The sequence below is a fragment of the Oenanthe melanoleuca genome, chromosome 1A, assembly GCF_029582105.1.
Source record: "Oenanthe melanoleuca isolate GR-GAL-2019-014 chromosome 1A, OMel1.0, whole genome shotgun sequence".
Taxonomy (NCBI): Eukaryota; Metazoa; Chordata; class Aves; order Passeriformes; family Muscicapidae; genus Oenanthe; species Oenanthe melanoleuca.
In genome coordinates this window covers 65,921,995-66,066,173 of record NC_079334.1, presented here as the reverse complement: position 1 = coordinate 66,066,173, position 144,179 = coordinate 65,921,995, and the positions used below count along the sequence as shown (strand labels likewise).

At 43.6% G+C, this 144,179-nt stretch overlaps 1 protein-coding gene across 2 annotated transcripts; it reads right to left on the bottom strand.

Moving 5' to 3' along the window:
- Positions 1–34,552: 34,552 nt before the first annotated feature.
- SFMBT2 (Scm like with four mbt domains 2) lies at positions 34,553–138,908 on the bottom strand. Of its 2 annotated transcripts, XM_056481948.1 has the most exons (21): positions 138,546–138,908; positions 125,768–125,928; positions 120,978–121,072; positions 118,681–118,921; positions 94,340–94,428; positions 91,067–91,313; positions 86,137–86,234; positions 74,359–74,460; positions 73,609–73,756; positions 68,742–68,824; positions 65,902–66,028; positions 61,605–61,718; positions 60,245–60,287; positions 59,595–59,665; positions 58,324–58,463; positions 55,179–55,288; positions 48,241–48,416; positions 46,623–46,795; positions 44,108–44,344; positions 42,656–42,784; positions 34,553–40,740 (listed from the first exon to the last, which is right to left on the bottom strand). In XM_056481948.1, exons 2-21 carry the CDS (start codon positions 125,871–125,873, stop codon positions 40,600–40,602), a joined length of 2,670 nt encoding a protein of 889 aa, XP_056337923.1. In that variant the 5' UTR covers positions 125,874–125,928; positions 138,546–138,908; the 3' UTR covers positions 34,553–40,599. The 2 variants fall into 2 exon arrangements, with proteins under 2 accessions (XP_056337923.1, XP_056337924.1); XM_056481949.1 differs by lacking the exons at positions 118,681–118,921; positions 120,978–121,072; positions 125,768–125,928; positions 138,546–138,908 and having other exon boundaries at positions 91,067–91,122; positions 94,340–94,424.
- Between the last annotated feature and the right edge of the window lie 5,271 nt (positions 138,909–144,179).

Genomic DNA, 144,179 nt, shown 5'->3' with positions numbered 1-144,179 from the left:
ATTTGGGATAGATATATTAAAGCCACTTTTTTCTCACCATGCTGCCTGTGGGCTGGAGCAGCTGAGTGATATATTTTCTTTTTAGGTTTTTGTAAGAGGTGATTATAGTGTGGCCTCAAATTCCCATATTCACTCAACACATTATTATGATGTTGCTAACATTAACTTTGCTTTCAGATAGACCAAATACACAAATCCCCCAGTATTTAATGCTGGTAAACACAACCTTTCCTCCTGTTCTTTCATTCTGTGGAGTTTTCCATGCCTTCAAGTACACTTGGATTTATTTACAAGAATAATATTGCCATTCAAGCAGGAATTTCCTGGTTCTAATTTGTCAGCCAGGTCTTTCCAGGCTGGCCATGATTTTCTAGAATCATAGATTAGTTTGGGTTGGCAGGGGACTTAAAAATCATCTAATTCCAACCTCTTTCCATGGACAGGGACACCTTCCACTGCCCCAGGTTGCTCCAAGCCCCATCCAACCTGGCCTTGGACATCTCCAGGGATCTCCAGCCACAACCCCTTCCAGGGCCTCACCACCCTCAGAGTCAAGAATTTCTTTTGAATATCCAATATAAATCTATTCCCATGTCTCCATTTTGATACTCAGACAACCATTAATTATTGATTTGGGGTGCCTTGTCTTTCAGACAGCTTGGATTGTCCATGTGCACTGAAAAACTCATTAGAGCATAAGGGGCTTGAAAATCTATATCTGAGAGCTAGAAACACCAAGGCTGGTGTAGGATAGAGGGAAGGAAAGGGAAATTATCTTATCTATCACAGAAGCCTTTCTACCAGCTACATATCTCTAATACAGTTATTACTTTATAATGGATAAAATCTAAGCCAAAACTCATGTGTCCCCAAACTGTCATCCCCTCAGGATTTCCAGCACTGGTACTTCTTCCCAAACATGGAGATCCATGAAAAAATCATACCAATTTTTGTTGGAATCAGCTGGCCTTCTTGAATATTGAACAAAATCAAGGTGTTGCTGAAGCCAGGAGAAGATTTTTTTCAAGGAGTTTGGGAAAGGCTTCTAAATGTGACAACTTTTTCCAAGCAGTTTTGTGCAGCAGCTGCAGCTGTCACCTTGTTGTGCTGAAGGGTTGCAAGGACAAACCTGTTCAGAACAGCACAAGCATCTGCTGGAATGGTTTGTGATTGTGCAGCCTTGAGCAGAGGTGAGGAAAAGTGATTTTATCCTTTCAGAGCTTTGCCTGTAACAATTTCAAGTGGACTGTTGCTTTTCTGAAACAAAAAAAAAAAAAAAAAAAAAAAAAAAAAAAAAAAAAAAAAAAAAAAAGACAAAAAAACCACAAAAATACCCCAAAATAAAAAAACCCAAACAAACAAAAAAAAAACAAACAAAACAATTCCCTTCCACTTCTTTTTAAGATGATTCAGTCTTTCTTCATTCTATTTATTCTGTTAGCTATGAAAAGATGTAAACTTTCAGCTCTTGTGCTTGGAGTTCTGTTATGTTTTCTTCTTATACAGAAATTAATCTCCCCTTGATGTTTTTGCTTGCTTTCAAAAGCTTATTAAAAATAACAAGGAACAAATCTGGTGGAAAAATGAACAGCTGATGAATCATCCTTTTCTTTGTCAATCTGAGAAGACTGAACCAAACTAATGTTTTTAATTGAACTATTTCAGGCTTTTGGACAGGATGGACAGAGAACTTTGTCTTGACTGCAGCTTGCAAGATTTACACTTTAAACATCTTAAGAGACTGGTCCTCTGGAAGGAAATCACAATGAGTGTTTGGAAAGTTTGTGGACCTCCTAAAGAGAATGCAACTGCAGCTAAATGCAGCTGTACTGAAACCAGAGACACAACATCAAATGGAAAATAATTCTACATGTTTTGCACACATGTTGATAATGCCTTGAGCTAAATATGAAAATAATGGGGTTCATCAAACCCTAGGCAAGATTATGTGACCAAGTTATCACCATGCCAGAACACAACATATCTCCAAAGACAAAATTAGGCTGTTCACAGATTTGGCCAACAAATGACAAAAAGCAGAGTGAGTAAAAAATTCTTAGAAGGGATTATATCTTGAAAGAGATAATATGCCAGGAAGAGCAGTCACATCTTCCCTTTGCCTCCAGGAAGTTCTTTCTTCTTTCTAGAAAATTCTATAGTAGATTTCCAACACACAGTATTTTTTCCTGGATATTTTAAGCAGTTGCCTTCAGAATTTTTATCATGTTTTTGTGAATACTCTTCAGGATAATTTCCCAGACTCTCTGCATCCTTGTGCAGCTGAGGTCCAGCATTTTCCATGTGGATCATGTTATGTGGTCACTATCAGAGCAATGCAATGGGCTGAATAGTTTCAAAACTGTGGAAGGAAACCTCTGCACATGTTCTGTAATGAGCTAGAAGTTACTTAACTTCTGAAAGTTAAATAGTAATTTAAATAATTTTAAATAATAATTAACTAATTATGCCCCAAAGCTGTGAGGAGTGCTTGACTTGGATTGCAGGGAAAGGCATAATTTGCCCTACAGTCAATTGGCTGTTCCATTATGTTCCTAATTCCAGCTATTTCCTCTCTTTACATAACTTGGCTTTGTGATTATAGATTGAATTACTGAGATGTTTGTATAACTTAGGACTCCTCTCAAAATCTGATGTATATAAACATACCTTTAGGGGGAGGCAATAAAACAATTGAACAAACATCAGTCACACCATCATAGGCTGCAGTACCTCTTCTTGCAGAGCTCATTTGTAGTAAGGAGGTAAAATCATGTAACAAAAACAAGAAAATCCCAGTCCAAAGTCATTGTAATGGACTTCAAATGAGATTCACAGGCTTTTTGTGGGACTTAATTCTTACATTCCTAGGAAAAGTTCAAGCCTGAAGTAATGCAAAACTCCAAAGAAAATATATAGAAAATTTTTGTGTTTTCATTTGGTTTGTAAGAAGATTACTTCATATCCCTATCTGACACTCTAGCCACCAGCTTCATCCAACCCCCACATCAATGAAGAATTTCTTCCTAATATCTGATCTAAATCTGCCTTCCTTCACCTAAAAGCCTTTAATCAGTGATCTCAGGCTCTCCTCATTAAAGTCACCAGCCATATTTGGGTCCTCTTCCCCTCAGTATCTACCTGAGTAGGAGTAAGCTGAAGTTAACCCCTGGTTCTCCAGGAACCAAGGCAGCTCATCAGTGGAAGATCCATCTCAGGAAAGTATCATCACAACCCAGCCCTGCCCTCCTCTGAGCTGTCCATGTCATATCAAAGCACTACAGCACTGCTCATCACAGACCCTGTGTGTTTCTCTCTGCTTCTTTTCCTCAGAAGAAGGCTGCTCATGGCAAGTGCCACGACATGAGAGCACACACGAGCAGAGTAATTTGGGAAGCGTTTGGTTTTTGGGGGTTTTACGAGAACATTTGCGAATCCGCTTCTGCCAGCTCCTGCTCTGCAAGCCTTGTACCTGCTCCATGAGCTGGCAGCGTGATGGAGAGCTCCCATTATCAGCTCCAGCATGGGGAATGGATTTCTTTTCTCCATCCAGGCCCAGGAGCAGCTATTCCTCCTGATTTAGTGGTGGGAATGCCAACAAATGCTGCGGTGTCGTCCTCCGGCGGGGAGCACTGCCACGCACGGGGGCAAACGAGAACAAATGGGGGAGTGAGAGTGTTCAAACAATAAAATCTGTGCCAGTAAATCATCTCTTATTGCTCCATGCATCTTATCCAGAGCTGCTTCCTGTTTCTTAACCAGCAAAACCTCCCCAGAAATGCTGATTTTCTCTCTGCTGTCCCAGATGTGTTAATGTCGTTTGTGCAGTTGAGGCTCAGACAAAAAAACACTGAATGTTCCCCCTCCCCATGAAATACCTCCATCCACTCCCCCTGTTTATTTCTTGAGGTACTCTTTCAAAGAATGGGGCTGTGGGAAGGAGAGAAATGGACACTCTCCATGAAATGGGAACTGGACAAAGCCACATCTCAGCTGTTCCCAGCCAAAGGAATTTTTCATCAGTTATCATTATTTTTGTTCTGGTGTGATGCTTCACAGGGGTGGAAGAAGTTGCTCTTCATCCATTTGGTCCATGTTGTCATCCACCATGGAGGAAGTTGCTAGGTTTGCTGTCACATTTTGTGTTTTATAGGACTGGGAATATCAAGAAAATATTCTTCCCCACCATCCACAGTTCGTGGTTTTATGCTCTGCATGGTTACTGCATTATTCATAACAATAATAATAACAATAATAATAATAATAAAAGTAACAATAATAATAATAATAATACCTTCTATAGTTCTCCTAGTATCATTCAAAGAGGTTTTGTGATCCTAATTTAATATATGAGGAGCCTGAGGTGGTAAACCACAATTTCTTGGTTGTACCATGGAAAAGCTGAATTCCAGACCTTTGCAGACTGGTCCAATTTATAATCCACCAATTTCTATTGTGTCTTCTGGAGAAACAGCTGTAACTGGATGGTTTTGGTAATGTCTTTCTGATATAAACATCCATTCTTTAGGAAAGCTGGTAAAGTTTAGGCCAAGGTGTTGACCTATACTGGCTTAGGATATAAAGGATAAGTAAAAAGGACTAAAAATGCATCTATGCATTGCCCTTCATACTGACTGATCCTGTTCTAATCCATTCATTTGATCATTAAACTGGCAAAGTGGGTTGCTTGGAAAATTTCCCATTTGAAATTGTCTCCTTTCAGGTTTTTCAGATTGATTAAGTCTTGCTTGTTGTCAGTTACTCTATCTCACACTCTCCTGACAGCGTGAAACAGGATAATCATGTCCTGACATGCCTTATAGCCATAATAAGTCTTCTTCTACTTCCAATTTTTTTCATATTATTTACCTGAATATTAAGGATCTTTGCCTGGGAGCTGACAGATGAAGAGCCTTAGCAAATGGGACACAGATAAGATGCTTACATTTGCTGCTTCAAGTATTTAAAGCTATTTTACAGCTTGTGGTGAATGCAATGTAATCTGCAGAAGCAAACAGGAAACTTGAATTTAGTGTCCCACTTTGTAGCAGGGTATGACTGAATGATGCCCAGAAACTCCTTTACTTGGAGTGCAGGGTGTAGCCAGAGGATGCTTCAGGATTCACTAAGATTTGGGCAGGTAAAGCCACAGTATCTCAGCTGTGGTTTGGGGAATTTTGCAGGTTACAACTCAGCACAAGCTACAGGCTCTGGAGGTGCCCTTATTAATCTGGAAAGGTGTTTTTGAAGCTTTGGCCAACCTCTGTGTTTACACTTTGGGAGGGCTGGCAAGAGGGGCTGTGGGCTCCAGGGACTTCTTAGGGAAGAGCTCCCTGTGAGTTTGTTCCCACCCTAACACAGATCCCACTTTGCCCCCAGCTGCAGAACTATTCTGACAGTTCAGCCATGCCAAAGTGGGATGTTGGTGGGGACAAAGGGATGTGTTTTATTGGGGGATGGACTGGGAGGAGGACACTGAGGCAGGTGGGGATGAAGCAAGGAGCAGGGCTGGACCCCACACATGTAATGATTAACAAAGGATTTAGGATATAAATTGATTACAGTGGTGAGACATAAATGCTTTTTCCCAGTCTCAAACAGGAAGGAGCCAAGTGTAAAGATGTACATTTAGGTCTTGTCTGCCATTTTCTGTGTCAACAAGTGATCCAGAGCTGTCCCTTCTCCAGTTCCCCATCCCTTTCTTCTCTTTGGACTGGTGACCTTGTTTCCAGTCCTGTAAAAGCCACTAGTGCCTAAATTTCTTACCTTAGGGCAACAAACACCCAAGTTGTGCCTCACAGCTGCTGTGGTATCTCACTGCAAAGCTGGAATGAACTCCTGAGGTTTTTCCTCCAGGGATCTGCCAGAGCTGAGGCCCCTGGGGAGGAAGACACAAAACTTGAGAGTTTATTCCTTATGTTCTGCAGGTAGAATGGATACAGCCCAGTGGATTTCACAGATTTCAGGAATTGCAGGAGCATTGAAGATTGCAGGGCCAGAGAGATCTCTCTGGGATTCCCCTGAAAGTGCACTTGCCTGAAGACAAATTCTTTTGTCTTTTTCACCCACTGAGATCAGACAGGTGCTTTTCTGCCTCTTTATCATTCCAGCCTGGCTTTACACCTTTCTATATTCTTAATTAAAATATGGTCCTGTTCCTATTAAAGGCCTTGCAGACCCTGGATTTATTCTATCACAATGCTCAGCAATAGCAACCAGGTTTGGAAAAAATATTCAGAAAGGATATTTAGAGTTGGTTGAGATCTATCATCCAGGACCACCAACACACCTGCACATCATATTGAAAGTGAAAAAGCTGCAAACTATTTTCTTTTCAACTACCTGCACATAATCTAGGGGTATTTCTAGGCACAGATTCACCTGAAAGTCATGGAGATCACAGGTGCCTGAGGCTCCTGGGGCTGGTTTTGACACCAAAGGTATTGTCATTGCTTAAACAAGTTTGTTACTGCTCTTATTCACAATTTCTTTATAATTTTTATTACTATATTGTCATTTTTGCTGCTTCACTGGGATTTTCCAGCTCTCTGGAGACAGACCTTGGTTAAATATGTACCTTCAGCTTAGAAGCATCAATTGCTCAATCAGGCTGCAAACATTAATTGTTTCAGTTCTTTACCTCCTTTCAGACCACAAGGGCCAGGAGTCTCATCTGCCCAAGTGACTCTGTACAGGGAAATACTTGATAGGCAATAATTTCACAGTTACTCAGAATTCATACTGCCACTGTGCAAAGACAAATTTCTCCCATCTCATCATAAAAACAATTCAGTTTAAATCTGACTGGATGGGTTTAGAGTAGATGGATTAGGTCCTGCAGTGAGACTGGACAGGAAGACAGCCCAGTTACCAGATTAACTGCCTTTGTCTTCTAAATAGAACCAAATACACCCATACAAAGTAGGAGAGGCATTATTAGAAATCTTCTATTTTTATGGGTAGGAATAAATTTTTATGGAGCTGATAATGCAGATAGAACACACAATTGGTCTAGTCAAAATGAAAGATGAATACAAATTGCAAATCAGCTCCTGAGCTATAAAAATTGGTGTAACCTTCTCAGCAATAACTGATTGTTTAGGAGGCTCAAATAGAGTCACAGTGATGTTTCTTCCAGGCTTATTAAGCATCACAGTTGTCATATTAAACCAATGATGTATGAGTATTTGCTTATTGTAATGAGTTCTGGAGACAGTAGCTGGAGCAGGGATACAAAAAACCTCAGGCTGAAGATTTTGGATATCTTTTTCCCACTCCTGAGGGAAATATTTCTCTCTTTTATTTCACTAACATCAAAGACTGCCTCAAACCCTGATACAGGCAGAACTCCTCCTGAAGCTAAATCTCTGGGATCTAATGCCCCTTCCCCCTCAATGGACTGTAAATATAACTCCAGATGTATCTGATGTTCTTCTGTATTTTTGCTTCCCTGGGAGCAATGGGAAATTAATATTCCTTTGTATATGGTAGGCTAGAGGATCCCAGATTGCTATGCAAGCCTTAGCAAAACTCTCCTGGGAAATAAATGTGGAGGCATTAGCAGCCATGCTGTTTGGAGGTCAGATTCTTCCAGCAGGAATTTAGGGCAGAGTGAAATGGGGCACTCCAGACTCAACTAAGGGAGGTTCAAAGGGAGAAAAAAAATACATGTGCTGTTGAAGAAAGATTGGAGAAGCCTTTGGGGAGGAGAAGCAGGCAGGTGATGTTGATTATCTGATATTCATGTGTTTTGTCAGCTCTGGAGCAAGTCCACTTGCAGGGTAGCAGCTCAATAAGGAAATGCTTGATGTCCTCATGGGCAGATTTGTGCCTGTGGCAGGAGGTGTTGCAATGACATCTCTGGTGACCATCAATTTCTGCATTCCAGCAGCTCTGTTAAAAGGTATTCTAAAAGGAATCAGGATGGGAGGCACACTGAGCATCCTCCTGCCTGGTGCTTGAACTAATGGTGGGAGAATCAAGAAGACTTAATTTCTTTATGAAAATTTCTTTATGAAAATTTCTTTATGAAAATTTCTTTATGAAATTTCGATCCATCATTTCTTGTTCTGCCACCCACAGGCACATGTAAAAGTTTATTTTCTCCTTTGTAAGAGCCTTGCTAAATCTTCCTCTTTAGCCTTTCTCCTCTGGCTAAACATCTCCAGCTCCTTCTCCTTGTTCTTGCAGACCATGCACATCACACTGATGTTCATGATCTCCACTGCCCCTGGGAACACTCCCAACTATTTTCCTTGAAAACCAGACATGGGCTGTCACTGGGACAGAAGCAGAATGACTTCCATTGTCCTGCAGGCTATTGCCCAGCTGATACAGCCACACTGCTGGGAGCAGCAGGAGCACATGCACCCAGACTTGTTCACTCTATATTGTGTAAATATTGGCTTGCTCTGCTCTGGAAAGGAAGTTGAAGTCAAATTGAATTATCAGCGTTTCCTTGTTTCTCCCTTTTTTTCTTTTTAGCAGCCAGGCACCTTTTGTGCTTCCCTGATCTTCTGGATTCACATCATTGCAGGAGATATTTAAGTCCTATCTTGTGCTCAAGACAAATCCCCTTTGCCTCAGAATGCAATCCACCTGCACAGGCAAAGACAAGGGGAGCTAATTCAAGTTGTAGACTCAAACATAATCTGGCCTTCCTTTCCCAGTGCTTGTCTTGGCAGCTAAAACCACTTTTAGAGAGCTGTCATGTGTCATTATTAGTAAGAGTTGCAGCCATGAGCTGAATTAAAGCTTTCAAAGCTGGTACATTTATTCCATATATTTTGCAGATGGGGTCTTTGTCCTCAGGGAGATTAGTGATTGCCAGGATTATATAAGCTCCATCTATACAGTGTTTGGGATTTGTCCAAAGAACAGACCAAGGTCCCCAGGCCATGTGGTGGAAGCTGCTTTATGTCTGCACTGTTCAAGTATCAGCAGTCCTTGGAGCTCAAGGTGTGTCATTGCAGGAGAGTTTCAGAGCTCTTCCTGCTGTTTTTCATGCCTAGAGAACATGCAGCTGCTCCCAGCCCACTGGGGAAAGCTTGAGGATTGCTGGAACAGTCTCAGAAGACAAAAATGGCCCGAGGAAGCAACATCTTGTGCAACTTGAGTGCACACTGCATGTAAAATATGGATTTCAGCATGAGATGTTTTCTAGTCTGTGTCATTCATTTCCAACCAGGAAAGGAATAATTTCACACTGGAGTCAAAACTGGGTTGAGCTAACACACACACAGTTATAGTTGTCATGCTAAATGAGGCAGTGTTCATGCTGCATTAAATAGGATAACAAACTTCCTTTGAGTGGAGGAGGGAGAGGAGGACACTCTTCCCTTCTCAAATGCTTCCAGGTCCAACAGGCATTTCAGAGATACCTGGAGTAGTGAAACTTGCCATGGTGTAAGTGTCCTGCTGTCCCATAAACACCAACACAGCCCTGCCAGCATGTCAGGGGGCTGCTAATGGACATCAGGAGCTGCTCTCTGAAATCACTCCCAGTTAAGTACTAAAGGGGAGTCCTGAGCAAAGCCAGGAGCTGGACTCTGATCCTTGTGGGTCCCTTCTGTGACTTTGTGACCTGCAGGTTGAGGGGGGGGATTCTCCCTCTGCCCCACTCAGGTGAGACCCCACCTGCAGAGCTGCCTCCAGCCCTGGGCCCCAACAGCAGAGGGACCTGGAGCTGCTGGAGATAATCCAGAGGAATCCATGGGGATGCTCCAGGAGCTGGAGCCCCCCTGCTCTGGAGCCAGGCTGGGAGAGCTGGGGGTGATCACCTGGAGAAGAGAAGGCTCCAGGGAGAACTTCAAGCAGTTTCCAGTAGCTAAAGGGGCTCCAAGAGAGCTGGAGAGGGACTTGGGAAAAAGGAATGGCTTTAAACTGACAGAGGGAAGGGTTAGACCAGATAATAGGAAGAAATTCTTTGTTGTGAGGGTGGGCAGGCCCTGGATCCCTGGAAATGCCCAAGGCCAGGCTGGATGGGGCTGGGAGCACCTGGGACAGTGGAGGGTGTCCATGGCAGGGGGTTGGAACAAGATGATCCTTAAGATCCCTTCCAACCCAAACCATTCTGGATTCTGTGATTCTGTAAATGTACATCTTGCCCTGACAGCCCCCATACATTTAAACACACCTGGAGAAAAAAGGGATTTGTTTTGTTTATGATCCATTTCAGCTTTGCTCAATGAAAGCTTTTCAGGTGTCATTCCAGATTTCATAAGCAGCCACTGTGTATTCCTGGGTGAAAATGGGCAGAACTCTCCATCATGTGTTTTACAAGGTTGGTTTTGAGGTGTTTTACTGCTGCAGTGCTGCTCACAGAATAAGAAAGATATGACCCTATTTGCCTACTTCTTGACCACCTCACAGTATATTTTCCATGCAACAGGCCATAAACCAGGTTAAAGATAACATGAATTTGCATTTGAATTTCAGACCCAGGCCTGAGATTATCTCAGAGGGAATTTCCATGACTCACAGCACCAACAAGACTCAAAACATAAAAACCTCAGTCAGCTTCCTGAAATAAAATTTGGGCTTAAGAAATTACATGATTTAAAAATAATGAAACACAAGGTTTTATTTCTGTATATTTGCAGTCAGGTGCTTTAGGTTCCCACTTTTCAGCTTTTTGTAATGAGAAGGAACACATGGAAGATAGAAAGAAGCAACTCTCTTATCATTTCAACACTTGGAGATTTACCAAAAAAAAAAGGCCCTATAGTATTCTATAGTGATGCAATATACCCCAGGGAATTGCCAAGATCATGTCAGACAGACATAGAGCTTTTACTGTCACCCTCCCTGGCAAATATTGATTTAAGAAGTGAGCTGAACTTTTGTGATACAGATACAGGCAAGTTGGATTATTTGGACAATTAACAGAGTTGCTATATTAAAAATGAGCCACCACCTGCTCCCCTAGAGCCACCAGAGTCAGGGGAACCTCTGAAGAGCAGAGTGGAATTCCCTGAAATCCCAATCAAGCCACATGGGCTGTGTTTCTCTCTGGTGATTTCACAGGAGGGGTTTCACACCCTTCTTCAGTGCCAGACCCTGTAGATATTCTACACTGGAGATGAAGACCCTGAGGAGCAAACTCCCAGCTATTGACTGCAGGCTGCCTTTCCCTGGTTGTGTTTTTGGGTTCCCTGGAATGGTTTGGAGGGGGCCAGCTCCTCCCTGCCAGGGTGCCCAGGATAATTAGCAATGCAGCTTCATTGCAGGGCTGTCTGGGATGGATCCTGAGCTGACTGCTCCCAAAAGGAGCATATGGGAAAATTCACTCATTTTTGGATGCTCTTCAGTGACAATGCTTCTGTCCAGACTCTACAGAGCCAGGAAGCCTGGAGCCAAGGAGATGGTTCCAGGCTGGGTTGTGAATGTTCAAAATGATTTTGACTTTGACTGAGAGGAACATTTGAATTGTGACAAAGGGATGCTCATGTATCAGTGGTGAGAGGAGAGGTCCATCAGCAGTATCTGTCTTGGAAGTCACCTAGGAGACAAAGTGAGGGTGCATAAGGTCAGGAGAATTTTCTTGGTTGGGTGAAATAGCCAGATTATAGCTAAAATGGTGACAATAACTTTTCCTAGTTGTGTCTGGATGAAATAAACCAGCAGGGCTTTCCTTTTTTGTATGATGACAGAAAACAAAAGGAGAAATGAGGAGGAGAGGAGAGGAGAGGAGAGGAGAGGAGAGGAGAGGAGAGGAGAGGAGAGGAGAGGAGAGGAGAGGAGAGGAGAGGAGAGGAGAGGAGAGGAGAGGAGAGGAGAGGAGAGGAGAGGAGAGGAGAGGAGAGGAGAGGAGAGGAGAGGAGAGGAGAGGAGAGGAGAGGAGAGGAGAGGAGAGGAGAGGAGAGGAGAGGAGAGGAGAGGAGAGGAGAGGAGAGGAGAGGAGAGGAGAGGAGAGGAGAGGAGAGGAGAGGAGAGGAGAGGAGAGGAGAGGAGAGGAGAGGAGAGGAGGAGTTCTATTGATAAACATGGTAAAAATCTTGATACCATTGACCCCTTAGAGTCTGGCCTTGAAAGAGATGGAATCTCTTCAGGGAGATGTTTCCCTGTTCAATGCCTGGGAACTCTCACTTCAGTGACAGCTGAAGTGCTCCTGCAACAATGGACTGGAGACCAAGAGACAGCATTTCCACCTCAAAGCTTGCTGAGTTTATCTCCTCTAAATACAGCAGGTTTCTGAAATGAAAAAAGGTCAGGATTTCAGTCATGTGCTTGTTTTTTTTGATAAGGCTAAAAAGGTAGAAAACCTGGTAAGAAAAGAAGTTGTGAGACCTGACAGCTTAATTCTTGCCATAGCTAGAACCCAGAAAAAATTCTTAAATCCTCTGCTTTTGTTAATTAAATGCAAATTTTTCTTAGGCAATCAGTATAAAAATGCTTACAGAGGCTAACAAGACTTACTCTTGTTTTACTACCTCAGCAGAAAGATAGAAGAGCATTCCAAAATTCTCCAGAATTACTGAAAATCTTACTTTTTCACTCAAAAGGTCACCAACAACCTTTCAGTTCCTCTTGAGGAGGGTCTGATCTGCCTGAAATAAAATGGAATAATGAAATTTCACCTAAGAAATGCTATTAGCTCTTCTCTGACCTGCCAATAATCCCATTCTAAAGTGATTTAAATAAAAAATAATTTTTAAAAAATCAAAGGAGTAAAAAAGCCATAAGGAGATATAGAGAATAATTTATTTTTCAGATTGTACCTGCAAACCTTTTGTTGTTGTGTAAGCCCTAGGGTAAGAGTCAGATTTCTCTATTGACTTTGATTCTGGCTATTGGGTTGATATTTATATATTGGCTTGGGTGTGTGAGATCAGGTTTATCTTCAGCAGTGCCATTTATTTTGTTTTTTTAGTAGAAGATGCTCTTTGTCAAGATCAAAAAAAATTAGGTGGACATGAGAAATTTTCTAGAATGGAAAAGTAAATATTTTGACATGCATTCACAATTTTGAGAAATACACATCTCCAGCTGTGGCAGCAGTGGCAGCACCACCTCCCAGTTTTCAGCCTGCTCAATTATGAATTATTTTGTAGTGTAGAGATTAAAACAGGAGTTTGGGAGAAGTGGCTCTCTAGAGCAAAACAACTGGAAAACCAATTGACTTTGCAGCCCTGGCACAGGGGTGAGTGAATCTGTTTGACTTTTAGACAGCCAAAGGATTCATTTTATCCCATCTAATTCCCAGAAGCACAAAGCAGGGTAGATGAGAGAAAAGCACTTTTTTAGCTAGTTTAATCCAAGCAGGACACCTGAAAAATTCTCTGAACAGCTCGTGTTGCACCACGATTCCTACTGAAGGTTGATTTTGAAATCCTTTGCTTTCCATTTTTGTGTGCCATCAACATCCACAAAATTTGCTTTTTTATCACCTCCAAGGCTCTGCAGTGTGAGGGAACATTCATCCATGAGATCAGCACAGCCCAGCAGGATTATAAACTCTGTCCAAACCCTTTTGCTACTCCCTGCATTTGAGGAGAGGCAGGTGGAGGTTGTGTTTTGATTTGCAAACTCTTGGATGCAGCAATTGATTTAATAGTTTAATAATTAATCAGGGAGTGAAGACTGAAGGCATTTGCAAAGGGCTGATGGGAGATCAGTGGCAAGGAGAGCACATTGCTGCTCAGAAATAAGGGGTGCATCAGACTGGGCTGGGAAAAATAATCCTGTGAAGGCTTAGAGAGGCTGGAAATATTCAGTCTCACTTAGAGAAGGGCTTTGGCTTTTTAGCTTTGCAAGCAGAAGTGGCTGAAAACACCTCTGGCTCTGTGAGGTGAAAAGAGGAGGAGATTTGGCTCCCCAGTGCCCTGCTGCTGGTCAGGGAGGGGAGGCATGGCAAGGCTGAAACTCTCCTCTTATTTTCTCTCCCTCCTTTCTGTGCTTGGTACCCTGAGAGACTGTTCTTTCCCAGGGACCCCATAAAGCAAGTTTTGTTAGAAGAGAAAGAAAACATCCTGTAACTCCAGGGAAAGGATTCTGCATGGCCTTTTTGGATAGAACTCACAATAAAATAGCTCTAAACTAAACTTCTGCTGTCTAATCCATTGTGATTTGGGGAAGAGATTATTAATGAATTTAATTTAAAAAACCCCAATACCAAATAAGAAACACAAAGGAAATGGTTTTATAATGTGCTCTGATTTCTCTTTTGCCCAGAGAAAATGAGTTTATCTGACTCATCTGAGCATCTTCAGCTGCCTCGTGGCAACTGAACTTTACTACAGTTAAATAATTTTAGTTCTTTATTTTGCAGGTTTGCTTCCATTTGCACTTTTTGGGGTTAAACACCAGCCAATGAATAGAACATGAGAAGCAGTTCCCTGGATTCATTGTCATTTGAATAAGACACCCAGCAGTCCTTACACTAAAAAAAATGCACCAAACTGTTAATTGATTTTTAAAGGAGAATTATGATGCTTTTAACAAGCCACTTATCTTGCTAAGCATTGCTGGGGTAGTGTATCTTCCCCTGAAATGGCTGTTCCACAATGTGAGTCCCTAATTGCTTATAAAGCACACTGTTTATTGAGTATTAGCTCTGGCATAGTTGTTTATTACAGGAGTGCATTGCTTAATGCTTGTAAAAAGCCGTCCAACTTAAATATGGCCTGCCTTGTCTCTTACCCTCCAATGAACATGCTTTCCATCCCTAAGTTTGCAGCGGGAAGGGAGGGAAAAGTATTAGCAGAGCTGGAGGAGGTTGCCTGGTAACTGTGAGGAAAGGATCTGGCTCGGGAGCGCATCGACTATTTATTATCTGCCTGCAATTAACAGGTCAGTGACCCGGGGAAACATCTCAGATGGAGTCAAACCATCAGCTGGACAAATGTGCCTCGAGTACTGCTGTGTGCAGGAGGGATGGATCAGTGGCACGCTGGTCCTGCAGCTCCTGGTGCTGTTCCATGTGCTGTGTTATCATCCTGAGACATGAAACCTTCAGCTCGTGTGATCTGCAGGCAGCAGGGGTGCACTTCCCTTCCCATTTGTCCTGGTTTGAAGGACAGGTGTCTGCCAATAAAGACAGAAGCTTCTCTTTGAAATGGAGAATTAAACCCCCTCCCTCCAAATCATTATAATTTTGAAATTAAGGAACTCTCAGGCAAATATATGGGAATTAGAAATATTTGTTATTTACTAGGAAAATTAAAATAGAAATATTACTAATTACTAATTACTAATATTATTACAAAGAACAATCCCAAACCCTGCCAGAGTCAGAATCCAAGCTGACACCCGTCAGTCAGTCAGGGTGTTGGCACAGTCCCATTCAATGGTGGCTGCATCCTCCTGCAGGGGCAGATGTGGTTCAGCTGGAGCAGTGCTCCTGGAGAAGGTGCAGTTTCCTCTGAAGGTGCAGGGATGATGTGCAAAGGTCTGGTTTTCCTCTGGAATGCAGTGGAAAGAAGGTCCCTTGGTGTCCAAAATGTCAGTTTTGATCTGGGTAGGAAAGGCTTGGCTCCTCCCCTGGCTGGAGCATCTCCCAGTGGGATGATGGAATTTTATCAGTCATGCCCTGGGACTCACTGGCCATGAACAGGAGATACCTCCTGGAGGGAGGATGGGCTGTGGGAAAGATAAAGATGATTGCCCAGCTGGTTTAAAGATGGCCCATGAGCAGATAATGTGTGCCAGGAGATCAGGGTCACTGCCCCAGCTGGGTTAACAGATGGGGACAGAACCCACATTTCTGGTCACATCCTGTATTGCAGCCCAAGACACCATTCCAAGGAGATTTGTCCCTCCTTTTCCTGGGATGGGTGGTATTTTCAGCTATAGGGAGGAAAATGCCAGCAGAGAGAGAAGGCAAGGGCATCGATATTCTGACATCATTTAGTTGTAGCTCATTTTTCAGACCTGGAATGACTTCTCTGATTTGCTGCTCCTGTGAGTATGAGGTGGATTCATCATCCCCTAGTTTCCCCTGTAAAACTGAAGCAGGCAGATAGGAGAATGGCCAAATTTGACACTCAGCTTCTGATTTCTTCTTCCCCATAAAGTTACAAAACCTCTTTTCCTGTCAACAGAACTGCCTGGGCTGTAGGAGCAGCTGAAGAAATGTTTTCTGGGTTTGACTGAGATTGATGAGCAGTGGGGTGGGATTTGCTGAGTGAACAACTCTTGTAGTCATGTTTTATTGCACTCTTCAGTTGGTTTTCTTGATCTCAGGATCCAACTTGTACTGTTTTTGTGGTGATTTTATCAGGGGCCACGTCCCAAGCCTCTTCACAAAGGGATGTAACAAGATGGGGTTGGCCTCTTCTCACTGGCAGCTAGAGACAGAACAAGAGGAAATGGCCTCAAGTTGTGCCAGGGGAAGTTCAAGTTGGATATTAGACAAAATTTCCTCACTGGAAGAATGGTTAAGCATTGGAACAGGCTCCATAGGAAAGTAGTGGAATTACCATCCATGGAAGTGTTCAAAAAACAAATGTGGCACTTTGTGATATGGTTTAATGGGCCTGGTGGTGTTTGGTCAAAAGCTGGACTTGATCTTGGAGGACTTTTCAAGGACTTTAATGGTTTGTGATTCCAAGAGATCAATCCCTACTTGTATCCCCAGACAAAGAGAGTCTTGGAGGACTCAACACTGGAGTGTAATTTTGCATCTTACCATCATGCAAATACAATTTCTCCATTCTTCTGTGCAGCTGCTACACCATTTTGTTGGGAAAAGGAGAATTACATGAGACTGGCATGTCAGACTCAGGTTTAAAGGCATCCAAGTGAGGTTTGCATAGAAATTTCTGCTGTTTGAGATCTAGTCAGATGTTTGTTGACAAGCTAGATGTTAATGTTTCATCTGTCTTGTCAACCTATTCTAATACAAGATTTCCCTCTGCTTAATCCCTCACACACTTTGTTTCTTTAGTAGCAGAACACAGTATTGTGCTCCTTTGCAGTGTTCTCAAGGGCTTTATGAATCCTCCAAAAGACCTTTAAAATTAGAAATTACCAGCCATCTTTGTATCACCAAAGCTGTATAGCAGTCAATTTCCTGACTGTTTGAAATCAAATACTGTTGCCCCACTTAATGCCATGATTTGGATAAGCTGATTTCTAAGGGAGCTCAGGAAGCTGCAGCAACTTTCTTTTAAGTGAAAGTGGCTTTGAAGGAGACCATTTGGGATTTCAAATGGCCTTGAATGGAAAAATCCAAATCCACAGTAAAACTAAACGAGAAGGTCTCTGGAGATGGTGTGCTTCAGTGAGCTTCACTCACTAAGCTTATTAAGAAAAATGTCAGCAAATACGACACTGAAAAATCCACAGTGTATTTCTGCTACCATCAGAAATGTTACAGTCCGAGACTACACTGCTCTATTTGTATCAACTGGTTAATTAAATTACACAATGTTAGTTTAACTCACTGGGAAAAGATTTTCCTTTGGTACCAATATCTGAGTTAAATGCTGTGACTGCACCACAGAAAAGGCAAGGTGACACAATTTATAAATATAGATAGATAAACAGATATTTAATTTCAGGTATATATAAATTTTACAGCTATCACTGTTCCAGATCAACAAGCTGTGCTAAACCACATCTCATCTTGCAGACAGATACCAATTCTTGATGTTGAAATATTGTCAGCATAAGTTTTAGCATCTTATTAACGTGAAAAAATCAAGTATGTGACTGTGTACTCTCAAGACCCCATATTGCTAAACATTCTGTATTTATTCACACCTTTGTAACATTTTAAAGATTAATAAAATACCTATTTGTTGGTCTGGAAAGGATTGCAGGTTAGGTTGAGTATGAAATCAGCCTGGAGTGGTCACACCTGTCTTGATCAAGATGCTTCCAGTACCTACAACCAAACTTCTTGTCTAGACTAGTTTACAGCCAGTGGGGCACTGCACTTTTAGGAAGATCATTTATGTGGCTGCAAAATAATTGTCTACAATCAGTCACATGGATTCTGAAAAGGAATATTTGTGTCCATTGCCCCTACAGGGAGCTGGGTGTTATCAGCTCAAATGCTGCACCCTGTATAGGTGGAATTAATCTAACATGTCTGATCAGCTGCATTCTAACTTGTGCCATCTGCAGCCACTGAAAAGCAAAGGGCTCTTCACAGATAATCAAGTCACAGGTTTTTGCCTGGGTTGTTGACCTGGGTGAAGAAAAATACCAGAAGGAAATGGTGAGTTATCTTTGTGCTTGTCTCCTTTGCACACTCTGGCCTTATGCAACTGATTCCTCCACCTGTTCTGACAGAATCACCAAAGGCTTTTGAAGCAGAACTCAGAAAATTTTAAGAATCTGGGTGGTTGAAAAGATCCAGAACAATTTATTCTCATTGCTCCTTCCATCCACACCTCTTGTCTCCAGCTCTTCTCTCTTGATTCTGTGTTGCTCAGGCCCTGCTGCTGTGTTTCCTTTTGAAGACATGAATTGTTCCTGACTAAAATCTTCAACAAGATCATGAGACAGGTAGGGAAGGACCTTTTAGATCAGTTTGGCTGCATTGAACCCAGCAGAATTGATTTATCACCTCCACTTGTGTAAGGGTGAAGTGAGCAAGAGGGGTCAAGGAATACATCCTGTGGGTTATCTTAGATCACAAAACATCTGATTAGGCTTGTAGAATTTGGATAACATTAGTGCAATTACCCTGATCTGCACAATCACAGTTGGATGAGCAGATAATTACCAGCAAAAAAAATTAATTACATGGATTTATTTGAGCTGTGGTCATAATAAACATTACCCTGTGATAAGATGCTAAAAAAACCCAAAACCATAGCCTCAACAAGATGAGTTGGGATGGGCTACAGGTGCCTAGAGATAAAATGGGTTGGAATTATCTTCTTCCTAGATGTCACTTGGCAGAGAACCTGTGGCTTTACTGAGGAACTCTTAAAGCCATTCCAAATATCATGAAGGTTTTTGATAAGCAAAGGAACCTCTTTGAGTGCTGTGGCAGTACAAGGTTGGGTTCTCCTGTATTTGCCTACATCCTACCTTGGGTGATCTTTAAGGTCCCTTCCAGCCCAAACCATCCTATGAAATCTGTGATTCTACTTTTGCCAGAAGAGCATGGGAGTTAAACCAGAGATACTGGGGTTTGTCTTACCATTTTTCCTAAAAAATGGCCAGTTCCAGCCATTCCTGAAATCCTGTCTGGATTAATTTCCCCTGAGAGATCAACAGTGGAGGTTTCTTCATCTGGACTGGTCACCTATCCTCTTTTCTGAGTGGGAGCAAAGAGATTTTGTGCACACCTCATTTCCTCCTAAACTGACCATCCAAACCAGTTCATGCTGAGGAGTGTTTGATTCCTTCCATGATCTGTGAGAGCAGGTGCCATCTCATCTCTACATCCATCTTCTATTTCAGTGCATGGCAGCGCTGCACTACAATCCTTTCAGTAAAATCCTTTTAGTACAATCCTTTTCCAGCACAATCAGGTGAAGAGAGCAGAGTTACCAGCTCCAAACAACCTTTTCTCAAACCAATCCCTCCCTTCTGCCAAGCCTTGCTCATGCAATGGGGCCTCCAGCCAAGACTCCCCTTCTCTTGCCTCCTAAGGAGTTGCTAAAATAACTTGTTCAGCAAGTCTGCTGTCAAAATTGTGCTTTGATCTGCCTGAGTTTTCCTCTGCAGTGTTTGCATGGATGCAATCAATTTGTAAGAAGGTAATCATGCTGCTTTGCTTCTTTTCCTAAGCCTGCAGTAGATAAATGTATTAATGCTGTGATAACAATCTTGGAGTTGTTTCTAATCCAGTATTAACTCTCCCATTGACCTGTTAGCTGTATTATTCATTGTTTTCAAAGCCCAAATTACCATTACTTTGCTTAAATCTGGACACACATCACTGAGAAAACCATGGAGGAGTTGGTCACAGGATGAGAAGGATGGTGGGATGGACACAAAAGAAGACAATCCTCACACACAGGGACAGAAAACAACCACCCAAAAACCCCAACCCCAAACTCACCCAACAGAGATCCATTTTAAATGACCTCAGAAGTGGTAGAAAGGAAAAATTGGTAGAGCCATCCTGAACCCAGCTTGCCCCACCTGAAATGTTGTCCCTATGCATTCATTCAGATGTAAAGCCAGGAAAAAAACCTCTCTATTTACAAAGAGTAGATTTTGTAAACACACTTTTCTACTGATGGCTATTTTATTGTCTGACTGATGCACTGTGGGGAGCACAATTCTAAGTTTTCCTGTAGGCTACATTTTTTATTTTACAGCCAGATGTCACAATAAAGTTGTATAAGAAGAAACGATACAAATAAGATGCCAAATTGAGAAAAAATAATCAGCTCAGGGAGGAGGAAAACACATTTCAGTCTTCAAAACATCAACAAAAACTCTTATAGTTCCATTATAAAAATAGATTACATTCTTAATGTAAAGGTCTGATATGCTCTGTAATATTATATTGTCCTGCATAGAGTTATTTTGTGGGAAAAGCTCTATTATAAATATTCTCTTGCTAAATCTTTTCCACTGTACCTTATAAATACATAAAATCTATTTGCAACTCAGTTTTGGTTACCACTGATGCATTTTGAGGAAAAGCACCATAAGGGTTGGTCATTCTCCATCATATTTGAGGGGTGACTTCTATGTGTTTACAGCGTATTTTAATAAAATGGGCCCCAGAGGCAGCTGAATTACTGAAATTCTGCTGAAGTCAGAGCATTAAGAAGGTGCAGTGTTTTTGGCTTAGTATGTGATATTTATATCACTTAAGATATTTAAATCACTTAAGGTCATTTTTTTTGTAATCCAGCTGTGAGCTGGAAGACCAGGATTCAATTTCCTTGACCTGCAGGAATTTGTAACCACATTCATGTTTTTTAATGGAAAGATTGAGGTGTAGCACAGGGAAGAGTGTTGCTCTCTCTTCTTGGAGCCATACAATGCATCTTGAAATTTGTTCAGGGAAGCAAATATAAAAATTACATTGGTTGCTAACCTGGGAATTTTTTTCTGGAGCCCTGGTCCACCACGAAAAATAAGTGTGATGCTTTTTTTGTGCAATATTTTTATGCCCCTGCCTGGCTGTAGGAAAACTTGTGAGAGGGAACTACTGGAGAAGGGAGTGTCCCTTGTGCCCAGGAGTCCCTGCCCTCTAGGTCACATCTCCAGCCCCTCTCCAGTGCATGTTTGAACATATTGTGGAAAGCAGAGAGAATCAGACCATAGGATTATAGAATTGTGCGGGTTGGAAGGAACCTTTAAAGGCCAGCTTGTCCAAACCCACAGTGCAGAGGCAGAACATCCCCATGCATCATTTATGGTGCTGGGTTAATGGCTGGACTCAATGTCCTTAGAGGTCTTTTCCAAACCTAATGATTCTATGATTTACCTCCTCCCAGGCAGAGAGAAGAAATGAACAACACCTGAGACTCTGGAGTCTCAAAAACCTGAACTGTTCCATTTCCCAGTGGATAAAAATCACCTTAGTCTACTCTCCAATTGTCACAAATTATCAAAATATCAATTAAACACTTTGAATGAAACTCTTGTGCTAATTCATAGGAATATTGTGTTAGGTGCCCCCCAAACCTTTTTTAAATTAATATGAAAAAAAAAAAGGTTTATTATTTCCATCTTGAGTCAAGATGAACTGGATGTTTGCATTATTTTTAATTGTGAGGGTGGACAAGGGGTCAGCCCCCGGACAGTTTTTCATTTTGTACTCCAACAGGATCAGGCACATGGTGTGAGTTTATAAACCAAAGCACTGTCATAGCAAAGTCTGCTTGGAAACCTGTTCTGAGAGAGCAAGAACACATTCCACTCAATAAAAGAATAATAAAGTGTCAGGTAGGAAATAAATATTGAAACTCATTTCCCACCAGGGAAATCTCTTTGCAGTAACTAATTTAGATGGAGAATAAAACAAAAAGGGCCCATATCTCAACCTTGGCAATAACCTGTCACCAAGCACCACTCACCTCTTGTCTCTGCTCAGACCTGACGCCTGCATGGGAAGAAGGGGTGACAACTGCTTTGCTGCCTCCCTTTATAAATCAAATCAAATCATATAAATCATGAATGAAAGGAGATCTTGCAAAATAATAACAGTGCATTAGGGTCCCATGGACATTCTTGAGCAGCAAGGACAAGGTTTTTCCTCTCAGTGCTGTCAATAACTATGTGAGATATCTCAGGTGAAGGGATTGCTTTGGAATTCCAACAAGAAAGGAAACTGCTTCCATGGTGAAGGCAAAGCCTTCCAGTTGCTGGTGATGGTTTTCTTGTTTAAACTTCTCTGGAGTTTAAAACTGAGGCTGGGTGAGCAATGCAGCAGAGATGGGAAGGTGTTGACACATTGGGTCCCTGTGGTGGTGTGGGCTGCAGACCATGACAGGAAGAGTGATATTTGACTTCTCTGGAAGTAGAAGCAACAAAGTGATGGCCAGGACCTACACAGAGTGTCCCTGCTGTCCCCTGTGTCCTTGCTCATCTCATGCTCCCTCTCAGGGACAAACTCCCCACCGTGTCCCTGCTCTTCCCTGCATCTCCTCTCGTGGTGACTTTGTGGTTCTGGCTGGCACAGGTGCATCTGCAGGGTCACACATATCCTGGGGGTGCACTCCCTCCTGGGATGGGCTGGTACTGCACTTCCCCTGGAAAACTCTGTGCCTGTGATCACAGGGAAAGCCACAACTCTCTTTGTATTCTCCATTCCACTGGAAGCTGAAATGGGGAGAGCAGAGCAGTGCCTTCACAGAAAATGAAGGAAAGCACTAACAGAAAAAAGTACAAGGAAGGAAAAGCCACCAAGGATCACTGTTCCTGCCTGCAAAATCCAGGTCTGAGTTGTCCCCAATCTGGAACATATTTCTTTCATCCCTGACTACCTGGAGTAGAGACTCAAGACCTTGTCACAGTCCTTCCCTGATGTCACCAGGATCCAGAAGATTTGAGTGACTCTTTCCTGAAGGCTTGAAGGGGAATTTCCCCTTAAACACCAATACCTTCCCTCCCAGATGCTTTGTAACCTCTGGGCAGGCTCTTCCTCCCTCAGTCCTCTTGAATAACCTCTCCCAACCCCTTCAGTGCCTGTTTATCTTTGCTGTGCTCCACAGCTCAGTCCAGGCACAAGGCTGCTGCTCTCACAGAGACCTTTAGGACTGGCTGTGCCCCCCTGGGATGCCTGAGATGACCCCCCTGGGGGCTGGTGTGACACAGGACACAGAGAAGTTAATTTTTGGGGCAGCACTGATAGTGATTGGCACATGCTTGCACATTTGAATATTCTGTTTTCTGTATTTTCCTTAAAATATTAATAGAGATGTTCATATATCCATAAATATTAATATATTCATACCTTAATAAAAATATTAATATGCTTATAAAATAGCTTCTTGCTAATGATGCATGCCTGAGTTTCCACAGAAAAAGAGCAAAGCTCATCCATCCAGTATGAGAAAACATATATTTCTACAGCCTGAAAAACAACCTCAGAAACTTAGTGTCCTCTGGAAAGGGTGGAGAATATGAAGAAGAGCAATTTTCTTGCACAGGCAACACCAGTCCAGAAATATCTGTGACTGTAGGTGGAAACACCTACACTGGAAGTTGTTACAGATTTGCTGTTGGCTACCAAGGGAAATGGAGAATTTGAAATGGAGAATTATTGATCTCACTGGTTTTAAACATCTGAACTAGTGCAGGAGAAATCATTCTATTGGAAATGTTGCACCTCTCCAGTGATTTTTAAAAGAAGTCCAAGTATTCCTATCAAGAAAGAAATGTCCTGTCCATTCCCAAATTCCCAAAGTGATAATGCATAGCAAGAACTGCTCTCACCACCCTCACCCACCCCTGGAGTGAGAGATTTCTTCATCTCATGTTCATTTTGTTCTGGCATCTCATCAATATCTCCTTATAAGTCCCAGGGATAAGGAAACTTGTCTTCCTGCTGCACCTGTAAAGCATGATGTAATTTTATGTGAATAATGCATTAAAATAAATAACTGTATGTTCCTGTGTCCAAGGGTCTCAAGCCCAGAAAATAAATTGCCCATCTCACTTTTCAGCTTTGCCATTGGCACCTTGAAGAAGTAGCTCATTAACGAGTGAAGGAGGATGCAGAAAGGGGGGAAATCCAATTTCTAGCTTGCAGTATTTTGCTAAAAACGTTGATAACAATTTCTACTATTAGTCTCTGTCAGAAATGCCAGAGTCATTACTGAGCTGGTGTGGCCAGAGGGCACCCTGCATCACAGCTCCCTGTGCAGTCTGAATAAACATTACAAAGCACTGAAAAACTCTCTGTGCTTCAAAGTTTTCAAGTCATTAGAGAAGTACTCCACTCTGTTGGTAGCAGGCAGAGGAGCTGAAAGGAAATTTCACCTTCTGCTTTCCATTTCTGAGCTAAATCAGTGTGTTTTAGTTGTTGTCCCAGCCTGCCTTTGTGCAGGTGGGGCTGTCTGAGACACACCTGAGTGTCAGATCCAGGCAGCAAATTCCATCCACACAGGGTCCCCTCTGAGCACATCCCCTTTGGGAGGGGAATTCAACAAGCTTCCTCCATCAGGAGGGTGTGAAGACAGAATGGTGCTTGGCTGGCATCCACTGAGCTGTCAATCCAGATCAAAAAGAGAAACAGGATAACATCTTCTAAGTGTCCCCAGAATTTCAGAGAGATCACAGAATATCCTGAGTTGGAAGGGACCCACAGGGATCAAGTTCAGCTCCTGGCCCTGCACAGACACCCCAACAATCCCACCATGTGCTTTTTCCTGCCTTTTGTGTGGTTTAAAATCCTAGAGCTCACATTCCCCAGGGATTTCCATAGGAGAAGGGATCTGTGAATCTGGGTTTACATGTTCCTGAGCACAAAAGTACCCATCAGCTGTGAGATCTACTGCCTTTGCTGCTGACTCCCCTCTGTGCAAGTGAAGCAATGATTCACCTTTTGGGCATACTGCAAGGATTAGTTAATGTTTGGGGAAGCATTTTAATGATATGAAGTGTGGTAAAAATGCTAAGTATTATTATTGTTCCACTTTGTCTTCCACTTAAATATAAAGAGGGATTGTACAGCTACTTCCCAAGTGTCTCCCAAGGGTGTTTCTAAAGCAATTATGTTGGCTGACACTTTCAAGCCTCAGAAAATGGAAACTATTCAGAGGCTGACCAATCAGCCCCTTCACCAGCAGATGAATCTAACGACTTCAAAGCTATTCATTAAGCAGTACTATGAATTGATTACATAAATTAGCATGCTGCTGACAAGGCAGGGAAGGGAGGAGAGGATGGCAGAGGAGGCTGACATAACACATCACTCAATTGGCAAAGACAGTGGTTATTAGGAGCCCAGAGCTAATGAAAGAGACAGATCCATTAGGCACGTGCTGCTGGAGGGGATTGATTGCTCCCCCTGAAAAAGGGCTGCTCCTCTTGCTACTGGAGGATTATATTTATTCTGGCTTGTTGGTCCAGGGACAACCATCACATTTAACAAAAAAAACCCTGTAGTTTGTAAAGAGAGGGAAGGGAGATGATAAACTTGCATCAAAACCATTATTGAAATCTTCCAAGCCTGAGCACTGCAAGGCAGGTTGGTTTAGTTGTTAAAAGAGAAGGTGTGTGAGGAGGATTTCCTGTGTCAAGCACCTGTATTTGGGAGAATTGCAGCCAGACTACTGGAAACAGGAAATTTTTCAGTGGAAATTTTGAATGACAAAATCTGACTGGTGCAGAACTCTGTCTTCAATGGAAACTACTTGTCCAGGTCTGGCACAATGCAAAGTTTATTGCATGGTGCCCTAAGTTCAGTGAGTCTGGATCTAAGGTGAGTCAACCATGAACTGTCAACATCATCTCTCCAGGCAAAGCAAGCATCACTTCACAGACAGACTGCCTCCCACGTGAAAGCCAGAGGGGATTGAAGAAATCAGTTTGATCTCAATGTTTTATACAAATTTTACATTCAGGACTCTCTGGACAGTCCTGCCAGTATCTCCCTGTTTAGTTTAGCCCAGAACATGCCTGTGCAACTCTAACTATAGGCATTTCCTTGTATTTTTTGTCAGAAGTAGATTTTTCATCCATTGGAGTTGCTTCTGGCTCTGCTTTAGTGGAAGATGAGTTGAGCCATGATTTGAGTAATTAGAAGGGCACAAGTGTGTTGTTCAGCCCTTCAAACCCTCAAGCATATGCTCAAATTAAGCACATGTTGAAGAGCTCTTCTGCATCAGGAGCCTGAGCCAGCTCAGGCTGAATTTTCTGCTGGATGTTAAAATTGCTGCAATCCATTATTCCAAATGCAGCTCAGGCAATGAAACCAAACAAAAGCTCCTGGAAAAAGAAACTCTGAAGCAGAACTCACGTTCTGCAGACTCTGCTTGGTGAGTTTGATGCTGCTGTTTGTCTGCAGGAATGAACACCTTGTCATTTGGTGACTGATGTTCGTTAAAATATTTTGTTCTCTTTAAAGAAGGGATTGTTCTTTAAAGAAGGAATTACTCAGCAGTTTCATTACCAAACAGGCAGGAATCCTGGATGTGACATCCGTTCAGATTTCTTCCAAATTTGCAGGGAAATGTTGTGATTTAAACAGGAAAGCAGGTACAAGCTGGAGAGCAGAGCTCCCCACAGTTCTGGATGGCTTGCTGGTTTCTGCTGCAGGAAAACCTGGGTTTGATGGATCACCAGGAAAATCCATTGTGGCAACTGAATGCTGATGGCAGCTGCACCAATTTAGAACAACTGACTTCTCGTGCTGCAGTAAAGAATTCAGCAAGATCAGGAACTACCAGAGCATCATTAAATCTGGGTATTTAATGGAGCAGCTTTGTGCAACAGTTGAACTTCAGAGAGGATTTTCTCTGTCCTTCACCATTGAAGTAATCTGGAGGATTTGTTATTAACCAAGAATAAAAAACCAGCTGGGATAGAGTATCTAGCTAACTCAAGCTGCCTTGGGGTTACACAGAGCCTGCTGCATTATGCAGTTGTTCCTTTGCATATTTCATTGGCTCTGGGGAAATATTAAAATTTGTAATTTCCATATTGCCAGATTATCGTACACTCTCCTGTGATTGTTCTCTCTATTTTTTATAATCTGTCAATTTTCACACTATTTAAAAAGACAATTTGACTACCTTAATGCCAGAAAAAAATCTCACAGGGTATTTTCATTCTTTTTCTTTCCTCAGCCTAGGAAAGGCTATTTTTAGGACTAGAAAACTTTCATTACCATTCATTAAGCACCTTGCCTTGCCATTGCAGATAAACACTGAGCTTAACAGTTTTTTAGCCCTGAAAAAAAAAAAAATAAAATTTTGAATCTGCTTCCAGGAAGTTTTTGGTAAATATCATGTCACTGTGGAGTGCCACATTAATAGAGAGTGTGAAATACAAGTGTGAAGTCTACGATATATCTATACCCTCTGCTTTTATATGTCATAATATTTAGTTATCCACAGCTAAGGAACTCACAAGATTCTTGAAGTGCAGTAAGCAACACTTTGCACATTTTACAGACAAGGAGATGGAAAAAATACATGAAATAGATGCAGTGGCTGGCAGGAGGTGAGGCAGCTCCTCAAGTGCAGCTCCTGGTATTGATTTGCCATCTTCCTGTCCCAGGAACAGCCCAGTGCCTCCAGATCTGACTAAAATATGAATTAAATAATAAGGCTGGATGAGGTAAAAGGCTTGATAAGTGGAGATGCAAAGCTTGCCAACAGACAGACACTTCTTGCACAATAATTAATTGTAGGAATGAAAAGTGGATTTTTCAGTTCCTTTTTGAGTCTCAGTGTCTATATTTGCTCCAGATGAATTTATTTGCACAAGAACCTGCTGTGGGGAGGCAGAACAGCAGAAGTGGGTGTCCTGAAGACCTGTTTTGTGGGTTCTGCCCCATCCCTGGCAGTGCCCAGCCAGGCTGGATGGGCTTTGGAGCAACCTGGATAGTGGAAGTTGTCCCTGCCCATGGCAGGGGGATGGAATGAGGAAATCTTTAAGGTCTCTTCCAACACAAACCATCCTGCGATTCTATAAAAATAATAGCAAAATCCTCATGATACTGTGGAAGAAATTGAACTCTTCCCAGTGATGTGCCCCTCTGGCATGGCTGGAAACACATGGCAGGTCAGAAGCTCTGAGAATCCCTGCAAACAAAGCTCAGTGGAAAACTCACCCTGCTCCTGCTATGGAGGAAAAAGTTGTAGAGCCAGAGAACAATACACCCATCCAAGCTCTTTCAGGGTTTCATTAATTCCTAATGGAAACTTTGCAGATGGAGCAGGCAGCAATTAACAATTAACAGCAATTAACAATTATTCCTTCAACTTGCTTCCTGCTGGAAAAAGGAGACAATTAAAGTCTCTTATGCTGTCCTTGGTCTTGTCCCTCTCTACCTTGGGAACTGCATTATCAAGGAATCATTTTATTTAGCAAAGTACCTGTTTTGGCTTGTGGTAAAGAGTTGCTGCCTTAGGGAGAGTTTTTTAGAAGTGTCTGAAGATACAGCTGAGTATTCCCTTTTCAGGTCTTTGGGAGAAGAAGAGGGAAATCTCATTCCAAAATCATAAAGTTTTGTTTTTGTTTTTAATGAAGCAAAAATACAAGTTTCTATCTAACTGAAAAGTGTGGATAACTGAGCTGTGTAAGACACAACTCTGGTGCTCTGCTTGTGGTGTGAAGAAGTGTTTGCCCTTGTCCTCAGGACTATGGCAACTCCTGTTCCTGATTCCAGTGTAAATCCACAAGATGATGCTTTCCTTCTTTCCCTCCCAAGTGCTTCTTCCTCCCCACACCAAACACTGTTTGAAAAGCTTGCACATCCAGGTTGGGGAAAATGAGCTTTTCAATGGGAGTTAATCTTTAACCAGATGAATTTCCCTGCTGCCAAAATATTGATGTGAGCATGAGGGAGAAAGGAGGGGATGGGACCACTCAGTGAAGCAGGAATTACTCCCTCTAGAACCGCAGAGTCACCTTGGCTTGTAGGTTGAGAGCATTAAATTCCTCCTTGTTTACTTTGAGCCACAAACCCATATTTAGGTAGTTTTGACAAGCAGAAAAAGCACAGGAGTCTCTACTAACTCCTTCTCCTCCTGTAACTTCTTCACACCTCTCTGCTCAGAAACTGCCAACCTGTTTCCATCCAGGACAGGCTGACTGAGGAAGGGATATTGTGGAATAATACTGTGTGACTCACTAATACTGATCTGTGAATGCAAGAGATCCCCTGTAATTAATCACTTAGAAACAGCCCATTAATACTCCAAAGACTCTAATTCATACAGCTTCTGTCAGATTTGTTATCCAGATCAGAGGATAAAAGATAGGGGTTGCAAGGATCTGAGGAGGAAGCAGCCCACAAATCTTCAGTGCAAGCCCAGCAGTGAGAAAAGCAGCATTAAACTGCTCATCCATCTTGGGGGACCAGGGTGGCTGTCACCCCATGCATCCCTTCAGAGACAGAAACAACAAAGGGAGTGTGGATCTTGGTTCTCCCAGGAAGGATAATGGAAATCTCCATGGCTGGAATTATGTCTGTGTCTGTGAATGCACCTGGCACAGCCAGGGAAGCTGCAGAGGCAGAAATCCAGGTGGGATGTGAATGAGTTGACACAAAATAGGTGTTTACCACTACCTGAGAGAGCTCAAATTGCCACTACTGCTGCTCTAGGAGGGTGTGGCTTCTCCTTGGCTTTGCCATCCCATTCATGTCTGGATGCCCTGGGGTATCACAGTCTCCAGCCTTGGCTGGAGTCAGGAGAGAAACTCTCTGCCCAGGCACCTGAAAATTAAATAACACTTCAAATATTGCTGCCCTGCTCTGCATTAGTGGCTGCAACCCTCAGGTGCCCTGATCAGCCCAGAATTCCCTGTTCTCAGCTCACATAAGACAAACCTGTTTGACCCCTCTCTGGGGACAGAAGGGGTGAGATTTCTCCAGAAAATGCATTATGCTGGATTCAAACCTTTTCCTCTACAGCCCCATCAGCCAGGCTTGCCAGCCACATCTTAAAACCAGGGTGGTCACAGAGCCACAGGATAGTTTGGGTCCTTAAAAATCATCCTGTTCCAACCCCCTGCCCAGGGCAGGGACACCTTCCACAGGAGTCATCCCTTGGTGAAATATCTGAACTGCAGGCTGAGATGTTCACTCTCTAAATTAAGATTTCCACCAGTATTTAATCTGCATGGTAAGGTGATGTCTAGGAAATATCTTATGACCATTTCTTTCCAGCTTTGTAGTTTGTTTTTTTTAAATGTCACCAAATTATATAATTATTCCAAAATTTAAAGCATCTTTCTGTCCACATCTAAAAATTACCCAAATATCCACTCAATTATCTGAACCAAACCTGTCCTCACATGCCTGTCAATAATACTAATAAAAAATTCATCTAATGCTTTTTTGCTTCACATCTCTAATCCCCTATCAGTAAAAAATTAAAGATAGATTTGTCTGAAATAAGTTATAATCGAGAATGTCTTTTCCTATTCTACACGAAGGAGCTCATCTTCAAAGCAATCTGCACAAATCCCATTAACAGCAATAACAGAATTTGTGCAAGTAACTCCCCAAACACCACTTTGAACATTAAGCCCTTTACTTAATCCAATATCAGATAAAAAGCACCATCTAAGGCAATGCAAAGACTTGATATTCTGGTTTGTGTTTCACAATGGACTGGGGACTCACACACAGAGACACATCCAGGCACATTGATGCCACAGCTTAACAACTTTAAATGAAAACAGAAAAGCTGCTTCTTAGACAAGGAATTAAATTGGGGAAGAAAAAAAAATAATAAAGAAAAAGGCCCCCAGCATCAACCTCAAATATCAACTTCATTCCCAGAAGAGAAATAAGAGAGAAACCTTCTTTGAGAACTGTAGCACAGCCTTTTCCTCCACCACCTCATTCTTAACAAATATTTGGGTTCTTTTCTACCCTCCCCTCCCACACACAAGAACAGTATACTCCCATAAAAATTCAGATTTCACCCAGAAATGCCATGGACCAAGGTACCACTCAGCCACCCTTTTAGGGACACTGTTCTCAAGCACTTGAAGGAGAGGGAAGGTTATACATTGACTTTTTACTTGTGCTAGAGACCCTGGAGCAGGGAGCAGGAGGAAACATTCCAAATTTTTCACTGCAAGGATCTTCCTGGCCTGCCTCAGTGGTTCATGTGACAAGAGAAGGCAGCAGGACTTCCCCACTGAACAAGGATGTGTGAATTCATTCCAAGCTCTTGGTTGAAGATATTCTCATTAATGTATTTATCACTTGTAATCACAGAGGTTAAAGTGAAGTCAAGTTCCAAGGCACCTGCAGCTTTAGATACTGAGCAAGCACAGAACAAAATGAGGGTTTTTCCCTCAATGAGATGATATTTCATCTTTAATCCAGGCTTGAGGAGATCCTTGAAGGCAGAGAAGGTCTTAGATGATCTAGTTCCTGTTCTTCTCTCCTTTGTGCTTCTCTCTCTTGCCTTTATGACAGAGCAGAAGAACAAGGTGTCAAACACAGCCTGGCAGGAGCAGGCACTGAGTGGTTGTGGCTGGGGACCCACTGTGCCAAATCCCTCCTTGGCCAGGGACAGTCCTGCTCTGGAGGCTCTGAACAGAAAACTGCACTGGTAAAATGCAGTTCAGGTCAATCATAGTGCAGGGGCTCAGCAGGGCTTGCAGCTTTCCTGTGCAAACCTGAAGTTTCACAGTCTGGATGTTCGAGGTCCTTCCAGCTGCAAACAGTGAATTTCAGAGGAATGTTTGCATTTTGGTGTGGTGACCTCCCCCAGCACTCTTCCCTAGACACAAGTGTGATCTCACCTCAAACCATGGCAGCACTGTTCCTGATTCCTGCAAGGTCCCCAGGACTCAGTGACATGTCCATGAAACTGATAATAACACTTTCTATCCCTAAACAGGTCCCTTCCTTCCTTCCTTCCTTCCTTCCTTCCTTCCTTCCTTCCTTCCTTCCTTCCTTCCTTCCTTCCTTCCTTCCTTCCTTCCTTCCTTCCTTCCTTCCTTCCTTCCTTCCTTCCTTCCTTCCTTCCTTCCTTCCTTCCTTCCTTCCCTTTCCTCCCTCCCTTCCTCCCTCCCTTCCTCCCTCCCAACAGAAATGATAACCACAGTTGCTTCCTTGAAATCTAATCCATCTTAACCTTGACTCTTCTGCTTTTACTTTTATTAATTGCTACATTAATCACCAGTCAGACCGAGCTTTTCAAAACGAAATGACCATTCCATGGCAACACCAGCTCTGTGGTTTTTCTGGGAATATCACTCTTCATCATCCAAATGCCATCACTTTTTTTGTTTTACATGCTGTGGAAAGGCTTGTTGCTGGAGGTGTTATTTTGACACCCATCTGAAGGTCAGGTTAAACAAATGCCAAATAGGAACAAGATCTGTCTAATTGCTCTTGCCTTGCAGAGGGGAGGCAGTCAGCCTGACACCTCAAGGTGTCCTGCAGCACTGTTTTTTCTCTGGTTTTAAGATTTTTATGACATATTAGAGAAGACAGCATAATTACAACTTCAGCTGAGATGTAGTTATAAAATCAACTTACAGTAATTGAGTACAGACACTACAGCAAGAGGTGTATCAGTCTTAAGTAAATATTGTAGCAGTAGAGGGACTTAGAGAATCATTAAATCTCACAGAAAGGCATGAATCTTGAAATTAAAAAAGCAATAAAACTGCTATTAACAGCAGCAGTAGCAGCAACAACATGGTTATTAAAAACAATAATTATTTGCCTTGAAAAGTCTGTCTAGAAACCTTGGGAGTGAAATTTAACTACCTGCTTGTTTTGTTCATTCTTGTATGCAGGAAAGAAGGATGATGTTCCCTCAGAGACCTGAAAATACAACTTTTGTTTTGTAGGTGTTTTTTTACAGGATGGTTGACTGAATGTTGGTGTTCATATTTCCACTTACATGAGTGCTTGAATATGTCAGCTAATCAGACCAAATATCCAGAAATCTTTCACAAATTTATTGCACATGAAAAACACTAAGAATAGATGTTTTTCAAAATCTTGGCCTGTGATACCAGAAGCAAGACTGGCTGGTAGGTGGTTCCCCCTGAGGAAATGATACATGGCAACCATATTTCATGTGTTGGTCATTAATTTTGAAGAACTCGGAGTATCTTGCCAGGGTTTTACTAAAATCACTTCATATTCTCCCAAAATCAGCTCTTTGCAGATTTCTGTCTTGTTTAAGCTGGGGCAGAAATTTAAAAAACAGTATCTGACCTTTGCATTACTTTTAAATGTCTATGCAATGAGCTATGGGGAGATACATGGATTTATTTTCACCTCTGGATCCTGAAGAATATAATAAACCACTCAAGTTTTTGCTCTTTTGGCTTTATGTTGCCATCAGATTCACCTCAGAATTACTTCCTTTGATAAATCCTTCAGTGATTTCCTTTGATAAATCACCTTTCAGAGAGCTCTTCTGTGGCCCAGCTGGCCATCTGTCAACACCCAGCAGTACCCACAGGTCTGATGCTTTATTCCCTGTAACGAATGTCTGGACAGGTCACTTCACTCTTGCCCATCCCAAAGCCTGAGCTTTAGTGCAGTGTCAGTCACACCACAGGATTATCATCACAAGACTGGTTGACACTGTAAAATAATAATTTTTTAATGGCTTGATTATTTTTTTAGTCACTCTACCCCCATTTGTTTGCCCATTATTGTGTTTTTGCCTGATGGAAAATAGCCAATCTTGATAAAATGGGAGAAACAGTGGAACACAGAGGGAGAAAATTTGTTTCTCCCCTTTTGCCATATCCACAAGAGACATCTAAATAGAACTGATAGATCAAAACCAAAAAAAGTCATCCAAACACTTGTCAGCCAATTCTGCTGGCTGTGCTCACCTTCTCCATGCACACAGCAGTGGATGCTGTGGGGTGTGCCCCACCCTGCTCTCACTGAGGCAGAGGATGGGCTGAGACCAGTGGCAAATGCTTGGTAGCCAAGCCAGCCCAACAGACAGAGACCTCTGGAGCAGGACTCAGGATGCCATCAAGAGCTCTGAATGGTGTCAGGACGTGCAAAGCTGGAATTTAAGCCCAGCACAGCCTCTAAGTGCAGGGAAAAGTCAGAGAGACACGTAATGCACACAAGGTTTTGGCAAAGCAGCTGTGTCTGAAGCCCACCCTTTGAATCCACAGCTATTTTTCCCCACAGCAGAATGGCTCCCCCCACCTTCAGTGGCTGCTGTGCACCTGGGGGAGTTTTATTTTCTGTCTCCCTGCCCATCCTGCCACCATCAGCTCCTGTCACTGCCCCCTCCTTTGCCTGTTGCTCACTGAATTATTTTCATTCCTGTCTTTCACTCTGCTCCCATCACTTCCTTACAATGTCCCTGGATGCTGCTGTGTCTCCTCACCACCCACCTTTCTTGTGTCATGTCCTGCTTCTGGGAAGAACTCAAGATGGATAAACCCAAACTATTCAGTGTTGTACCTCTGGAAGTTTGGGGGCTCAGTGAAGGCAAATACACATACATCAAAACACAGCCCTGTCAAACAAAAAAAAACTACCCTGGAGAGATATATGACTTATTGTTACTTTATTAACAACGTGGCTTACAACTGTTTCAAGTAAAAAGGGATTTCATTCTGAATAAAAATTAAAATATAACTCTGAATATAGATTTTCACTTATTTACATGGAAACATATATACAGAATAGAATCTTACAGCAAACTGACAACATGCCCTTGGCCCTGGGAACTTTAAAAAGTAAAAACACCAGCATTGATTGATTTATATGTATATATATATACACATACATATACACACACATATATATACATATATATATACACACATAGGTATCAACACACCAAAGGGATTATGTACACAAACTTGGAGTCAAAACCTTCAGTACAAACTGGAATGCAAAACAATTCAAAGTTTTCCAACATGCACCACCACGAATGGAGTGTAAGTGCTGGTTGTGGAGCCAATTCCTGCTGCTCCAGGAGAGACAGGAGGGTTTAAGGGCTTGCCTTGTTAAACACAAGGCACATGAAAAAACTCAACTCCCCTCCAAGGCTGCATTTGAGACTTTCACCTCCTTTGGGACACACAGGACACCCCTGCCTGAGCATGTGAGAGTTTCATGGAACCATTCCCCAGGTTTTCCAGGTCCCTGGAACAACCTGGCACATCCTGGCCAGGTGTGGCAGAACAGGGATTGGGAAATGGAATGCACACATTTACAATGTACAAACTACAGACATCTACATGTCCATAATCTCCAGTGAGGCTGGAGCAGTAAGAAGCAGGTGGGGTGCCCTGGGAATGAGAATTTTCATCCTGTCACATCACAACACAGAGCAGAGTGTTTTGTAAATCCACAACCTGAACTCAGGGCAGTGTCACCTTTTCCTGTGGGAGAGAGTTCAAGTTTTAGCCTGGTATTTCCCATGGAGGTCTGGAAGGTGCAAGAAGAGAGTCTTCAGCCCCCAAAAGACACACAGGAGTTGGGTACAATGAAGAAAGACTAATTTCCCCTCCTATCCAGCCAAGGAGCCTGGAGACATCTGAGCCAGATTTCTCCATCTCCACTGGGAAAACAAAATTAGAACCTTTCAGCATTGTAGTTCTGAGTCTACTGCCAGCTCCTTTCCCTCCTCTCACCTGGCCCCTGCTGGGACTCAGAAACCATCTCTGCTGTGGAAAAGAAAAGCCTTCAGGAGTGATGCTCACAGACCCCAGCTGTGCTTCTGTTCTGAGAAGTCCCTCTCCACAAAGACAACTCAAGTGTTGTATTTTACTCATGCCCACAACTCCAGGCTCTCTCCTCTTGAAGCCCTCTCTCCCCTCTCCCACATCCTTGGCAGTGACCAAGACTTACCTTTTTCACTGCAAAAATTAACACCAGAGACTAAAAAAAGAGAAAGGCCACGAGTATCTGTAACTATGACCCAGGTATGTGCAGTTCAGGTGTCTTCTGCAAGAGAATTCCTGTGCATGGCACCAAATCACTGCAAAACCACTCTTATTCTGCAGGACAGCTGACATTTAAAGCACTGCTGGGCTATAAAATTCTCATCTTTGATGACTGGCTCATATTCTATATGCAGCCATTAACACCATTTACACTTCTTGCTGGAGTATTGTACCAAAGAATAAATGAGACCATTAAAGGCTTCTGCTCCTTTATTGGGAGTTCATGAGCACCTAAGGACACAAGCCCTCTCTTGTGAAGTCTGGCAGGCTGCAGCTGCATTTCTGCCTGCTAGGAGAAAAAGGCATTTAAATTTTCTGTTAATTAAGTGCAGACTTTTTGACTTCTATGTGAGAGAAACTGGTGAAGAACTGGTCCCACAGCCCACACATCTATGAGGGCCCTAACACCAACCTCAGTTTTTTATGGATCAAATCCTGAGTAACAGATTCCTTTAGTTCTGGGTCAGCTGATGTAATGAAGAGTATTACTGAGGGGAAAATATACATGCATCCACATTTTGAAAGAATTTTTACATAAATGTACTGTATAAAACATCTCCAAAACTCCCAGGACTGTGGGTGAAGGAATATTTGTTGAGTGTATCCAAGTTAAAAAGTAAACAGTCACAAGGAAAAAAAAAAAATCCTAATGTTCAAGATGTTGCAGATTACAGAAAATATTTCCTGGAATAAGGAATCAGCTTTGCAATCCCAAGCAATGGAAACTACAGCATGATATATCTTAGCACCAAAATGGAGCCCTTGGGACTGTATTTATCCACATGTAATAAAGCTGGTTTTAATGATGTTCACTTGCAGCATGTTGTTCTCTTTTGGCACTTGAACTTGGAAACAAGAGGAACACTCTGAGTTCACTGTGCTCCAGATGCACTGCACCAGAAAAACACAAAGTTTTTGAAGTGCCCTGATTGTACAGAGCTTCTGGAACACTGAGATGGCACAGCAGCTCTGCCAAATTCGATTTTGTGCCCTGAAAAAGAGCAAGGCAGGCTCTAAGGAGACTAAATGTTGATTCTGGCAGCCCAACATTGCCTGGTTTGCCTTCAAAAGGCTGAGATGGGGATATCACACAGCTGGGACTGCAACAGGCTGAAAGGTAAAGCCAAGGAATGGTGACTTCCCAGTTTAAGGCAAATTAGCTGTTTGCCCACAGTAAAATAGAGAAGTGGATGTGTCCCACTGAGAAACCTTTAAAATCCCAGCAGAAAACCAAATAGCCCTGTCAGGGTGGGTCAGGCCATCTCAGCTAGGACATGCACCCACTGGATCCTTCCCTAAGGACAGGCTGTGGCTGGACTTTGGTGTTTTCTGAGGGCACACAGCATTTTTAGGAGGTTTCTGCACCCTGCAGGACCAAACTATCAGGGGTTATGGAAAATGGGTAACACAAAAGAGCTGGAAACCCTGAAATCCTCCTCAGAGCTGAGAAGCCTTTGTGCCTCTGAGGGGCAGGAAAAGCCAGGGTTTGGTCAGCCTAAAAGCTGTATTTATGTGCTGAAAAGGGAAGAAAAGCCCTGAAACCAAAGATCACTTCTCCTGAAGGGCATCCAAGACAGGAGGAGGAAGGCAGGACAACCAACAAGGCAATCATGGACAAATGAATGATTTCATCCAAATTCAGAGATGGACACTTTGGGCCTGAAAAGTGGGAACTGGCTGATTCTGTCAAGGTGAAGGGAGCAGAGACCTGCCCATGGATCTGCTCAGCCTGAGAGCAAGCTCCAAAGAAGCCAGTGCAGATAAAGATGAGCAGGCACCATACACTCTTCAGCCCCCTAATTTTGTTCCAAAAATGCCCACCTTTGGTCCAATGCCTGAAGGCAGTCCTGTAACACCTGCACAGCCTTCCTGTGGGAGCAAAGTGTCAGTGTGCTGAAGGTCAGCATCCCACAGCCCAGAAATAACAGCAGAGCTGCTCCCCAGCCCTTGAAAACAGCCTTGGATAACCAAGCTCAGCACTTCACTCACTGCCTTTTGCAGCTGATATCAAAATAAACTTCAGCCTGGATGCCAAATTCACAACAGGGAGGGGAGATGTGGTTTCACCACTGTCATTAGTGGAGTTCTGAAAATGCAGCAGTTCTGAATTTAACTTAGAATCAATCAGACCTGTAACAGAAACCCCCACAAACTTACAGCAGTTTACACTTCTACATTGCAAAGTAAAGTGGTATTTTACTCTAGCAAGATTGGATTTCCATCATTTCCTTTGAAGTTCATTACTCCAAAGCTTTGCTGATGTTCCAGAATTGAAAGGAAATCCAGGCAAGAGTAATTAGTTCCTTCTGATCTCTGCTCCATCTGAGCATACTGCCCAGTTAAACTCCACACCAGCCATTCTCCACTTGTATAAAAGATGGCCCAAGTTCAGCTCCAGCTTTTCTGGAAAGCAATCAATGCAACAGACAATCCCAATCCTGTATCTCTTCCCAACCTGCAGACTCAAAGGAAATAATAAAGTATTTAACACCCAAGGTGATTTTAGCATAATTTCTGGTTATCAATTTCTCTGAGAGGACAGAAAGAGATAAATGAGGCAACACTGAAGAAAAGTAAAGTGAAAGACAAGTAGTGAAAGGAGAGAAACCTGTGGAAATAAAAGAGCCGGTGCAAGATAAAATTAAAACTTTTTTTCTGTTGTTTAATAGTTTGAGTTTTGAATATGATTTAACTTCCCTGAACAACCAGTAAAGATTCCCATGTTCTTGGCTCAATGCTTCACCCATTCCCTGGCTGGCCAGCACTAGAGCTGGCTGCTGTCAGTCTGTGTGTGTCTGCTCCCCAGTCATGCCTCCACGAGGAATTAGCTGCCATAGGAATATCTACAGTTACAAGGCTGATGGAGACAAATAATGACATTTTTGCAGTGTGTCCCAGAAGGCATTAAATGTCTCTGACAAATCCCAGAGGCCAGGAACTCCAAGAACATCAGAGCAGCAGCAGAAGCTGGATTTGAGGAGTAAAGGATCAGTGCTGGGATGCTGTTTAGCAAACAGCCTTTCTGCTTCCCTTCCTTGGAATGTCCTCATGCTCCAGCTCTCCTGACAGAATCCTCCCAGGAGCTGTCTCCTGCTGACAGATGAAACACCAGGACTGGGCTGAAGTGAGGAGGAGCTGGGAGCAGCAGCCTCTCTGGTTTTCTCAGCTGTTCTCTCACTTTCCTTCTGTCTTCAGAGGCGAAACACTGAGCAACACTTTTAGGGAACCCGAGAGGAATCCAAATTAATTCTCAAATCAGTTGCACTGACACATTTCACTACTACTGTCAGTAGGAAATCCAGTCCAAACCCCATTTTTTTAACATCTGCCCCACTACAGAACCCTGTCCCTGGGTTTCTGAAGAACAAAACCCCATCATTTGATGCACAGGCAACTAATACTGCCTTGAACTGATTAAAACTTGAACAAGATCTTCAGAACAAAGCAACAGCTGAGAACAGATCCAGTCCTGCTCATCTCCCATGTATGCACATTTCTGATGAATTCTCAGCATCTGGTTCAGCCTGCAGCAGTTGCACCCATCCCATTCCTCAGAGACAAATCAGGAAACTTGCTGAAAGACAAGCTGGAAATTCCCAAGTGATACATGGCAGAGTCAATGCTTCTTGCCTAAAACACTTTCTGGGCAAGAACTGGATGTATTCCAGAGTATTTATATCTGAAGGTCTCCCTCTTCTCCAAAGAATTTAAGAAGGAAACCAATGGAAATGGAGATGTAGCAGCTGCACCCTGGTGTTGGTCAGTAGGTTCTTCTGAGCACAGGGAGTCCCTGATCCCAGTCTGCTGTCACCATATGGCTCAAAGACAGGTCTTTAAATTGACTTGGATTTAAGAGTTAAGATTTTGACTATGAAAGTCTTCATGTTCCTGTACTAGGAGCATTGTACAGATCCTATCACAGAGATGTTCAGCTGATTGTGCAGAGCCAGCATGGCTCAGGATGTGCTGCTGTCCCCACCAGGTCTTGTGTCACTCCTGTCAGTCCACTGCAATTTTGTCAGATATCACAGAGACCATGGCTTGAGTCCCCTCTCAAAATTCAGCAAGGAATAACCATTATATGCCTGATATAACTCTTTTTCCTTTTGTAAAACCAGAGAGGTGGGAGGAAAAAAAGAAAAAGTCCATTGATCACCAAGGTCAAACCTGCAGTTAAACCCCAGGTAATGCTACAAATGATGACTTACATTTCAATATGAAAGAAGAGTGTCAGAGTTGTCTAAAAGAAATGTTCATGTCCAGAAATTGTCCAAGACAAACCATGGCCACCTGGAAATGTCTGACCCTTCTCCCTGGGAATGTGTCTGCCACTGGTAGGTTTGGTTTGGTGACAAACCACCTGTTTCATGCTGGCTTTGCACCACTGGGCAATGGGTTGGAGAGGCTCATGAGGAGAGATGCCAGCAGTCTTTCCATGTGCTTTACAAGTACAGAAAACTTAGTTCCATTTGTAGCTCATTTTCTTTTTGTGTTTGTTTTTCTTCCCCCTATGGATTTAATTCCCAGTGCTTCCAATTCCACTTGTTCATGGAAAAGAAAAAGGATATGGGGGAAAAAACCCCTTGAACAAGCTGAAATGGTAAAAAAGACAGGGAGCAAGGAGGGGACAGAAGGGATGGAGAAGTGCAGTCAGTTGGCATACTGTGCATAGAAAGCAACTTTCACTCGCTCGATCTGGTGGCACAGTTTGATGGCTGGTCCCAGCTTCAGCTCCATGCACTCCTGCACTGTGGGCAGTGTCAGCAACAGGAGGGCCTGCCCATCGATGTCCTGGGGACAGAAACACAGGGAAATGGTTTTCTTTGTGGACTCTGGAGGGCAGAATGCATAAGCAAGTTTGGAGGAACAAGAAGGGCAGTTTACCCTAAAAATTAAGTTCTTTTATCCTCTGTTTTTTTCTCCCACTTTGACACTGCCCATCTCCGTTCCCTGAGATACAACATGGCTTTTCAGAAGTTGTCCAGTGTCTACTCATAGGTTCTCCTTAACCCCCAGCTTAGGAAAAGCCTCCCAGCTGCTGAAATAGGGATCACCTGCAGAGTCCAGAGAAATCAGTCCCATTTCATGCCTAAGGAACTTAAAAAAGAGGCAGGCTGCACACAGACACAGGAGACACAGGAGGCAGCTGAATGGATAAACTGATGTTGATCTCATTGCCAAGTCAAACCCTTTCCCCACCTCCTCTGGCCCACAATTTGTTCAGCACAGGTTTATGTCTGCCTTGCTCCATGCTCTGCACCCAGGTCCAACCAGGACCTGCCTTGTTCCACTGCTGAATGACCAAGAGAATGGCCTGGACTACCCAAAGCCCTTGCAATCTCTGATGTCACACAATCCCAGAATTAGGCTGGAAAGGATCTGCAGGTCATGCCTTTCCTTCAAGCATAACTATGCACCCAACTCCATGAACCAGTACACTGGGAACTTCTGTTGGCTTTATGATCCTCCTCTTAATAAAGAGCTCAAGTTCTCTTTATTCTTTAATGGACTGAGATGATCAGGCCACAGAACTGCTTTTTATCCTTTAGGGAAGATCAGAGTCTATGCACAGCAACTCACAACCAACATAGACTCCCCACGACAGCCCTGATTAGGCAGCACTGAACACAAGGAGGATTTACTTAAGTGCTGCTTTGATCAGGACTGTCCACAGCTCAGGTCCATCCACCACTGAAGGTTGATGGTACAGACCACTGCACCAGGGCTTCACTAGGAAAAGCTCCAGTCATCTGTGTTTGATTCAACCCCTGTAAAACTCTCAGGCAAAGGAGAGCTTCCAAGCCTGGCACTGTTCCAGGCTGCTAACAAATGGCTGGAGCTCACTGTGACACAGCATCCTGCTCTGGGGAGTTTCACTCACTCCAGATTCACCCTCTACCTTCTCCCAGTCCCAGCAGCTGGAGGCATCCATGGTGAAGAATCAGAGACAGTTCAAGGAGCAGCAGGCCACACCACTGACTAATTAACCACACTTGCTTCCTCCTAACTACGGCTCGTTAGTGCTGCCCTTCACCCTCTGCAGTGGCTGCTGCTCATTAGCCAAGGAAGGACTCTTCCCACATGAATTTTACATGCTCACACTGGCTTCAGTTGAAGAACACTGGCTTCTGCTCCTGCTTAATGGGGAGAAAACTGGCATCTCCTAAATTCAGGTCACCCAAGCTCTACCTGGCAGATCTTCAGAGGAACGTAGCTAGGAATTAGGTGTCTACACATTTGGAACATTGAGGTGTTAATGGCAAAATTCAGACAGTTTGGGCTTCAAGCAGCACTTTTCTGCTTCCCAGGCCAGTGTTTTAGAACAGGATGGAACCCATGTGGCCTGGAGAAAGCCTGGTATGAACCAGGTAACCATTACCTGTTTTTACCTTGAGGTTCCTGCCTATGGGACATCAGTATGGTGCCACAGACCTTGGCATGAAAAGACTAAACCTCCTGCCTTCCACAAAGGTTTTTCACAAGGCTATTGAGTTTCTGGACTCTCTGAGGATCTGGCAAGGCTCTGACTCAAGGATTTTCTAGGGGTTTTCATGCCTTGCCAAAACTGGTATTATAACTTGGCCTGATGGATCTGAAGTCTGGTCACAGTCTCTGTACCAAAGCCCCAGGCCCATCAAGGTGGGATGTGCTGTAACATGAACAGGCACCACAGACACAAAGGGACAAGTGACAAAATGACTTTTACCTGCTCCTGAAATATTTTGGCAAGGGGTGCACAGTCAGTGAGTTTAATAAACCTCACAACATCAGTGACAGTCCATTCCAGTGGGTTACTGTCCAGAATGAGTTTCTCTTCCTCTTCTTGCTTAATTTCCTGCAAGGAAAAAAACCAACAAAGGAAGACTTTCATAAAGCAAACTACCCCCTGTAGATAACCAGGGCAGGCATGCCCTCCTCAGATCAGCAAGGTTTGACACTGAAGGTTAATTTAGGAGGAATTCTGCTATGAAATGGTGTCTTGGCTTGCAAAGCAGGATGCAACCAAAAGTATGTGTTCTATCTCCATCTGTTAAAACCAGGGGCAGTGCTCTTCATCTTTTCCACAATCCATCCTTCCTCCAGGGAGGTATCTTCTGTTAACGGGCCATTAAGTCCCAGCACATGACTGATAAAATTACATCATCCCATTGGGAGATGTTCCACCCAGGAGGAGGAGCCAAGCCTTTCCTGCCTAGATAAAAACTGAGATTTGGAACACCAGAACAGCCCTTACCCACTGGATTCCAGAGCAAAATCAGACCCTTCTACATCATCACTGAACCTTTGGAGAAAACTGTACCTTCTACAGGAGCACTGCTTCAACTGAACCACATCTGTCACTGCAGGAGGATGCAGCCACCATTGAATGGGACTGCTACCTAGGAGTCAATGGCAAAATTCAGACAGCCAGTGTGGGCTTCAAGCAGGCTTGAAGCAGACTTCTGCTTCCCAGGCAGTATTTTAGAACAGGATGGAACCCACGGGGCATGAAGAAAGCCTGCTATTGCCATTACCTGTTTTACACTGAGGTTCCTGCCTATGGGACATCAGTATGGCACCAAGGATTTGGCAAGAAAGGACTAAACCTCCTGCCTTCCACAAGGGCTTTTCACAAGGCTGCCCTGACCAACAGGGTGTCAAGCTGTATTCTGACTCTGTCAGTGTTTTTTTTGTAATACTGTATTTCTACTTTAACTTTTCCTAGTAAAAATCAGTTATTCCTATTCGCATATCTGTGCCTGAGTGTGGACACTGCTAAAGGCCTAGGCCCATTTCAGCCAGGCTTTTTTCTCAGGTTCTGAGTCTTTTTCTCAGGCCGTGAAACCTTCTCAGCTCCAGCCAGGATTTCTCCCAGGCTAGAGACTTTTCTTTACTATAAACACAAGAGAAAGAGTCATAACAAGAAATAAACACCTGCTGGATCCATGGGAAGGCCAGGGACAGAAGGTGTTTTTTTTCTCTGACCAATGAACTGTATTTTGATTTTCACAAACTGTCTTATTTAAGCCACGGCCTTGCTGCTGTGCTCTCCCACCACTCTTGGCACAGCAACACCCGAGAGCTCCTTAACTTCCAAACTACAACAACACAGAGGGAGGGGTTTACACTGCCCATTTCAGGAAAGGATTCTGCCTCTCTTAAGGCAGGCCGAGCTCACCTCCCTGGCGGGCGCGGCGCTCTCGGCCTGGCCGCGCGGCTGGGCCCTGCGGCTGCGCCGGGCCCGCTCGCTGCCCGGGGCCCGCTCGGGCTCGGCGCTGCCCCGCAGGGTGACCGCTCGCCGCGGCCGGGCCGGGGGCAGCTCGGCCGAGGACGTGTCCGTCTGGTCATCGCGCAGCTCCGAGCTCGTCTCCTCGCTGCCCGTCTCGTCCTCCGGCGCCTCCTCGTCCTCGCTCTCCTGCGCACAAACAGCATCCAGGAGATGGACACGGCGAATCCCCGAATCGGCCACGCTGCGTTCCCGCCGTGCATTCCACCCACCTGGGGCCAGCAGGACACCTGGTGGTTTAGAGTCCCTGTTCTTCCCAGGCAGAGGCTGTTTTTCAGGGGTTTCCAAGGTTGTTTATTGTTTCTTATCTAAGGAGTTCTTTCTCTGAGGGACAGAGATCTGTCTAACACACTGGTCAAGGCACACACTGACTGCCAGAGGGCAGGTCTTATCTTTTGTACTATAAATTACTTTCCAATACACGACCTTTACATTGCCCTGTCCAGTTTTCCCTCACACCAATCCAAAAGTGCCATCCTGGCTCAGAAAATGGATGACAAGAAGAAGAAGAAGAAAAGACATAGTACACCCAAAATCCTCCATCTTAGCTTTAAACCCTCTAACATAAACATTTCTAAAAATTCACTTTTCTATCTTCTAACAATCTCATTTATACTCTACTTATTATTTATGACTTGTTATTCTTCCTGCAATGATGGTAATTTTTCCCAGGGGCTTAAATCCAGTCCTGGGTACTGTGCCAAGGCCTTTGAGACCCCTGCCAGGGGGTCTAGAGGCATCCAGGGAAGCCAGGGGAACACCCTGGACTCCCACACACCCATGCTGGTCCAGGGTGATTTTATTTTAACCTCACTTTCATTACAGCACTAAGCTCGATTTTGCTTTGTTACAAAACGCAGAAGAAAAAAAAAAGCACGTGGCAGGAAATTTTTTTTTTCCTCCCATCTAAAGGTCAACAGCAATAACTCATTTGGCATGAAATGTTCCTCTCTTTGGGGTATCTCAAAACTTGTGATGCACAGGAGGAGAAATGGAAAATACTGAGAGGGTAAAATGAAATTCAGGTTGGCTGAGATGAAATAAAATCAGAAACAGGCTTGACTTTAAACTTTCACACTGCTTCAAGTTGATTTGGGTGGTATTGGTCCTGAAAAAAGGGAAATTTTAGTGACTTTTGAAAATGTCTAGATGCTCAAGATAACACTCTTTTAGTGACATTTCTGCAAAACTCAGGACAGAGGATTCCACCCACATTTCCCTGCTTTCAGCCCAACACTGAACTGCTGCAGGTGAAGCCCAAAGTTCCATTTAAAGTATTATACCAGATTGTTATTTCTGTCACACAGGGCTTACAATCACTCAACAACTGATGGAAATTGTGCATTTTGAACTTTATATACATGCAACTTGCCGAAATGGCTTTGACAGCTTATCCCTGATCCAAGTGTGAGCAGGCACCTAAAGCCATATGCTCAGGTCTTGACTGAAAGAGCAATTTAGACAAAGATAGTTGTATTGGCTGAAAGGTTGAAAAGCTTGGCTAATGGTTGATTTAGGCTTAACATAAGTTTAAGTTCCTTTGAAGCAGGTATAATCTAAGGAAATGAAGCAGAACTACACCTAGATGAGGACCAAGCCATGAAGATTCAGGCAATCAACTGAAAGCTGAATAAAATAACCTACTGTAGCTGAAGTAGAGGGAATTTAAGTAAACCAATTTTATTTCACATTGCACAAAGCAGCAATCACTGGCACTCAGCTGAGGAACTGAAACCACACATGAGCTCTGCTATTGCCACCATGGGAAAAGCCCTCAAAAAACAACCCACACAGAACTAAGTCTATTCCAGGTTTAATTTGGACATGAATCTTTGCTGAGGCTCAGATTCTGTTGTATCACACAGCAGACTGGCAAGACTGAGCCCTCTAATTCCATGTAGCTGGGACACAAACCATTTGCTTGTATGCTAAGGCTTGATTTTGTGAGCCAAAAATATTAGGAACAGTTAATGAAAAAAATAAAAATTCCTTGAAACCACAATGGCTATGAGTTATTATTTATTGCAATACTTGGAGATCTTAGACCTGGATCACAGAGCTCCTTCACTCTGCTAAATGCTGTGAAAGCATCCAACAGGTTCGTGTGCCTGCTTTAAAGGAAGGAAATAAAATAAAGAGGTATTAGGCAGCATGTCAGCCAGTGAGCATTAGGAAGGTGGGAGCAAAAAATCTGTTTGCTACCCCTGAAATGGCGAAAGTAAAAATCCCCAAAGTGCCCCAATAAAACCAGTCTGATCTTAGAAGAACAGAGTAGCAAGGAAGGATCCAAACTAGAAACTGGAAGTATTCAGGTGTGCTGAGAAGCCTCCAAAAAGCAAAATGCAGAATGGGGGACAGGAAGGCAGCACCCAGGATTTTTGCTGATGTACCCCAGTGCAACACAAACCTCTGCAGAGCCTGCAGCATTGGAATCCACAGCTGATGATCTCCTTTTCTTCTGCACAAAGATGGATTTCCGCCTCTTTCTGCGTCTGGCTGGTTTGACATGGCCACTTTTCATGTTGTTATTTTCCCCAATCGGTGGCTTAATTATTTTTTTCCTCTTGCCATAATAATAAGCTGGAGAAATGAAGCACAATGCCCATTAAAAACTTTAACTACCCAAAGAAGGGAACCTTGGCTTGCTCCTTGCTACAGGTTCAGGACTGTACTCTAAGTGCAATTTAAACTTTAAACTAAATTGATTTGGAAAAAATTGTGCAGGATAAATAGGTCATGCTGGACTAGCACAGTGTTACAGCTCTTATGTATCCAGATTTATTGATGATGAATGAAGACTTCAGAATTTAACAATGTGTTTAGGCAGAGCTGAGCAGTGATTTGGAGGAAAGAGGCCAACAAGTTCCAGATTTGATCAATGCAGTTCTGTGTGAGGTAACAGTCTCAGAGACCCTGCCACTTGCTAAAGTTTTCAGCAGAGAGGGGAGAGGGCCAGCTATCCTCAATCATGTACAAAGGAATGGGGTTTTATTACTTTTAACTATTTTGTGGTCCATATTGAAATTAAGGATGTGAGAGTCCTCTGACCTTACATTAAATGTTTGTACTAAATGCCTTTTGACACACTCAATGATGTGGGGATGAAAGACACTCTGTCCTTGACCAGCAAGGGTATCCCAGGACAACTACAATGGCCCTTGGCACCCATTGCCAAGTTCTTAACTGAACTGAGCCTTTCAGCAAATCAATGGAGTTTTGAGGAAAAATTCATCCAGTCACATAAACCATCAATTTTGAGATGGGACAACCTCAGCTAGAACACCTCCAGCTGCTCATCTGCTACCAGTGGGAGCCAAGACTCCAGCTCAGGTAGAAACTTCTAAAGAAACCCGTCCTCAGTGATCTCAGCAGCTCCCTGAGCCCATTCCTCTTTCTATCCCAGCACCAAACTCAAGAGAATTGCTTTAAATCAATTATCCTGCTTTCTGCAACCTTTGTGGAAGCAGGACAACACTCTCTTCCATTTTCCTGAACTGTTTAAGAGCCAATAATCCCAGTAATACTGACAACAAAAAGCACTGAACACTAACAGCAGCCTTCCTGAACAGGCAGGATCATGTTTAAATATTAAACACCTGAGTAGAGAGTCAGTGCTACCAAACCTTCCAGCATCTCAGCACTGTGGTTCTGGTTTGTGCTGGTGTGTATTCCATAAACCCTTTACCAAGAGGATTCATCTCACCTAATGAAGCTGTCTCAGATGTAGCAAGTTAAAAACTCAGCTTCCCACTGCAGGCTCCCTTTATGTGCTCCTTGTGTTTATTTTAGATATGAAGAGAAGTCAAGATTTCCAAAAAGTGATGATGCTCAGAAAGATGGAGTGAGAGGGAAAGTTTTCTGGTACAGGATTCTAAGGGAACCTGAGGTGGCCTCATGATTAAATAACTGCTCCTAGATGAGATGAATCCTCATCAGTATTTACATATGACACAACTCCTGCTCTTCACCATCTCCCACTTCTCTGGCTCCCAGCCAGCACCAAGAGGCATTTTTCCAATACTCACTGTACTTGGTTTTGGTGTGGATGGAGCAGTTCTCGGGGCAGACTTCAGCCACCAACACAGGGCTGAAGAGGTTGGGGCAGCACTCCAGCTTGGCACAGACCCTCCTGCAGAAATCTGCCACCTGGTCCGACGTCCGCACGATCTTCACCGTCGCCCTGTACGTCTTCCCTCTGTACCTAGGGAGAGAACAGCGCCCCACATCACACATCCAGCAAAATCCTGGGGTGCTGCACACCAGACTCTCCCCTGCCAGGGAGTGATCCTCCCCAGGGACTTTTAGGAGGGTGTCTCTCTTGAGAATGCAGGCAGAACAGCTCTACTTTTTTTAGTGGCTCCATTTCAGATGGAGTGAAGAAGGAAAGGGTGAAATAAATTGAAGGTGTGGACATGATTTGGGAAGGAATCCTTGTGCACACTGGATGTATCTGTAGATAGGGCAAGAGAAGGAAAAACATCTCAGAAGGCTTGGTGAGGATACTGCACAGGACAACAAGCTCTTTTGTGAACTGATACAAAATTTTGGGAGAGGGATCCAGTCTCTCTTCATATACTGACCCACAATCAGATGCTTATACACAATGCAGAGCTTTCTGGTCACCACCCTGCTTGGACTGAATTCTCTAAGTCCCCAGTGCACTTTTGGTTTTCTCCACTGCCATCTTTCCTTCTCCCATATCATGTTCCAGCTCCCAGCAATCCCCAAGACTCATGGTGCCAGCTGTGGCTGTCAGGACACACTCATTGTGAAGAAGTATCTGGGTGAAACAACAATCTCTGCCACCCTGGGACCAGATCACTTCACCATGCTGAGATGTGGGCACTACAAAACCTGAGGAACTCATCAGTAATTTAACAGGGCTGCAGCAACAGGCCCTAAAAACTGATTCCTACCAGGAATGCCTGGAGCAGAAACCTGCAATGAAAGGTTTGTCTTAAGTCTGTTATGCCAGTAAAACATTTATTTCGTGTTTCATAGGAAGCGTTGGTGAGCGATAAATGGCTGAGAAAGACACAGTTACATCCCTGCTGTACTACATTGTAGATGTGAACCCTGGCAAACCAATTATCCCTGTAATTTATTAAACAGCAGCAGCAAGCTGTTGTAAACAGTGAGATAAGGTTTTAAAACATCTCTTACACATCCTGAGGAATGCAACACGAGAGACAACCACACCAGAGCCAGTGCTGGCATTACAAATGTGCTCAGAGGAGGGAAAAGTAACACATAATGAAAGAAAAAGAGGGAAGGAAGAAAGATTACTGGATGGGAGGCAAGGAAAGGCAAAGATAGAGTCACCAGGAAAAATGAAACAAAGCATTTTTTGGTTTATTAAGATCTGCAGTTTCCTAGCAGCTGCTGATAGATATGGCAGAGGAGGTGGTGAAATAAAGATGTGACCAGAGAGTTAAAAACATTCAGACAGCTCTTACTGAAACAAAGGGCTGTGGAAAAAGGGTTTGAAGCTGTGGCACATGAAGTGTTATAATGGGGAAACCCAGATGAAACCTGGGTCTGAGAACAGCCCAGTCCAATCATCCTCAGGTCGCAATCCAAATTATCAACTCAGCATAAAACCTGCATGAACATTTCTGCAAGGTGCCAGGCTCTGATACCTCATTTGGTGCCAAGACAATCCTGGACTCATTCACCTGAATGCATGAATGATTTAATGAGCCAACTTTTCACAAACCCTGAAAGACCTGGACAGATGATGTAAAAGGGAAAAGTGCTCCTTTCAGGTACAGAGCACTGTTATGGTCCCAGCTTCCCTATGAAACAGCTGTAGAACCAAAACCACCAAATGCCACAGGCATTTAAATGCATCTACTTATAAAAGTTTAATATTTCTTTTCAATGTGTTTGAAAAGACTCCTGCACTTATTACCTCTCCAGGAGCCATTAAGTTTAATGACAGCCTGGACTGTTGGGTCAGTGAGCCTGAGACAGGCTGCAGGATTTCACTGTGCTGCTTTCACCTGGACCCAAATAACTCTGCCTGGACTCAACCAGCAATTCCAGCCTCGAGGGTCTCCACACTGGAAGAATCATGGCACAGGGAGCACTTGTATCTACACCTCATTTTATGTCTGGATGCATCTGAATTTAACTCACATTTATTTGTCCTTGTTCTGACTTTCACCACTAGGATGAAAAGACTGCATCTGGTTTTGTTTCCCTGCAAAAGCACTCTAATCAAATTGCTTCTTGATCTTCTTTCTTATAAGCTAAGAAAGCTGCCTGATGGGTATTATTCAAGGATGGCTGACTTTTTCTAACTGTGTGCTTCCCATTGTGTTTGGCTGCCCAGGAAGGACCCATTGTACTACAGTGCCTGCTGAAAGCAAAAGATGAAACTAGGAAAATGAACAAATGACTGATTTCATAGTCTGCTTTGAATGAAACACACATTTTAATTAAAAGAGAGGATGGCAAAATGGAGATCTCCATGACTGCAGCAATCAGTCTCAATAACCCAAGGTGTTAGTACTGGCCACAGCAATATTTTTTACATCATTTTGGTCTTGGCAGCACCTCTTTCAACTATAAACCAGGTTCTGCTAATATTTTCCATATTCCTCACACACTAAAGACTTTTAACACAGGCACCACCAAATGTAATCTGAGCTGTTTCTAGGACAGCAATGTGGAAGGAGCTTCTTTGTCAGAAAATCTTTTCCATTAGCATCTCTCAAAAAGTTACCAACTACTGATACTTCTATTTATTTTTTATACCAGGGCTCCTGTCTTCTCAATCACTTGCAAGCAGCAAGTATCTGCATGCACAGCATGGCAGCACTGGAGACTTGGAAAATTGCTGTGGCAAGGATAATATTTTTGGCTTTCTTAGAAATCACTGTTCTTTTATTTTTCAGCTAAAACTAAAATAATCTTTCTTTCTTCTTCTCCCTTCTCTGCCTTCAGATCCCAAACTCAGAGAAAACCTTAAGGCTGGCACTATTTCCATGAAAAATACACTTGCTGATACATGCATTAAATGAACAGTGCTTTGTAAAAGAATTCTGTTGAAGCTCCCTAAAATAGATTAGAGGGTCATGAGAACATAGTGCCTTCTAGAAGCTCCAGTCAGGGACTGCTGTGTGATGACACAGAAAGTCTTGTGCTGAAAAACTTCAAGAACAAGCAAGAACAACTGAGAACCTCATTTTCAGAAGTCCCATTCTAAGGAGTTCTGACAATTCTTGAGACTAATTTGAACAATTCAGTAGATAAAAGTCTCAATTTCCTTTTGGGGGACTGAAAACTCCTTTCTATACTTTGCAAGAAATTTCTACTTTGTTTGTCTACCTTAAAACATAAATTCCTTCAAAGGTATTTAATCACCCAGGGGCATTTTGTACTCTTGAACACAGGATTCAGAAAGGGCACTGGAATGCTCTGGTTGTAAGGCCTTGTCTCATTAAGTCTCCTTCTGATTACAGAAATAAAAGGTTTAAATCATTCCACTGATCCTGGTTTGGAAAGCCTTGTTCAAAATAAACACAAATTAATTTCCACTGTTTCTTCCTCAAACCCAAACCAGTTACCTCATCACAACTTGCCCTTTGCTTCTGCCAGTCCCCTACTGGCCCTGCATCTTCCCAGAAATGGCTTCCAAGGGGATTGGGCTAAAAACCTTTCCAGGAAAGCTAAGCTGTAGATACTTGAACCCTCCTTCTTGTCCTTCCTAAGGAGGGCTGTGATAATTGCCTTTTCCCAAAAATTAGGATTCTCCCCTCACGCTCATCAATTTCCAAACACACCAGCCAGTGGCCTTGCAATGACACTGCCAGTCCTGCCAGGCAGAGCTGCCTGCAGCCCAACTACCTGTGCACATCCAGTTTGTTTCCAGTGTCTTTAGATTCTTTTCCATCCACTGTGGGTAACACTTGGCTCCCTCAAACAGGATGAGGGCCCTGGGAAGCTGAGAGCCAACCCTCACCAGCAAAGGCTGAGGCAAAGAACACTTCAAACACCTCAGCCTCACCTCTCACAAGGTAAAGGCAGTCTTCTAAAGCAACTGCAGTGGAAAGGCTTTCTCTGAAATGCAGCCTCATAAATAAGCAATGATGTCTGGCATAGGGGTAAATATTCCTAGAGTTCAGCTACAGGGTTTGAGCAGGTCTCACCATTTCATTTAATGAAGGAGTCCAGGAACACTCATCTTTGTTATTTTGATCAACCAGGTTTCATGAAAGACCCAGCAGATAACTTTCTGCACATGCTGCTTTTGTTTATGTCCAAAGTCCTGCAAAAATGGGTAAATCCAAACAGCCCCTTGTCAGCCCTTAGAAATGAAAACCCTTGAAAAGTATAAAGTCCCTTAAGCATTTTATGTAAAATGGGGAAGGCAAATCAAGATGTAGGCACTGAACTTAAGAGCATCAAAACTGTAAGGGTTGAATGCTGACAGTTCAACTGCCCCTCATGGGAACTCAGAGGATCAAGCCTGACATTTCTAACTCATCATCACCAATAAATCAGGTTTGACTCTTCTCACACAGAGCCAGCAGCACTGATGGGAAATGGCTGCCATCACACACTGCAAACACATCTCTCTGGACAATCTAAATTGTTTTATCTTCTTTGCAAGGTGAGAGTAATTGATTCCACAGTGGTCACTCATGCCAGCAGAGTGAACTAAATGCAGGCTGCCCCAGGATGAGATAATGCATTCCTGGCAGTGCAAAACCTTGCATTTGGGACAGTGGGAAAAGCAGACTTCTCTTCACTAATCCCTTTGCTCTACTCTACTGCAGGCACTGCAAACAAACAGCACTGCCAAGAGCCAAGCAGGTGCCAGTCCACATCAGAAAGGTGGTGACACAGTGTGTCCCATCACAGCTGGCTCTGGAGCTGTCAGCCTCAACAACAGGCACCATCCAGAGCCCAAGCAGCTGGAGGCTGTCCATTATTGCAGGTCTCTGTTGCCCATTTCAGGTCTCTGTTCCAGATTCTGGAGCACTGTCAGACCTGGTGGAAGGTGCCATGTGCTGTCTGTATGTCCCACAGTATCTGGTTTCATGACTGTGGGTTTTTTTCTGGATGGAGTAACTCAAGCAAACCAAAGGAGGAAAAAGAAGAAGGAAGTTCTAGGGTAGCCAGACAGTCTTGGGGCATGTCAACCCTCTGCCATCCACTTTTAGAAGGCAAGCTGGCATGGCCACCAAGCCCTGCTCAGTAAGAGATCAGCTGCAGAAGCCAGAGAGCTGCAGGAACACGGTGCTGTGCAGCCCCATGAGCTCTGTCCCCTCAGGAGCCAGAGGGCAGTGCCACACTGGAGGAGAACCCCCTGCTCTTCTCAGAAGGCACTTCAAAACCTGCTGTCCTCACCCTGAGCCTGTGATGATCCACTGTGTGGATTGATAAATTTGAAAGATGCTGCCTGACTCTCTGCAGAGCTGAGGTTGGTGCCTGCTGGGGCAGCCAGCACAGAGTACATGGACTGTGAATGGGGGGCCAGCATAAAGTACTATCATGGATGGTCAGTTTAACATTTTCCAGCTGTCTCTCACTAGAAATATGGATTGCAGCTTAGGAAATAGGCATTCCTGCTTTTGCACAAGGCAGATCCCCACACTCAAATGGGAAACTCAAAAAAATCCTACTCAGGATACTGCTGATAGGGAAACTGCCTTCAAGCTCAGTTCTCTGCAGGATGTAAAGAAATACAGGGCATTACAAGTTGATTTCACAACTGCTAAGTACCTGTAGGAGTGAATTATCTGATGTTGCTAGCACAGTATGTGGGATCCTGGAATCAATGAAAACCAGGTCATGGACAAAGACCTGTTTAAATGAAAATCTGCATGAGTGAGGTTGACTTTTACATTTCCATCCACAGCATCATCACTGACAAACACAAAAGCCTGACAATCCACATGGGTCAAAGAAGCAAATTAGAAACAGGATGTTTCTAGTAGATTTTTACTTCAGTTTGCAATCCTCCTTCAGGAAAGCAGTTTAAGTGTACACAGAGCAAAAGTTTCTCAACTCCCTCCCTCAACCTCTGCAATATCTGCATGGGCAAAGATCAAATACAGCAGCCATCAATAGTGCTGTGTTTGGAAGCTATTCATATCAAATAACCAAGAGAAAATTGCTTTTCTTTGAAAAGGAGTTACAGAGTTCAGTACAAAGGGTGAGATTCACTGCATTTAACTACAGTACTTAAAAAGTCAAGGTGACCATTAGCCAACAAAGAGAGCTTTCTTCAAAGAATATTTGTTGACATCCATCTTCAAGTGGGAAGAATTATTCTTCAGAGGGACTCTGGAGAGAGCTTAGGTGAGATTCTCCTCTTTCAGAGAGACAATGGTTGTTGAAATACATCCTAAGTGTAGTGTCCATTACATAAAGAAGACATAAATAGGTAGATTTTAATGCTGGAAAAAGGAATTCAGTATTCATTGGTGCTGTTTAGAAGAGAATTGAAGAATATATTCTAGAAAGGCATCCAATCTTGACCTGAATCTCTGATCTCTTACTACTTTACCCTAATCACACTCCTGCTAAAAAATCTGTCCCTGCTAATTCACTGAACTTTTCTTGGTGCCATTCATTCTCACCAGTTATTTTTGCATTAGCCTGACAGGCTCTAATTTAAAAGCAGCAATACTCCTGCTTTTAGAAAGCCAGGAATTGAGTTCATTCAGTAATAGCCAAGCTTATAAGAACAGCTTATCATAAAACTCAGGACCTGACTTCATCAAAAACTGGATGGCTGCTTGGAGAAAGACAATAGAAATGAACCATTCAGGTGAATATTTCATTTCTGAAGTTGCTATGGAAGGAATCAAATAATTCAATGAAGTAAAACGATAATTAGAAAAGTAAAGCTCTCACAATAGAGAAAAAACCTTCCCTTGTTTTTTTTTTTTCCCTAGTCAGTTCCCTTTCTGAAACCTCCCAAATAAAAGAACACACATTGAAGACTTACTTTGCTTTAAGTGTTTCCTCCTGGAAATTCCACTGAGGGTCTTCCACAAGCTGCAGTTCTCGTAAAACACTCCCTGGCTTGTAAGCTGCATTGATCACCATGCTGAGAACCTATGGGGAGATAAAACCAACAACAATGATGGGTTTAAAAGAAGTCCTTGACCACACTGAATACAGTCCCAGGTGCTGCACAGGCAGCAGCAGCTTGCAGCTGTTTGTTTCTGTCCTGGTTTCACAGGTTAAGTGCTGGATGCAGGGAGGAGGGGTCCCAGAATGGATCATTGTTGCTGTATTATAGATTTATTATAGATATATTATAGGTAACACCTGATTCTGATAAGGTAAAGGCATTAAATGCTGCTGTTTAACCCCAAAAATCTGCTAACCAGTGATTCTGTCTTTGTGACCCTCTCACCCCAAGCAGATTCCATAGACTGCATCCATCATGGACCAGTTTAACAAAAATGTAAAGACAGAAATAGTTCTGAAGGCACAAGCAGGGTCATGTGCACCAGCACACAGTGAACACTGAAGGGGAAATTCTCACATTTGAGGTCAGCAATGTGCTTAAGAGCCTGAGAGTTGTGTGCCTTGACTGTATCACCAGAATAGTAATGAAGTCTCACAAAAAGAGTTTGCAGGAGGTGTGCCTGGAGCCCAGTGTGTGTCCACTCTGTACAAGAGAACACATGTGCCAACCCTTTTAATCCAAAGTCACTGAGAATAAAAACCATTCCTGCCATTGGCTCAGGCAATGCAAGCTCTAATAGCCTACACTTGGCATAGGGAGATAAACACAAGGAAAACAAATCTCTTAACAGCACCAGACTGTGTGTTTGAACACTCTGCATTGTATGCACATGAATGATCCCACAGTGAGTCTGGATTGGTTTTCATCTAATTTTGCTCTTCACCTAACGCCTGTTCTTAATTCCTTGGGGGCCTGCAAATGATTTCAGTGTGATGAATATTAAGTTTATCCAGCACCCATGAATGCAGTTCATCAGAAATGAAAAAATAACTAGGTCATACTGCAGTGACCAATGTGTTTATGTTTGTTTGGCTGGTTTTCTCTGAGTTGTTTTTTTTTTTCCCCTCTAAATCCAGCAACCTGAGGATTTGCTAGCATTTTGAAAACCCTACAGGATTAATTATTTTCAGGCAAGGGCTTCACTTAATGCTGCAGAGTGCTCTGTAAAGTGGCACTGGCTGGAGTTGCTTGGATAGGTTATTTACTAGAAGCAAAATTTAATTTATCATTGGGCTCTTGGAATCATTACTCAAACCACTCTTCAAAAAAGTCCATTTAGAGACACCAAACACTGACAGAGGGTAGATTTAGATTGGATATGAAGAAGAAATTCTTCTCTGTGAGGGTGGGGAGGCCCTGTCAGAGGGTGCCCAGAGAAGCTGTGGCTGCCCCTGGATCTCTGGAAGTGTCCAAGGCCAGGCTGGATGGGGCTTGGAGCAATTTGGGACAGTGGAAGGTGTCCCTGCACGTCAGGGGGTGGCACTGGATGATCTTTATGGTCCCACCCAACCCAAACCATTTTAAAATGCCATGAAAAGACAATTTCTGAGTGAGCCCTTCCAGCTGCCCACCCACATCATCTTTGCCAGTCCCTCCCCACACAGACTGAGGGGCACTGGAAGCCACAAGTGAGTTTTCAAAAGCATCAAGTGCCTGGGGAGCTGCCACACTCATTCACAGCTCATCAGGTGCCTTGATCAGCAAATCCAGGGAGTTATTTAACCCCTGTGCAGGAGTTTGTTGGCTGCTGGGACATCTGGGGGGGGCACAAAGCATCTTGCAGAGCAATTTCCACCAACAGTGCTGTCCTGCCCCCTCACCAGTGTACTGCTGCCTGTAGTTGTCAGAATAGCTGGGAAATGAGCAAGAGAAGAGAACTCAACCCTGCAATACCAGTGTGGCCCTGTCTGGGCATTCTCCCAGACACCTAATCAGCTCCAGCCCTGCACAGGCACCCACAGTGCCAGGACTTTTCTCAAAGCTGGCTTGTCACCAGCAGAACTCTGTAAACTTCTAAACTCAGTTAAAAAAAAAAAAAAGAAAAAATTTAAAAAAAAAAATTTAAAAAAAGAGTGTTTTGTAAGAAAAAGGGAAGGAAAAATAATTAAAATCTCTGGCTTGTACTCTTCTTGTATCTCAAATGAGTCACTGGGTTTGGCATTTTACCCTACAGCAAAGGTCCATCATCACAATAATAATGGTACTTCTAGCAACACTATCACTTCATACTCTATTAAATGCAAACAAACAGATTTTTGGAAAAAAAATTAACTGTGATTTAAACAAAACCAGTGAAGAAACCTAGACCAGTTTCCAACTTTCTCTGGAGATGGAAAATTACATCAACCATCTCAGCCTGGTCCAACTTCCTTTGGCTGGAGTGCGACCAGTCTGAGATTTTGGTGGTTTAACTTCAGCCCTCTGCATCAGTAATGGTTTGGGTGCAGCCACCTGTGCCTTGCAGCATAGAGGGGATTAGACAAGCCCAGCCTTTGCTCTAACCCATCACTGAGGTTTTATTTTGATGCTGCTGATTTGGATTTTCAGACCTGAGTGAGTCACACCAGTGAACCCCATCACAAGCCTCTGCCCAACCTCACAAGCACCTGATACTCATAAAGTTCTCCATGTCATGTATTTTCATGTGCACAGGGGCTCTTTTCTGAGTGTATCTGGTGTGCCTGATACCACTGGCAAGTTCAGGACTTCTCTTCCCATCACAGCTCTTTGGTGTTCACACATTTCCCATATGGCCATAATAAGCTTGAATTTTTTCTGCAAAGTAACACAGACTGGGCCACTGCCACTGTCCTGCTCCTTGGGAAGTTGTTTATGTCTCCAAAACGAGATGCCCACCTCTTCATGACACTGCTATGTGGTCCTGTATTGATGGCAAACCAAACTAAAGCTGCTCCCAACCAAGAGAACCCCCCATGTTTCAAAAACATCACCTCTCCCATCAAAACCCACACTGCAAAACCTGCCCCCTCTTCCTGGCTTTCTCATGGAAACCACTCCAGGACAATTTTAGGTGCATTGTTCACCAATACTGGGTCTGGCAAGCCATGACTCACACTTTCCTCTGAAATGCCCCCAAAAGAGAGCTGGGCCATACCTCCTTGAGGACCAGCACACACTTGCCAGGCCCCACAGACTGAGGTAGCTCTGCAATCCTGCCTTTGTTCAAATATGGACCTGAGAAGCAGCGGTGGTTGATGTAGAGCTGGGGGCAGCAGTACCTCCCATTGATGGTGCCTGCAAGGAGAAAGCAGCAGTGAGGTGCCTGTAGCATCTTTACACCATAAATCAAGGGCATTTCTTCCTCCTAGATGTGGGAGGAAGGGGAGGAGAATAAAGAAAGCACAAAATTCTACCCTGGGATAGAAGGCAGGTATTCTGCTATTCAAGTCCATCCAGCATGGGAAAAAAGTGCTTTTAATAGTGACTGATTTGGCTGCACATCCTGCTGAAAGGAGGACTGGAGAAGGATTTAATCCATGACTGGAGCCAGGGCTCTTCCAGAACTCACACTGCAGGGGGACATGAGCAACCCACTGCAACCTGCCAGGAGGGGATGTATGAGCTGAGCCCCAAAGGCTCTCAGGAATCTCAAAGGAATCAGCTCAGGGAGAACATTCTCTCAGTGAAGAGCCTCAGAAACCCCTCCTCAGCTCCTGTCCAACCCCACAAGCCCTGCAGTGCCATTCCCTGACCCAGCAGGGGTCTACAGAGCATTTTTCCTTGTCTGGGCTAATTACTCTGGGCTCCTTTATAGCCCATGGAGAGAAATGGCAACTTCTAGATGTGGTTCAGGTGCCTTCCAAGTGGTTATCCACATTTTTTGGTTTTCATACCCAAAAAGGCCCTGATCCTCCCCATGGCTGTAATGAGATGTTGGCTGCAATGCAAACTTGTGTCCCACAGCCTGCTGTAGTAAAGTGAGTTAAATCCTGTCCCTGCTGCTGGGTTTACACCATTAATTGGATGAATACTGCACTCAGAGCCTGCTGCCACTGCTGAAGGGGAGAGGAATCTGCCTTTAGCAGAAGCAGCAGCCACACCACACTGATGCAACCCAGGGGACCATCAGGTCCTGCTGTACCCAACTTCATCAGTGTCAATTAACAACCTGCACCCATCTCCTCCAGAGAGATTCATTAGTCTTAATACCATCATCTGAAATGGGCAAGCTCCAGGGGAACTCTGACAGCCCCAGCAAGACATGTGGAGAACCAGACCCTCACCTGCTGCACATCAGGTGGGTTCAGTCCACCTGATACCCCCTGAGGATGTGGCTCCATCTCCCCACCCCTGTGACAACTCACTGCCCTTCTGGGGTCATCCCCTGGCATACAGCACATGGGGCTTTGAAATAAGGATCCTTACCTGTTGTGTCTAGCTGAGGAACTGGGCAGAGGTCATGAGGTATTTTCTCAACAGGCACTGTGGATGGTAACCTGTTAAAAGAGAAACTGGGTGTATTTAATAGAATACTTGGTGCATTTAATAGGGTCAGACAGGACAAGGGGCCAGAACCAGTCCTTAGGCTGGACCAAAAGATTCACCAGCAACAGCCTGGGATGAGGAACCTCCAACACAATTCCCTTTCCACATGGTTGATCACAGAAGATGAAGGAGCCAGACCCACCCCTTCTCTAAAAATACACTCTGATGTGTCAGCTTTAGACCTCCAGGCTTCAAATACCCTCCCTTAAATCCCTTAAATTCAAGTTTCTACAAACTGCAGGAGCTAGAGAGGGAAATGCCCTCCTGGTACATGTCCATCTTCCCTAAGCATCCCTTGCTGGCCATCAGACAGAGGGTGTACAGCCCCAGCCAGTAAAAAATTGCTGTTACTGAGACTTTCTAGTATGCTAACAAATATTTCAGACTTAAAAGAATCCTCTTGCTGGCTGTGCTGCAGTATCTGGGCAGTAGTTACCAAGCCACACAGCTGCTGTGTATTATTCCCCCTGGAAGACCTGATGCATTCCTGTGAAAACACCACCTTAAATAACAAAACCAAAACAACTTACTGTTTTTCTGGTTGCACAACTGCAATTCTCCTCTTCCTTCGCACTGCAAAAATGAAGCATGGAAGAAAAAAAAAAAAAAAACCAGTTTTTTACCCTTCTGTCCTATTAAGTACACCCAGAATGCATAAAAAGCTGTGTAAATGCTCTGACTATAAAACAGCTTCGAACACAATGAAATGGTACTTAATTACTATCACCATCTCTTCTTGGTATTTTTTAAGTAAGTCACTACATCATTAAAACCTACTTTAAGGATGTAATAATACATTTAATCTTTCCTCTGGAATGCTAATATCGTGTTTTATGAGATCAGCATAAAAGAAAAAAAAATTAAAATAAAAACACAAATATTTTTCCATACAGAAACACATATGGATAAGATTACATTTTACAAGCATGATTACCTCCAGCATAATTTATCCCCAGCTATAAATTGTGATAAGGCTGCATAATGTTGCCATAGCAGTATTCTCCTAAATTAGGCTCTGGCTGTCTGATTTTTAACTTAAGCATATTTAACTCTTCGAAAGGGCTGATAAATTTTAAAATTTGCCTTTTGGATGTTAATTAATATAAACAGTGAGGCCAATTTTTCACCTGGTGGCTTGAGATTGGGTATGTTGGAACAAGAGAATAACACCAAGCCACTGAGCTCTATGAACTGCCTTCAAATGCAAATAAAAAGGAAAGAAATTTGTCTTAATATGCACTGATGGCAGGACAAAACACTGTGGGCTTAATTGTGCTGTGGGGGGATTTAAACTGAACACTAGGAAAATCCCTGAGCTGGCAAGGGCAGATAAATAAGGGACAGATACCCTGGGAAAGGGCAGGAACCCCATCACAGAATGGCAGCAATTATTTCTCCATTTAGATGGAGCAGATCCTCTCTTGGAAAGGGGCACCTGGATGGCCTCTGGATGTCCATTCCACCTGATATTTTATGGTTTGGGTTTTGTTTTTTTTTTCAGTTTGAGGTCTTTGTCCCTAATCCACTCAGCTGCCTGAGTGAACCTAGCTCAGCACAACAAAACCTGGTTTCCCTCTGACAACCCCACTGACCAACAACCCCTCTGCAAACCCACAACCCACTGTGCAACCCCAAAGCATGGAACAGCCTTCTCTAGCACAGACAACCCCAATTCTGGAGGGGCTGATCACAGAGATAAATGCAAACTGCATAATTCCAGTCTGGTCACTAATTAAGATTTATTACCATTTACTGCAGTACACTTCTAGCCTGGTTATTGTTCTGCTGGGTAGGTTGATAGTGTCAAAAATGGGATTGTAGACATTAGGAAAAAACCCTGATATATCCACTGGTGTACCATCTGCACTGCTCAGGTCTCCATGTACTTACAGACAGCTTTGTGTGGTGGGGTGAGGTTATAAGCATTTGCTTCACACCAGCCAACAGGGAAAATGTCCATTGACTCCACATCAACAATGTACTCTGGAGAGGGCATCTGTGAACCTATGAGCACAAATTTGTAATGGGGTTTAGGCATGGGAACACCAAGCTGAGCCATCCAAGCATCCATCACGAGCCCAGGGAAGGGAATGACAGAACATGTGAATATAAATCTACTTCTCTTCACCAAAATCAGGCACCATTTCATCTACAGCTTTGCACAGACAGAGGGATGGGGCTGCTGCATTTACAGTGCAATGAGGTTCAAGGAAAAGCCCATTAAGAGCACTTTGAGGGTGTGCAGTGAAGCAGCCAAAAGCCAGGGAGGTTAAACATACATAACTGCCCTCAACAAGATGCCTGGCTGACCCCTGGGTATTTTGTAAAGTTGCATAAGTGAGTTAGAAGGACTTGTTGAATGCTTGCTCTTAGTGGTGAGAGAGTGTGTCTAGGCTTTCCCAGCATGGTAGCTAATGTGAGAGAGGCTTCTATGTATCAGTGCTTCCCTGCAGCTTTTTTGTTCAGCTCTGCCCTTGAGTCCCATTTTTTCAGGGTGAGAGGTGGCCACTCTTCTGCCAAGAAGTGCCATGAATTCTCCCATGGTTCCTCACATGAAACAAGAGCTGATCAGCCAACAGGAGAGAAGCAGTATAAAAATCCAAGTGGGATACATGCACCAAGGTCTCTGGCATGATGCTGACTCCAAAACTTCACCTGAAGCTTCTATTTAAAGCAATTATCTTCCAGCTTGGTTACTACACCTCCTTTAGAAGAAAATCTCCTGTCATCATTTATGTGGGTCCCCACTTACAAAACCCAAGAATTATTTAGGTTGGAAAAGACCTCCAGGATCATCAAGCCCAACCATTAACCCATCACTGCCAGTCCCACCACTGGCCCATGTCTCTCAGCACCACATCCACAAGACTTTTGAGCACTTCCAGGGACAATTATCCCACCACTACCCTGGGAAGTCCATTCCAGTGCTTGACCACTCCTTCAGTGAAGGAAATTTTTTCCTACTTTTTTTTTTTTTTCCTAATTTACCTGATTTCCACTCAAAATCCAATTAAGGTATTACTGGCTTTGAGCTCTTCCATAAACTACACTGTGTCCTGAGTCAAGGCACTATTTAACTACTCCAATTCAAGTTCAACTGCACTGGCACAGCTGGGCCAGCAACTTCAGCTCCTCCCTCTGCCAATTCCACCCCAGGACAGACATGGGGTGATCTCCCAACAAAAGGGACCAAAGGATCAGCAGCTTCCTCTGCATCACCGTTGCCTTGGCATCTGTTAAAACATCTTTGCCTCCTGCTTAAGGCAGCAAGTGTTTGTGCACAGCCAGATGACTACAGGGAGCTCCCACTAATGTCTGTTCATCAAGGGCTTGTGGTGTAATTGAAACAGTAATTGAACTTTGTGATGGGAACAGCACTGAGGGTGAGGTGCAGCATTTGGGTCATTAATAAACCTGCTGCTCTGAGAGTGTGTGGCTGCATGAAAAACCCAAAGGAGGCAGGGAAATAGGTGCTGGTGATCACACTGCTGGAGGAAATAATGAAAAAAATGCACTTATGATGTCTGTAGATTCATGGATTTCTTTGTGGTGTTTCTCTGAGACCTGCATTGTGTTCATGCACTATCCACTGAAAATACAGTGCCTCTTTCACTGGGGTATGGGGGAGAAAATGGGATGAAGGCATAGGGGAAGGACACAATTTGCTGAATACAAGATTTCAGCAGCTGAAATTCCCTGAAAAATCATATCCCTTCACAAGATAATACCCCATGGTCACTGCTCAGTTTGAACCTGATGGAAGCTCCAGTGGGGAGCTCCATTTCCACCTGACACCACAAATCCAGGCAAGCAGCCCATGTGACAACAGTGAGTCAGTGGCAAGACACACAAACACAGTGAGAGCAAGCCATGGATCAAGTTCTGAACAGAGCAAGAAATCAACACAGACCCCACTGAAATGTCATCAGGTCAGGGAAAACCAATTACTTCATTATTGTAATGATGTTATTCTGACAAAACAGACTCAATTATCTTAGAGGTTATTTCCAATCTTAATTGCTCTACATTGCTAAATTATTATAAAGTAACCAGATCAAATGTACTTTGCTGCTTACAAGCAACAATAAATGCGACATGAAGGGTGTTTTCCAAGCAAAATGGTTCCATGAACATTCTGGTTCTGAAGTTTACAGCTGCAGCCACCCTGAGGAGCAAGAAAGCAGCATTCTCCTGCAACACCTTGTTCATCTTGTAGGACACATTCACAGCTGCTCTGTCCTCCCTGGCACTGCTTCTGCCCTCTGGCAATTGATAGCCCAGCTTTCCACTTCCAGCATCTTACTGCTTCCTTTGGCCACACTCACAGGAGTGGAAAACAGCTTTTCTGAGACTCATTAGTTTCATCTGTTGTGTTTTATTGCTGCTCTCTTCTCAGAGCAAGAAATGTCCATGAGAACTGGGAGGTTAAAGGGAAAAAGACTGGAAACAGGTGGGGAAAACGTCTGTGTCCTGCTATGAATCTTACAGGATGGGTAGAACAGAGCAGCAACTCTAGAAAACTGTAAAACAGGAAATTACAGGAAAGCTCCCTGGAGAAGTGATTAACCAAAGGGTTTTCCTCAAATTCCTGGGCTGTGCAGGCAGCGTGCATTATTACTTGTATAAATTCACACCAGAAAGCTTCAAGCTCTAAAATCTAAAATGAACCAGTAAAAATTAACAATGCAGATGATGAGTAATAAAGTAGCAGAGAGTGCAGAGCATCCCATCAGTCCTGAGCTTCTCCTCCAGCATGGGGGATCCACTCTGCTGCTCATTAAACTCGCCCTCGAGTTTAGGGTTCTGCTACTGTACAAAGTGTGATTTATCACACAATGTTCCCCCATGTCTAACTTGGCTCTGCTTAACTCCTGTGCTCCTGGTTTATGGCTGCAGCCTGGGCTGTCAAACTGGGAAACTGGGAGGGCAACAGTGAAAGCTTCAGAGGTGTCTGTGATAGACCTGAGGTCTTCAGAGAGGGACTCCTGGGGTAGCTGGGGAGCCTTGCTGCTTCCAGAATGTAAATAATCCATTAGAAACAACACTGTATTAATGGAGTAAAAAAAAACCCATGCCACATTTCAAGCCACATTTATTTTACAACTCTGCAAGCACGGACTTTTTGGTTGTGGTTTTTTTTTTTTTTTTTTTTAATGCCTGCTTTTAGCATAACACTGTGCATACTGTAGTGATGTACTCCTACAGCAGCAAAGATTTCTTTCTATTTCTGCAGTCTTTTGCATCTTCTCTGTTTATTACAGATCATTCAGCTCCTGGGATAGGGATATAAACCAAGCTTAAAGCATCTATATATCAGAACTCAAAAGAAAGGAGATGTACACAGGGGTTTTTTTATGGTAAATTGTAAAAAAAAAATACTGTAAGAAATTAAAATAGTAACAGGCAGGGAGAAAAAGGTAAGAAAGCAAGATGGGAGTGTGTTGCCCTCTTCCTGCATCTATCCACATCTTTGGTATATACAAGTGAAGGCACCTGGTCATTTAAGAAGAGAAGTTGCCAAAACGGGTCAGATTCCTTGATCAGATGGGTGCAAACTCAACAACAGCCTTAGTGAGAATTTCAAACAACTGCTGATTTCAGCAATTCAAAACAAATATGTATTTGTCCTGTGTCTGGAGCAGGGTGCAGATGAGCTGCTGCTACTTCAGCTAGAAGGCAAAGAATTAGCTTAGAGAAAAAAACCAAAACCTGCCATTGCACACATGGCAGCTCTACTAAAGCAAACGCTTGGGAGGTTTAGGTTACCTGGCAATGTTTTTGCCAACTTTAAGGGCTGTGATTAGAGATCTCTCCTCCTGTACAAACTATCAGGTTGGGAATTGCTGTAGAAGTCTCAGCTGCACAAGTGAGGCAAAATTCTATTCCTAGGATGAAGGTGCATGATGATGGCAGGGAGGAGTTTGTTATCAAGGTGATAAAGACCACATGGATGGGAGGCTGGAGGAGCTTGCAGCTCCACCAGAGAAAGAGCAGGTGAATGTAATTCCTCATGACACATAAAACTGCTCAATGTGTATAAAACTGAAAAGCTGGAGAGAGAAATTTTGTGCAGAGGATGAAGGGCAAAATTATGAGTGAGTGAGTGAGTGAGTGAGTGAGTGAGTGAGTGAGTGAGTGAGTGAGTGAGTGAGTGAAGCAGACACACAAGCAGCCTCAGAGCAGGTACCTTCCAGGTGCAGCCACATCAACCGTCCTTTCACCGAGGTGATGGAGGCAACACAAATCTCTGCAGGGTTCCTGGGGTTCACTGCCTCCAGCTTCATGTTCTTGGTGAAGCCACGGCTGAAGGATGTCTGAAACAGCCAAGAGACAGTGCTGAAACATGGCACATGCACAACTTCAACCAGACTGACTGCTGGGAAGCTCAAATTCAGCAGGGCTTGCTTTCCTCTGGAAGGGCAGGATACCCTGAAGAATGCAGAGACATCCAGAGTCAAATCAGAGCTGCTGGTGCAGCCCATGGTGAGGCACATGGGGGTCTGCTGCCCCTGGAGGACCCCATCAGAGGAGAGGGAGACCCAAAGGAGGCTGTGACCCTGGAGAGAGGAGCCCATGCTGCAGCAGGTTTGCACCAGCACCCATATGAAAAATCAGTGATGAAATGCATGTCATCTTCTACCCCGACTCCTGGGAGACTGGGAGGAGGTTGGTCCACATCAGCTCCAAGTATGTTTGAATATTTGCCAATGATGCATTTTCTGCTCATGTGATGCTACCCAGAGGGCTCCCAGAACTTCTGTGCTTAAGCAGCTCTCACCTTAAGGCTCCTAGGAGGAACCTTAAAAGCAAAAAACCATCTTGCCTGAGACCACAGAAACCTCTTCACATATTCAGTCACCCAAGCTGACTGAAACTGAAGACATTTGAATATTCTTCTCAAGTATGTTTTTCTTCATGGAGTTTTCATGGATGAGTACCCTGAACAACCCAATCTAGCGGGTGGCAGCAGTGCCTATGGGATGGGGGGATGGAACTAGACAGTCTGTAATGTCCCTTCCAACCCAAACCATGCTGTGATTCTATTGTAAGCTCCATGAACAAAGCTTTCAGGCACATTGGCTGGAGTGCAGATGGATCCAGCTGGATGCCACTGCTCCCTTCTGTCACCTACTTTTAGTCCTTTCCCAGTATCTCTCCCACCTGAAATCTCTCTCCCTGAAAACACACTAATGTAACACCTGTGTCCACACCAGGGCTTCCCTTCCTTGGATTTCCCTCCCCTCTGTTCCACCTGCTCTGCATCTCTCTGCACACAGTAGCACAGAAATGGTTTCCTCTCTGAGATTTTTTGCTAATAATAATTGGGATGGGTAATAATTGCCACTGACTCAAAATGACACCAGACCCTCATCTTATGTGAGAAACTGGAAGTCAGGCTCAAATTGAACCCTTTTCCTCTTGGTACAACACCAAGGACCACGGACACTTCCCCTTGAACCACTGAGAGCTCTTTGAGAGACTAAAAACTCATGGCTTTGGTCTCTTTTCCATCTAAGAACATGCTGCTACTCCCAAACAGAGCCTGGACTGCCTCAAGCCTTGCTCAGCACACAGATCAGCTTCACCCTGCAAAAGCTGCTAATGGCCAGGGCTGCAGGAATGCAGGCTGAGTTTGTTTAAATGCCTTTTATGTTGCCTAACAAGAGAACACCATTTATCATCACCCCAGCTCCTTTCATTGCACTTCAGTGCTGGAGGCTCATTTATACAAAATCAATGGCAAAACAGTTAGGTGGAGTTTATTTCACTAAGCATTTGGGCATGTCAATCCATTTCATAACTGCCTCTCCTTGTTAAAAATCCCTCCTGGGGAAACAGCTACAGCACCTCCACTGCCAGCACCAGGTCTGGCTGCAGGAGGTGGGAGATGCAAAAAGCTTCCATCAAAGAGCCCCTCACAGCCACACAGCAAGGGGACAGCAGCCAGGAGGCTGCACAAGTGACAACAGGGCTCTGAAAAGAACTGTGTTATTAAAAGTGAAAGAATAAGAGACACATGTTCATCCTTAAAAAAAACAGGACCAAAAGATGCTCAGACCAGACTCAATCTTAGAGGATATTATGCAAGACTTTTCTCAATGCTGCCAGTGATAAGAGATTCACTACGTGGCAAAATGAAAAGAGAGATAAAGAAAAGCAGGGGATGCTTGGAGAAATGCAAAAATCCCCATCCCTCAGTCCTGTGACTTGAGGCTGTGAAAACTGTACAATTCCTACAGAAACCTGTCTGCCCATCATTCACACCACCACTTTATCCTGCAAAGCCTTCTGTGCTCATTCTGGGGGGATCATTATGATTTAGGTATCACCATCAGGAGTGTTTCCAGTCACTGATGGGATCTCAACCTCCACCAGCAGATGGGCACGTCAAGGAGAGCACCAGGTTACTGGGGAAGGCACAAGGCCACATCTGCCTTTCCCCAGCAATGAATACCTGTCAGATCAAACCACACAGGGCTCTCATTGCCATGAAACAGCCTGCAAAAGATTATTTCAAAAGCTGTGAATCTCAGTGGCATCCATCACTCTCACATCACTGCTGCTGCATGCAGCAAGGACAGGAACTGTCCCAAGGACAGAGCATCCATGAGGGTTGATCATCCTCTTACACATTTTCAACATTCAGAATGTTAATACATGTGGTTTGGTTAAATGTATCCTCCCTGTGATACAGAGAAAACATCTGAAATGTAAAAAGGAGCAAATGATACTATGCAATTTCTATACCTAAATTATTTTTAGTTGCACTTGAATTAATTGCAATAACCAGTTGAGATCCTTTCTGTGCTGTACAAAACCAGAGAGGAGATGAAGAACAAGATAATTACAGAAAAAAACAAGACTAAAATATTATTTTTTTTTTCTCTTTTAGGGATGGAGACCTGGAACACTCCCCAGTTTCCTGCCCCAGGCAGCCTCAGGTGCTCTGGAGGAGCCTCTCAAAGCCTTGCAGCACAGTTCCTGTGCAAGTTGTTCTGTATCACAGGAGCAAAAACAAGAACTTACATTTCTAAAGCACAGGTGAGGTGCTGCCTCAGCTCCACACTGCTTCTGGTAGTCTGCCCAGTCAAAGTCCTGGCCAGAGTAACCTGCAGGAGGACAAAACAAGAAGAGCCATCAGCCACCACTCCACAGCACAGACAGGACAAAAGGGGCCCCAAGTGTAGGAGAAACATGACTTTTGGACAGTAAATTAATATGATTATGTAGAAGCTGTTTTATTGTTTACTTTTAGTTTTAATTATATATTTTAAGATTATTGTTTATGCAATTATGCATTTTTGATTGGTGTTTTTATGCTGTTTACATGTTTTGCATGGGTGTTTTAGGGATGATGACTGGTTGTTGTTTAGAACTTTGTTGTTTACTTTTATTTATTTACTTTTATGTTTTAGTAACTTTGAAGGGTTTTAACAAGTTGTAGAAAAATACTTTAAAATGGCTTATTTTGTGTACTTGTTCTAAATATTGGTTTAAATTAAGGAATATTATTAAGGAAAAAACATATTTTCCCTTTTCTGTGAGCATCTCCCAACTTTTAACAAACCCCTAATTAATGAGAAGTGCCACTGTCCCAAATTTCCACATGGGCTAGTTATGGATTTCCTTTTCCAGCTTTTAGCTACAAGGCTAAAGGATGGGGTTATGGAGCTGGACAGGGGATATTTGCTGGCCAGGAGAGAATCAGCACAAACAGAAGCTGATCCATCCTCTCTTTCAAAGCAGGAGATAAATTCTCCTCTTTTCATTGATGTACTCTCCCTGTCTGACTCCCCAGCAGCTCAGGGTGAGCTGAATCCCATCCCAGTAAGAATGTTACAGAAATCTGGAGCAGAGCAGGAAAGTGAAAGCAGATCATCCCTTCAGCCTCTGTTCTGGGTAAAATAAAGGGATTCCTTTACATGACATCTCTCAAGGAGTCCCATCACAGAAAGGCAAATCAGAGCTCTGCTCATCACTGCTCTTACCTGGCAATTTAGGCAATAAATTCTTGGAACAGAAATGCTTTTTGTTTTTATAATTTGCCTTTGGGGGTTTTTTATTTGCCTGCCTTTTCATCTCTATTTTTGCAGTGCTTGAAAGCAGGGAGTGCTAATCCTGTCCAGGGGCCTGTGGGTACTCTAATGACATTAATGCAGAACTACTCTTACTGGAAAGTTTCAGGAGTCACCCAAAGGCCAAATTCTCCCCTCAATCTCCCTTCCTGGCATCTCAGCCTGGCCTCATTTCACAGAACATCCCTAAATGCCTTTTGCATTGATAGTCAAAAAGGGACCCTCAAGATCAAATGAGAATGAATCATTTATGACAATGAAAATTGTGATTTTTTTTTTTTTTTTTTTTTACAGGCAAGGACTGGAATACTGAGTGGAATCCCCTATCAGTCTGCCAGATCCCAAAAAAGAGGGAGGTAAAATTTTTGAAAAAAACGTGCCAAGCATCCTGCTAAGATCCAAGTATCTTGGATAAGATGATTTCTAATCCTAATAATTGCATTCATGACAAACAAATTACTGAGATAAAGCCTTGAGCTAAGATGCCTGTTCTCTGTGGGGTATTAAAGTGCATAGTAATTAAAAAACTAAACATGCACAGGGAGGGAAAAAAGGGCAGTTACTGATAAAGAATGGAGTTTTTTCATACAAAAAATATCCTTGCATTGTTTTTTAACAATTCCTGCAACAGTATTTTCCTCACACTTCATCTCTTTTTTTATCTCCAATTTAATCCCTTCATGGATGGGTTTCACATCTCGATTTTAAGCTACACAGATGTTGTCAGAGGGGATGGAAAAGGCACATTAGAGGTGTTTCAGTGAGGTACAAAACCTTGGCTGTGTTGTCACCACACAACCACCTCCTGGCTTGACCCTGCTGGCATCACTGGAACCCCTTTTCCTTTAGGCTTCAGCAGGGATGGAACCTGGGAGAGCAGCTGGGGAGTGAAAAATAACTCCCTGCAGCCCCTCCAGGAGGATTCCCAGAGGGGAACACCGAGGAATTGACCTCAAATAAACCCTGAGTGACCAGTCCAGGGGGAGCTGCACCTCCAGGCTGTGTCCAGCTCTGGGTTTTCATGGCCAGAGAGACCTGGAGGGGCTGGAGGGTGTCCAGGGAAGGGAATTCAGCTGGGAAGGGTCTGGAGCACCAGGAGAGGCTGAGGGAGCTGGGAAGGGGCTCAGCCTGGAAAAAAGGAGGCTCAGGAGGGACCTTGTGGCTCTGCACAACTCCTGACAGGAGGGGACAGCCAGGAGGGGTCAGGCTCTGGGAACAGGGACAGGGGGATAGAAAATGGCACCAAGCTTTTATTTTATCAGCATCATCAGCCTCATTTTCAGAGTAATAAACAAGAGATAGTAACATCCCTCACAGCCTTACTGTTTCTTATCCTTGCATCTTCAACATTATTCCACTCTAAAATTTACTTTCACACAACTTTCTGAGAGTTTTTTGCTTTTTTCTATTTCCCACAGGGGGAGTCAGGTTGGATATAAGGAAGAATTTCTTCACCCAAAGGGTTGCCAGGCATTGGAATGGGCTGGCCAGGGAAGTGGTGGAGTCCCCACCCCTGGAAGGGGTCAAGAAACAACTGGACACTCAGGATTGTGGTCTGGTGATCAAAGGTTGGACCTGATGATCCAGCCTGACTGGAGATTTTCTCCAGCCTCACTGATGCCCTGATTCTGTGATCCTGCTCTCAGCTGCCTCCCTCAGCACACAGGAGCATTATCAAAATGTTTCTTTTCCCCCACTTAATAATAGCTCATAAAACAATGATTGTTACTCTAAAGGGAAGTGGCCCATAAATCCTGTTCTAACAAATATAAACAGAGCTTGCTCAATGTTTATACAGCAGCAGTTAATGGGTATTCATTTTTGGCACTGTACAGGAAAACACTGCTCTCTATTTCGAGTAGCAAATATTTGCACCTCTTGTTCATGACCCATTTACTCTTTGTTTGTCTTCAATAAAACCCTAATAGGCAAAAAGGCAAGAGAATGAATATCAGACAAATAAAGGACTCTGAACTCCAATATCCCAACCTGGCACATTGTTCTGATAAAAAAATCAGCTGATTTTGAGACCAGAAAACCTCCTTGTCAAGCCTAAATTAACCAGGGGTTTGGATGCTTTTCACTTTCTGTCTGCTTTCTTTTCTGGTGGTTTATGGGTTTTTGATGTATTTAGTTTCTGTTTATTTTCAAATAACTCATTCTAATATCTGACTACATTTCAGTAACTCAAAGAATGTGTCTGCCCATATAAAGGATTTCAGGTGCTAAAATTCAGTTTGGACATACAGCCCTTATTCACATAAAAATAAATATACAGTATAAAAAATATAGCAACACAGAATGCATCTATCTGCCACTGGCTTTATGCCTTTTTAATAGCTTCCCTCCAGGATTTCTGATCTCACAGCATAAAGCAAATTTCATTTTCACCAGGGGGATAAAGAGACACTTTCTGCACTTTCTCAGGTGCCCAGGTGGATCCCAATAACCAGGTGTCACAAAAGATCACAGAACCACAGAATGGTTTGGGTTGGAAGGGGCCTAAAGGGTGCCCCAGTTCCACCCTCTGCCATGGGCAGGGATACCTCCCACTAGACCTGGCCAAGCTGAAAAATATTCACATGACAGATGCTTCAGACATGCCTTAAAGTGTTGGCATCTAAAAGAGAGTTCACACACACTTGACCCATAAAACATCATCTCAGACAAGCTTTGTAACATCATGGATTGGAGATTTTTAAGCCTATGGTCTCCTTCAGTTAATTATCCTGCCTGGGGCAAGCTGCATGTGAATTTGGGTGGAAAAAAACCAAAATACTCCATTTACTTTCATTTTTAGCAACTTTTCTGGCCAGTGTCAGTGAGTGCTTACACATTATCATCACACCTGGGTTTCAGCAGGAGAGAGCTAAAGCCCCAGACAGCAGATTTATTTCAGCAGAAGCAGCAGAGCAATCATGGATGCACTGCATGCAGCTGCATGCACAGGGCTCCAGGACTTTGGTGGGAATTTCAAATTATATGTGCTGAAGAAGCACTCTGGATATACATAAGAGGATTCTGAATCTGGCAGAGAATAACTCTTCCCTTCCCTGGGTTTGGCAGCTTTTTCCAAAATGAAGACAAAAGTTCATACACAAAACTTAGCTTGGATTTTGGGGTTTTTGTTTGAGGCATTTAATTCTCCAAAGCAACACTGATTTTTGGCAATAGACCAACAACCCAGCCAGCTTCAAAAACCTGAAATTCCTGGGAACCAACACATTTTTCAAGCAGAGAAGTATTTCCAGGGCACCACAGGTGGTTGTCTGAAGTTGGGAGTAATTAACTGCAGTGCTATGAAGTTGGGGAACAGCAGGGCTGGAGGCTGTTTCTCCAGGCTCTGACCTGAACACTGCTTGCAGTGTGCCCTGGGATTTGTTGAGACAGCCAAGGAAATCCCTCCACCCCCTGGGCAGCTGTTTTTAGCTCAGACATTCAGATTTAGGAGCTTGCTTGGTGTTGTAGCAAGGTGGATGAAACAGGTTTGCCTCTACAGTGACTGGACTTTCAATGCTCCTTTTGCTCTCTACACACACAAAGAACTGCTGGGACTCATTCCACAGGAATTCACGAGGATTTCACAAGCCTGAATCAGATTTCAAGGCACAGGGACATCAATCCACCAGCAACACACATTTGTTGAGATGTTCAGGGGCTGGCAGGAGCCAAAACAGCCCCAGTCACTGCAGAGAACTACTCTGCTTGGGATACTTCAGCTGATCCCCTGCAGCAACCACCACCACAATTTAAAGACAATAATAACAAGCAAATGTCTTTCAGAGCAAGCCCAAAATTCACTGAGAAAGAATACAAACCCTTGGGAGGTGTGAGATTGACTCCATTTTTAAGGCACCACTGTACTGGCAAGATCCCTAAGGAATCTGCATGGCAAAGCATTGAGATTTTGCTGGGTTCAGGTCTCAAGTCATCAATGGTCACTTGTAAATAATGATTGTTAAAAACCTAAGGGGTGAAAAAGAAGAGACCAAAATCAGGAGTTAGATTTGCTGCAACATTAGGTAATGCAGAAAACTGAAACAGCCAAAGCTGGGGATCAAACTACTGAAAATAATCTGCTCTCACCTAAACCTTTTCATCAAAGTGTTTTCATTCAAGAGGTCAAAGCCTGAGTTTTAGAGATGGGTGAAATGAAGCAATGGAAGGCACTTTCAGGGACCCACAGCTGAGTAGCAATGGGAGATGATCCTGAAGACCTCAGAGCCTTCCACCTCCATTCAGCTGTTTTATTTCCAAAGGTTTCTCAGATGTGCAGGGAAAATACACATGGATGGAGGGGAGACACAGGCAAAAGCAAGATCCTTTTTTTTTGGCATGCATGTGGTAGATGAACATGCTCATCCCCATTGGTTTTAAGTGCATGAAATCAGCTGATGATGCTTGTGGAAAATAATTAATTAATTAGGAACATCCATGGATTTTAAACCTATTTTTTAAAGTGTTCTCCAGCCACTTAAGTACCACTCTTGGGTTTTTTTCTAAATGTGGGGGAAATCAGGAAGGGTTTCCCAGCCAGGCTCTTTCCATCCCTCCTTTGTGTGACTCACCTTGGTCACTGATGCAGGACAGATATGAAATGGCTCCCTCATATTGACTGCCTCCAGCTTCATCCCCACAGTGAAGAAGTGGTTTCTCAAATCAGCATGGTCCTGTGGGAAGAGGAACAGGTGGTGACACCAAGAAGGAGCCAATACATCTGAAAATCTCTTTGAAAGGTGTCCAGGTGGGTTTTGTTAACTTAGCTGGTCCTATGCTCTTTTCATGCCAACCCCACCACAGAAAGAGAGGGGACAACCTCAGCCCTAGGGGACACATCTACAGCACCAAGCCCACCACACCTAAAGCACAGGCATGTCCCTCCCAGAAATGTTCAACCAGAACTTGGTCCACAAGGAGACTGTGCTGACCAAAATGAGGACCTGGCTGAGAAACTGCTGCTTGAAAATCTGCTGTGGGCAGAGCCTCTCCACCTCTGACAGCCACCACCCTCTGGGAGCCACTGAGAACCCAGAGGGGCCAGGACTCAAGCTGGAGCCCCCAGGGTAATGCACAAGATGGATGCAAACAGCTCAGCATGGCCCTGATTTACCCTGATGGATGTCCAGCACCTGCAGGGTGCCAAAATAAGCACCTGGGCTGGTCTCCAAGATGGAAAGGCATTTTTTTCCAGCTAGGAGATTGGAAATGGATTAGTGTTTGGACAGTGAACTCAGACTCCAAATGTGGGCAACCAGAGAACACGATGATGGGAAAAGAGGCAGCTGTGTTCAAGCACATGCCCAACCTAACACTTCCACCTGGGATAAAACCTGCTGCACACAGAGGGCTCCCCACAGCAGCTCTGGGGATGCAGGATGCACTCCTGAAATTCAGAAGCAACCCAGATTCACCTCCCTGGTTTGCCACCAGTTTAGTGTTTAACACCTAACCACTCCATCCCTTGTGACCCCAATCTAACAGTCACACAAGCTGCCCCCCTAATTCCAGGGTAATGACTGCATTTGGTGTTCATTCAATAAAAATGTCACACAGTATTTCTAAACCACTAGTGCATTAGCCAACACAAGCATAAAGAGAGATGATGCTGTATTTAGCATACACTCACAGACTATTCCAGAATACATGGAGAAAGCTTGCTATCTGTAAGTGGTTAGCAACAACAACCCCATCTACATTCATTGCTACACATGCTATTCTTGCTCTAAAATGATTTTCTATTGATCCAAAGTTGTGTTTCATTGTGCTTTCTTTTCCCAAGAACTGTCTGCACTTGTAAGGGCTTAACAACTTCTATTCTGAGATCTTACATTCCAACTGCTGCTAGAGATAAGGATTTTTACAAGCTCCAACCACTGCTAAATGAATGGTTGTTTTCATCTTACCAACCTGCAGTGTTACAGAGGTTCTCACCTTTAAGTGAGAACCAAAAAGCAGAAAAAAACACCAACTATACTGAATTTTGTCTCAAAGGAGAAGAAAATACTGATGAAGAAACTGAGGAATATTTAAGAATAATGGCTCAGAGCCCTAGGAACTAATGTCTAAGGAAGGAGCAGACATTCAGGAGTTTAAGCATCCTTTTCATAAGGGCATGCAATGACAGGATGAAGGAGAATGAGATTTTAAGCTGAAAAAAGGCAGATTTAGATCAGCTATTAGGAACAAATTCTTTACTGTGAAGGAACTGAATTCTTTACTGTGAATCACTTGAACCCATTTCCCTGAGAAGCTGTGGATGTTCATCCCTGGAAGTGTTCAAGGCCAGGACTTGGATAGTGGGAGGTGTCCCTGCTCATGGCAGGGGAGTGAAAGGAGATGAGTCCTACCAAAAACTGCCACCTTTAATACTGAAAAGGCTGCAGAGGGAAAAGATGATGGCTGCAAAACTCCAATCTCACCAGCACTGAACTCCAAACCCCTAAAGGAAAAATAGCCTTTGGACTGGAGGGCTGCCTCCTCCTGCCTGAGGATCCACTCTCCAAGTCTCCAAATCCTCGGGGTTGTAAAGAAAAGGGAACTTTGCAAAATCTGGAATCAGCATCTCCCCACAAACATTCCAGGATTCAACTCACGCTCGATCCAGCCTCAATATGCAACAAGCCAAGATCCACCAAAGTACTTAATCATGTTTATCTTTAAACATGCAAGTAGTTTAATCAACTTTTAAAGTGATTTGTTGATTGAGACCAAAATATACTGACACCAAACCATACTGCTTCTCCTTTTTATCTGAATCATTTTCTTTGGTGTTTCTCCTTCTATTTGTTTTGGCTTTTTTTTTTTTCAAAGGGGAAAAACAATCAGATGGAGGGAAAAAAGCACCAATAATATTTAAAGGTATTTTACTTCAAAAGCACTGTGTACCTTGGTATCAAATCTCCCTTGTCACTCAGCAAAGCAAGTAAATATTTTCCATTAAATTAGCAGCAAGAGTGAACTCACAAGGGGGGTTCATGGGATCTCAAGTATGTCTCCCTTTTGAGGGTCAAAATCCTCTTTGAAGAGGGAACATGCATTTCTTTGGAGAAATGCTGTGGAAGTAAAAACCCTTTCTGTGTTAAATGTCATTTTTGAGATAGAAAAGCTTTTATGGAGAAAAAGTCTTTGTATTGTACATCTCTGGAAAATGGTCAGGGTCTGGGTATTTCATCTGTCTCTTATACTGGATAAGAGAATCATCAAAATTTACCAAAGCAGCTTTATATTTTTGCAGCCACAAAAGGAAAGAAAAAAGATTCCTGATGCCATTCTCCGGTTCCAGCGCTGGAGCTGCCTCAGCCAGCAGGGAATTACTTAGGATTTGGCATATGCTCCTCTTCAAAACTCCAATTAATTTACATAATTTCTAAGAATAGGTTCCAGAGAAGTGATGGCAAAGCTTTTAATTAGTATTAGACTCAAAGTGATACACTGGATAATGAACTGCTCTCTCTTCCCTTTATTCACGTTGACAGAACGACGCCTGTTTAATAAAAGCAGCTACAAGGAGAGGACTGGAGGGCTGAGACTTTCTCCAGGCTCTGCAGCTGAACAAAAGAAATGCCTGAAATGATAATGGGTGGCAGAATTCAACCCTCTGCTGCTATTTCACAGCATTCAATGCCACTAGTGAGGATGTCACCAGCCATTATTTTCTAGCATCTTCTCCAAGTGACTTTCAATTTCCTTTGAAATGGAGATCAACAGGCAGAATAGTTCTGACCAGCTGGAGCATTTTAAAGCCTCATGCATGGTGGGCCTTTATTCCTACTCCCAGGAGCAGCCTTGCTGACCACACAGAAGTTTGGGATATTAGGAAGAATTTCTACACTGAATGGGCTGCCAAGCATTGGCACAGGCTGCCCAGGGAAGTGCTGGAGTCATCATCCCTGGAGGGATTTAAAAGTTGTGTGGATGTAGCATTTGGGGACATGGCTTAGTTGTGGCTTGGCAGTGCTGGGATAATGGTTGGACTCGATTTTGGAGGTGTTTTCCAAACTGAGTGAGTCAATGATTCTGTGATTCTATAATTTATACCAGCAGATTGCATGTCCTGGGGTTCACAAGCCCTGAGAGGGGAATGGAAACACCCCCTGGCTGCTGAGGAGCAGTCAAGTAACTTGGACTGACAATCAGCAAGGATGCAGGACAGTCTCTTACAGCAAAGTGAAAAAATCCTGCCACAAAACATTCAACAAATTAACGTGGCAGGGGCACCACAGCTGCTCACTCCAAGGGTCACAGTCACTAACATGATGGATTACAGCTCATGGGTAATGAGTGAAGCACTGCAAAACCCCTCAAAGAATGCCCAAACCCACTGGCAACAGCCAGAGCTGTCACAGCTCTCACCATAATCCCAAAAAAGCAATTAAACTCAGCCCCACACTCACAGCTTCAGAGCAGGGGGCACATTTGCAAATGCACAGGCTGTGACCCTCTGGGCACCTGAAAGGCAGCCCTGCTTGGATACACATCTGCACTCTGATTTCCACCTTCACATGGCTTGTGTTCCTGTAATTATTCTGCAAAAATTACTGATGGGCTTGGCAACAGCTCGTGCATCCAGCATCACGTGCAGCTCTGGGAACTGCAACATCTGGAGGTCAAGTAACAAGTCAGCCACAGTGCTGGGAGCAGAAACAGGCTCCAAATTCCCAGACTTCTTTCTTTAAGGTCTGAGATAGCCACATCATTTTCTCCCTCACAGCTAACAAGCCACCAGCAATGTGGATTTCAGAAATGCCAAGTGACATAGCAGCCTAAGTGTCACTCCAAAAGGGATCCACAGATTTAGAAAAGCATTGCAACTCTTTAGGATGTGAGTAAGCCTTAGGGTAGTACCTTTGTGGGTGACATGCTCAAGTCCTGATTATGAAGTCAGTAAGTATTAGTTTGAGGTGACAGACTCAGAAAGAGAAATTTCAAAATCATCACTGCCATTTGCCCAACCTAGTAGCTAAATACCAGGTCAACAAATGTAATTTCTGCCAGAAAATGCCATTTGGCTGTCAATAAACTCAATTTTGTCCATGTCACAAGAGTGGAGCTCAGGTAATTTTACAGTGCAGTGGGTAAAGCTGATAGAGCAGGAGAACCTGGCTAAGCTGCTTTTGTCTGTGACACTCAGGGAAGCTGCACTCTGGGCTGGTTGCTCTATCTGTGTCCCCAAACCCAAGGAAGGGCATCACTTTCAGATTGTGAAATGTCCATTTTTAGCCCATTCTGCTCAAGAGCACTGGAGCAATAAAATTTTAAACACAGCAGCTTACACAGTGTATAGAAAAGAGCAAGAGGCCCTAATTTGGGTCTAATTTTGGAAATTTGAGGCTAATTTTCAAATAGTCTTAACAGTCGGGGCTCTTTTGGTTTAGGACAGTCAGATACATACAAATTACAAAACTGCAACTTCATGCAAAATTCAGAACTAAGTTTGAATGCTGAAAAGTTGCAAGGCTGAGAGGCTGATTAAAAAAACTGACCACTTACTAAATTATTGACCTGAGCCTCCTTTAACTGCAACAGTGTGAAATACTCTTGCCTTCACTCCCATCTCTCCTGGTTCACCCTAATCAAGGACACAGAGGAGCAGGCCAGACCTGGTATAACTGGGAACCTATTAGTTGATTTGGTTTTTATTTTCAAAGAAATCACTTCCCCTCTGTCTTTTCTCTAATTTCTCCAATAAACTGGCTGTTTCTAACAGCCTAATTTTAATCACAAAGCTCACGTGTGGGAACCAGCCACAAACACAGTAACAGCAGTGGTTAAACTGCCTCCACAGGAATCTGGCATTTGTTTTTTTAACTGAGAAAAAAAACAAAAAAGGAAATAAAAGAAGAAATGCTACCAAATGCAACCCTCTGCATTATTTGCAGATGAATCAATCTTGTTTGTGATTCACCAACTTCCTTTGCCTGAAGGGAGACAGAAATTCCCTGTAAGACACAACATGGGCCAACTATCCCCTTGTTCTGACACCAGAGGAAGACCAAAATTTGGAGATGTGGGATGGGATGATGAGAAGAGGGCAATGGGAGGGAGTTTTTAGAGACACTACAACCCTGCAGCAACGAGAGCCAGCTACAAACTGCACCTGCTGAAGAGCCCCTTGAAAAACTGCAGATGCTTCTGCCGAGGATTGGATTTAGCCCTACGGATTTTTTAAGCTCCTCTTGTTGAATAAAAAATAGTTACCATAGAAACAGCACCATGGTGAGTGGCCGGTCGCAGTGCGAGCACACCTTCCCCGTATGGCAGATGGCACCAGGGCAGAGATCCCCTCCCACACAGCTCCTGCTGGGCTCTGCCTGGGCACTGGGAGCGTGGGCAGAGGAAAAGAGATGGGTATCCATCCACCTGGGGAGGTTTGGGTGTGTCTGGTTTGGGTTTTTCAGCATCTCCCAGCGCTCGGCGAGATGCGGTCGTGTTCCACGCCCAGGAGAGTCACCCAAGGGTGGCACAGGTGGCAACACATGAGTGTGAGAGGGAAACCAGCAGTGCCTCTGCTCACACCCCTCCACACACAGCCCCCAGACCGTGAGGATTGCCTGGGGATGCCCTCGGTAGCATCGTGGCAGGAACTGTTAGTGAGAGGAATTTTAGAGCAGAGAGGATCAGGAGATAATTCAGTGCACACTGTGAGCTACCCTGAAAAACAGCTACACACCCCAGCTTTCTTTGAGGACTTCAATTGATCTTTAGATCATATAAAGCAGACTCATTTGGGTTGGAAGAGACACTAATGACCACCTCATCCCAAAGCCTCTGCCACAAACAGGGACACCTTCCATACCCCAGGCTGCTCCAAGCCCTTCCAACGTGGCCTTGGACACTTCCAGGGATCCAGGGGCATTCACAACTTCTGGGCAACTTGTTTCACTGCCTCACCAACCCCACAGCAAGAATTTCTTGCTAACATCTGTTCTAAACTTTCTAATCTTCAATTTTAAGCCATTCCCCCTTGCCCTATCACTACATAACCTTGCAAAATATCCTAAAATGTGTGACTTTTAGTTATCACCCACCGTGTACATGGGAGCAGATGCACATCAGCCCCTCTCAGTGGAAAACAATGCCCAGGGATGTGGAAGGCAGGAGCTCAGGATGTCACAAACTCCCTCACACTGAGCCTGGATGCAGTGGTTTAACTAAGCCAGGCTCTCTGGCTGACCTCTGCCAAACCTGAGAGACCCCAGCATGACAGAAAGAAAACTACACATGCCAGAGGGATGAGGAAGGAGGTTCTCACTCATCCCATCTGCTTGGCTTGAACAGCCTCTAGTACTTCTCTCCCAACCCTGACTTTCATATGGCACTGCCTAACAGACCCTGGGGGCACCTCAGACAGGGCTTGGCTTTGCCCACCTCCTTGGACTGCTCTCCCAGCCCAAATCCTTGCACAGCCTTGCCCAGCCAGGAGGCAGCTGGAGAGGGTTAGAGCTGTTCCCTGCTCAGAGGCAGCACCAGGCTCCATCTCACCCCCTGGTTTCAGAGACATCCCTGCTCCCTCCGTGCTGTCCCCTGGTCCTCACAAAGATGAACAGCTTCATGGAGGAGTGGATCAAAGGGCAGCAGAACAGAGGGATTGGGAAGCCATGCACGTCTCCAGCCAGGCAAACAGCAGCCATGGAGCCCAGGGATGGGGAGGAACAGATGGAGGATAAATAATCTGGCAGCCTGCAGACAACAACTCGTGGGTTATTAAAGCTCAGCAGGCAGAGCCAGGGCCAGAACAGCCATCAGGGCATGAAGGAGCTCAGGAATGGGGTTTGGCTTCCAGGGAAAACCAAAGGCACACTCCTTTAAAACTGCTGCATCAGCACGTGCCCATCCACTGAGCAGGGATGGAGGCAGAAAAACCCTCCTGGAACTTCAAGGCTACTCACACAGCCAGCTCAGGATTGTCTATGAGCTGAAAGAATCCCATCTCTAATTTAAACTCTTCCAGAATACAAAACACTGGAAGAAAACACTCTAAAACACCAAAATGTTTTCTAAATTCTGAGAGATGTTGTCTTGCCTTTGTAAAAAAAAAAAAAAAATCAAATCTTACTCTCACTACTAAAATGTACAGTTCATCCAATGGAAGAACTTTTTTCTGGTAGGAAGGAGTCTTGATTAATATTTGCCTTCAGACTTGTGAGTGTAGAACTAGAAGCACCACTCTGTCCTGAATTTCAGGGGCAGCTCTTGCCTGGATGGTGGATGGTCCCTCCATACTCCTTAGGAGAGATCTGTCCCAACTGATTATGCCATTACTTTTAATATTAATTAATACTATTAAGTGGTAACAGGAGACATCCAGAAGCTCCAGTCAGAAATAGGGGAATACTGGGCTGGGCATATAGAGGGGGTTATTGCTAGAAATATTTAGAGCTGGAAAAAACAAACAACAACTTCAGGAAAGGAGGAGAGGGGGGTAGAGGAACAGGACCAAAGGCTCTAAATCAGCCACTTCCACCTGTCTTAGGTAACCCCTCTCTCCTGATAAAGCAGTTTATCAGGTTTGGTTTAGAGATGTGGCTGGTAACAGCTCCATCCAAACCAGTCATCAGGATTCAGTTCACAGGAACTGGGAACATGAGGCCAATAGGCAAAATCCATGGAAAGATGATGAGCACCCCAAATCCTGGGAAGGATTTAGTTGCCCAAACAGGTGTCTGAGGAGAGGATCCACAACATCTGCAGGAGACACACAGATCTGGCACAGGAGACTGGAGAAAGCAGAATGGGAGGTCAGAGAGGATATCCAGGATCTCCTGTCTGCCTCTCTCCAGGAAACTAAACTCATTTACCTCATACAAGCTGCTGGGCTGCAACTCTAAAATATGCACTGACTGGTGGTATTAGGGTTGTGTTTGGAGCATGGCTCCCTCTTAGAGAGCACCAGCAATGCCAGCACTGAAGCAAACCACTGAAATTGTTCCACTGAACTCAGAATCACACCCCAGTAACATCTGGACCATCTGTATTCACATCTTTATTCCCTGACCCTTTTACCAGGTGTCCTCTGAAACCCAAATCATCATTTATGACCAGCACCAAAGCAGGAGCAGGAAAACCCCAACAGCACCCTGAAATCAGAGCAGACACAGCAAAGGACACATGTCCTTGGGTTGTGGCCTTTTGGAAGGATTTGTGCTCCTAAGCCATTCAAACATCCTTGAAAACCCTGTCTGTTTATTCTTCTTCAAGGATCAACATGTTTTCTGAAAAGCAGGGAACGACAAAATAGCAGGTGCAATGCAAAAAGCTTCTGTGAGGAGGAAAATTTATTCCAGGATGTGCAGTTTGCAAAACACTATGTTTAGTAGCTGCATAATAGCAGCATTTTCTGGCAGTTAAACATCACATTCCTTTCTCAAAGGATCCTAAAGCATTTCACAAACACTTCCAACATATGGCCAAGTGTAAAACAGCACCAGGAAAAGAAAATAGAAAAGAAAATCCTGTTTGCAGCCTTCTCCCTCATTTTTACAACAGGCTCCTGTGGTCTGGTGCCCTCTCCCTGGATGCCAAGGATCAGGGCTGTGCTTCTGCAAGAGGTTTTTGGAGCTGCTGCTGAAGAACACCACACACTGAGCATTGATAATTCAGGCTCAAACCCATGGTCTTGGAGCTCCCAGGCAGAATCCAACAACCCTGTGACACCAAAACTAAGGAGTGTCACTGCTGACAGCAGCCAGGGGCTGACAGAGCAGCCAATTCTCACACCTACAGAGGTGGCTCTGCTCTGCCAGTGCCACCTCCTGGGGACAGCCTGATGGCACCACAGTGACACTTCCCCTGTCAGGCAGAGCTTTAAGGATAACACAGATTTAATCCAGCTCAGGGGACGTGCTCATGGAGAGTGAGCACACACCTACAGCCATGGAATTCTGCAGGGAAATGTGGGAAAAACAGAATGTAACTGCTCAGTGTGCAGTTACCATGTCTGCCAAAGCAGACTTCTTCAGCTTTCCAGAAGATCTCCAAGAGCTGCCAGCTGTCAAACCTTGTGTTTTTTATCTCATCTGACACACTTCAGCTACAGTGGCAAGGAGCCCCAGGCACCCTGTAGAGACACTACTGTGCTGGGTTTGTAAATAAAATAAAAACAATTAAAATTAAAAAAAGTTGTAAAAGACACCTTTGGATATGACACTCTTTGCTGGGATCTGGGATTCTACTTGAAGGTCCCACACATTGGATTTCTTTGCAGTATCAATTGAGTTTACTCCCAGATAGTCTCCTAAAGCTTTAACTCATGTTTAAGTCACTACTAGAGGAATTCTTGCTCACAGGCACAGATGACATCTTGTCTTTTTCTCCTTAATTAAGATGTACAAAATGGGGTTGATTCACCCCAAATGGGCAGAATAAAGTGATGCCCACACACAAAAAATTTCTTCAGTCTCCTGTCTTCCCAGCACCAAAACCAGGGTTCAGAAAGCAACAAACTCTGAATTCTGCTCATCTTGTGCTCACCTTCCACATTATGATAAACAGAGAAGTCCTACTGACCTAATCATGAACCTAAACATTGACATTTTTGCCACATTTGGCCCCAAAGTAATTCTCCTCTTGGGCCATTCAAGCATTCCAAGGTTTTGCATTGTCTTTCAGGAGGAACATCTTTGCAAGCTCCAACCACACAGCACAGCAACTGGAATGTGCTGAATTCAAATTTATGACCTGCATGCAATAATTAAAATAAGTGGGCATCAGTCTGGCATGCTGGGAAGAGGCAGCAACACAGCTGTTAGTTATAAACTTTTTTTTTTTAAAAAAGGATGCTTCATGAGCCTCATCAGAAACATTCTTTACTCTTCCACACAAACAGGAATAAAATTTACACATTAGACATTCCATTTTGTGATTTAATCCCTGCCCCACACAAAGCATTTTTGATCTTGAAGCTGCCAGTGCAAACTTTTAATAGAGTTGGCAGATGGGAGCCTTGGATGAGACAAATGGCAGAGACCCAGAACTCTCTGCACACCACTTCCATCCCAACACAGGGCTCCTCAAACCCTCATCTGTGCCCAAGGCCAACACAAATCTTCCTTCCCAGCACAGCAGAGCTCCCACATTGCCAATGAGCCACTGCCTGGGCCATCAGCAAAGTGTTCCCTAATTAATGCTGCTAATTGGAGTGCATCTCAGCTGGGTGAGGAGCCTGGATTCCTCAGGCTGGCACATCCCTGCAGGAGGGTGAAGGTGGCACTGGGGTTTTGTGGCAGCCAGAATGGGACATGATAAGAGCCTTATTCCAGTTATGGAACTATAAAATCATTTCAGTTAAAAAAACCCTCAAAGATTCAAGCCCAACCATTAACCCAGAAGTGCCACATCTACACATGAACTGCAACATTCCAAGGATGTTCTGGAGAATCCCAGCACTGCTGTAAAGGGCTGGGAAGGAACCCAGAGGGTCCCCAGGCTGGTGGTGGGGAGGGCAGCCTGGTCCTGCTGCATTTTGGCCATAGGAGCAGCAGAAAGGATAATGCAACATAGTCCTTTGTGTAATGGAGAATGAAAACAGAGCTTTATTTAAACAAACACTACACTTATATATATAGGGTAGTTTGTGCAAAACAGAATAGAAAAGGTTCATTGGTCCAAGAAGGCAACACCTCTTTGAAAACATGCTTTCTGCAAAATATCACATCTCTCACAGGTGTTTAACCATTGTTACAATTCCTTGTCCTTGAGCAGCCTGAGAAAGCCAAGGCTTCAAGGCTGTTTTTTCCCTGGTTCCCAGCAGTATCCAGCCACATGGTCCACCAGGTCCCCAAGCAAGAGGCACCTCCCTGAGCATCCTCTCATCACTGCCCATCCCACCCCTGCCAGGATGGAACTGCAAACCAGGATCATCTGGAGCCACCATGGTTAACACTAGGGCAGATTTACATGGGAAATTAAAGCACAAGAGTAAGAATAAAAAATAAAAAAAGAAGATGCAGGAAAATTATCTCTTAATTCCACTACAGGTCCTTGAAGGAGGTCTCTCTCAGGTGAAAACTTTGGTGCAAGGCTCACAGAAATCTGTCCAGTTTGTGTCAGGTTTTATATTCACAGCCTTACTATTTCACAGTTGTGTACAATGTCTTTGCACAGATCTAACAGGATAAGACACACAAAAAACATCTGGAGAAATCCCTGCTGGTCACCCCCAGCCCCCAGAAAACACCAGAAGTAAGTCCACACATAAAAAGTGCTTTATACAAACATCCAAATTGTGACATTCCATGGTTATGTATTAGAGGAACAGGCTTTCCAAAAAAAATTTAACATAAGCTGCTAATCATGGCATGATATTTATTCATCACAGGTTCCACAAGCAAAGGAGAAGTATTTTTTACCTTGAACACTTCCATTGGAAGAGGAAAATTTGCTGCATCATTAAGGGATTTTTCCAGAGCGCATTTCCACTCAGTTATAGTCTTCAGAGAATAGATATCTAAAGGGATGACAATAACACAAAGGAAAAAAGAACAACAAAACCAAGAGGTGACTGTTTGGAGATCAAACATTTTTGGAAGACTAAAGTTCTTAAGTCATATGAATGGACAGAGCAAGTGAAATGAACAGTGTCTGTATTCCAAGCTGTGCAGCATGGATAAATTCAACATAAAAGCAACTAGCAGGGGCACACTGGAGGAAGATTGTGTTTCATATCCTGGAGTAAAACCCAGAAAAATTCACATCCTTCAAATACTGCTGAAGGAATGAGAATTGTATTATCTCATTGCTTGATAATAGTGAAAAAACTCTCATTTGATTTTCATTTCTTAAAATACCTGATGTTTCCTAGTTTGAGGAGCCTCAGGTCTTCAGCCAATATTAGTTATATTTGAACAAAACAAAAATTATCATTTTTAAGGCATCTGTTCATCAGAAAGTTTGTTTTTTTGTTGTTGTTTTTTGTTTGTTTGTTTGTTTGTTTGTTTTTTAATTGCAGGGTTGGAGTGGGTCTGGGAAGAAACATTTCAGCTAAACCTCCACCCAGACACATTTTTTAGTATCACACTCAAACCAGAGCATCACACCAGAGCAAGGACTTACACTCATGAATTTTCATCATTACACTTTTAGGCAACATCTTTGTGCAGCTTCACATTGCTTCCAGTGAGTTTCTTTACACAGGTTTAATATTATTAAATCATGATATTAACAAGCCCTTTATGGTTCAGTGCAGTGAAAGGCCTATGAATCATCAAAGGGAACAATGTAGGAAACAATACTGTGATGAGGAACATTATATTGGATTTACTCCTGCCCTAGAAAACATATTGTTATCTTGCACATAACAAGTTATTGCAGAACATTCATATCAAGGCCTCAAAGAGAGAAGATAGGTAGATAGACTGCAACAATTATTAAAATGGAAATGAACATTTGCTCAATAATAAACTCCAATCTTGATATGAAGAGTGTGGAGCTTTTCTTTGGCCAGTCTGGCTTCCCACATTCACACTGAGGTTCAATTTGGCCCAATTTGCATTTAAATCCTGTACATCTAATAACCATATATATTTACTAGCTAGCAGAAGATTTACTGCTGTATCTTACAATTCTGAAGGAGGGAATAAAAAATATGTGTAAAAAAAAAAAAAAAGGAATTGGCAAGCACTGTTTCCACCTAGCACTGATGGTACAAGAGAATTTTATGCTCTGAACTCAACAGATTTAAGACCTTATCAAAACAGGATTTGCAGAATCACTCACTGAAGTGGATGTATTTATACATCCACTGTATCAAATCTCACTACTTCAGAACAGACATCAAGGATATGCATATGAATTTAAACACACTTGAAGGGGAATGTTAACCTTTCAGGGCAGTATTTTTAATTCCTCAGCTGTCTGGCTATTAATGGCAATATAGATTTCAAGTCTTTGTTTACAGCGTGTGCAGCGGGCACAAGTGTTAAGAAGTGCACTCTTTATCTAATTGTTCATTATTTTATGGTTTTGTTGCCCCACTTCTCCCCTGCTTGCAGGAATTCTGATCAGCATGAAGTGCAGGGAGGGGGACACTCACCTTGTTTCTTTCTTTTTTGGTTTAATTTACAGGGAAATACTTAACACAATATGATTTTGCCCCAGGCTGCAGCCAGCCTGTTGTTTCTAGTCTGAGTTCAGGAAAACTCTGCCTGGTGCTTCCCTGCTGGAAACAGATCCTCATTTTCTATTGTGATGCCAGTGAAGCACAGGAAACATGACAGTGACATTTTGGGCAACTCTGGCCAAGTTTTGGGCAACTTTGGCCAAAATCAGCAAAGACAAGCAGCAGCTTCTGTGGGCAGTGTCAACAAAATTCAAAATACAGAGGCAACTCCAGTGCCTTCAAGGAATATCATGTAGACATTTAATTAGTGGTGTCTCGTTTATGCTGGCAAGTGTATGGACACTAAATTGCACGGTTAAAAGAGCATAAAGCATTTTATTTAAGTGCCAGGGCTGCAGGTAATTGAACAAAGTGTACTGTGTCAATTTGTATTAGAGTTCACAAGTAGAGAGCAATTAAAATGACTGGCAATTTGTCTTTAAATAGAAAGTAGCATAAAAGGGGATGATCTGGTCCTGCATAAACAGCTGAGCTCAGGCCATCAGTGGCTCTGTGTCAAGCAGCCTGTGCCAATTTGCACTAGCAAGGAGGATTATTCCAGACTCAGATATACATCTGAATGAAAAAAATAAGCTATAACCCCTTTGCTTCAGTTAAATGGGCTTGTGAGATATACAGAGCCTGTTTGGAGAAGACAGCTGGATGCTGTTTCATAGAGTCACTGAATGGTTTGGGTTGGAAGGGACCTCAGACATGATCTACTTCCAAGCCCCAGAGGATCCTCTTTCACATTAAGAGGGTGTTAGGATGTGGGTGGCTTCAGGAAAGAGACCCCACCATCCAAAATATTGTTTGAGTCCATGGGTCCTTTATCTGAGATGCTCTGCATCTTGAAAGACTGACTGGGAAATGAAACCTGGCAGGAGCCAGAGGAGGATCAACAGGAAAGTCACACCCCAGACACAGAGGGAAATAAAGCTCAGGGTGGATATGCAGCACCCAAGTCAAGGATAGGCAAAGCACTGTCACCAGCTGCAGAGGTGATGTATAAAAACATAAAAACACCCTGATTTGATAGCAAGGGGACACACAGCCTGATCTGGGAGCAGCTACATGTCCTCAGCATCTCTTCAGAGGAGATTCCTAACAGCTCTGATACACAGTCTGAGGCTGTTCCCTTTATCAGTCAAGGAGCTGCCTTAACTGGCTTCAGACGTTCAAAATTTAGGACAACCAGGTGTGTATTCATTGGTTTCAACCCCTGTGAGTGAAAAAAATAGGCTGAAAAAGATGTCATTTCATGTCACCTATGTTGGTTGTGTCTTAGCACCCTCTTTTCCCTACTCATCTAAAGAGAAGCAAATTATCATGCAGAACTGTCTTTTGATGCCTGCACCATGGCAGGTGAACCTAATCCCTGATGTGTTAAAAACAAGATAGTGCCCACAAAATCTCTCCTTCCTAAGAAGGTCCACACTAGGTCTTTCACACAACAGACATATTCCTAGTCCAAATGCTCTTCCCTAAATTCACTAGGGGATGTACCCCTGACACAGGACCTCAGGTCTTTAGGAAACCTCATTTTTTGAGTTTGTGGCTGAATTAACAGCCTCATCCCTGAGTTTCTTTAGAGCTCTCTGCTGCCAGCATCTCATCCTCACAACTCACTGCTGCTTCCCTGACTGCTCCAAGAATCTTTTTGCAGAGACTTTAATTTGAAGCAGATCCCATGAGACCAGCCACTTGGGGTATTTTCTGTCTTCTTCCTCTCAGTTAATGTCTCACACACTTTATTTATTCACTGTGCCTCACAGACACGTTGGATGGTTGGACAAGAAGATCTTAAAGGGTTTTTTTCCAACTTTAACGATTCAGTGACTCTGTGTTAGATGGACATCAAATGATCAGCAGTGGGACAACCAGCACTGCTGCCTCCAGAAACTCCTCAGATTTCCACTCCTGGCTGGCAGTCCCTGCAGTGCAGAGCCTGACTGCTGGCTCAGAAGGGGAATAAATGACAGACCCCAGAAGCAGTGATCAGCAGAGGATCTGGGCAAAACCAAAAGAGCTCAGTCCTGAAGGGTCTTTTCTCAACAAACTCAGATTTAGGAGATGTAAAGTAATGAAGACCTATTTAAGTAAATATATGTCAAAAAGAAGATCTGGGCATTGAATCCATTAATAACAATGTTGACTAAAAAGTGAATTACTAGAGAAATGAAAGGAAACAGCTAAAGCATGTAAGAACCAGAGAGAAATTTTAGAAGTTAAATCAAGGACAGAGGAGAAGAAAAGGAAACAACTCCAGCAAATGAAGAGTCCAGTAATAAGTTTAGAGAAAGACAACTGAAAAAAAAAAAACATAAAAGAAAGGTATGAGGGGTGAGGAATCCACAGAGAAGGATGTGCAACTGGATAAAAGGAGGAAAGAGTAAAAAGCAAATGGAATGAACTAAGAGGAAGCACAAATCTCCTCTGGGCCATTTCTATAGTCACCAAACCTATACAGGCCACGAGGGTTCAGAGACAGTCAATGAAAAAGTTTCTCTGTAACACAAAGACTCTGTAAAATAACAGAGTGGGTGATATTCATGCTCTCCAGCATTCACATCTAATTTAGAGGTAATGGGGAACATTGATTTCTACCTATCAGTGAAGAAAAATACACACTTCCAAAAAGCACTCAAGACCCAAGTCCCAGACAAACTTGTGAACACGAGAATTGACCACACTGGGGTCAACTCTCCTTATCAGGTGAGGGACAGAAGCCACATCAGAAACACCTTCCCAGAAGAGAAGAATTTAATATTCATGGAAGAACTTCACCCACAGCACAAAGAAAACGAGGCACAGACCTGGACACATTGTTAACCTAGACAGGAGAAGGTGGATCAGCCTGTGATCCCAGACTGGCTGAACTGTAGTCCCAACCCCTTTCCATCCAAGCTAGCTTGAACACTAAACTCAACCCTAAAGAGCTTCTTCTGCAAGCTGTAATCTCCAGGTGTTTCATATTGCAAAGACATCAACTGAAGTTATTTAATAAAGAATGCAGTTCACCTGACCCACCCTGAGCCCAAATTAGATGGATCTCCCCTCCCATGTGTGCCACAGCCAGAAACTACTGACAAAGCAATGTGAATGCTGGAAAAGGACAAACAATATCTCAAAACATCAGTGCACACCACGAAGGGAGACAGCATTTCAGGGAGGCTTTTTACCTGCAGGTGGGTCCATTCTGTATTTATTCTCTTGACACCAACCCACTGGTCGAAGTCTGCAATCCAAGTAAAACAACCACTGGTCATAGGATTCAGTCTCCTCCAATCCCACATAGCGAAGGCGTAATCTTCCTCCAACATTTTCAACCACACTAACTATCCAGTACTGAAAGGGATTCTGGGAATCCTGCAGCTCTATTAAGGAATCAACTGTAATGAGGTCTACAGGGTTTTTTCCTCGCAGAGGCTGTTTGAATAGAAGCAAAACTCCTTATTTTAAACTTTATTTGAAGACTTCTCAAGGAAACAGATGACAGCAGAAGATTATTTTTGTTTTTCACACCATCATCCAAGCGATCAGCAAACAGTCTGTTCTTCTTCTATTTTACCCAATGTCTTCCAAGTGCAAATTCAGAAGTAAAACAGAAAACAACAGTTGTGCTAATTTCTCAACCGACATCATCAACAACAACAACAAAAAAAGAATAATAAAAGGTGGAACAGCTCCTAAGGCACATCCACTTAGGACATCCTGAACTACTCAAAGCCCAGTTGTACTGGAGGATTTCAAACAAATTCTCATTGACTGCAGCTGATAAGAACCAACCACAGGACTGGACCCTAGTATTTACCTAAAATGTGACTATTTTATGCATGGCCCAGAAATTTCACTTTGTGTGCTGATCTCTTTCACCAAAGATCAGCTTTATCTTATCTCCACTGGCATGGAGAGCAAATTATCCCCCCCAGCCATGGATGCAGGAGTCTGTGGGGGTTATTCCAAAGCTCAAAGGTTTGGATCCAAGCCTGAGGCACACAGGATTTGTTGGGTCAATCCACCATGCCCAAGAAATCCCAGTGACTGAGGTTATTTGCTTCCACATGGTTATTTTCTGGGATCCCAGCCTGTTACACACATGTGTAACTTTCCACCTGCAAGCACAGGCATTAAAAAACCATGAGATGCTCTGCAGAACAACCCCTTTGGGGCTCAGTGGTTTTGGTTTGTTACTGTGAGCATCTCTGTGTTCTCAAGCTTTAACATAATGGTTAGGTTTCTTTTTTTTTTTTTTTATTAACTACAAGTTTGAATTCTTATGCAATGTCTCAGTTCCAGGGTTTTAAGAGCAGCATTAAAATGGCCCCAAGACTTGGAAGCATTGGTCCCCAAAGGAGATGCTAAGCAAAGGCAAAATACATTAAAACACACTTTTTTTTTTCCTGTTTGTCCCACTTTGACTTAATTAAACCATATAAACATCTCACATTACTTTTAAAAATATTAATTCTGTAAATCAAGAGTCAGTCCAGGATGGTTCTTTCTAACAGTGGCTACAAAACAAAGTAAGGATAAAGCCTTATTTTTCAAAAAGTTCTTTTTCCTACTGAATATTGTAAATATTCAAACTCTGAGGTGCAACTGATTTTCATACAACTCCTAATTCAAAAATGCAGGCAAGAGAATGAGAATATGGTAAAAAATGCAATTAAAATTAACTAAGAGCTTATCACATGTACAGTTTTAAACAGCTTTATGATTAATAGATATTTCTCAGAACAATATATTTGCCATAATAAGCTACTCTTCTACAGTACAAGCTGCAAGCATCAGTATAATCACTTCAAATATTATTTCATGGCAAAATGCAGTGTCAGAATTTAATAATACAGCAGAAATCCACTTTAATGTGGATATTTTTTTCTCCTCTCATACAACTGCTTCACTGCAACAAAATAATCTTTAATATGAAACGGTGGTGTAATGATTTAACTTATTATAATAAATCCCTGGCTGTATCAAAGTGAATATTGCTTCCCTGATTTGTGTGCTAAATTTTAAGCCAATGGGCTGTCACTTACCCTGTGAGAACTGAATGGCTAAGGATTAATAATCAGCTTGCATGAAATATTAACATTTACCATCATGCAAGAACCCTTCACATGCATAGCCAGCATGTAAAAAAAAGATTTTAGAAGTAGCACTACATATTGATTTAACAGTCTAACAACAATCTGCAGCACTCATGAACAGCAAATCTGTCAACAGGGGCCAACACACATTGCAGGACACAGACAGCACCCAGCACATGAAACACCACAAAAGGATCAGAAATGTTTCAAGCCAACACAATGTTTTCTCTGCTTTTCTGCCTGGGGCTGCCTCTCCTCCCTGCCTGCAGAAAGGGGAGGTTTGGCACACAAGAGATGGGGCTTGGACATCATCAAATTTCTCTATGTGCCACCTGGGAGCAGCCCAGGAATGGGGATTATTTGGGGTTGTTCATCCTTCAGACTGGGGGGGAAAAGCCCTTAATGGGGCAATAATAATTCTCCATGCCAGGTGCATTCACACTGCTTGGGCATGTGGGAAAAGGATGCAGCTGTGGATGGTGGAAGCGAGGGACAAAATGATCAAAAGTGGTGCCTGGATGCACACTGGCCTCCCACAAAGTCAACATGAGACTTTCACAAAGGTGAATTCCTCTATGCCCTCCTCTCAGCCCAAACACAGAGGCACAAAGCATGAGGGGCTCCTGCAGGACCTTCTGTCTCCCCACACAAGAACAAGGTGATGCAAAAGCTTCAAGGTGAAGCTGTGGGGTTTTTATCCAGGATCTCAAGGCACACTGAGCTGTCCCAGCTGCAATCACCCTGTGGATTTGCTGCACAGACAGAATGGGGCCATCCAAAAATGGACCCTTCTGCTCTTCTGGGGCACCTCACCCTACAACTTCCCCACTAAATGTGACCTGCTGGATTTCTGGGGAGGGAATGTCCTTGAGGGAGCACTGCCCATGGAAAGATAAACCTGACTATCAACTACCAAACCCCTCCCCAAGCTGTGCCACAGAATCAGGATGGTTTGGGTTGGAAGGGACCTTGAAGATCACCCAGTTCACCCCTGCCATGGGCAGGGACATCTCCCACTACCCCAGACTGCCCCAAACCCTGTTCAGCCTGGCTCTGAACACTTCCAGGGATGGGGCAGAGATGGACTGGCAGCTCAGGTACCAGTCTGATGGCTCTAATGGGGTTAGAAGGGCTGAGTTCTCCTTTCTCTGGATGGCCCCCATGCTCTCCTTCCCCCACCAGACCTTTTCTGAGCACTCACCTTCCTAAAGAAATAAAAGGCACAAACCAACTCCCCAGCCTGGGCCAGAAGCAGAGCCAGCAGGGTGCAGGCAGGGCTGGCACAGATTTTGGGGCAGGGCAGGCACACAGACACAAGCACACACAGAGGAGGAGGAGGAGGAACTGCAATCTAATACATACACCTTCCAGCAAATTGGCAGGGGCTGTCCTGGCGCCGGTCAGATCCTGGATGAGAAACTCTGTCCAGTCCATGTACTTCTCCTTGATTGCTGGGGAAGGGAAGAAATGAAATTCTTAGCACAGCACACTGCAGAGACTTGCCACGTGTGTGTCACACAGTGGACCTGGTGTATTTATTGAGAAATTCTTCATTATTAAAGGATGAGCCCCTGGCACAGGGTGTCCAGAGAAGCTGTGGCTGCCCCTGGATCCCTGGAAATGCCCAAGGTCAGGCTGGATGGGGCTGGGAGCAACCTGGGACAGTGGAAAGTGTCCCTGAATATGGCAGAGCACTGGATGAGCATTTTAGATCCCTTCCAACCCAAACCATCCTGTGATTCCATCATTTTAGAAACATCCCAGCTCTACAGTTTTGGATACAACAGCAGCTCAGACCAAGAGAAAAAGATGGTTTGTTGTCCAGTTCTTTGGGCAACCTGTGCACACAGTTAAATCCCAAAAAAAGGGAAGGTGTTGCTTCACTGTAGCCACTGACAGTGATTTACAACATCCTGGTTTATCATCCCCATCTCTCCCATTCAGAACTGGCCACTGCTTGTGTAACCACTCCTTTCCTGCTTATCACCTGGGCTCAGATGTGATTTATAAAGTCTCCCAGTATGTTCACTAATGACCTCTGGGAAAAAAAAAAGAAGCTGTGCAAACTTTCAATTCCTTGACAGGAGACCACAAACTCCAGGTGCTTTTCTAACAAAGTAGAAATATCAACCCTGAGAACTCATATATCAGCTGCTGAATCAATATCAGCAAGAAGAAAGACTTAAAGTCTTTTCTCATTCAGGAACTTCTGTTTCATTTAGAAAAAAACATGAATTATTTCTGAGGTAAACACTGTGAACCAGCATTACTTTAGGACACCTATGCAGTTTTATAATATTTGAATTGAAATATAGAAATTTTGCCTCTAGGATTCACACTGAAATAAGTGGACACAGAAAGGCAATAATTCAACAAATCTCAGCTTCAGAGACAGAGATGCCTCTTCAAATGCACTCTGCAGTTGCAATCAGAAATCCAGAAATTAAACCTTAAATCTACCTGCCTGTAAATGGGAATTAAATTACATCTGAAACATTGTTTTCTCCCCAAAATAATCTTACTTAAATGTGAGAGAATCATCAGGAATGCAGTTATGTTGCTAACTTAGAAACACCTACAGAAGGAAAAAATCACAAGCATTTGAAAATTTCAGCATTTCCTCTGAAAACAAGTAAATAAATTGTTTAAAGTCCATCACTCCACAGTAATCCAGAGGACTGGGCATGGATAAAGACACAAGCTATGCCCAGTGCACTTTATCTCAACCTCATTTCTGAGCTGTGCTCCTTCCCCAAATGCCAGTTCTCCCAGCTTGAGCTAAACATCCAGTTTAGATATCTAAATTACCTTAAATGTGCATTTAAATGGATTTAAAATGATCAAACCTTGCACTGCTGGACTTGAGCCTCCATAAAATACTGTTTGAACTTGCCTAGAACCATTCTAAGTCTTTTGCAGCACTGATTTCCAGAAGATTTATGACCTTTTGCATTATTTAAGGTGAAAGAATAGCCTTAGAAGAAGTGGTTTAGATATGACACTTTCTCTCTCAACACTCCTGCTGTGTACAGCTCATCAGTCCCTGTCCACCCACCTCAGGATAAAGAAAACAAGCTGAATTCTGGCATCAGGGAGAGGACAGGAATTGTGATAATGAACGAGGCTGGAGTCCCTGGAGCTCAGAATTCTGCCTCTCCCCGAGAACAGCACTGGCTGCAGCACACAAAGGTGCAAGCTGAACTCGATTTTGGCTCATTCCCACAAAGTTGTCATCCAAATTTCTGACTGCCAGAGCTTCACCACCAAGGAATGACAAATGTGATAAAAAGCACACAGTTTGAACTTTCAAAGCTGGCAGGAGTGGAGGTGGGGGGGGTGGAGACAGGGGGAGAATAGGATTTTCAAAGTTGACAACAGATTAACAGATTTCAGGGGCTTCCACTTCCAGATGCCCAACTGGAGATGTCATAACGGTGCCTGATCCACAGATCTGGCTGTCTGTCAGTCAGTCTCCCTTCCAGAGAGAAAAAAAAATCCCCTGTCCTTTTTTAAAAGACCTGCACTTCAGTTTGACATCTAAATCAGCTGATGCCTCTCTCCACATTCAGGTCTGAATTAGAGGCTTCTGAAGTCCAAAAATCCCAAGGTGACCTCTGTTTTCAGACTAAACAAGCTCAGCTAAAAAAATAAAAGAAAAAAAGATCTATTCTCAGTTTCTAGGTGGTTTCAGAACCATCCTTCTCATACAAATCTAATTTCTAGGGCTGTCCTTTATTTTATTCTGCTTTTGTAGCATGGATAAAACAACTTGAAAACCTCTGAGAGACAATAAATTGCATTGCAAGTTGTAGAAACAGGGATTTGAAGGTTCCTCGGTGCCTATAGTGCACAATCAGCCTTCTCAGTTTCCCAGTTCAAGTCACCACAATGCAAATATTAATTTTTAGTAGTAATGAAGTGAATCTGCAAAAGCCTTTGAGGACCAAGCAAAATGTTAAACAAATATATCTAAACTAAGGACAATCTGCTGGGTAAATGAGAATAGCTGTCAGTGCAATGCACTGTCAGTGCCCAACCTGAGCATCCCTCTCCTGCAATGCTGGTGCTCCTCTGGCATATCACACTCAGCACCTGGGGACTGAAGCAGTGAACTTTCAATCCTATTTCCCATTTTCCCTTGTTAGCTACAGCAAAAGGCTCTGCTGAATCTCTCCTACTGCTGGACAGGCTGGGGGAACTCTGTTCTGGTTTGGTTTTTTTTGGTTTTTTTTTTTTGCAGCTGGCTGGCCAGCTGGTGGGAAGGGAAGGTGGCCAGGATAAAGAGTCCTGCTCCATGGTGACCTAAACTCCTCTAGTATTCCTGTTTTCAAAACATTTTCCCCTGCCTTAAATAAATTCAGTGACTCAGGAGTGGTCCATGGGCTTCAGCCAGCCATGCTTTCTTCACCTTTCAACAGATCCATCTTCCCACAGGACCCCTGTGAACTTCCCCTGTAGCTCTGCTCCAGACTGAGTTCATTCAGGACTAACAGCACAGTGAAAAATCCATCCAAACCCAGACCACCAGAGAAACACCTGAGAAAGATCCCAATTTCCCTGCCCAGCTCCTGAGGAGCAGCTGGAGTGAAGCACCAGTTCCCAGACCCAGTGATGGGCTGGTGAAGGCTGAGCCACTCCCAGCAGACCTCAGTGAGATTATCCACACCTGCAAAAGTAAAAACCAGGTCCTTGCAGCTCCCTTGAAAAAATAATTATTTCAGAGATCACCTTCTAGTTTGGCAAATATCACAGCAAATTCTTAAATGAGAAGGAAAAAGGACCTTTCTAAGATATTGACTCAGGTTATAAAATTGAGTGCCCCTTCCAGAGACCTGAACGCCACCAAAAAATGGATCATATCCAATATCCCTAATTTTCTTCCACTTTACTCAATTCACCTTATCCACAATGTCTCTGACTCCCACTTCTCTCTCCCTTTTCTGAGCCATTTCCTCAGTTTTACTTGCTGGTCTCATTTTGTGTTTTGAGACTCCAGGCTGGACCTGGCATCACCTGAGGAGCAGGGGCTGCACCAGCTGGTCACTGGCTGATGTGCAAAGTGTATTTATCCTCAGGTTTTCCCCACCAGCTGCCCAAACCCAGCCCTTTCCCCTGGCTCTGTGCCTGCTGACCATGAAAACCATTCCAAGAGCAGCTGGGAATGCTGGAGCAATGCACACCCCATCCCCTCCACCCCCTGAACACAGAGCCAGGAGAGCAGCTTCATTCCCTGCAACCCTGTGAATCTCTGTGCCCTGCCTCAGCCTCAGCACATAATGGCTTCAGATTTATCTGCCTCTCTAGAGAAATACGAGATTAAAAGCACATTGGTAGTCCCATGGCAGCACTGAGGCACAGGCACTCCATTCAGTGAATAGGAGATACTATTATCACATTAGCAACTCTTGGGATTTTCTCTCATTTTCTAGGAGTTGCTGTTTTGCTGAGAGCCACTCCTCTCAGGTCAGGTCATGGGTTTACATGGAAATTCTCATTTTCCTTTTTTTTTTTTTTTTTTTCCCCCCAAAAACAGGACACTGCAAAGTGCAGGCAAAACCTTGAAATCTGAAAGACTGTCAAGACAATGGAAAGAACATGGTGGGATTTTTACTTTTCATGACTGTTTATTCCCCCCAAAGCACCCACTTGATTGGCAAGAACAAGACTCAGGGATCTGAGAGATCTGCTACATTTGGTAAAATAAAGGAATGCTAGCACAAATAACTTACAAGCATACAGCATCTAAAAATAAGCTACTCCTTGGAAAAACCTCAGCATGCCCCATGGATAGATGTGCCCAACAAGCAATAGCATTAAATAATGCTCATTTTTGTCCACATCTAAAAAAAAAAACCCAACTAAAAAACAACAAAACACTCTTTATGTTGGGTTTCTTTTTTTTTAAATAACCCAGCAACCTGTCAACACCTCTACTGGAGAATCCCCACTGGAACCCATCAACCTCTAAACAGCAGAGTTTTAATTTTCTCATCTATGAAGAACAGCATCTTAAACAGCTTTATAAAATGGTTTAAGATCTTTCAGATTAATCTGCTAAGAGACAACACTCTCAGTGTGGAAACTATTTTTATCCTTAAAAATTTAACTCTTTCCTAGGACTGGAATGAACAAGAATAGTTAACAAGGGGAATTATAGCTGGGCAGGACCCAGGCAATTCTTCTCCCCCCATTGTGAATTAAACTAAAATACCAGGTTATAAATAAAAAAAACTGAATAAACCAGGAAACACACTAGAAGACCAGTTTGATTAATTTTCTAAACAAGTAATTCAGGATTTTCAGAATTTAATATAGATATACAAACTAGGTATACATGTATATATTAGATACAAAAATCAGATACACATTTGAGATACATTAAAGTAAAGCTGCTGGTGCCAGAAAGAAATGCCCAGAGCCTGGAGAGAAGGATCACAGATCAGCAGGAGAGCACCTGAAGGGCAACACAAGGAACTCCAGCCACTCCATCAGCAGGGATGGGTGACATAACAGTGGAAATCTGCCAGAGGTCAGCCAGGAAAACTAAGGCTGGACAGGGCTTGGAACATCCTGGTCCAGTGAAAAGTGTCCCTGCTCATGGCAGGGAGGTGGAAAAAGATGATTTTTAAGGTCCCTTCCAACCCAAACCATTCTGTGACTCTGTGACAAGATATGGTGTTTTTAAAAAGCTAAACAGCATATTGCAAAACTATAGAAAGCTTACAATATTGACATTTTCTTTTAATTTTGTCACACATCTGATGCAATATTTATAAGTTACAAAAATATTAACACATAAATGTTGTAACTATGTTATAAAGGTCTAAATGATGGAGTCGAAATGAGATGTCTTTATATCAAAATAACATAGAATGCTAAAACAATTTGTTTAGACTTCACCCATCAAAACAATTTGTCAAAACTGACATGTTCTCACAAAATATTTCCATTTTGATAAAACAGCATTTTGACAGGAAACGGTTGAATCCCCACATTTTCATTCATCTTGCTGAACTATTTACATCCCTGTGAACCAGACTGGATGTGAAAACAGGATAAGTGCTGTCCCTAAGCAAAAGGCTCAGGCTGTTTCTGAACCCTTCCCAAGACCTTCAGGGCTGGGAACACACTCCACTGCATCCCCTACAAAGCCAGATCCCCTATGAAGAATTTCCAAAATAAATTAAGTAAAACCAACATTTAAAAAAATTTACTTAGTGCTTTAATGGCATTTTTTTAATAAAAATAACTGTTTGCTTTGAATTCTTTTGTGGGCTCCCTGAAAAAAAGCCAAGTGGGGCTAAAGACATCTTCAAACAAATTTCTTACTTAAAACTTCAAACAGTCTGTTCTCACAACAGCAGAGTTCTGTGGTTTGAACTGGATCACAAAATAATGCAAATTCAGTCCAGAAAGAAAAGAAAAATGCAACAAAAGCTGTTGATCTGATTTCCTTGTGAGCCATAAGCCACAAATATCATGAGACCCCAACTTCAGAGCTCAGGCATTGCCTTCTCTACACCTGTCTATTAAACAGAGTGTTCAAGGAAAATATTATCTAGAGAGGATTTTCATGGAAAGCAGAAGCCATCAGCAACTGTCCATCAAATACAGGTGCTCAAAAGACACTTCTGGACCAGCAGAGCTCTGTGGTCACATTCATGTGAATTTAAAACAGGCTAATGAACAGATGCTGGAAGAAGTGTGATGTCTGTAAAATGTTCTTGTATTTTCTGAATAGATGATTCTTTAAGCTGTCTTATCTGCTTGCTCTTAATTATCTCACTTTTTAAAAATAAAACTGAGTAAGTACAAACTTCAAATTAATGTTTAGCCCATGTGAGCTGCTTAATTTAATGACAATATTCTGAATATTTTTAAAATTTTTTACAGGATATTGGATACCCTCTGTTTTTTCAGGCGATCCAAACCACCCTGATTTCATTTGTATGAGAAGATTATGCTGCAGTTTCTGTGCTCTTGACCCAAGAAAGGGCCAAAACACAGGACTTAATCCTTGCACACCCAACTCTGCATGAAAAACCACTCCTTGATCAGAAGAAGTAGAGAGGAAAAAAAAAAAGCCAGATAAAGGCATGAACACATGATTTAGGTCCTCACCTGAACAACTCCCCTACAGTTTTTCTATTCACCTATACTAAATTTCAGTACAATGGGACTTTTATCCTTCCTGCTGCCATTCAGGGTTTCCAAAAATGATCTGCTAATATCCTCTGGGTCAAAACAAGCAAGTCTATGAGCAAAAAGCTGCCTCACTGTCCACAGGACAATTTGCTTCCCAACATCCTTTGAGCCCTTCACAGACGTGCACACCATTCCCCTTGGGTTTCTCTATCCTTAATTAACTTCTATCTTTTTAACAATAAAAAAGCAGTGGGTGGTTTGGGAGTTGCTTTTTCGTTTCTTGAAGCTTGCACTGGCTACAAATTCCTACCCAGCTGCAGAACTATGGAAGAGGTGGATGTGGGATGCTGTGGAAGAAAACCAACAGGGTGAGTGGATGCTATTATACTGATTTTTTTCTTTTTTTAATGATGAAAACTCTTGTAAAAATCACCTCCATTAACTCCCTACACCTCAAGAATCTGAACAAGACATTTTGTCCTGGCAGAAGGGTCTTTCTTCTTCCAAGTCAAACTGCCCAAGATCAGAAGAGAAATTTGCCTCACAGATCCCAAGGGCACAGAGTGGCACAAACCCAGACTAGCCTGCCCTGACTCCCAGTACCCATCATGTAAATGATCTGCTCATAACTACTGTGATTAATTACCTCCCTTCAGTCAAAGTCAATACTTGGCTTGCACTGAAATATTTAAATATTTTTTTTTAAACAGAGATAAAAAAGAGGGGTGCTGATAATGGGAAGTGACTCTGCTCTGTCTTGGTGGCACTACTTATCAATTGCAATCAGATTATGCAGATAAGGAAAGGCAGCAAATCCATCAGCTCCACTTGCACTTTGTCACATCCCTTTGCTTCAAGGCTTCACCCAAGTGTGATCAGCACCAGCCAGCCTGGAATCACCCCCACACAGCACTGCTCTCTCTTGGGATCTGGAATGGGGGAAGAGAGATACAGGTGGGACATGGCACGAGGAGAGGGGAATTAATCTCCTCCTTCTTCTCCTAAACCCACAAACTGGGAGTTTTGAGTTTTCTGTGCTTTCTGGCACTTACCCCAGAAGAACACTGCTTTTGACTTGAGGCCTTGGAGAAGCTTCCAAATTTGAGTGATGGAGTTAAAATCATGAGTGTGTAGTTAAAATAGTGTGTGATTTCACATGGTGAAGGGTTTTAAATCTGAAGGTTTTAGAATATAGTAATAAGTATGGGACAAGATGGAAGATTTTGGGTATTATCTCTCCTCTGTCTTCTTTTTCCTTCTTCTCCATGATTTCAGGTAGCAGTTCTTGGTTGAATAGTTGGTGCTGTACTGCAGATCACAGGGGTCTGGTTATTGGATCAAAAGTATAAGTAAGATAGATGTAAGTTCTTTATTGGACTGTTTAGCTTTAAAAGATCTTGTAGCAGCTGGATTCAGCTCCATTTTGCTCACTTTTAGCTGGCAGTTGAAAGTGTTGCAGAACTCTCTGTAGTTCAGATAATATTTAATAAACAACCAAGTCCAAACAGAGAAAATTCATCTCCTTAGTGTTTTAAATCCTGACTCTGAGTGAACACAGAAGAAAATGAAGACAAGCCACTAATTAAGTGGTGCAGATACCACATTATACCGCATTTACAGCCTCCCAACCTTCACCTTGCAAGGATGCAACCAATTCATTCACCTGGTCCTTCAGCACAAAAAGTCACCTGTGGCCATCCAGCCTCAACAGGTTGGACTTTAAGGATAAAACATTCAACTGGTTAGAGTATTTACCACATATTTACAGCCTAAGTTAATGGTTGGGCTCAATGATCTTAGAGGTCTTTTCCAAACCAAGTGCTTCTACAATTATTTATTTTTAAGGTGTTTTTACACTGATTTCACCTGGAATGCAATTCTGCAATGCTGTCAGCTAGGCTAGGTGCTAAAACCCACCCTCATCAACACCACCAAAAATTGGGAAGGGAATGCAAAAAACACCTTCTGGACACAACCATTTTTAAGTAGGTGTCCTGGTTTAGGGCAAATTTTGGGAGGAAACTTCTGAAGTGGTCTTTTCTAAAAAGCAACTTCAAGCAGCCCTTCCCCCAACCAGTTCAGGAGGCAAACCTCCCTGGAGAAAAATGGAAAAATTTGTTTATTTAACAAGCAAAGCATTCTCATTTAAAAAATGAGTAATATTAAGCAATGGAACCTCTTGTTGTTCTGAATATCTTGTTTTGGAAGCACAGGACTCAATATCCAGCATAAGCAGAAAATAAGCAGACTGGGGACACAAGCAGAATAAAGTCACCCTAGGACAGTGGGTAAATTATCAGTTCTCTTGTATCTGCAGGCATGAATGAAGGCTGATTATCCTGATTTTGTTACAGAATCCAACATGGCAAAAACGGGCTGATTTTAGTCTCTGTTACCTCTGTGATAAATGAGGAAAAAAAACCTGAAGCATAACTACAAAGTCAGAGTGTTTCACCCAGAGCGAGTGGTTTGTGCTCCTCCAAAATTTCTCACCTGAACAGAAACTGCAGAGTCTTTAAACACAGCAACAACCCTGCTCTCTGCCCCACTCGATTTTAGGTACAAGGTAAATAATTCCATTGTTGTCAACAAGAGAGAAACAGATCAGGACTGGCTGACTCAAATGCTGCTGGATGTGCACCCAGAGCTCCTGAAAGGCATTTCTGAGAGGCAGGCAGTGCCTGGGTTTGGAAAGCTCTGCACACACCACATAACCATAGGGGTTCTCCCATCATTAGTATCAATGTCCATTAGGGTGGTGGCTCACTGTGAAAATGAGAATCCAAACTCTGCAGCTCGTGGCACTTCACCCCAAGCCTCCACGCACGCTCCCTGATTATTTCTTCTGTCTGTGTGCATTAAGCACCGTGCCCAGGGCTCAGAAGAGATGGATCATGAGCACTGAGAGCTCCAGCTCCCCATCTCCAGACCCAGGAGTCTTAATGAAGCCTTGTCAAATCAGCAGTTTGGGAGCTTTCAGGGAAAAGACGGGGGGAACCTGGTATTGTGACTGCAATTTCTTCATCAGTTTTTATCCCATAGAGATAAAAAAAATAATAACAATAAAATTGCAAGAGTGCTGTTATCCTAAGCAAAGTGCTCAGAAGCAAAACCAGATCACAGAGCTCAGTGTGCTTGAGAAATTGTGAATTCACCTGTATGAGACACAAGCACACATACCAGATTCCTTGCACTTAGAAGGTATTTGCACCATTATTTCCTTCCAATTGTAGACCCTCTGGGTGAAAACCAAAAAAAGTATTTAGTCATTTTTGCAGGCAAAGAGATTTGCTGCTGCAGGTAGACAGAAATGCACAGACAAATGTAACAGAAATTGTAAAATCCTGATTTAAAAGTGTTGAAAGCCATGGGGGAGGATGTTTGTGCTTTTTGCCCACCCATCAACCCTGGTAAAGACTTTCTGTAGCACTCCACAGCTCCTTGTGTACTAGCTCCCCATCAGAAATGCAGAAAGAGGAAAAAAACTATGTCCACAATGCAAAATGCTGAATTCCTAGATAAATCCCATCCAAGTCAGAATTCCCAACCACAGCCAGAACTATTGCAAGCCAGACCTGAATCAGTATTCCTGGGCAGCCCTGGGCACACACTGGCCCATGCCAACAGCAGGTATGAATTAGGGTCTTTCACAAAAAATTGCATTGCCCCAGGTGTCACTGGTGCCACACAGTGAAAGAAAGAAAATCTGGAGGTTTCCTGAATACCCAACACTCTCCCCTTGGCTTTCCCTGGCAATGGACACAAGAGGCAGCTCCATGCCCTGTGTGTTTTTGGGATCTCACAGACCAGCCCTAAATAGATTTTGTGGCATAGCACCACCTAAAATTTATGGGCCATTCCACCCAGGGATGTCACTGCACTATAAATATCCTGCCCAGGGCTCTGACCTCACACCTCCAAACTCCATCCAATTATCCCCCATACTAAGTGCCTTTTCTCACCCCCAAACTCTGTGGTCACTTTCTGAAGGATATTCTTTGGAGACAGCTCTGTAAAACCCCACAAATTTACAGCAGCATTATGTTCTTACATAAAGCATAAACCAGTTCACTGCACAACTATGTTGTTTTTTTTTTCCCTGGTAGTGCCAAGAGCCTACAGCAAGTATCTACTACAAATAAAAGCATCAAAACATAGAAGACAAATAGAGGGATGTGATGTCCAAGAAATCCATTCTGATTTGGGATTCTGAGTTTTTCTTTTTTTTTTATTTTCTGTATTCTACAGCAAGAGGAGAATGAGTGGGGACGATGCTTGCAGTTTATTGTATGCATTATATTGTTTAATACATTACAGAAGAAATACCAATTTAAAAAATAAAAAAAAGAAGGACTGAAGTTTTGATCAATGCTTAAAATTGAGAGAGTTTTTTTTACAATCACAGAAGGGTTTGGATTGGAAGGGACCTTAAAGATCCTGTTGTTCTAACCCCCTACCATGGGCAGGGACACCTTCCACTGGACAAGGTGGCTCAGAGCCCCATCCAGGCTGGTCCTGAACACTTCCAGGGATGGGGCAGACACAAATTCTCTGGGCAGTGTTTTCCAAATTTTTTCTAATTTTTCACCAGCAGCAATTTCTAAGTAAAAAGCAAACCATTACTGGTTTCAGCCTGACACCCCCAACACACAGATGCATCCCAGAGTTAAAGGGATTCTTTGATGGAAGATTCTGTCAGGACTGGTGGAGAAGCTGGTGCCACTGTGCTTGAGTTAGTGAGGTATAAACAGCAAAGCTGGTCTTGTAAGGTCTAATTTAAGGATTTGCCTGTGACTCCCTCACTGCTCACACCCAGAGCTTGGGACAACAATGGAAATCTAACCATTCCCATGCCCCAGCACACTCCCAAATTATCATGGAAACAGCAAACAAGCCTCATTCACCACGACTCCACTTCTGACACACCATGAAGCAGAAACATATGTTTTCCAAAAAGAAAAAAAAACCAAAACCACCCATCAAACTCATTTCACAATTTACAGTGTGTTCTGTAATTAATCACATTTGTACTGCCAGCTCCTAATGACTGAATCCTGCTTAATCACTCTGGAGCCCCTCAGCTGTGTGATGTGAGCACCACAAATCAGAACCTGGAGGGCTGATGAACATTCATCATGCATCCTTCCCCAAATTAATGGTACAGTCAAAGCACAGCCAGGCCCCATGAGGTGCTCAACATCCTATGCACAAAATGTAAATTCATAACCATCACCACAGCACCATCAAAGAAATATTCCATCAAGGCTCATTTTGTGCTTGCTAAACATGTGTTTTCTGCACTTGGAAACAGAAAAGGGGCTTGAACTATAAATCCCAGGATCAAAAACATCCCCTGAAACTTTGAAGAGTTTAAATCTCAATCAGAGATCAACGTGGAACATTATGCAAGGCAAGATCTGAAATGAGAATAACAATGTGCTGCAGGACCTGAAATGGGAGCAGCTTTTCCACAATGCTCTAAATTTCCTTTGAATTATAAAACTTTAGCTTCTCCATCAAGCTGGGATATTCTGACTGGAGATGATGATGCTGCAGTGAACCCAAATGCCTTCACTGCTGAATCAAATATTAGTGCAGAGCCATGGTTCATCCAACTGGTTTGTGAGCCCTTAATTTCACCTTCATCATACAATGCTTCTTCAAGGGGTTGTTTTTTTTGTTTTGTTTTGTTTTTTTGTGGCTTCTTTTTGAATCAATTTAGATATTCTACAAGAAGAAGATTTCCCAACGGATCCATCTGCTGATATCCAGGCTGAAAAGGTCAAGGGCAAGAGCAGAACTGCTCAAAGGAAAGCAGCAATCTATGGAAGAGGCAATTCCAGCAGTCAAAACATTCAGGGTGCAGATGCTTCTCATGGGCAGGGACTCCTCACTGACACTCCCAGAGCTGTTTGGCACAGGAGAATTGCAGGATTTCCCCCTCTCTAGGTTCTTCTCATCATGGCAGAGCCTCTTCAGTAAAACTGGTACAACACACAGCAGGATGATTTCCTGAAAGGTTTTCCCTGGATATAATTAATCTTCTACATCAACTCCAGCACTTGAGTAAGTAGTTACATTTTTACACCTAAAAACGCTGACTTTCACCTCGTTTCTTCATTCCCAAGTGACAGCATGGGAAAAAAAGCTTTTTTTAGCTACAAACCCAGGAGGTGGATGCTCTGCCTCACAACACAAAATAAACCATCAATCAGGATGGGTTTCAGCATGTCCTTAGGCTCATTTGTGGGTCTGGGTTTTATTCCTTCTCTGACCAAAATCAAATAGAAGTGAGAGCACGCATACAGAGACACAGAATCAAGTTATTTGGGAATTCAGAGCAGAAGTTTTCCAGTATCATGCAGAAGGGTCAGAACTGACCCAGAATTTGGTATCTGGGGTGGAAGAACTGATTTTTAGCTGTCATTAGGGAAATGCTTTATAGGAGCATCCCTGAAACCTCTGCACTGCGTTATCAGCCACCTCCACAGCTCCAGGAGCATATGGTCTGCTTCAGGATTCCAGCCCCTTCCACGGTGACTGGGAGCCCACATTATCATGCATAATGAAGGAAAAATCAAGTGCAAGTCACAGCTGGCCTGGGATCATGCTGGTGCCTGCATCTGCCACTAGCAGCTTCCCAAATTCTCTCTGCGCCCGTTCCTCACAAATCCGAGGTGCACCTGAAGGAAAGCTCTGCTGAGGACAAGGCACTGGACATGTTGGCTTGTCCTGGGCCTGAAAGAGCTCAGAAAATCCTCATAATTTAATCTTCAAACTTCAACTTCAAAGTGTACTTCAACTTTGGCATGCTCTGGACCAAACCCCTTGTGCCACTCACCTTTCCCAGTTCCTATCCAATGCACCAAAAATCACCTCCTTCTCTGATATAAACACCCAAAACTGTATCTAACTTAGAACATCAAAGACACTGGGGTTTTTAAGTCTTCACAGATGTCTCCAACAGAGATTAATTAAGTTTGACCATGCTTTACCTATTATATCATTAACTACCTAAGTCTAGTCTTACAGTTGAGGTGGCATTTCCATTCCAGAACTCCTCTGGGGAAAATTACAGGAGACTGGGGAAGGGAAATTAAATGCAATTATCAAGAATGACTATTTAAAAATCTCTCAAACTAATAATTTTTAAAGAGTATTTTATTAAAAATGCATTCAGCCAGACATTAATTAAATTGACAATTACAAAAATGAGTGGTCTGTTCCCACTGTTATGCTTTCAGGGTCAAGCCTCCCATTTTTCTGTGGTTTCTGGGCTTTTTAGCTCCACAGCTTCAGAGCAGAAGTCCCAGGACATGGTGTGAGTGTGGAAGAACAACCGTGGATATTCACTGCTGGATATTCAAGGAGTGGAGATCTCCAGAGTCATGAGCAAGGTGCACATGTCAGTGTTGTTTGCTTGAATAATGACAACACACCAAGCCTAAAAATGGGGCTGAAATTCTTCTGTTTTGATACTGAACATTCGACTTTTCTTCATTTTGTTTCAAATTCAACATGCTCTGAACCACAGAGCTGGATGATGTCAAACACTGGCAGAACTCAGAGCAACAGGGTCAGTACTCTTAAACTTATGTTATTTTTTTTAAGGAGCCTCAGAGAGGCAGATTATGAAATAATTTCCATCTTGACACTTTAAAGTATTGGGAGGAGGATTCTGCTTTCATTCAGTGGATGGAAGAAGTTTTTTGCAAGAATTGTCAAAGGGAGATTTTTTCTGAAATGATCTCAAAGTTACCATCCAAAAATCCACCCTGTTCCACTCACTGCTAAAGAAGGAGGAAATCTCAGGAAATCTCTGCTCTCAGAAAAGCCTGGTCTCTCCTCAGAGCCTTTTCCTGCAGCATTTCCTTGGAAATGCAGCTTCTCATTCACAGTCTCATGCTGCAATTACTCCTTTCCTGCCCTATCTCTGCTCCTCCAGCACACCCTGCATTAAACATCTGGCTCAAAACCAATGGTTTGGTCATGGTGGAGGCTGCAGAGTTACCCTGCAGACAGTGATCAGAATTATCAGCAACAGAAGGCAAAGCCACAGCTCTCAGCTGCTCACCTCAAGTGCTCCAAGCATCCTGAACAGAGCCTGAGTCCCACTGAAATGAGATTTCCTTGCAGGAGGTCAGGAGCTGCCACAGAAATTGGTTCTGCCAACATTTTGGGCTGGATAAATCAGCTGCTGCAGCTCAGCATCACTTGTAAGGAGTTTTGCTGCATCAGTATTTGCTGAAGTTTAATGTTTTTCCTGTGCAATGGGCTTGATCCTTGATCTATAATGACAGAATCTCACACACTGCCTAGTAGCACTACCAAAAAAAAAAAAAATGGAACTTAGATCTGTGGGTTTGGACAAGCAAAACTCTCTGTTTCTTTTCTAATGAAAACCCTGCTCATATGTACCAGAAACGTCATGGGGCCATACTCCATCCAGCCAAGGGAGATAAATTTCAGTTCTCAAAGTTTGCCCACTACAAAATCAACTGGTTCCATAGGGAAACAAAAAAAAAAAAAAAAAAAAAAAAAAAAAGGAAGAAAAGCAAGGAAAAAGCACTTTTGCTCCTTCACATGGCAAAAGCAGCTAAGAAATGCCTCATTCCATGCAACACCAATCCCACCACTCTATGCAAGGTGTGGTGTTGAGAGGATCCCCATCTCATGCTGATGCCTCCCAAATTCAATCTGCCCCTCCAATCACCCTTGCTTGATCTCCCTACTGTGCCTCATTTGCTTTTCACTGGCTGGTCCAGCTGTGAAAACATCAACTGGCTTCAGCCCTGCTGTTCCCAAGGAGAAATCACGTCCCCGAGGATTTTATAGAAATTATTGCAGAAGACATGGAGCACAGAGCTAACACATTCCCTGATTTCCTCCTGGCCATTTGTCATGACTGCCAACCATAAAGAAACTTCACCAGAACACCCCAGCCCCAGCCTTGCCAAGAGCCTGAGCTTGAAGAGAGTTTCCATCTCCCTGCATCAGTCTCTGACATCCAGTGCAGAAGTGTCCAAGCCTCACTGGCCATTTGGGGCCAGACTCCAGAGCTCTGGGCTAGTTCTAGTCCTTCAAGCAGCAGCAAACTGAGTGCTCAAGGCTTCCAAACCCTCCAAAAAAATCCTATTTGCTCACCATCAGAAATGACCAGCATGCTCAAGTGATTTTCCTGCTGGATAATGACCTCAGCTGCAGTCCTGTAACATCTCCAGCTGGGATGGCAGAGGATGGATGGCTCCTCAGGATTTAGGAAAAGGAAAAAGCCAGGACTGTGCTCTCTGCCTTGAAAACCCATATGCACCAGGGCAGGATGAAATGAATAATTCTCTGATATTCAAGCATCTTCCCAACAGCAGAACAGGTATCAGGAGAAAACAAACAGAACCAAGTACAGTGCTGTGTACAAAAAAGAACTAATATCAAGCTTGACTGAAAAAGTTGATTAAATTAGTTTAATTTAAAAGCCCAAACAAACCCTGAAGGAGGTTCTTTGTTTATTGCTTTTTACCAACAGCACACTTTACAGAAGAAGCACCATGTGGGCATGAAATATTCATTCATTAAATCTTTCATAAAGCTCCACACTATTGGTTTCACTCAGGATATATTTATAACTTGTCAAAGTCCCCAAAAATCACTGCTTTTCTTCCTCCCCCTTCCAGACTGTTTATAAAAGGATTAGGCTTTCAGTTTTCATTGCAATATCCCTGATCCTCAGCCCCACTGTTGCTCATGCACAAGGTGCTGTTCTTTAATCACAACAGGATTCACTGTTCAGCCTTCCCTGCACCACCCAAAAGGGACCCTTAGGATGCTGCAAGCCACAGGAATGGCAGCATCACTCCTCTAGGATGGAAGGCAGAACAGAGAGTCCACCCAAGCCAGGGAAAAGCAGGCAGAGAGTGGATTCATTTCAGTAGGGCCATGCCTGAGACACTGGCTTTCAAACCTCATCCACTGGAGAACCACTTCTTGAACCCTTCCCTGGCTGCCATCCAACCTCCAGATTAAACCCTTGCTCTGAGCTGGGTTAATAACACACTAGAGTAAACAGTGCTGCATTATCCCCAGTGTTAGCTGTAAAACTAAGTCATATTTTTTTACAAGGTTTGCTGACTACATGGCTCAGTCCAGTACAGCAATGAGGACAGGCTATAGTTACAGATTAAAAGCATTTTCCACCCAGAAATCTGCAAAAATCCAGGATTTGCATTAGGGGACAACTGCATCAGTGAAACTGTCAACCCTCTAAGGACTTGCATTGATTCTAGTGCAAGTGGTATTTGGCCAAATCTGATTTTTCCAAATTATCCTTAGTACTACTCAGCTCTGTGGAAGGTGTCCCTGCCCATGGCAGGGGGTAGAATGAGATGGTCAGAAAGATCCCTTCCAACCCAAACCATTCTTGGGTTCTATGATAAAAAAAGCACCCAAACACAGATACTGAACAGATACTGGAGGTGCACTGCAAGGTCCTGAGCAGTTTTGGTGCCCACAGTCACTACACACATCCCTGCTTGATGGACCACAGGCTCCTCTTTCCCTTCCTCCATTTGTTTGTGAGCATGGATAAATATAAATACAGTATAAGCAGATGTTGTTGTCCCTGGAAACTAGACTTGCTGGGCATGTTTCTGCTGAAATGCTTCTCACTGGAAAATTAGGTTTTGATAAAAGTGTGTTTCTTTTCTTGCTTTTAATAAACAGAGCCTACTTCATGTGCAAGCTCTGAGCTTTCTGTTTTTCACTGGAAAACTAAACAATCTTGCACGGTTCCAGTTTTTCAGAAGCCTGATCCTCAGCAAGGGCTGGGTTCCCCAGGCACAAGAGCATCTTGAGGAGAAGAATCCCAACATGAATGTGTCAGGAAGGGCCAAAAATCTCCTGAGACAGTCAAACCCAGGCAAAAGGGCAAGGAGGGACCCTCCACTTCTGGGGTGCTGAGTCTGCTGCAACTCAGGACAGTTTTTTGGGTGTTTAAACCCAAAACCAGCACCCTGATGTTTTTGAGCAGAAAAACTCTGCTTTTTTTCCCAAAGGAAAATACTGGTGAGTACAAAGCAGAGGCTTTGAATTTATGGCTTCATGAAGAGGAAGAAAGAACTTTTCTCAGTCAGTTCCACCAGAACTCAAGAGAAGCACAAAGAGTGATCCCAGCTGATGAGACTTGACCTCAGGGAAAACTTTCCCTTAGCAGAGAGCTGAGAGTGCCCCAAGGCCACAGGGACCCTGCAGAGCCCAGGCTGGGAGCCTTGTGCACATTCCTGAAGACCACTTCCACTGCACTCCCAAAAAATTTCAAACAAGAAGACTTCAGTTTTCTCCATCACTCACAGTGGTCCCAGCCAGAGCCACGGCAGTGCACAACTCACACTTCCCACTCAGAAAGTGTTTTTTTGTCTGAGTTTCACAACTGAAACATCAGGATAAACTATTTGCCCCCCACTCCACCTAATAAACCTGCCAGCGTCTCATCCCTGCAAAGCTCTCTGCAGTTATGCCTCTGGACCCGAAAAATTATATTAAAAGGAAAATCAAACCAGAAAATGTTGACTTCAAGCCCAGAAGACCTGGAGATGATCAAAACCCTCTGCATTTGATAAAGTCTACAACTCAAACTTCTTGCAAAGCTTGACCCACTGGCCAGGCTGAGCCACATTTACACAGTAGCTCAACAATTAATTACATTCCCAAAAGACACGTGGGGACCTGTTGTGCTCAGTTTACCCCAAAGGGGCCCCACTTGGCAATACTAAGTCTTTTGAAAGTAACTAAAGCCAGCAGCACATGCAGAAGATTTACAGTTTCACACAAGAGTGGAAAGACCATTTCCCCTATCAAGACAACATTATCCTGATGCCACACAAGCCACAGGCAGACTTCTTGAATTTTCACATCCCAGCTGAGGGATCTGAATCATGCCAAGGAAGGGAAGGAAAAGCTACTGAGGGTACTGTAATAAAAATATATTTTTCTCAGGAGCAATTCTGCAAGGTTATGAGGGGCTGGGGGGAAATGCCAAACCATGGTCCAGTGAATTCCAGCTCCTGGAAACTCCCAAGATACACCAGAGTCAACTGACTTGACTCCTACTACAGCAAATTTCAGCCAAAGCCAGCATTTTTACCTCCTCTCCTCCCCTTTGCCATCATCAGGAGAGAAAAAAAAAAAAAAAAAAAGCTATTTTTTTATATGCTCGTTAAGTATAATCTGCTAAATGTTCTATGCCAATGCATAAAGCTGCCTACTATGCTAATAGAATATTTAATTGACATTTATTTGCTGACTAGTTATTTATGCTAACGTCATCCCTGCATAATTAATAGTCTGCTAAAGTCGACTTGAAAAGCACACATAAAACACTGCACTAAGAGTCATTTGCAGCATTTAAAATAAAGAAATCCTGCCATCTATTTACATTAGCTTAGTCTAAACTCAATTTTGATGGAGTAACAGGATAAAGATTGGGCAGAGATTTTAAAAAACAACCCTGTATACTGCTTTAGAAACATCCACAGGCTTTGACAGTGCAACCTGCCAAAGAAGATTTCCGAGTTTCATTTTACTTGGCTCGAGGGCCCAGCTCTTAGCTGATGTAAAACAGCACAAGCTCAGTGAATGCCTACTTATTTTCTCCAGCCTCAAGCTCTTAGGAAGTAATATTTCAGGTAAAGAGCTAAACTGGGGCCAGATCTGCTCTCCACACCAGTAAAAAAGCAAAAGGAGAAATCTACCCTGTCCATCTGATCCCTCTATCTGTGCTGTAATCACAGACCTGCAGGAAGAGTTTAATTTTTACTTCCTCTGGGATGAGATTAGCAGTGGGAAGATGCTTCATTAAAAAAAAAAGGAAAAAAACAACAATATCCATGACTGCATTTTCTGAAAGGGAATCTCCAAACACCCTCATCCATTGTCAGAAACATTATCTCTGATCTCTGTGTCCCTCTTTTAAGAGCCCATGGAGAAGCTCTGCATTGAGCAAGGGAGCTCCAGAAATGGTGCTGGAAGCCAAGGGTATGGGTCACATCACTTGGATCACCAAATCCACACCTGCAACACAGCAGACCATCTTCTGGCCATTCAGAATCCATTCAGAATCATCATGCTGCACATTTTGACAAGGCCAACCAGATCCATTTCTCCATTCCTTTACACTAGTGACCTCAAAGAGCAGGATTTTGCTCTGTGATATATTCACATGATAATATATAAAATCAACCAAACAAAAACAGCAGTAAGTTGTCATTTGAAGGCAACTCAACCTACTGTGGCACAAGTTTTATCTCCTTTTTCAACAATATCCTGTCCAGAATCTGACCCAGCACTTGGAATCCCAGTGAAATTTCCTTCCTTTGGCCTAGATCTGAGATAGAAGTTAATCTCACCTGAATGCCACACGAAAACCTGTCTCAAACAAATGATGGTGTTTGCCTTCACAGAAAGCCTGGCCAGGCACAGTCCTTTAAGTCTACCCCTTTTAATGGTGTATTTGATGATTAAACTTTATCAAGCTCAGCACCATGAAAGACAAGGTTATTTCAACCCAGGATTAGACTTCTGAACTTTAATCCTCCTTGTATTGATGCAACAGGGAAGTAAAAGCTGCTTCCCTGCACAGAATCACAGTGTGATTGATCCTCTTGGTCACCAAGCCCAGTGTTCAGAGGTTTTCCCATCCACAAAATCAAAATATAGACTCAGTTCTCTCCCTGCTGTTTCCTTCCATCTCCAGCCTCCAGCTCCCAGACCTGCACACAGAAATGCCCTGTTTGAATTTCCATCTGTCAATACCACCAAGGCAGAGCCACTGCTGCAATTAGGAGCGCACACAACAATCCCGTCACCCGGTGTCTACAGCTCATTCCAGGATGCACTGCAACAGTGCCAGGAGAGACTGGGCTCTGTCAGCTCAGCTGTAAATCTGCAATCTGCACAAGAAGCCCCGAGTGCCAATCACAGGATGGCCCTGCTCTTTCACAATGCATAATTTAGCTGCTACACTTGTCAGGCTCCCCACGCCGCCCCTGCGCCCAATGGTGGATGTGTCCATGAACTCAACTGTCATCACAGAGGAGAACTGCACTTGGAAATGAACAGGCTAAAGGACACCTCGTTTCCTTCCACTAGTCAGGAAAGTTAAGCTAGGCTTAAATTTTTAGGGTAAAACAGCCCAAGGGATGAAGGATGGCGACAAATGACTGCACTAAGAAAGGAAGAGTGTTTGGGTAAGATATAAGAGGGGATAAATGCTATTCCTGGTTCCATGCAGGCTGATATAACAGGGAAATTTTAACTAACTGATGGAAAATCCACCTTACATCCCACCCTTGCAGTGCAGGAAACAAAGCCTGCCACACCACCACTGCCAGTGAACTCTGAAGCAGGTTTTCCTTCCTCATATGAATTACAATTGCTGAAGGGCCTTGTCAGGAAGGATGAAAATTTCACACTCAGCCTCATCAGGCAGCAGTTACCCACTGCTTACACCACAGTTAATATGCAATAAAGAAGAAATCTCTGTCCCAGGACGTGACATTAGAGCTGATCAGTGCCAAAGCTACAGACCATAAGGACAGCTTCACACTTGCCTCAGCTAGTTCATGAATAAACATCCAATTCATTCAAATGAGTTCTATATTAACTAATTTAAATAATTTTCATTTTGCTTTGAATGGTAAACAGATCTATTCTGCCAGGATAGTTGAGTTTGCAATTCAAATTACACACCGATTTGTAATGAGAAAAATATAATTAATGGCAAAGCTTGAAGTAACTACAATTTTACCCCTTTGATTTCCTGTGGAGGAGGGGGCTGGAGCATGAAGCTCCCAGGCACACGTGCACTGACACCATCCTGCCATAAACCAAGAGATTTTATTGCCACCTCAGGTATTCCTGATCTGGTGACTGCAGCATCACGTCACAGGAGGACAGAACATGACTTGACATTTTACTCACAGGCCACAGGCACCATGATGCAACTAATGTCACCCCATAAATAACAGTGCAGCAGTCTGCAAATTAATCAACTTCCTCTGATTTGGATCATAAACTACAGTTATTTGGCAGCCGCCTCTTAAAAGCTCTGTGTGTGCTGGACTTTAAATCAAGTTCTATTGATCTGCTGAACTGAACCAGCCCATTTTGCAGCATCTCTCTCCCATCTAATGAAATTCTTTGTCCCATCACTCTGCCATTCTTGTCTGGCATCACATTTATGAGATGAGCACCGATCAGTCCAACCTGACTCGTAAGCAGAAACAAAGCACAGTCCCAGTGCTGCCATTCTGGCTGTTAAACAAGTCCATTCTGGCAACTCTGCTTTTTAACCACAGCCTTCAGCTCCTGATTAAAATCACAGCCTAATGGCAGACAACCTGGCCATGCTGTTTGCATGGTCCAGCCAACCACTGTAATCAAGATGTGCAGAAATAATGCCTCAGAACTGGGTCCATGCAATTTAGAGCTGGTTTTTGGTTCCCCCAAAGGTCTGACAACAAAATAAAAGTGCAATGCTAAAGAGGTTTAAAAAAATCTCCACAGAGTTCATAGAGAACATCAGTGTCTCTTTTACCAATGCACAGGTCCTATTCTGTAAATCCTGAAGGCTCAGATCCTCTTGGGCATTTTAGATGCCTCATTCCAAAATGTGACCCAAGCTCTTAAATGCTTGAATCTCTTCTGAAATAACAACACCCCATGCATTTAGTTTATTCTTTTTTAAAATCACACTGTGACATATTCAACACAGGGAGTGGGAAAATAAACAAAAAAAACCCTAAACTAAGAGGGCAGCTGCCCACATTCAACACCCTGGTGTACAGTTACCTCACCCACCAGAGGAGAAGGGATGTAGGACACACTGCACACTTGCAGTCACTCAAGCAAGGCAACTCACACAGAGTGCCATGACCCAAAGGGCAAATTCCAACAGACCCATGAAAAGCAGCTGCCTCAGGTTATAAGGGAATTGCTATTTTCTATTATGACATTCAGCAAGCTCTCTTACCCCCCTGACCCTCACATTTGAGATTTAGTCTGTAGCACTGTACACCTTTCTAGTAACACTGATTGTAATCCACATAATAAAATGCAGTTTAAGAGGCCAATAAAATAAAATACCTCACCCCTCTCACATCAACTTGATTTACTGGTACTAAGCCAAGAGATTTCTCAGCTGTATTTATCTTCAAGACTTCTTTTTTAAAGCAATCAATCTCGTGTTTATTCAAAACACACAGACCAGAACAAAAAGATAAGTTTAGCTCACAGTTTGGGCTTATGCAAGGCAGAAATGTCAGCTTTGATTCAAAGACTGTGTCTACAACTCACTTCAGGGGGAAGTCAGGGAACACTTACTCCAGGAGAATTCCCAAATGGCACATGCACTGTTTTCAATGGCCACCCATAGCAGAAAGGAAAATAGTAACTTCAGCAGCAGAACCCTTAAATGAGACTTGCCTTAAATGCATGCACAAGCTGGAGGCTGAATACTCATCTCTTCTTCCCTTGATCCAGAATTAATGGGATATATGGCAGGAATACTTTAGGAGCAGCACTGACAATATGCTTTTGCTTGGAGTAATGTAGCAGCAAGAGTACACCACAGCTGCTCTGCTGATGCACATACCCCACATATATATATATATATACATATACATATACGTGTCTGTGCATATATATACACATTTATATTTTTATACACTGAGGATCAAACTGTATTATTAACAAAGCCTTCCACATGGGCCACTCAGGAACCTACAACACTTCGATTCAGCTTTTGTGCACCTAAGACCTGCCAATCAGCACATGCCCTAACTAATAATGACCAAATTCTGCTACCTTTAATCACATGCATCTACCATTAGAATTAAAAGCTGCTGGAGTCTGATGGTGGAAGGTTTTAAACTTTCAGGGCAAAACACTTTTGAGTGCAAAGTCAGCTTCTGATTTTGGTTACACCCAAACTGATCTTGCTTATTTTAGTTTGTTCTTGCTCTTGAATTTCACCCCTCTTTCTACAAGAACAGGACAGTTTTCTCCCCAAAGTGAAAATCACAGCATTAGTTCAGCAGTAAGAAGATTCAAGCTGTGCCAGGGGAGATACAGGTTGGATATTAGGAAAAAGTTTTTTATGAAAGAGTGATAAAGTACTGGGATGCTCTGCCCAGGCAGGTGGTGGAGTCACCATCCCTGGATGTGTTTAAAGAAAGACTGGATGTGTCACTTGGTGCCATGGTCTAGTTGAGGTTTTAGGGCATGGGTTGGACTCGATGATCTTGAAGGTCTCTTCCAACCTTTCCATTCTGTGAAGACATTTCCCTATGGAAGTGCCTTTGTGCTGTCACCAACCAGGGCAAAAACACCTTTGCTGAAGGCTGACTGGCCTTCAGACTGACAAACTGAACCCTGTGGGGACACAACCCTCCCCAGCATCACCCACCACCAGCTGCAGACCTGGAGCCATCCCAGACCCACCAGCGACCCGGGGACGAACCCACAGCCCAACAGCAGAGCACAACCCCAGCAACCCAGGCAGAACTCACCCTCTGGAGGCATCAGCACCTTGTTGTTCTGGGTGCACCAGCCCACGGGGTGCAGGTCTGCTGTCATCACGTCACACCAGAAGTCTGCCCGGCGCTCGTCGCCGTAGCCGCAGTAGCGCAGCAGCAGCAGCTGCCCGCACGTGGTGATGATCGTGGCCACCCAGTACGTGTCTGGGTTGCTCTTGTTGGCCACTTCCAGTTTCATCCCTGGCTGGAAACTGCTCTGAAGGCTGATTTCAACCTTGCAAAACGAGAAAGGCACGGGTGTTACTTTTTGGGCTTTGCAGGGAGAGTCCCTCCCCTCCCCTGGAAATGCTGCCCTTGAAGAGCAGCCCTGGACAGGACATGAGCTGATTGTGCTTCTGAATCCAAGCACCTCCTTCTCCACCTGTCTGGCAGCTCCATTCCTACTTCTCTGCCTCATATCCCATCATGCAAGGCCCACAGGCTCCAAAGTGCAGGAGTGGTACCTGCAGCTGTGCTGCATTTTGGCTACAGGAGCGGCAGAAAGGATAATTCAACATTGTTCTTCGTGTAATGGAGAAGCAAAAGAGAGCTTTATTTAAAGAAACACTACACTTATATAGGGTAGTTCATGCAATACAGAATAGAAAAGACTCACTGGCCCAAGAAGGCAACACCTCTTTGAAAACATGCTTTCTGCAAAACAACACATCTCTCACATATCCAGCAGGTGTTTAATCGTTGCTGTAATTCCTTGTCCTTGAGCAGTCTGAGGAACCCAAGGCTTCAAGGCTGCTTTTTCCCTGGTTCCCAGCAGTATCCAACAACACAGGTGTACTACATCCATTCACCATCTGCACTCCCTGTGCCTTTCCTTGTGTGGGCACTTCCAGCAGCATCCAGAGCCACAGAACACCTGAGAGGGACCTCTGGAGATGCTCTAACACTGAAGGTGGCCTGTGACATGCACTGCTTCACTTAGTGCTAGGACAGGATCTCAGCAATGCTCAGAGTCCTCATAAATAATCCAGGGAACAGACTGGCCCATGTCCCAGCACAAACTGGATCTCCTCCCAGCACAGACTGGCAGCTGCAGCTCAAAGCACCTGAGCCTGATGCCTGCAGTGTGATTCATTTGTTGGTTTTCTCCCTGTGCTCACCATAACACTACCATGGTGTTAGAAGCCAAGAGACTTGTGACTGGAAATCACATCAAGAGTAGAATCAGACAGATAATGCCATCTTCTCTGACAGCTTCCAGGTTTTTGGACAGATTTTTGAGGATCAAGTTCCAGATTGTGAAGCAGTCACCAAGGACTGATCCCAGCACCAATCTGTCCCACATTGACATTCCCAGAATTGACCAGCAGGATGAGCTGGGCATCACCACACAACTGAAGACATCCTTAAGGGCTTCATAAAATTCAAAACTTTCTACTTTGAGCCTGGAGCAGAAATCTGGAACAAGATTCTCTCTCCAAGCAGCTGCTGGATCAAGAATAAACTCCACAAAAAGCATTGCCCTGCAAATCTGCAGTATAGATAATTATGGTCCTTCACCCTGCAACACTCTGGGTTAACTTGTTAAAATGGAAGCAAAATAGGGAATGGAGGACTGTACTGGTTTTTCAGATCTAGATAAAAGAGAGGGTTTTTTTCATCCCTGCAGGTGCTTTAGCCCTACAAGACAAGCCAAAAAATTATCTGGAGACAAGAGTGGTTTGACCAGGTGATGTCCAGAGGTGCCTCCAAAGGCTGCTGGTGCTGACACAGAGCAGAGCACAGACCTGTCACACACAGCTGTCTGCATGCTCTCCCAGGAAAAGCACCACCTGCCCAAGCCCCTGCTTCCCACACCTCTGAGACAGAATCTCCAGCAGGAGGCTGAGAGATGCTTTCCTATGAGCCACTCTAGTGCTGAGTGACTCTGCCAGTCAGCAAATCAGGCATTAAAAGGAGATTTGGGGAAGTAAGACACTCTTGTGAGATTTATCTCTACAGGCTGGCAAGGACAACAATGAATGTAGAGGGTGAAGAGAAAAAAACATGAGTGCATTGTAAGCCAAAGGAGAGCAACACAAGCCCTCAAAAACAGAAAATTTGATGCAAAGGCAGAAGATAAAGGAGTGGCAGAGACAGAACTCCAATCTGTGACTGCAGACACACCAAGGTCACCTAACACTGGCTGGGGGGCTGTTCCCTCTCAGGCTGTCACATGTGTGGAGGGAGTTTCTCCCCAAAATGCTAAGCCTCCAGTTCAGTTCTGCAGGGAGCCCCTGAAAACCTGAAGGGGGAACATGCACAACCCCCCAAGGCTCAGAGGAAGCACATACATGTTTGAAGGAGGTGTGGGGAGCAGCACTGGCTCCTGTCTCCTCCAGGAACTCGTCCCAGTTGAAGTCTGCATCCTCAATGCTGGAGCCCTCATCTGTTCAAAAGGAAAAAAAACATTAAAAAATGAGAGAAAGAAAAGCAGCCTAAAACACAGCCAAAGAAGGCAAAAGTTGTGTCAAAGAGTTCAGGGTGAGAATAGCAACCAGTATAAACATCAACAGAAGGGAAAACAGAAAGCCTGCTTTAAGGATCTGTGTTTTGACCAGCTCTTCCCATGCTTTCAGCAGACTCTGGGGCTGTAGCAGCCAACACTGAGACCAGAAATGACTCTGCTTCCATGGCAGTGGGGGCACAAAACTGTCACACACTGCAACAGACACTTGTGCTTTTTATTCTGCATTTGATGCCTGCCTGGCTGTGAGGGAGGTGGCTGCCTGCCCACTGAGCTGCAATGTCCCTGTGCCCTCCAAGTGGCTCCCCCAGCACTGTTTACTACAGCAGTGATAAATGAGGAGATGATTCTGCTGGCTGAGCTGTTGTAGACCAAACACCCCAACCCTGGGGTGAGTGAGACCCATTTTCACTCCTGCCACCCTTCTTCTCCCTCCTCAGCATCACTCAGCCATAAATCCCTGACAAACCCCCCACGCTCCCCAAGGCTACAGCTGCTGTCCCCAAACCCCTGGGCACACCTCTCTAGACCCCCACTGCCTCCTGACCCCCTGCTCCCCTTCAGATCTGGGGCTCTGGATTCTCCCTCCCACACCACTGCCCCACAAAACCCCTCCCCACAGCAAGGGCTGGACATGACCACTCTTCCTTTTCTTCCTTTATAACCACACTGAGGCAGAGCCAAGGCCCCAGACCATCTCTGAAAAACACACAGCAATAATTAAAAATAAATCTTCTTTCACTTACAGAAAATCAGCCAAATCTGATTGTTTTCATTTTGTTCCCAAGCAATCTCACAAGCCCAGTTTCATCCCCAGAGCAAAAATATTTACAGTCTAGCAATGAGCTCTTTGCAATAAGCATTTATCAGCCAAACTCTGTGAGACCCTTTACCTGCCCAAACATTCATCAGTGTGTTCATGATGTAATTAAAGTGACTCATGACAAACTGAATTAAGAACCTTCCCCAGACAGTTTTATGAAGAAAAAGGCAGGGTTAATTTATTGCAATTATTGCTACAGGTCTCCAGTTTCCAGGACCAGAGAAAATTATGTTGTGCAAGGGGAATCTCCTATTATTAAAAGGGGAAGACACAGTTTTTATTTGCTGCCTGTGGCACCAGACCCACACAGTTGAGGGGGAAAAAAGGGAGATCAGAAAAGGGTTTTTGAGACAGAGCTGGTGGAGGGTAAAGATCTGTCTGAGAGTTCAAAGCTGAGCTGTCAACACTGTTAAACACTTGCATGCTGCTGCATCAAGTCTGACTCCTTGCCCTAAACTCAAGTCATCTTCTTAAATATGGAGATGCAAATCAACATTTAATCCAGTGATAAACAGCTACCAGATGACTCTTCAACTCAGCAAGAAATAACCCAATTCCATGATTACAATCCAAAAATAGACAAATTCACTGCAGAATAAAGAACAGGTTTTGTTTTTTGACTTTTGCAATCACTGCAGAAAACCTTCAGGCACTGAAGCTGGCTCCACTTGAGATATCTAACCCAGAATGAGGGGTTAGTTCAACCTTGACTGAATGATAAGCCACAACTTAACCACAAGGTAGGAGCTTGGTGGAAAAATCCTGTATCATGCAGGCAGGCAATTTAGATGAACAGGGATATTATTCAGCCCTCATGCCTGCAACCCTGCAGAGTTAATGTTCCAGAGAAGAGCTGTGTGCAGAGATTTCAAAGGCTGAGCCTCTAAAACCAAGTATGTTAGTCCATCAGTAGATGGGCAGATATGATTTTCCATTCCAGGCTTAAAATCCCTTAAGCAACTTTTTACCCTGAGCACAACCAATCCCCATCCCACCAGAAGTCAGAAGCACCTGGCATGAAAAGCTTGAAGTGCATCATCCCCTCTGCCTCATCTGTAGCAATACTGAACAAGTTTGGGTCACAGTGACATGTCTGAACAAGTCCAAGCTATAATCTGTATCATATGCACCAGCCAAACTATATTTAGCTGTTTTTCTCCATATTTTGCTGTTCCTTCACATGCTTAGCTGTTCTTCTGTATATTGGTTATATATACATATACTGCTTTAAACCAGTGTTTATAACAAATACACAAAATAAGCCATTTTTAAGTGTTTTTCTACAACTTGTTAAAACCCTTCAAAACCATTAAAACATAAATTGTACTAAACAAAGAAAAAACTAAAAAAAAAAAAAATCAAAATTAAAAAACCCAAAATAAAAGTAAACAGTGAAGTTCTAAACAACCAATCATTGTACCTAAAAAACTCGTGCAAAATGCATAAACAACATAAAAGCACCAATCAAAAAATGCATAATCATGTAAACAGTAATCTTAAAATATATAATTAAAACTAAAAAATAAACAATCCATCAGCTTCTACATAATCATATTAATTTACTGCCCAAAAGTCCTGTTTCTCTCACACTCATCCCTCCCTGCTCCTGCATCCACCTGTGTCTGTGGGGTTGGGATGGGCTGAGCAATGTCTCCAGGGGGGTCAGAGTCTTCTCCACAATTTGGAAAAAGCTTTTTAACAAATATAAATAGATGCTAGTTATGGATGCATCAAGTCCTTCACAACCTTATTAACCTGACCTACTCTGCCATGGGCCAGCACAGAGACTCCCTCTGGCAGGTCTTTCACATGCTGCCCAAAAAACTCACAACAGTACCTGTTTAACAAAACACCACTCACATTTCTCCTTTCTAAACCCAAATAAAAAGGTTTCAAGGCCCAGAGGCAAAGCAGAGTGAGCCTTCCCTCCCTGTCAGCTCATTCCTCTCTGACACATCACCAGCCTGGCTCCTCCACCATGTTTTATCTGCAGACTTTATCAGGAAATTACTTTTACAAGGTCTGTAAAAATAATGTCAGAGTACTCATTTATCACAGCATCAGTGGTTTATTTTGCTTCATTTCACCACAACGAATTCTGAAGGGACTGTATGTTTTCAAAATGGTTTTTTAATGGACTTTGTTCCCTGCTGGAATTCTGGCAGGGGGGAATCCAGAGCAGTCCCAGAGTGGCACAGGGATGAGACCAGCCCAAAGAACCCAACACCACCCACACCTGCAACGGGGCTGCACACAAATCTCCATCCATCAGAAAAACCCAACTGCTGAGGAGCACAGGACCTGAAAGGTGATAAATCTGGCATTAAACCTATTTTACATACCAGCTCCCTTTCCAATTATTGGTACTTAGGTCCAGAGCTTTTTCTTAATGAAAGAGTCAAGGCTGGCTGGTTTACAATACTGGTGATGTATCAACAAGCCCAGGATGGCAAATAAAATCAACAAGTCATTATCTGCCAGCCTCTCAATGGCTTTAAAGTGCTTATGCATTGATACTGTAAAAATGCAACTGTTCCACCTGTTAACAGCCCCCTGGGATGTTCAGCTATGGAAAAGAAAAGGAATAAAAGACCCAAACCCTGTGGCTCCAGAAACACAGATCTGTTGTTGTTTTGGTTTTTTTTTGGTTTTTTTTTTTCCAGGCTTTATTGTAAGGAGAAAGTATTTAGAGCAAATTGCTTAGACATCTTATTTATAGCACCTACATATACATAACTTTTTGAGTGAATAGAGCACTGAAATGCTCCCACAACAGGTGTGGGGAGAGGGAGACACACAGACCAACCATAAACCTCTGGCACAGCCTTGGGACAGCCATCCAAATCCTTATCCCCACCAAAATTTAGGCACTGCAAGCTAGTTCTTCTCATGCCCCAAAAAATGCCTATGGTTGGCCAACTGAATCTCACCTTACAGGCTCTTATCTCTCTACCACAGATAAAAATAGATCCAGTAGTAACTAGATCAGCCCACTCTAGAAATCCAAGGATCTGCAGTCCAAGGAAAGAGGAGAATCATTGAGCTGCTAAAAGAAGTGAGGAAGCTGAAGGCTGAGTGGCCAAATTTCTGACAAACTGAGGGAGAAGCAGGGAAAAGCTTGGCTTCAGAAAGAAAGTAGGTTTTAGGTCCAGCCATAATGTACTTTTTCATCATATGACACAGTCTCCTCCTGGTACAGCTGGATATGGGAAGTTAAAGCACCTGATTCCATCAGAGATCACCTGAAAGCAGCATCTACTTTTCTGCATCCACCACAGAACACCAAAATTTAGCACAGCAAATCCTCACACCTCCAGGAGCCCATCCCAGAGCATTACAAAGCATCCAGCCATGAGCACAAGGACAATGTGTGACCAGCTCTCCTCAGAGTGTGTGAAATCCCCTCACCTGCAGCACTCAAAAAAATACTAAAGGAAAGGAGAGGGAAGGTCAAAACAAAGGAGAAATGCTGTAAATTTCTGAATGTTTGTTTCATCTCTCTTAACCACAAAACTTCAACAGAATAACAAATGGTGGGGAAACTGGGAGAACACAGTATGATTCCTTGGGAAAGGTTTTCCATGGCTGTTTAATTTTGAATAGCTGATACATACTGCAGATGAGGTCCAGAAGAGGAAAAGCTCCTATTTCCCATCAATCACAGGACACAGACCAATCCCTAAGACCCCCCAAAAAAAGGTCTGGAGCTGTACAACCATTGCCAACACCTGCCTGGCTCCCAGCTCTACCTGTGAGGAGCTGCAGAGTGACAAGGGGAGTGAAGGGGAGCCCACCTGAATCAAACTGCTCCCCATCACCATTGGCAGGGCTGGGATCCTGCTCTGGGGAGAGCTGCTGGGTCTCTCTCATGCTGGCAAGGAAGGATGCCCTGGTCTCCATGGCTCAGAGCAAAAGGCTTTGCCTCCCTAATTCATCCTGCAGCAAGGAGGACAACCTGCAAGGAAAGCAAAAAAAAGCAGTGAGTGATTTGTTCTACCTACACCACCCCACTGCCTCAGCCTTTCCTGGTGGTTTTTATGTCATCCCATCTTGGTACAGCTGGAATGAAAAATCTTAAACATATTTTCCAGCCTAAACATTCCATGACTCTCTGAAGGTGACCCTTCCACCCTGCTCTTGTCTCAAGCTGAAAACCACAACAAAGGACCTTAGTGGCAATAATATCAACATATAATAACAACAGCAAAAATAATGACAACAGAGAAGATGGTAAGGTAATAAACAGCACCCAGAGGATTCTCATCTCAAAGTTTCCTCCAGCTCCCAATGCCACCAACACAGAGAGAAGGATGAGCCCACAAGGCAGCACAACCCAAGCTAAAAACCATCTCCACCATCTCCAGCCATTTCAGCCCTGGATTTCCAGCTTTTTGATGGCTAGCACTGTGTGAGATGGATCCCACTCCATAAATATTCAGACTTCCAAAGGGGGACATCTGTGATAATGATCAGAGCAAACACTGAAGTGAAAATACTCACGAGAAAGAGTAACTCTAGAAAATAAAACTGAGCATGAAAAATGCAGATATCTTCATGAAATAGTGCAACTGTTTATTGAATGAGGACTGACCTAAGGTAACTGCACCAGTTTTAACATGCAGGGTAGCAAATACTAACTCATTTTAAATTGGGTTATGCTAGCAGAGGAGATTCTTCTAGGAGGAGTGACCATAGTAAATTCAAAGTGGAATGAAAACACAGAAATGAAAAACAATATGAAGAAGGGCATCCAGGCTGAGCAGATCCTGCATCAGGCTAAATGAGAACTGTATTTCCAGCCACACTAAGCCACCAGACAAGCAATACCCCAAAATACACCTTTAGGAGTAGATTAAAAAAACTCCAAAGTGAGGTTTTCAGTGAAACTCTGGGATGCTGATGAATTATGAGGTGTCAGAGGAGGACTGAAAAAGAGAAACCAAGAGCTGGGGGTTATGGGCACAGAGGGAAGCAGCTACTCACACAAGATATGCTAAAGCAAAGACAGGCAGTAGGGTAGGTGTGTGTCCAGAATTTCTGATGGGGAGGACTGGTCCTGCTTATCAGAGAAGCCTCCAAATCCTGCATGACAGGGAGGACTGTGCTGGCAGCACCAGTGCCAAATGCTCTGCAAAATGTGTGACTAAAAGTAGGAAAGAAGTTTACTGCCAGAGGCCAGGCAAAGCAGGATGTAATAAGATTGTAAAAATATATGGGATTTTTTCAGCTTTTACTACTCTGGAGGCATATTCTAGAAGACTAGATATGATGGTTATAAAACAGAAAGGAGGAGAGTGTTCTGCTGTGGATTTCTCACTCCCAGGTTTTAAGGCCACTCCTATGGAAATTTAAAAGAAGAAATGGACGTGTGTCAGCAGTTATATTAGAGCTGAAAAAGATGAGGAGCATGTCAAGTGTCTGATATCCATTAGCTGGACCATGGTGGGACTGTCTGCTGGAGCAATCACAGCTGCAATTAAAACCTGCAAAAACCACAGGTGTTTCACAAAAAAAATCACTGGTGGAAGCAAATTACCAAGGCAGGTGATTCAAACCCCACTGAAGGCTGTTCAGGCAAAGTTAGAAATTTTTGTTCCCCACCCCAAAGGAATCTGCTAATGAAAGGAAAAAAAAGTATTTTTGAAAAGGAAGATCATAACCCAGCTCAGAGCATTAGTCTCTTCACACAGTGCTCAGCAGACTGTAAGTACTCCACAGATATGACCCTTTTCCACTGCCACTACAGCACTTCATCTTTATTCTTTGTTGACATGAGACTTGCTAATGAATTAAGTGTATTATAGACTCTGAGCATTCTGAGTGCAGCTAACCTCAGAACATACACATCACTCATCCCCAGTGTATATTAAGTTTCAATTAACCATGAAACTAGAAGCAATCAGTTTACTGAAAGTCCAAAAAAAAAAACCCACTTCTCCTTTGATAGAGACACTTCTGTAAATATCATTAATAATAAATTAGCTAAGTAGCAGGACTTTACATCAGGCTTGTTAAATGGGAGAGGAGGGGAGATGCCAGCTGAAGCTAAATCTTGGGTGGATGTGGCTGTTTTAATTTTTGCCAGGGACCAGACAAGGATGGAAGATAACCTGGGTCTACCAAAAAAAAAAAAAAAAAATCAAAGAATGGAGAGAAACAGAGAGATCAATTTAAACACAACAAATCCATCATTTTAAAGAGAGCTCAGGGGTAACAATATAAATACCAAGAAGAAACATAATCCTCTTGGTATAGTAGTTAAATCTTGTGATGCCTCTATGATGCTGATAAAACTAAGTTATGAGATGATAAAAAAAGCTGAAGGTGCCCAATCAGACAACAACAGTATTTGCTTTTTTTGTTTTTTTTTCCTTCTCACAGCCAAGCCACAAATCTGCCACCAGACCCATGAGAGGGACTGAAACCCCTGGATCATGGAATTTCCCATCAGAAACAGAAAGTGGATGAGCAAATCAGCAGGAACCTGCCCAAGGTACCTGCAACACAACTGGGACCCACCCTCAGTGCCCCACCTGGGACTGGGTTTGAGCCCACTTCAACTAAAAGGGGGAAACCCAGAATCTCTGAGGCATATTCAGCATCATCAACATTTCTGGGTTTTTAACTCTATTTAATGTATTTTTTGATTAAGCTATGGAAACTTGCTAGTTTTGAAATGTCATGTCAAGAGCATCCACATCCCAAGGAAACTGGATCTATTAGAGGCAATTACTTGATTTATTTTGGGAATAACAAGTTTACCAGTTATGGTAGGAGAGCATTTCAGTATTTTCCCAACACCATGTGACAATACCAAACCCTTATGCAATCACCATCTTCCAAATAGCTCTGAGCTTTAGTGTTGATATAACTAACTAGCAAAGAAAGCTGACACAGGGTATTAATTTTTCACTTCTTATTAATTGCTGCTAATTAACACTTCAAACAGAGTCCCCAGCCATACTGTTCACAGTGGCACACTGGCTGGCCTGCAATCATCAACATTACACAAGCAGCACACACCTCTGTACTCCAATTCCTCTGCCAGTGTGAAATCCACTGGAAACCAAATCGAGGACCACAAGCCCCACTGCCAGCCTGGGAAAAGGTGATGGGAAACAGCACCAAAAGTGGCTCAAGGTGACATTACACCAGGCAGGAGCACAAAGGAAAATCCTATGAAATGCATTTGAAAGAGCAGGGAGGGGGAAATTCCCTGTTTTCAGATGCCTTGCTCATTGTTTCTGCACAGTGGTGGTTCAGACTGATCCAATTCTTCCCCCCACGCAGCTCCCATTCCCTTGGTGTTGAATTCAGATCCAGGCTCTTAACTCACAGGCAGGAAAAGCCAGGCAATATAATAAAGAATCTCTTTTATTTCCTTCTTCCCACGGCTGTCAGTCTCAGCCCTGCCTTTATCTCCAGCGTGCTGCCTTGTCATCTGTATCAATATTGGCTCTTTGTACAAGCACAGCATTGGCTTCCTCACACCACTGTACATTTCCCATCTCCTGTCAGCTCCACCCTGGTTTTAATTCCTCTGGAATAGTTCTCTGTAGGGAGAGGTCCCTTACCCACACACAAATCCAGCACCCCTAGGGCTCCTCCTTAAAGCTACTCCTGAAAAACTCACTTTCTCTCTCCAATGCACACTTGGGTTGGCACAAGGAAGACAAAAAAGATTCTGCATCCCTGAAACCTCTTGTCTGGATAGTGAACCAGGTGTGCCAATGTAATGCTGAGTCCTGAATGGTGGAGAAGCAAATTCCACTGCTTTCCCAGTGATCTGGGATTGATGTTGGCCCCTCCAAAATCCAGCAACAAACACTGACTGGAGATGGTCCCACCCCTCAGCACACCTGAGAGAGGCAGCAGGGCTGCAGGGTCAGGGAATCACAGAATGTCCTGAGCTGGAAAGGACCCACCAGAACCATCCCAGTCCAACCCCTGGCCAAGACAAGACAAGCCCAGCAACCCCACCACATGCCTGAGAGTGCTGTGCAAACACTTCATGGTCTCTGTCAGGCTCAGGGCTGTGACCAGCTCCCAGGGGAGTCTGCTCAGTGCCCAACCACCCTCTGGGGGAAGAACCTTTTCCAAATATCCAGCCTAAACCACACCAAGAAGAATCACATACAAAGGATGACTGACCTAAGTGGTCCAAGTCAGACACCTGAAATTCAGATGAGATGAACAACCCTCAGGGGGTTCACACACACAGCACTTGCTAATGCCTTAAAAATCCAAATTTCCCAGCAAATTAGCTGAATCAGTCATGGAATGGTCTGGGTTGGAAGATGCCATAAAGATCACCTGGTCCCAACCCTGCTGCCATGGGCAGGGACACCTTGCCCTAGACCAGGTGGAGGGAGATGCTGGTGGTGCTGGTCCTGTCCGTGGGGCAGGATGAAGGGGATCTCATCCTGTGGGAATGATCCAGGATGCACTGCCAGGGGCAGCCTGCCACAATATTTACATCCCTGAGCATCTGCACAATGCAGAGCAAGCTCATTCAAAAGGGCTATTGAACACATCAAGTAACAGCTTCACCTCATAGAAAAAGGGCCTGTCTCTCCTCTCAGACAAAGTACCAGTTGGAAACCTTTTAAGAACCTTTTCTTCCAAATTCCTCTGAGGTTTTTTTTTATTATTTATTTGAGAGCTTCCCCTCGCCAAATGTTTTCACTTACATCAACTGACAATTTCTCTTTCATATTGAAGACCCCACAGGATTTTAATAAGGGAAATTTACTGCTTTGAACAGCTCTGTGTTGTACTCTGGGGTGGAAGAAACAAATCCCACGTACTCTGGAGAACCAGGAATGTTCACAATATTCAAATACATAAAAAACAGCTGAATGGGGAAAAGAATATAATCTGTTTTCCATGTTCTTGGTGGATTGAAGAAAGCAGCTTGGCTTGAACTGCAGGGAAGGGACATGATTTGGGCAGGAGAAGAAATGACTTACAATGAATCTAGTGAAGAAGTGGGATACAAAGATCTCTGCTTTTTGGAGGAGTTAGGATGCTAATCTGTCTAGAAACTGATCTTGGTAGAGTTAATCCTGCCCTGGGGTAAGGGATGGTCAGCCCAAGACCCCTTCCAGCCCTCCTGCCCCTCTTGAAATCAACATTTGTGCAGCAGCAGAAAAATAAATGAGTAAGCCTGGAGAGAAAACATGCAAAAACAGAAAATCAAGGAACCACCAGAGCAGGGATCATCTGGATTGTCTATCTCAAAGTCAGAGAAGGACAGGAACCAAACTTCTCTGAAGACACATGGTGGAAAAGGGATTTGCAAGGTGGTGGCAGCCCCTGTAACTCGGCTGGTCCTTGCTCTCCTCTTCTTGCACTGGTGCCAAAAGCTTCACACTTCTGATGCCAACAGAGACAAACCTGCTCCACAGAGCAATTTTCTCCTCCTCCCTACCTGGCACACTCCTCAGAGTGTGATACAGGGATACACACAGAGATAAATGGTACTAAGATAAGACAACAGAAAGTAAAATAAACCTAATTAGAGACTCTTAACTTGTTTATAGCAAAAAGCCCTGCAGTATTAAAATAAAAAGAGAGAGAGAGAGAGAGAGAGATGACAGGCTTGGGTACACATCACCCTCTTGGCTGTAAAGTGTGTAAATAAAACCTAAGGACCTAGAGATGGACTTTAAGCCAAAACCAAGGACTAGATCAAACCTCAAAAATTAAAGCACTTTTTCATCCAATTTTCCTTCTCCTGAGTGAGTCTGACATCTCACAAGCAGGGGCAAGGGGGCATTGCTGCCCCACCTGTACTCCTGCCACTGCCTCTGTGAACCCTGGACATCACCTCAGCACCCCACAAAGTGTCCCAGGAAAAGGAGGTCACCACACACTAACCTCTCCTGTTCCCAGCTGCTGTCACCTCACAGGTGTTGCCACCTCCTTCATGACTCAACAGGCAATTTCCATGATGTTGCCCCCACTTTGGTAAAGCACTTCTACCCATACTAAGCACCCCAACATACACCAACTACTCTGAAATGTGGCAAATTTAAATTTGGGCATCTTCTTAAGCTCTCAGCTGAACCAGGGCCATGAAGAAGATTGGGATAATGTCCTTGATGCCCTTTCTTTATAACAGGAAAAAGAACTGCAAGGAAGAAGCAGAACAACAACCATGTGCAACACTCATGTCTTCTCCCACCTCTGTGTTTGAAACAGCTCAAACCAGGAAAACTTTGAAATGGTAACTTGGGGACACAGAGCTGCTTTATCATCCTGAGACACCTCATCTCACCAGGCAAAATCACAGAACAGAGTGGGGTGGGCTGGAAAGGACCTTAAAGTTCAGGGAGTTCCAGCCCCACCATGTGCTGCTTGTCACCTCAACACACCAAACACATGGCCCAAATTAACCAGCCAGACCCCCTGAGTGGCACCAATCAGCCCAGCCACAGAAGCCACCCAGCAGGAAACACAAAACACTGTTTTCACCGGCTTCATTAGAGCCCAATTCACAAGTCCCTCATCAACCAAACTCCCATTGTCCAGGGCAATCAGTTCTGCCTTCTATGTCTTTGCAGCAGGCAGAGCTGCTTTGAAAAAAAAAAAAAAAAACCCACAAGATGCAAACCAGAATCCAGGAAACATCTGCCATCTGATTCCAACACTTTTTAGGAAAAAAAAAAAAAAAAGACATTTTAGATCTTGGCACTGTTTGGCTCATTTGAACAGCACAGCTGATCAGCACTTGGGTTTAGTCCTACAAGCACTTACATCCCTGTTAGTGCTTTACATCCAGAAGCTGCTTCACTGAGTGGCAGGATCTGCCAAAAAAAGAAAAATTTTAGAAAGATCCAGCCCTCACAACCATCTCCAGCCACCTCACAAGAGCAGGAAGAGGAGGACCCTTCCCTTTGCCAAGCACATGTGAGTGCAGCCAGCACAGCCCTGCAAGGTCTATCCAGAACAAACTGCACAAGCCATTTCAACTCACAGAGTCCTACAAGTCACATTTAAAGGGCTAATTCCACCCAATTTCTCCAGAGTAAAACAAATCAGATTCCCTTTCGTGTGAACATGAAAACTGCAAAGCATCCAGGTTTAATGCCTCACCAGCATCCCAACAAATCCTGCACTTGCACTGAGCTCCTACACTCAAAACACTGTCCAAGAACCAGTTAATTTTAGTTTTTTCCTGAACTTTCTTTAAATATTTTTGAAGCACCTAGGAGAGGTATGGCTTTCTACCCAAAAGTCTCCACAAGGGATTTAGGACCCTTTAGACTTAAGGGATCCTCAGCCTGTGGTTGTCCTGTCTGATCTCTCACACTGCAGGGACAGGCATAATGTCACCTCCTGGATTTTAGGAGGGAATTCCACTTCCTTGCCAAGCAAATAAAGCAAGATTTTCTAATTAATTCATATTCAGATTGGGTCTCAAAACTTTACCCAGGAAAAGATAGCTCCTTTGCACAAGCCACCCAGTGATGCTAAGAGTATTAGTCATGAAAGCAGGAACTGGGAGCAAAAATAGCAAGGATTCTGCACATACTTTTTTTAAGCCTCACACTTACTCAGAACTGATCTCTGGGTCAGCTGTCAAGAACTGCTTCGTTTTGGGCTTGTTTTTTTTTCATTCTTTTTATTACTATTTTATTTTAGATCAACACTTCTGGTTCATAAAAATGGGAGTATCTGTGAACACATTTTCCAAATCAGCCTTCATAAGAATGCTTTGCTGAAGTCTTACAAAAGGCCAATCTCAGAATAAACTTTTGGGGAGTTTTTCAAATGTCACTGGAGAAGTCTTCACTCTTATTTCTGTATTTCCTTATTTTGCAACTCAAACATTTTAACCACTGTAGGAGTCATACCCCAAGACACAGAAAATAAAGGAAAGAGAAATCTTTTGGCAAAAAAACTCACAGGATGGATTTGACAGGTTTCATCAGGGTCTGTCATGCAAGATCAACAGTTTCAAATGATGGGTTTTAAATATTGACAAGGTACCATCAGTTACTCTAATACTAAAAAAACCCAAAAACCTGCTCCTAGGGACCAGATGTTATAATGACAGAATAAACTCATATTTGCAGGTGGCTTGACTATCATCAACAGCACTTCATTTTCAGCACTGAGGACCCTGCTGCACCAGCTGATAGAATCTGCATCAATATTCATAGCAATAAAATACTTCTGACACCTTCAGGCCATCTAAAACATGGATCCTGTGATCATCACATTGATTTTTTTTCTGTGAACCCTCATGGACACACCTCTGGCTCCTCTGCTTCAGGTTTTGGCTATCTGTCACAAGTTTTGAAGTTTTTCACAACTCCTTTATCACTTGGACACAGTCAGGGACAAGTTACCTCCTTCAACCATCACGATCCTTGTAAACCTCCTCAGAGCTCCCCATGCCTCTGCTCACCCCACACCAACATGAATTTAACCAGTGAAATGCCCCTGAAGGCTCACAGAAATACAGAATGGTTTGGGCTGGAAGGGACCTTAAAGATTATCTGATTTCAACCCCCTACCATGGCAGGGACACCTTCCACTATCCCAGGTTGCTCCAAGCCCCATCCAACCTGGCCTTGGATATTTCCAGGGATCCAGGGGCAGCCACAGCTTCTCTGGGCACCCTCAGCCAAGAATTTCTCCCCAAAATCTGCTGCAGAAACAAGGTGGCACCTTCTCTACCACATCCTGTCCTTCAGCAAGTTAACATCACATCCCCTCACCATCTCAGACCAGCATCCCACAGCTCTGAAAGGCCAGAAACAGTGTCCCAAAACACACCAGCTCAGCACAGCACAAGCCAGGAGTGGGGGAAGAGCATCCCCAGTCTGAAGTGTTGGCAGTCGTGGTGTTTAGCCTATTTCTAGTAACACTTCCATAAAGTTTTAATAAATGCTTCATTAAAACATCAGCTGTCTGTCCAGCCAGTCAATTACCAGCCATAATCACAGCTATATAACCATATACTGTCTTCTACAGATGTTCTTACATCTGTGCAAAACACACTCTCCACCTCTGCCACATGCAACATCTGTTGAATATCTGCAAATGTTTTCTCAATATAGAACTAAAATTATACTGTCTTGCTTGTAATGTATTTACTGTCCCACTGCTCTGTGCACCCCTTAAAATCACTAAAAAGGTATTTTCTTGCTGTGTACAAGGTACCAATCTCTCTATAGCTCTTTGCTGCATTTATTCAAATGGCTTTTAGATTTTCACTTAGTAACAGATTACACAAGCCTCCATCTTATCACAGGAGTAATTAGGACCTAATCCTTTACAAGCACTGAAGTTATTAGACTTGTGAGGATATTTTCTTCCCTTTCATAAATAATCTGTCGGAGAGAGGGAAAGAAAAAAAAAAAAAAAAAAAAAAAAGAAGAGGAGGAAAAAAGCTACTTGCATCCCTGCTCACCCAACCCTGGAGAAAGAACCTGCCTCACCTGCTCTTACTTTGCCAGCAGCAAAGAAAATCAAATTTGTTTTCATCTAAAGGCTTCTAGAGAGGGAAAACAAATTGTACTAAATCCTGGCCAGCACCCTTCTCTGCCAATGCAGGAAGAAACTCCTTGGAGAAGGTTTGCCCCATGTTCAAAGGGATGTCCAGAGACCTCTCCAAATCCCTTCCACCTCCATGTCCCCATCACACAACCAGGTGAAGCTGCTTCTCTGCTCAGACACAAGTGCTACCACACTCTCTTCCCCAGAGCACCAGGGGCACAAAGTGATTTTAGAAGCTGTCCTGTCCAAGGCAGAACAAAGTTGGGCATGGGGAGATGCTTGGGGGGCAGAGAGGGACGATAACTTCCCCTTCTGCAATGGCTCCATCCCTTCCCATCCCAAAGAAAACCCCACTGCAGCTCTTGGATTTTGCAGCCCAGTTTGATAACTGCCTTTCAAGCCCATCTGCTTATAATTAATGCCATTTTCTGCTATTTTGATGAGAAATCACAATTTCACCCCCATCTTCTCCTCTGCCCCCCTCCCCACCGCCATACCCTGCAATGTGAGTTTGCTGAATCCCTGAGATGCTTGGTCCTGGCAGGGCTGGAAAAAGGAGGGGGAAATGGGTGAGCTGATGGATCAGAGCCCTTCTGGAATGGGGAAACTCACCCTGCACGACAAGGTGTGCAAACAGCACTGCCAACCAGCCCTGCTAAATAAAACCACAGCGAGGTCCTGGGGAGCGTCCAAGAGGCACAGGGAAATAAATGAGCAGCAGAGCAGCCACTCCTGGATCCTGCCTGGCTCCTCCATCCCATCCCATCGCCTCCCACCCCTCAAAACACAGATGCTCCAAAGTTAACCCCCCACACCACGGTGAACAGCCCCAGAACAGCAGCCCCGAGCTGCTCCCTGCAGGACCGGGGAAGTTTTCCCTGCCTCACTCCTCCACCCCCTGGAAAACACATTAGGAAAAGGCAGCGGGGAAGGGCACAAACAACTCCCTGAGAACTCTCTGCAAACTCCTTCCCTGCGATTCGCTTCTGTCACCGTGGGGATTTTTAGGGTCTCTCTGCAGAAGAGATGCACTGCCCAGGTCACTCGGCTGCCGCCCGAATTTTCGCGTGGAGCGAATCCGGAATGTTTTTTGCTAAACAAAAACATGCAAAAAGCCAAAAAAAAAAAAAACCCCAAAAAACCACCCCAGACATCCCCAGCTGGCTGCGCCCAGGAAGGTTTGACAGCTCCAACAGGACATCTCATCCCACGACACGTCTACTGCGAATGCAAAAAAATCAGCGCTCTGTCTCCCGGCGCGTTTTATTCTTTTTTTTTTTTTTTTTTTTTTTTTCTTTCTCATGGCACGCCTGCGATTTTGGCATTCAAAGGCAAATCGGCCGCGGTTCCAGCTCCGCACGTCCCTTCCCAGCACACACAAATGCCGCGGCACTTTTCCCGAACTGGGATCCCATCCTCATCCCTCCGCACGGGATTCACCAGCGCACCTCTCCGAGCCACAAAAGAGTTGAACCGAACGCCTGGCACCCCTCCTTCCCTCTATTTCTCCTCTCAAAATGTTTATTTGCAGTTTTTTTGAAGACACCTTAACCCGCCATGTTGAACAAGCTTTATAAATATTCATTTACCGCAGTTCGGGAGCGCTACGGGCAAATACGTCTAGATCAGGGCTGTACATTTTGGCACAGCTGACTGCTTTCTTCTATTTTCTTTTTATTTTTTTTCCCATTCTCTCTCGCCTCCTGCAGCCGCTTTTTTTCTTCCCCCTTCCTTTTTTCCCGCAGATTCAGAAGAAACCCACCCGCACACCCAAAATAACACTTTCCGAAAGATGTGCATCAGCTTGGTAAATCCGAAAGGAGGTCGCACGGGCGTTTGGCAGGAAAGCAAAAAAACGATAGATATAACTTTAAAAAAAAAAAAAAATAAATAAGGAAAAGAAAGATGGGGAAAGGGAATAATAGAAAAAAAGAAAGGGAAAAAAGGGGGAGAATAGCAAAAAAAAAAAAAAATAAAATAAAGGGATGGGAGGGAAAAAAGGGAGGGGGGAAAGAGATGAGAGAATCTAAAATGCGGTCTGTCGAGGTAAAACAGAAGAAGAAAAGCCCCGCGGGGCTGCGATGGATGCGAGGGCAGCGGAGCCGCCCGGCCCGCGGGGCGCAGCCGGGCAGCGGCAGCCGCGCTCCGAGCGCCGGTCCCGGCCGGGGCTCACCCCGGCACCGGCACTTCAGCAACTCCACCGCCGGCTCACCCTCCGGAAAACGTGGGGGGGAATACCCACACCCACCTCTCACGCTTTAAAAATAAAAATTAAAAAAAAAAAAAAATATTTTTTAAATACATCTTCGAAACGGGGAAGCGACTCTCTCCACCCAAGCGCTGCCAAACGCGATAAATAAAATAAGGGGGAATACCAGGCGGGAGGGCTTGGGAGGGGTGGCTGCCGGGCGCGGTGCCTTACCTGTGTGAGTTTGGCTTATTTTGGGGTTTTTCCGCGTTTTTCCCTCCGCGGCGCTGCGCGGAGCGGAGCCCAGCCGTGTGCGCCCGCACCCGCGGCAGGCTCATTCCAATATGGCATCCGCGCAGTGCGCATGCCTGCCGCTCTTTTTAGGGCTCGTTTTTTTTTTTTCTTTCTTTCTTGCATTTTTTTTTTTTTTTTTTTTTTATATATATAGCGGCCAACTCATCCGGCGACCTTTTTTAGCGGTTTCAAGAACAGGGGTTTAAAAATAAAAAAGAAACCCAGTACAAATAACGCGGCGCGCATCCCAACCCGCTGCGCGCCCGCGGTGCCTCCGCGCTCCGAGCCGCGCCTCCGCCGGGAATTTGGGATCCGCGGGGCAGGGCAGGGTTGGGATGCAGCCCTGGAAGTGATGCCGAGATTTGTAAATCCCATAAAATACCAACCCTTCAACGCCGGAGCGCTGCCTCCCGGCTTGTCCTCCCCACCGCTCCCCGCAACCTTTTATTTCGCTTTTTCCTCCTCGTTTCGTGTCGCCAAGAAACTTCCAGGGAGGGAGATGGGGGAAAGAGGGAAAACAGAAAATGCGGCGCATCCCTCAGCCCTCCCGTTCCCTCCGCTTCGCCGGGCTCCAGCATTACCTGTTTATTTCCCGTTGCAGAAAATAAATGAAATATATCAAGAAAAGCCGGCGAAAGCACAAGGCAGGATGTAAAATCAACTGGTGGGCACCTCCGCCCTCCCGGCGCGCAGGGACGCGCACAACTTTCCTTCTTTTGCTCCTCGGGTTTGTGGATGGGTTGGGTTTTTTTTTTTTTTTCCTTTGGGGTTATTTGATATTTTTGATTTGATGGTTTTTCCTTTCTTGGGCGGGTGCGGAATCGCGCTGCGCGCCGGTGTGCGCGGCTGTGCTGGTGCGGGGGTGTTTGCACGTACAGCCCACACTGCGGGGTTTTTCAGATCGCCTAGATATGCCGTACTTTCTACTGTTCACAACATCTATCGCATGGATATCCTGTTCTCCCCTCCCGAGAAAGGCTGCGCGGCTGCAGAATGATGCCAGACACCACCGCCCATACCCCCTGCCCGGCTGGTCCTGCTCTCGGGGGATCAGAAAAATCCCCTGGGATGGGAGGGATGGGGATAAACCCCAACCCTGCAGCCGGGGTTTCTCGGGATGCTCCGAGATCTCTGAGTTTGCTCAGCAGCGGGGCAGGGGGTGAATTTTGCACGGTTTTCGCCTTCCCCCTTTGCAGGGATTGTGTAAAGCATCTTTGATGGGGATTTTTGCAGCCCCAGCTCCCGTCTCCCTGCAGGCACGGTTGGTACGAATGAGGATTCAAGTGGCTGCTTTTGGAGCATCCTCCGGGTGGGGCTTGGTGCAGGGCACACACATTCAACAGGTCTGGAGGAGAGCAGAGGGAAGGGGCATCTCTGTTTTGAGGCAGCAACCAGTCCTGGACTTTGTCCTTTCCAAAAATTCCTTTGGAATTAATCCCAAACGCTGCTGTGTCCATCCCCACGCCCAGGCTGCCAAATTTTGGTCACTCCTCGTGCTCAGATTCAAGTGCTGTCTCCACTTGCCTTTCTCTGGCCATTTCCAAGCCGAGGTTTGAAGTTTCCAGTTGATTTTGTGAGCATCCTTTCTTAGAGGAGCAGGGAGGGAAGTGCTGATTTCCCACAGGTGACCCCAGCTCTTCTCTGCCCTTTTGCAAGCACCACTTTTCACTGGTTCTTGCTGGGGATTCATCACTGAACCTCCCAAACCCCTTTCTCTTCCACCAGCCTCTCATGGATTTTGTGCAAGAAGACAAGTGAGGAGTGGAATAAAGATGAAGAAATATTTTTATTCTGGAATACATTTGAGAAGGCAGTGAAGACTGGAAAAAAAGAGTAAATATTGCAGACAGTGTTTCTTCACCCCAGTCCATGCTCTTGCCATTCACACTCAGAGAGGCCATGGGCATGGGCTCAGCCTCTCCTATTCCAGCAGATTTCCTGGAAAACACACAAATCAGGCAGCTCCTATTTTCAGACTTTGGGCTGGATGGGATTTCAAAACAGCAAGGGAACATTATCAGAACTTCAAAATAAGACCACAAACCCAACTAGATGCCAGGAGAGCATTGAAGTCCTGTTTATCCAGATGATTGCAGAATTTCAGATTTTCAGCATGGTGACATTTCAAATATTCAACACACTTTTGAAAGGAAGATGCTCTGCAAACACCATATTTGAGATCTCTCCTTTTAATCTGCTCTGAATCAGGTTACACTGAGATCCCTGCAGCCTCTCTTCATCTAAAGATGGTGGCATCATCCAATTTAGGGACTGACAGAGCCACAGTGCTCTCACAGCACTTCAGGTGTTTCTCCACCTCCTTTCCTCTTAACACCACACACCTTTGTGCTTTATTTCCAGTCAGGCCTAAGAGGTCTTCTCAGAAGTTTTGGTTCCACTGTCATCTCTGGAGCTTCTTCTTCCCACTTCACCTTGATTTTCTCTTTTAGTTTTACTTGGAGACTATTTCTGAAGCACTGATGGTTCAATTGGTCCAGTATGGAGAAATGTGGAATAAAGCCTTCCAAGAGTTTGTGATCTAATTAGGTCTGTGAATGGTGTCCAAAGAGGTGGTTTGAAAAAAAAAAAATAGTAATTAAAGCTGAGGGACAAAATTCCTTTGGAACTTTTCTAAGTGGCTGCTACAAAGCTGTCAGATATGAATGAAAAGCTGCAGATTTATGTCAGGTCTGAGGTGCAGATGACTCTAACAGCTCCTGTTGGCAGCAAAGACTTTGCATCTTGCTCATTGCTGAGAATACAAATTGGTTTAGTGGACATGAACTGCAGTAATTGCTGAGAGATTTCTTTTTAATACTACCTTTGAGAGCATCATTGGAAAAAAAAGAGAAATACTGAATTGTGCCAGTGTAGTATCCCAAGATGTAAACTGGATTTAAGCCCTGGCAGAAACCCACACTGAGATCAGCTCTAGTTTCAGACTCAGTGACACTCAGGGATGTATCTTCCTCTGATCTAAAGCAGCTCCATTAATTTCACTGCTGTCCATGCTCCTTAGAGCTACATCATGGCAACCATGACACCTGATCTTGTATTTCAAGTTGGGAACAGAAGTTTCACATCTGAATTTTGTTGTTGTTTTTAACTAAAGCACTTTTATGCAAGTAGCACTGATAAAAAAGATTTACCTGAGTAGCAAGTACCCAAATTGTAATCAACATCCATCTGCTCTTGCCTCTGATGATCACTCCCAAAGGACATAACTGTTCACATTCCAAATTTTCCATAGCTGGACACAAGATAACTGTCCAACACAGTGAAATTCAGACAGTCCCATTGCTTTAGATCAGATATTAGCAGTTCCTGATCTGCAGGATAAGATTACCAAGACTCAAAAATTTTCCCATTTTCCAGGTTGCTGCTTTCAGCAGGTACATGTTTTTGGAGGATAGATGGAGATTTAAAAGATCCCCTACACAAGGAGGCACAAACACACACACACAGATATTATGGCATTAACAGTCCCAATTTTTCTCTTTTCTCCTGGCTTGGGAAGATAAATACTCTGGGGGACATTATGGGATTTGTAGGTGGTTGTGTATTTGGTTATCCATTTCTGGCCCAAATTTAGGCAGGTGCCTGAAGGACTCAGAGTATCTCACAAGCTTAACATGGTGCTGAGATGACATTTGTGTTCATAAATGAGTAAATGGCATTAGCCTTGCAGACAGAGCAAATGGGAGGATCTGAGCCAACTTTTCTACAGGTAAAATGGCAAACCTCAGGCTCTGGAGCCTCATCTGTGATAAACACTATGGGACTGGGCAGAAGTTCCTTGGTGGCAGCCAGCTTTCCTTTTAACCCAAAGAATGTGGTTATTCCACTTTTGGAGGTATTTGCCTGCTTTTGGGATGCTGACACCAAGCTGCCCTGCTCTGGAAAAGGGGCAGGGCTGTGCAGCTGCCACTGGGCAATTATTTGGGGCTGGTTAAAAGTGTCCAGCCTGAGTGAGCTAAAGGATGGAGAGTGTCTAACAGGAGCTTGGTGTCAGAGGGGAGGCACAGGGCATCACCTGGGCCACCTCCACTGCTGAGTGCAGCTCCTGTCAGTTCCTCTGCCATGCTCATCTCCTGGGGCTGCTCCTGAGCTCACAGAGAAGCTTCTCTGCATTTTCCCTCTCCTCTCAACAAACTTCAGCTTCCAAGTTTTCACCCCAGCTTATCATAATCTTTACAGGAGGTAAAGAAACCATTATTATTTCATGACAGCCCCTGAGCCAGGGCTTTCACTTCTACCTTTGTCTTCTTTTTATCCATCAGCCCTAATTAAGAGAGAAGTTGGTCCCTGGGAGGTGGCATTAGGATGCTGAAAGACTTGTTTCACAGTGCCATCTCCTGGAGATCATTTTTAGGCTGAATTTCTCTGACACCTTTTTTTTTGTCAGTGTATCCCAGCTTTGAAGGCACGTGTTTAAGGCATGATCTAAAAGAAGAGATTAGCAGAAGTGAAGTTAATCCAAAATTTAAACTCCCTCTTTATGCTTCACAGTAAAAGTCCCACCTCGAACAGCAAAGAAATTTCTGGCTTGTGATTCACAAAATATTCACTGGGTTATGGTCTCACAGGCTTTGCACCTCCAGGCAGCACCAGCCCTGTGTGCAGTGATTGCTGAGGCAAAACAGCCCCTGGGGAGGTAAAAGGTCCCTTCTCCTGCAGGAATTCAAGGAACACCAGGGAAAAGGGATCATCACCTCTCCAATGGGAGCTCTCAGGGCCAGGCACCCCCACAGCCTCCCTGCCCCAACACAAACCCCATGTGGAGACCCACACACCAACCCCGCAGCCCAAAGCACTTTATTGACCCGAATTTATTTATTTTTATTGCCTGTTGATTAGAAATGGCTGCGTAGGGGTTGTGGCTATTCAGCAGAGGGGCAATAACTGGCTTTAATATTAACTGGAAAATCTGAGCCAGTACCTCATGCCTGCAGTCAGGAATGCCCTGTTGGAGTTAGTGAGTTAGGGGTTTTTTTGAATGTTTTAGAGAGAAATTAGAGTGCAGGGATTGAATTAAAGTTTTTAGATGGATTGAAGTGTATTAAGTTACTTACACATAAAGTAAACATTTAAGTAAAAGTAACTCAGTAAGTTTTAAGGTAAGTTTTAATGCTTTTAGTAAGTAAAAGGTTTACATTTTACAGTATCTGTGCAAATTTTAGTGAAAGTTGCAAACATGCTAATGTTTTTAGTAGAGGCTCTAAGCTTACAGTTGTAAACAAAACTTAAACATAATAAAGCTATAGTAAAAAACATTGCTTACATTTTGTAAATAAAACAAAATAAGTTGTATGTGTAACTTATATGTAACTTTGCTTATTAAGAAACTAAAATTTTAATAAGTTAAAAAGTAATATTTCAAGTTTGCATCCTAGCTTGTTAAAAAAATCCTATATAAAGTTAGTATTGAAAATAGTTAGTACTTTTAGCCATCTGCTTTTGCCAAGGCTTTCAGTCATTTGCTGCTGCTTTTGCCATTGCTTCTGCCATTACTTTTCTACGTGCCTTTTAAAACTAATGTGCTTTGTAATAAATAATGTTTTTAGCAGCTATTAGCTGCTTTGCTTATTTAAAAAAAACCCAACAAAGTAAAAGCCAAAAGCTCAAAAAGAAATAACCTCACAATGCGCAGAAAGCATGGTCTCTGTGCTAAACAACAGCTCTCCCACCTTAGCAGTAAATGAAAAGGAAGCACATGTTATACCCAATAAATCACAGTGCTGAGGCTCAATACTGAGGCTCATAGCTACAAGCCTTATTGATCCTGCCAGCACTGCAGCAGAGATCCACTCTCATATCAAAAACTTGCTCATTTCTACCATTTACTAACAGCTTCTTGATTTATTTCAAGTATTTTACAGGTTTTGCCTTGGCAGGAAAACTCCTGGTTTTTAGCCCTCTATGAGCTGATGTTGGGAAGGGATGCTGGGGAAACTGAGGCAGGAGGAGCTGAGCTCTCACACACAGATATGCAGTCCCAAGGAAAGGCTGTGACAATGGATTTGGACCTCAGATGCAGCACTGTGGTTACAGCTTTCACTTAATAGGGTCATTCCTGCCAAGCTCTGTGGTGCCAAACAAGTAAATTCCCCATTTCCCTCCTATTTCATCCAGGAATACCCATAATGGCAGAACAAGACCAAAATCTCTGACTGACAAGGATGACCAGCAGCTCACATTTTATTAAAGTGTAAATT

Excerpts from the sequence above, each read along its gene's own strand:
- SFMBT2 (XM_056481948.1), bottom strand. The coding sequence starts at position 125,873 with ATGGAGACCAGGGCATCCTTCCTTGCCAGCATGAGAGAGACCCAGCAG. Across the intron at positions 91,314-94,339 it reads CTGCCAATTTGCTGGAAGGT|CCTCTGCGAGGAAAAAACCC; the intron begins GTATGTATTAGA and ends CTATTCAAACAG. Across the intron at positions 86,235-91,066 it reads CAGAATGGACCCACCTGCAG|ATATCTATTCTCTGAAGACT; the intron begins GTAAAAAGCCTC and ends TCATCCCTTTAG.